At 35.2% G+C, this 144,179-nt stretch overlaps 3 protein-coding genes and 1 long non-coding RNA gene across 8 annotated transcripts in view; 2 read left to right on the forward strand and 2 right to left on the reverse strand.

Moving 5' to 3' along the window:
• Window positions 1–23,225: 23,225 nt before the first annotated feature.
• LOC136040941 (zinc finger protein 883-like) lies at window positions 23,226–37,278 on the reverse strand. 5 transcript variants are annotated; one of them, XM_065725379.1, is made up of 4 exons: window positions 37,142–37,278; window positions 32,908–33,077; window positions 29,838–30,014; window positions 23,226–26,579 (listed from the first exon to the last, which is right to left on the reverse strand). In XM_065725379.1, the coding sequence occupies exons 2-4, from the start codon at window positions 32,948–32,950 to the stop codon at window positions 25,015–25,017; spliced, it is 1,785 nt and encodes a 594-aa protein (XP_065581451.1). In that variant the 5' UTR covers window positions 32,951–33,077; window positions 37,142–37,278; the 3' UTR covers window positions 23,226–25,014. The 5 variants fall into 5 exon arrangements, with proteins under 5 accessions (XP_065581451.1, XP_065581454.1, XP_065581453.1 ...); XM_065725382.1 differs by having other exon boundaries at window positions 37,127–37,264; XM_065725381.1 differs by lacking the exon at window positions 37,142–37,278 and adding an exon at window positions 36,981–37,037.
• Window positions 37,279–38,770: 1,492 nt separating this feature from the next.
• LOC136040942 (zinc finger protein 782-like) lies at window positions 38,771–62,359 on the reverse strand. The gene is made up of 4 exons (XM_065725384.1): window positions 62,272–62,359; window positions 59,353–59,517; window positions 50,373–50,549; window positions 38,771–44,114 (listed from the first exon to the last, which is right to left on the reverse strand). Exons 2-4 carry the CDS (start codon window positions 59,393–59,395, stop codon window positions 43,003–43,005), a joined length of 1,332 nt encoding a protein of 443 aa, XP_065581456.1. The 5' UTR covers window positions 59,396–59,517; window positions 62,272–62,359; the 3' UTR covers window positions 38,771–43,002.
• A 5,872-nt stretch (window positions 62,360–68,231) lies between these two features.
• Window positions 68,232–92,916, forward strand: LOC136040947 (uncharacterized). Its single transcript, XR_010620919.1, has 3 exons — window positions 68,232–68,453; window positions 72,189–72,401; window positions 78,978–92,916. It is a non-coding gene; the product is annotated as an uncharacterized LOC136040947 (long non-coding RNA).
• A 20,810-nt stretch (window positions 92,917–113,726) lies between these two features.
• LOC136040710 (uncharacterized) overlaps window positions 113,727–144,179 on the forward strand; it is a 61,844-nt gene continuing 31,391 nt past the window's right edge. Inside the window, exons 1-5 of the mRNA XM_065725013.1 lie at window positions 113,727–114,057; window positions 116,673–116,858; window positions 121,590–121,874; window positions 127,912–128,040; window positions 139,824–139,995. Coding sequence (XP_065581085.1) covers window positions 113,727–114,057; window positions 116,673–116,858; window positions 121,590–121,874; window positions 127,912–128,040; window positions 139,824–139,995 — 1,103 coding nt within the window. The remainder of the gene's footprint in view (window positions 114,058–116,672; window positions 116,859–121,589; window positions 121,875–127,911; window positions 128,041–139,823; window positions 139,996–144,179) is intronic.

A 144,179-nucleotide genomic window follows, 5' to 3' on the forward strand; every position in this document is an offset into this window, starting at 1 on the left:
TACACCACTTATCAATAAATAAATCAAAATCATTTTCCAAGCCATCAAGAACACTCGATGGTTTCAGATGATGAGAAAGACGGAAATTAGCCCCTTTATTCATTATAATTTGAAGATCATCTTGCTTTATTATTGACAAGTCCCCTGTTATAACATGTTTGTAAGTAGGATTTACAAATGGACCAAGTTGCTTACAATTACAAAACGGTTCCCAATTTATATCGCTATCTAGTTTTTTTTAGTATTAAATTATAATTAAAAATAATTTGCCCAATAGTTTTTGAAAATTTATAAGTTAAAACTGGACTATAATTATAATTTAAATTACTAGGAAGGGCCTGTTTCACATGCCGCTGATTTAAAATTTCTGGTAAATTAATATCTTCAATCTGCTTACAAGTAAAATTAATAGGTAAATATAATCTGTTATCCTTATTACTAATCTTATCGAACTTTTTCTTTTTTGAAATAAATTTCGTTTTAGTTAGAATGCAAATTGTATCACATATTATTTTAAAATTATAATCAAGAGCTGTATTATTCTTAACAATCCAGAAAAGTTTGATTGAATTCCTCTTGGATAAATTATTTAGACACTTTATTACAGAAATCATACCCCTAGATTCAAGTAGCTGGCATAGATCTATAGAAAGCATATGTACATCTAATTCATTTTTTCTGTTATTTTTCCTATGTCCTCTCGATCGTTTTTTACGTTTAGTAGGACAAGTAAAAGAAGGATGGTCCATAAAACCATCAATACATTTAACAACAACATGAGACATGTCACCATATTTTGCTACACGATCATTTAGCCCAAAAGGATAAGCTGTACCAAGAGTATGCGTCATTGATACTCCCTGTGTCCCGGTCGTCATTTGTGTCCCGCTGCTTTGTTGATGGTGATTGCTAATCAAACATTCCTTGTGTCCCGGTCGCTTTCTCTTTGAGTGTCCCAGTCGTCATTTATATTCCCTATGTGCCGGTGTCCTGGTCGTCATTTGTGTCCCGATGTCCCGGTGTGTAATTTCGTAAGTCGAAAACATGACGTCATTCGACACACAAACATGACGTCACTTGACAGACACACACACAGACAACTTATTTTTATAAATATCTATCTATCTATATATATAAAAATTAGTTGTCTGTCTGTCAGGTGACGTCATGTTTCTGTGTCGACTGACGTCATGAAGTTAGTTGTCGTCATTTTTGCTATGACGGTGACGTCATCAAATATATTTAAGACATATATGTTCACGTAGAAATCTATTAATGTTTAAGTTTAAAATGACTGATGAACTTACAATGACAAAAGCCGATGAAGATGCTCAAAGAGTCTATGCCAAAAAACTTGCTGCTGATAGAGAAAGTCAGAAAAGAAAGCGTGCCGAGGAATCAAAAGAACAGCAAGGAAACAGGCTTGAGGCTAAAGAACGCAAAACCGCGCAGTTAGATAAAGATCCACCTGGACAGCGAGAGTCAAAACATATCAAAACTGAAAATGATAGCGATGATGATTGGGTTTGGGATTTTGACTTGGATAAGGTCATCAATGCCTACCAGATTTTAGTTAAAAAAACAAAGGTTCGGCGATATGTATTTCATAGTGAAGCTGAAAAATAAAGAAGAAAAAGAAAACTGAAAAAAGAAAAAATGTTAAAAACTAAAAAATACTTAAAAGAAAAAACACTCAAAGAGAAATTACAGACCGGGACACAAATGACGACCGGGACAGAGGGAATATAAATAACGACCGGGACACTCAAAGAGAAATTACAGACTGGGATACCGGGACACAAATGACGACGGGGACACAGGGAATATAAATGACGACCAGGACACAGGTATTTAAGAATATCGTTCAAAGACAAATTTTTAATTGTAAGAAGACCGTTGAAAAAGAAATTTCTAATTGTAAAATGACTGAAGAACCTACAATGGCAACACCCGAGGAAGCTGCTCAAAACGAATGTATTCAAGCCGAAGTATCTGAGTTGGTAAAGCGTTATGTTTCAGGTTCTAGGTCCGAGAGGCTCCAGGTTTGAACCTTGGCTTTAGCATTAATACAAAAGAAGAAAAAAACTAAAAAAGGTAAAAACTACAAAAAAACTAAAAAGAAAATATATATATATATATCTATATATATAAAAATAAGTTGTCTGTGGATCTGTGGATGGATCAGGTGACGTCATGTTTGTCCGCATATGACGTCTGAATTATTTCACACTAATACAAAAGAAGAAAAAAACTAAAAAAGGTAAAAACTACAAAAAAAACTAAAAAGAAAAAAAAAACTAAAAAAGCTAAAAAACTAAAAAAAAACTAAAAAAAGGTAAAAATCTAATAACTAAAAAAAAACTGAAAAAAATAAAAAAAGGCAAAATCTACAAAAAAAATAAAAACTAATGAAAAAACTAAAAAAGCTAAAAAACTAAAAAAACTAAAAAAAACTAAAAAAAAGGTAAAAAACTAAAAAAAACTAAAAACTAAAAAAGAAAAAAACTAAAAAAAAGGAAAAAACTGAAAAATAAAAGAGAAAAAGAAAACTAAAAAAATATGAATAAATATATATAAAAATAAGTTGTTTGTGGGTTATGTCTGTCTGTCTGTCTGTCGAGTGACGTCGTGTTTGTCCGCATATGACGTCTGAATTATTTCACACTAATACAAAAGAAGAAAAAAAACTAAAAAAGGTAAAAACTACAAAAAAAACTAAAAAGAAAAAAAACTAAAAAAGCTAAAAAACTAAAAAAAACTAAAAAAAGGTAAAAAACTAAAAACTAAAAAAAACTGAAAAAACTAAAAAAAGGCAAAAACTAAAAAAAAACTAAAAACTAATAAAAAAACTAAAAAAGCTAAAAAACTAAAAAAACTAAAAAAACTAAAAAAAGGTAAAAAACAAAAAAAAACTAAAAACTAAAAAAGAAAAAACTAAAAAAAAGGAAAAAACTGAAAAATAAGAGAAAAAGAAAACTAACAAAATATTAATAAATATAAAAAATATAAATATAAATATAATATAAATTAGCAATCAACAAAGCACCGAGACACAAATGACGACCGGGACACAGGGAGTATAAATGACGACCAGGACATAAGTAAAAAAAAAAAAACTAAAAAAACTAAAAAAATGGTAAAAACTACAAAAAAACTAAAAACTAATAAAAAAACTAAAAAATCTAAAAATCTAAATAAACTAAAAAAGAAAAAAAAGAAAAAAGGAAAAAAATAAAGGAGAAAAACAAAACTAAAAAACGAATGTATATACAGACCGGGACACCGGGATACAAATGACGACCGGGACACAGGGAATATAAATGACGACCGGGACACAGGGACACAACTACAATGGGGACGCCGGGGGGCACAGGGGGATATAAATGACGACCGGGACACCGGGACACAAGGAATATAAATGACGCCCGGGACACTCAAAGAGAAATCACAGACTGGAACACCGGGACACAAATGACGACCGGGACACAGGGAATATAAATGACGACCGGGACACAGGGACATAACTACAAAGGGGACGCCGGGGTGCACAGGGGGATATATAAATGACAATGGCGACTCAGGGAATGGTCGATTAGCAATCACCATCAACAAAGCTCAAGGGCAATCATTAGAATCATGAGGTATAGATCTGAATACGGATTGTTTTCCCATGGACCATTATATGTTGCATGTTCAAGAGTCGGTAAACCTGAAAATCTATTTATATGCACAGACAATGGGACAGCAAAGAATGTTGTATATTCGCAAGTTTTACGTAGTGAAAAACATATATATATATATATATATATATATATATCTATATTCACAGGTGGGACATTGGGACACAACTACAATGGCGCGTAACTAATATGGCGCGTAACGACTTACGCGCGCGGGGGGGCTTGGGGGGGGGCGCGAAGCGCCCCCACCAACTAGGTGTTGGGGTGGCGTGAAGCGCCACCCCAACAGCTAGTATATATATATATATATATATATATATATATATATATATATATATATATATATATATATATATATATACTAGCTGTTGGGGTGGCGCTTCGCGCCACCCCAACACCTAGTTGGTGGGGGCGCTTCGCGCCCCCCCCAAGCCCCCCCGCGCGCGTAAGTCGTTACGCGCCATAATAGTTACGCGCCATTGTAGTTGTGTCCCTATGTCCCACCTGTGAATATAGATATATATATATATATATGGTTTTAACTACGTAAAACTTGCGAATATACAACATTCTTTGCTGTCCCATTGTCTTTGCATATAAATAGATTGTCAGGTTATCCCCCTGTTTCCCCCGGTGTCCCCGTTGTAGTTGTGTCCCTGTGTCCCGGTCGTCATTTATATTCCCTGTGTCCCGGGTCCCGGTCATCATTTGTATCCCGGTGTCCCGGTCTGTATATACATTCGTTTTTTAGTTTTGTTTTTCTCCTTTATTTTTTTCCTTTTTTTTTCTTTTTTAGTTTATTTAGATTTTTAGATTTTTTAGTTTTTTTTATTAGTTTTTAGTTTTTTTTTCTTTTTAGTTTTTTTGTAGTTTTTACCTTCTTTTTAGTTTTGTTAATTTTTTTTTTTACTTGTGTCCTGGTCGTCATTTATACTCCCTGTGTCCCGGTGCTTTGTTGATTGCTAATCGAACATTCCTTTTGTCCTGGTCGCTTTCTCTTTGAGTGTCGTCATTTATTTTTTTCTTTTTTAGTTCTTTTAGTTTTTACCTTTTTTAGTTTTTTTTTAGTTTTTAGTTTTTTTAGTTTTTTACCTTTTTTTAGTTTTTTTAGTTTTTTAGCTTTTTTATTTTTTTTATTAGTTTTTAGTTTTTTTGTAGTTTTTGCCTTTTTTTTTAGTTTTTTGTCCTGGTCGCTTTCTCTTTGAGTGTCGTCATTTATTAGTTTTTTCCTTTTTTTTTTTAGTTTTTTATTGGTTTTTACCTTTATTTTAGCTTATTTTTCAGTTTTTTCCTTTTTTTTAGTTTTTTTTTATTTTTTATTTTTTTTAGTTTTTTACCTTTTTTTAGTTTTTTTAGTTTTTTTAGTTTTTTAGCTTTTTTACTTTTTTTATTAGTTTTTAGTTTTTTTTTGTAGTTTTTGCCTTTTTTTAGTTTTTTCAGTTTTTTTTTTAGTTTTTTATTGGTTTTTACCTTTATAGTTTTTTTAGTTTTTTAGCTTTTTTATTTTTTTTATTAGTTTTTAGTTTTTTTTGTAGTTTTTTGCCTTTTTTTAGTTTTTTCAGTTTTGACGTCACCTAATCCAGTTTTTTCAGGTGACGTCACCTGACACATCCATCCACACATCCATCCATCCATCCATCCACAGACAACTTATTTTTATATATATAGATATATATATATATAAATATATATATTATATAGATAGATATATATATATATATATATATATATATATATATATATATATATATATATATATATATATATATATATATATATATATATATATATATATATATATATATCTATATATATAAAAATAAGTTGTCTGTCTGTGGATCTGTTGATCAGGTGACGTCATGTTTCTGTGTCGGCTGACGTCATGTTTTCGACTGACGAAATACAGACCGAGACATCGGGACACAAATGACGACCGGGACACCGGCACATAGGGAATATAAATGACGACCGGGACACAAGGAATGTTCGATTAGCAATCACCATCAACAAAGCACCGGGACACAAATGACGACCGGGACACAGGGAGTATAAATGACGACCAGGATATAAGTAAAAAAAAAATAAAAACAAAAAAAGGTAAAAACTACAAAAAAACTAAAAAGAAAAAACAACTAAAAACTAATAAAAAACTAAAAAAGCTAAAAAGCTAAAAAAAAACTAAAAAAGAAAATAAAATGAAAAAGGAAAATAAAATTAAAAATAAAGGAGAAAAACAAAACTAAAAAAAAAGAAAAAAAAACTAAAAAAAGGTACAAAACTAAAACCTAAAAAAAGACCAATTCAAAAACGAATGTATATACAGACCGGGACACCGGGACATGACGACCGGGACACAGGGACACAACTACAACAGGGACGCCGGGGGGCTCAGGGGGATATATAAATGACGATGGCGACACAGGGAATCGTCGATTAGCAATCACCATCAACAAAGCTCAAGGGCAATCATTAGAATCATGAGGTATAGATCTGAATACAGATTGTTTTCCCATGGACCATTATATGTTGCATGTTCAAGAGTCGTTAAACCTGACATTCTATTTATATGCAAAGACAATGGGACAGCAAAGAATGTTGTATATTCGCAAGTTTTACGTAGTTAAAAACATATATATATATATATATATATATATATATATATATATATATATATATATATATATATATATATATATATATATATATATATATATATATATATATATATATATATATATATATATATATATATATATATATATATATATATATATATATATATATATATACTAGCTGTTAGGGTGGCACTTCGCGCCCCCCAAGCCCCCCCGCGCGCGTAAGTCGTTACGCGCCATATTAGTTACGCGCCATTGTAGCTGTGTCCCTGTGTCCTACCTGTGAATAGAGATATAGATATAAATATATATATATGTATATATATATATATATATATATATATATATATATATATATATATATATATATATATATATATATATATATATATATATATATATACATATATATATATATATATATATATATATATATATATATATACATATATATATATTTATATCTATATCTCTATTCACAGGTAGGACACAGGGACACAGCTACAATGGCGCGTAATATATATTTATATATTTATATATATATATAAATATATAAATATATATATATATATATATATATATATATATATATATATATATATATATATATATATATATATATATATATATATATATATATATATATATATATATATATATATATATATATATATATATATATATATATACTAGCAGTTGGGGTGGCGCTTTGCGCCCCCCAACAGCTTCGCGCCACCCCAACACCTAGTTGGTGGAGGCGCTTCGTGTCCCCCCAAGCCCCCCCGCGCGCGCAAGTCGTTACGCGCCATTGTAGTTGTGTCCCTCTGAACCACCTATGAATATAGATAGATTTATATATGTGTTTTGAACTACGTAAAACTTGCGAATATACAACATTCTTGGCTTTCCCATTGTCTGTGCATATACAAAGCCTTATGTACTTATTATGACGTCATATGCAAACGCTCTTTTTACAAACAAACAAACATGCATAAACACAACTCGCTTTTATATAGATAGATAGATAGATAGATACAATACAAATTAACTGCGTAAAACTTGCGAATATACAACATTCTTCGCTGTCCAATTGTCGCTGCATATAAATAGATTGTCAGGTTTACCGACCCTCGAACATGCAACGTACAATTGTCCATGGGAAAAACAATCAGTATTAAGATCTATTTTCTAATGATTGATCTTGAGCTTTGTTGATGGTGATTGCAAATGCTAATCGAATTGGGAATTGCAATCTTTTAAATTGAAAAGGCAGATCCGTTGGATTATGATATGAGTGCATAAGTAGGCTTTTCTTTTACCTTTGCTTTTGTTTGAATGCTCATACCAGAAAATGGCGATAGGATCCATTAGTATGTAACGTGTTAATACCACCATTAGTATGAAGCTGGCCTTCGTCATCAACTAATAGTTTTATGTTTGCATTCTCGTTGAGCATTATCATCTCTGGAAATATTAATCTCACAAATCCACTAAAATGAAGGTTGAATCATTTTGGTACCCCAAAGAAATTTAATCTCTCACTGTAATGACAATTCACGCATACATTTTCGATAATATCCCCATTATTGCTTGTTTCATAGTCAAATATTTATCTTTGTCAACATTCAGTTTCAAAATTCAATAAAATCGTCACTAAGTAAGAAAATCGTCACTACTAACACTATTTTGATAATAAAAAAATTACGACTCACATTATGCGAGTTTATATTTAATTTGATTTTTAGACATACAAATAAAGTTGAAAATATTTCAGTTCAAAAAAATCTTAAATTTCTAAATAATGGATAAAACTCTACAAGCTGACACCAATAGAACTCGCCCTTTCGCCAAAGGAGCACTTTGAGGACAATAGCAATAAATGTGAAATACTAGCTTAATGAGTAGCGATGTTTTGCTGATCACGAGAGTGGGGGACGCAAGCGAAGGCGTCTTAATATCAGTGAATCACCATTACTTTTCGCTAGGAGCTGTGAACTCTTCACTACGTGTTTATGCTCAAAATGGCTGAAGTTTTGAAACTTGTTTAACAGAATAATTGCGAAGTGGGAAGTTTAAGCTCCCCCACCACATTTACTCAAGTGACCGGACCAGAAAGAAACACGCTCATTGCCTTTTGGTTCACAGGAGAGAGGAGTGGTAAACTACTAAAATATCTAACAAGAAAAAAACATAGATTTTTAATTTCACATACTGAGTCAGCTCATTGTCTTCAATATATTTCATCAATGCATCTAATCCATCCTGTAGTCTATGTACATACATTATATTCACTTTTGCTGCGAAACATAACTATTCCTCCTTCTTATATTTACTCAAGGATATCACATATCTTGCAAACATCTCACTCCGTTCAAGGGCTAGCCGACAACCCTTTGTAATTTCTACTGCAACAATATGTACTCTGGTTTCATTTCACTGCCGCTGGCACCTTCAACATCCAACAGAGTAAAACCGCTTTGTCAAAATATGTTTTCTATGAACAAAACGGTATATTCACTATGTTATCGTTCTGAACTCTTCTTAACTACTGTTCTTAAAAGAAATTATATATTAGAGAAACATTGAACCAACTGGTCCACTACCCGGTAAGTGAATCAGGGTTGCCAACTGCTTACGTCCAAAAACGTCCAAATCAGGGAAAAATTTGCATGCGCAGAGTTGCTGCTGCTTGCGCATCACCTCTGAAGTATAAAAAACGTAAAATGTGCAGCTTGGTAACCCTGTTCCTAGTGGTTAATTACAGTTCTGACGAAGTTTCCAACAACTGACGTTCAAAGCGAATAAAAAATAACACCCAAAAAGAGTGATTATCACTGTTCCCTGTTCCCTATGCGGTAAAAAAAATACATTTCACATGAAAAGTTCGCAAGTTTGCAACCCAGAAGTGGATCAACAAACTATTGCCTAGGCCTGGTAACGGGAAAACCTTTTTGCTCGGATGCACTACAGGTAACCTGACCGCAGGATGTGTTACAAAGGTTTTCGAAAGCAAAACATGTGGCGTTGACCCTCAAAACTACGTCATTGACAAATTCATTTTGATTTACATAATTAAACATTAGACTAACGTCGTGGATAATGCCCTTAGGGAGGGCACCTCACGGAAGCCTTATGAGTTTTTGAGGGGGTACTAAGGTTATTTTTTATATGCTAGGGTTCCCTAACATGGGTCAGCGTCTTCAAAAATGCCTTGACCAAACAAATCTTTGGAATACATCTTAACAGTGACTCCGGGTTGGTGACTCCTTATGGGTCCGGTTATACCCTCTATGGGCATTGAAGAATCAATTAATAGGATACTACTACTTTTTTCAATGTGCCTAAAACGGCAAAATTTAAGAAACTATTTTAGTTAGAAATTTCTAATTAGACAGAGAATAAAAACAATGAATATAAAGACGCTGCATTACAAAAAAGAACTCTCGTATCAAATATTGGGAATCTGCTAGGACTATTTCCCATTAATCTTATCTATCTCCTATTAAACACAGCCAATTACTTCATTGAATATCTCGATGGATGGAGTTTTCCAACTAGAAACATTTTCCATCCTGAAAACTGGGATAATGCCTAATTTCCCTTTATAGGCATGTGTTATACATTTCTAGCAAAGAAAGATCTAAAATGCGGCTTTGTAGTTATATCCATAACGCAGGTGCTATGGGAAATGACGTATGAAAACAAAGAAAGGAAGTACAAAATGAAAAGAGAAAAAACAAATATGGTGAAACAACGAGGATTTTATCAGCCAGTAGCAAAATATGAAAAACAAGCAAATATTTTGACAAGGACCTCCGCCAAGACGTCGTCAGTATTCAAAAAAAAAAAAAAAAAAAAAAAAAAAAAAAAAAAAAAAAAAAAAAAAAAAAAAAAAAAAAAAAAAAAGCAAAGAAGAAACAACAGCAAAATCTAACCTTTATAAGTGAACTGCACGAGAGGAAGAAAGACACTGACTCAAACAAACAATAAAGATTTGAAATTAGATATTTTATTACTAAGGACATATCTTATGAGTCTATGGTTTTTTAAGATATGTGTTAGTTTTGAAACCCATTTTCTGGCTAAATGTGCCTTCAGATTGTGTACCTAAGTGTAAATTGTAACGTAAAGAAGGAGGAAGAATTCGATTTCTTTTGCAAGTTTCTAAGAAATTGAATTGACAAATAAGATATGCGTGTTTTTTAACACAATTTAAAAAATCTAAAACAATATTGGTCAAATGCTCCCCGTAAGCTTGACGTAAATACGTTGTGAGACCATACTCGCTATGCATGACGAATGAAAACAAAGAAAGGAAGTAAAAAATTAAAAGAAAAAAAAAAACAAATAGGTGAAAAAACGAGGATTTTATCAGCCAGTAGCAAAATATGAAAAACAAGCAAATATTTCGACAAGGACCTCCGCCAAGTCGTCCTCAGTGCTAAAAAAAAAGAAAAAAAAAGAAGAAACAACAGCAAAATCTAACCTTTATAAGTGAACTGCACGAGAGGAAGAAAGACACTGAATCAAACAAACAATAAAGATTTGAAATTAGATATTTTATTACTAAGGACATATCTTTTGAGTCTATGGTCTTTTAAAATATGTGTTAGAGTTCTGAAGCCCTTTTAGTGCTTCCGAGCAAAAAGGTTTTCCCGTTACCAGGCCTTTGCAATAGTTTGTTTATCCACTTCTGGGTTGCAAACTTGCAAACTTTTCATGTGAAATGCATTTTTTTTTTACCGCATAGGGAAAAAATAGCTCTATTTAAAAGTCAGTGGCCAAATTCTAAGAAATAGCCATTTTGAATGGCGATCAGCCTGCTGAATTTGTCAGCCTGACATGTATAAATTTTCTAAATTTCTATTTCTCTTCAAAAAAAACACATATTGTTTTGTAATATTCTATGCAACCAAACAGCTTTGAGCTTCAATTGCTCATGGCATGTTTTTTTTCCCTAAAATTTAAACTAGTTTTTAGTGTTACTTCTGTTTCGCTTGGGATTTTTTCTTTCACAAAAACTTGCCATTTTATTAGCTCTCCTATGTATTGTATTTTACTTTAACATATAAAATTGAAATCTACCAAACTGCTAATGGGTTTTAATGGGTGTAGTGTGACCTTTTAGTAAATCATTGGGAAGACAAGTAGCGTAACCGTAAACAGATTGGGACACTCTTTGATATTAATGTCTTTGAATAAAAATGGCATGCAAATTGGATTTTTGAGAGCTTTATTGTCTGTGCTGGGTTAGTACTATCAATTTACTGTAATCAAGTTGTGTTTTCATGGTTATGACCATTGAATCATTTTGACATCATCATATTTCTGATCTCGAAGTCGAATTAATTTGGGGTAGATGAGTTTCAGCTTTATATCTGGAATATTTTAATACAATATTATTTGTATTGTACCTGAACCAGTACATTTTAAAAATAAACTTTGGAACATTCTCCGTACTTTTACTATGATAAAAGCTTGTGGAGTATTCATTACACCATATGAACCGACTGGGGTTTTATCAACGAGTTATTGAACCATATGATAAAAGTGGCGAAGAACTGAGTACTGTTCAGGAAGAAGTTGAAGAAATATACAATTCTTTCAGAGTTGAAGCGCTGTATGAAGGTTTTTCATGTTTCTGAAAGTTGAAAAGTAAAGGTTCTGCTCGCTATATGTGAAAAAGATCTTTCCAGGACGTCTGCTGTTTTCCCGAGTTCTTTAAGACTTTTAAACTCACTTTTACTTTTTTTTTGACGAAAGCAAAAACGTAACTTAACATATCCTTACCTAACCATTCAATTGTATATGGATTCCTATAACAAAAGGAGATAGGCATAAAGTAATTTGGACATAAAATGGCATATTCATGAGTAGACAACAGAACCACAGCAAACTAGTTTAAAAAAAGAAATCTTGTAAATGTTTAAATCTGGATCCCTTGAATGCACATTTACTGAAAATTAATGTAAAAAGAAACTTGCTCGTGGCAAGACGAACTTTTTTTGATGAAACATGGACATGGCACCCGTCTGGCACGTTGGTGAAAACATTTTTTTTAAAACTAAAATAGATATGTAATATGAACGTAATATAGTTTGTATTAAACTGAAAAAAAAAAACAGCAAAGTTAAAAATCTTTCACTTCGATCATTTTCTAGCTGGACTTGATTCAGCACCAGATTGTTATTGTATTGGACGAACTCTAGCTGGTTGATTCTCACCGGAGCAGTTGAGGACCTTTTAGCAGTAGCAACTAGATTCGTCGTTAAGAAGACGGTCTCGACCATTGTACCCGTGGCCTGCCACCTAAGAACCATTCGTGCGACTGCTGCCATTACTTGGATTCACCCTCTTATATCCTTCCAGAATGCAATGTGATAAATTTTCATTTGATATTTGCTTTACCCTATTAACTCTCAATGCTTCATTTGCTGAGGCTAGTAAGTAAGGTCGGCAAGTTCTTCAGATGAAGAGTTTTTCCAAAATTCTGTTTCGAGACTGCGGTTACAATCTTCCATACATTTTCAAATTGATGAAGAATTTTTGTATTTTCTAGGCTGACCAATAAGTCAGCAAAAGTTTATTTTGAAGTAATTTTAGCAGATGTTAGATTTTTAATCATTATGAAAATGGGACTTCCCTTAATCTCCTTCAGGTTTGGCATCAAAAACGGAGAAGATAGGCCTTAGAGCCTTCTGCTTGAGGTATATCAAAGTCGTTTAAGATTCTGAGCAATTCAAAATTTCTTCCCTCGTAAGTCCCCACTCTCAATGACCTTTGTTAGTTTCGTGGTTAAGAGAAAACATAATAGTGGGTAAAATAGTCATCTATTTCCATACAAACTTAACTGACAGAATGAGAAGAGGTCCTCTTAGCTCCCACCAACGGAACATGAGCAGAACTTATTTTTTATAGATGGGAGGCAAACACCTTCCTCAACCTCACAGAAACTTCCGAGGATGCTCATTTACTCACAAATTGAGAGTTTTAGTCTTTTTTTTATAGTTAATAGCAATAGGGGAGCTACCAGACCGTTACATAACTTCTTTGGACTTATATGTCCTTGTGTAACCTCTTTGACGCTTGATCAACACTTTGAAGTACTAATTTTGTTCAGAATGGTTGAAAATATTATTTTCTGGGTCACAAAGATCTTCAAGATTTTGCCTTGAGAAAGAAGAGGGGTTGGGGCCCGAAAATGAGCCACCAAACTTTTTACGAAACTTACAGCCATAAGTCCTTTGGTCAAGAGGACAAATGTTCAAAAATTATTCAAAGGATTAATCCATCTGAAAGAAGTCTTTTCTCAGACAGAAGAGGTGTTAATTTTCCAATTAATTCAAAATTTTTTGTCCAATTAACTTTTATTGCTAGAAAACATAAGAAATTTTCCCAAGAAAAAAATGACGAGATGGGGGGATAGATAAGATGATGCAATGGGAACAAGGTATGATCACACCTTCAAAAGACTTATAGAGTCTTTGTTGAGAGTTTGTCAGGTTTACGGGAGTGAAACAATGGCGTACCTTTATATTCATTTCTCTACAATAAAATCGCAATCTTTAGAAAGGTTGCGATTTTATGGTGTTACCGCTTCTAAAAAGCCAGGAGAGAAGACCACCAGGAAGCATCTGGCGTTCACCGCGAAACTCAAATATCAAGCGTGGCTCCGAACGGAACGCGGTTCTGTTCCCGTTTCCTTAAAAATCTTGAAAATTCCTGCACTCTACCACAGAAAATCTGGCTATTTTCCGACACTGAGCTGGTCCAAAATCTAATAAAAATCCGACTCAGATCAAAAAATAGGACAAAATTCCGACTTATAAGAATGAAGCTTCTCATTTCCTATAAATTTATTTACCTGTTTCGTTGCTCTTTTCTGTGAGAAGAAGGGTTTGAGACTTTCGAGAATTCGAAAGAAGGGTTGAGAATTCGACTGAGACTTTTTTAGCTCTTCTTTTCCGCGGACGCAGATTTTTTCGGTTGGGTCGCTGTGGACAATGGGATTTATGGGCCAGTCCAGTACTAAATCAATCAATCAATCAATCAATTTATTGATACTAAAAGAAAAAACTATTACAAAAGTAATGTGGTTACTAGGCCCAAGAAGCTTTGCTTGTAATGGACCACAGAGAACAAGAATAAAACACTACTATAAAATATATACAAAAAAAAAAAAAAAAAAAAAAAAAAAAAAAAAAAAAAAAAAAAGAGACATACAAATTAGGAAAGGATTAATAAAGAGAGAAAAATTATTGAATTGGAAATACCCGACGAAATAATGCCTTTGCAGAAAGAAAAAGAGGGACATCCGAAGGGATGGAGTTCCATAATAGAATTGATTGATATACTGGAGACCTCTGGCTTGCTGTAGAAGATCGTTTTGGTAAAATAAATCGTCGAGAAGAATTACGTAAAGAAGAAAAGTACCTACCTGAGCCTGTCCGTGAGAAAAACTGCTGTAGGGGCGGTGGGAGAGTACCTAGAAAAGCAGAATGCGCAAAATAAAGGGTACTTTTACCTATAATATGATCCAGCGGAGCTATTCCAGTATCATTATAAAGATCAGAGGAAGGGTAAAGCCGAGGGAGAAGAAAAGTAGCCTTCACTGCCCTATTTTGGGCTCTTTGAAGTGAGCAGAGAAGAGATTTATTATTATTACCCCAGACAGAGCAGCAATAAGAAAGGTAAGGATAAATAAAAGCATAATAAAGAGAAACCATAATATCAGGAGGAAGAAATGAGTTAATCCGGTGCAACATTGAAGACTGGCGGAGGATTAAGGAACGGGTGTGAGTTATATGCGGTTTGAAAGAAAGAAAACAGTCAAGATACACACCAAGAAATTTCACCACAGTAGCTTGTGGTATAATATCATTCCCAAAAGTCAGGGTGATTGGCTCCTGTACGTCTCGCATACGGTAAGGGGTCCTGAAGTTGACAATGGCACTCTTTCGGCTGTTAAGAGCCATACCATTTGACCAGCACCAATCCTTTATTTTATCAAGAAGACCTTGAGCCATAGAAGTGGCAGATGGCAGGTCCACCGCAGCAATGAAAAAGTTACTGTCATCAGCAAAAAGAACAGGGTGAACATGGGGATGAAGACCATCAACAAGATCATTGATGTAAATTAGAAATAAAAGTGGACCAAGCACAGAGCCTTGTGGGACACCTTTCAATACAGGCAAAGTAGAGGAAGAAGTACAGTTAACCAAAACATACTGAGATCTCTCTGAGAGGTAGGACCTAAACCATTCTAGTGGGACTCCATGCACTCCAAATAAAGATAGTTTAGATAGAAGAACATTGTGGTCAACCATATCAAAGGCCTTAGAAAAGTCGAGAAATAGACCCAAAACACACAAGCCCTTGTCCAGATTAACACGCACAAACTCAGTTGCATCAGAAAGTGCGTGCAAGGTAGAGAATGAGGGACGAAAACCATACTGATGGTTAGTGATGAGAGGATTTCCAGCAGTCGAATTAGTACTAAATACAAATGAAGAGAGTCGACGATACACTACTTTTTCAACAACCTTTGAGATGACGGGAAGAAGAGAAATAGGTCTGTAATTTGAAATTAGAGAAGAATCACCTTTTTTATGCAAAGGTACAACGGTAGCAACTTTAAATAAATGAGGGAAAATACCAGAAGAAAGAGAGAGGTTAGTTATATGTGAGATGGGATGAGAAACAAACTGACTGATTTTTTTAAGGACATTATTACTCAAACCAAAACTATCAACTGAAAACTGCTTGGAAGTTAAGAAATAAATAATAGAAATCTCAGTAGTACTACATGGGGAAAGGAAAAAAGACTTCTCTGTCATAGGAAAACAACTTACTCTACTCAGGGGTGGAATGAGAACTGAGGGAAGTGTGGTGAAATACGAATTGAAGGCACTTGCTAAGGATTTTTTATCCACAACAGATCCATCAGCTTTCCTATAAAGAGATGGGGAAGATTGTTTGAGTTTCTTACGGGAGAGAGCTTCATTAATTACAGTCCAAACCTTGCGCAAATTCCCTTTACACTCATTAATTCGACGTGAAAGATACAGCTTTTTTGCTAAGCGAACTGAAGAAGTGAGCACATTTTTGTAATGTTTATACTTCAGAAGATCTTCCTGTGTCTTACTTTTACATGCAGCCTTGAACAAAGACGCCTTCATATGGGTTGCATTGATCAGACCTCTAGACATCCATGGGCATTTAGGTGTAAAATTCCTTGGCCTCTTTCTAAGAGGAAAATGCTTATCCAACAGAGTGCCCATACGACACAAAAATAATCTAGTTGCACAATCAGCATCATTAGCTTCAAGAACACTAGACCAATCATTACTCTGAAGACTATGTATTAAATTAGAAATTTCTCTATCTGTAAAAGTTCTAAAAGAAGACTTGCCTTTCTCATCCACAGTAATCTCTGTTTTAGGCACAGATAGTGATAGATAAATAGGGAAGTGATCAGAAAGATCAGTGAAAACAAGACCAGACGAGAACTTCAAATTAGGAGAAAGAGAAGTGAAAATATTATCTATTAAAGTGGCAGAATTTCTTGAAGGGTCAACGCGTGAAGGAAAAAAAATTGAAGGAAGTAGCCCAGAAGAAGAAAATACATCAAAAAGATGGTCACATTCATCATTTGATCCAACATTTAACATATTACAATTAAAGTCTCCCAAAACACAAATCCGTTTTTTAGAGAAAGTCCCCACACCAGAAAGCTGATCAAGCAAATCACAGAACAGATGTGTTGGAAAAGGAGGGGGCTTATAAAACAAACAAACAGTATCACATGCAACCTGGCTTTTCAGATCAATAACAAGAGAATAAACTGTCCTACTATTAGACACCACCGATGTAAACAAGGATTCAAGATCAGATCTTCTACAAAATTCAATACTAGATTTTATGAACAAAGAAATACCCCCAGAACACTTTGTTACCATTCTAGGGACATGAATAGCAATATAACCATGCATGTCATAAGCTGTAAAGTTATCACTATCAGATAACCATGTTTCCGTCAAGCCTATGACATCAAAAGGGCAAGAATTATCAGACCACAGATACGATTTAAGAGTGTCCCACTTATCTCTTATCCCACGCACATTCAAACAAAAAACATTAAAGCAACTGTTTGAGGAGAGTGAGGGCATAATATTATCACAATAATCAATGGTGGTGTGATAATTACAGCTAGAACTAACCATAGATTCAAGGAGAGGGTCAGAAGTGTGTGCCTCTTGTTTACCAGCACTACTTGGTTGATCAAATATAACTGAATTAAGAATAGAAGAATTCATAAGGAAAGAGAAATCACCCATATTTATCTCAGACATATAAAACCTTCACAAATGACACACTATCCATAGTACACTTGAAGGTAATGGAATCATAAACAAAGAAAAAGAAATATCAGTGGGATGGCAGATATTAACCAAAGAAAGGGGTCAAATAATGTGGCACCAATCAGGAAAAGATGAGCTGTGAGTGTTAAGGCATGACAAACAATGACAGAAATTAGGCTACATAAAGGCAATAGGATCTCAAACAAATATAAAGAGACATTAGTAGGATGGCTCATAATATTTGAAGAATAGGCTAAATTTACAATATGGGACCAGTAAAATTTATGTGAGCTGTAAGTGTGCTGACATGACAAAAGTGTGATAGAAAATAGCATACATGAAGGTGATAGGAACACAAACAAATACAAATAAATATCAATGGTAAGACACACAATATTCAAAGTATAAGACCAAAATAGATTTGAGCAATCAAAATTATGTGATCTGCATGTGAACACACAGAACAAAGATATGGTAGAATTAAGGCAAAATAAATTTGTCAAAGTACTGGCCAAAAGTATAATGTGGAGCCAGTCAAGATTATAAGAGCTGCAATTATGCTGACATGACAAAAATATGATAGAAATTGGCCTACATGAAGGTGAGAAAGTCAAAAACAAAAATAAAAAAAATTCAGTAGGATGGCATATATTAATCATAATATTGGCCCAAAATATAATATGGGAACAGTCAAAACTCGATGAGCTGCAAGTGTGCAGACACAACAAGAACGTTCTAGAAGCCATGCAACATGATGGTGATAGGATCACAAACAAACATAATGAAAAATCAGTGGAAAGGCACATATTAATTAAAGGAGTGGCACAAAATATAATGTGTAACCAGTTAAAATTATGTGAGCTATAAGTATGCTGACATGACAAGAGTAAAACAGAAAGCAAACTACATGAAGGTGGTAGAATCACAAACAAACATAGAGCAATATTAGTGGGAAGGGACATATCATCCAAGGTATTGCCCCAAAGCATAATATAGCACAAGTCAGAATTATGTGAAGACAGTGAAGAGTGAAAAAGGAAAAATGTAAGAACATAAAATAAATTCATACAAAAACAATTCAACATATTATAACAAAGTGAACTAAAATCCATCACTTCAATTCTCTGCATTTGCAGCACACAAATCAATTTCATCCTGATCACTGAACTTAACTACTCTTCCAGACTGAGTTTTATACAGGATATCACCTTTACTGGACCAAACATTACGTAAACCAAGCTTTGACTTGGCATATGAAAGAAGCTGTAAGCGTGGTTTTGTGAGCATCTCAGAAAATAGTGTCCCAGATCCTTTCAAATCCTTCTTTTGTCTGAGAAGCAGTTGGCGAATTCGTAAATAGCAAAATTCCACAACTACGGGTCTGGGTTCGGCAGATGGTTTGCCAATTCTTTTGGCTGATACAACATCAGACTGGGTAATTGGTATGCCAGGAAATTTCACAGCACATAGTGACATGAACTGACTTTCAGTGTTTTCAATGGGGGCATCTTCTTTCACCCCAAAGACAATAATTTGGTTGCTCAAAGCCTGCTGTTCAAAACGATCATTTAATCTTGCCAGGTTAGACTGGATAGGCTTGAAAGAGCTCTCAAGGTCTTTCATTGATGACCCTAGAGTAGTCAAAGAAGATTCAATTGAAGATATGCGTTTATTATAGCTTTCAAGGGTCTTATCAACTAGACTACTAAGATCTAGACTGAGGCCAGCATACACATCCTGCTTGATTGCATCCAGCTTATCTGAAGAAATAGTGGCATCATGTTGAATGAATGCCTGTTCCTCTTTCATTTTGGTCACAGCCTCATCTACCTGGGTAGAGATCTTGGCCAATATGAGGTCATCAAGTAACCCTTTCACTGAAGATTTAAGGCTGTCAGGATGCAGTGAATCTGCTAACATTTTGTGTTTAATTTTTATATTATTCATGTGGCTAGTCAGGATGAGTATTTGCTCTGAGACAGATTCTGATCCAGAGAATTGGAGTGAGCTGTCTGACCTAAGTTCACGGGGTGGCTTGATTTGACCTTTCATTACTTACTTAATGTGAACAACAAGACAGGTACAGAGTAAGCAGTAGTATATGGCAGGCTGGGTATAAGGCAGGATATGGTTCACAATCTAGCAGCAAATTTCAAATAACAAAGCAGGAGCAAATTAAAATTAGCATAGGTCTCACCTGATGAGTCCCCTCTTACACCCCAGGGGTAGGGGCTGCTAAGTATGCCTGCCTTTACCCACTGGTAGGCAGGCAGAACCAGTACTTCGGGCTGCTTAAAGCGTTGTTGGTAATGCCACAAGACTTCAGATTACTCCAGTTAATATTAACACGTCTTTTCAATTTTTAAATTTGGCGTCTTTTCAAATATTTCTTGGTATCAACACTGGTACCAAAAAATAGACTAATAATGTAAAACATACATGTGGGAATCTTCAAAAATTTGCCCTTCCTCGAACTAGCAGTAGCAGGATTTTAAAAATCGTCAACAGAACAGACCACCAATTTTATATGTTTAAAAATTCTTCTTCATAAAAAAATTGGAATCATTGGACAAATGTCCGTTTTCCAAGAGCCACACCATCAATACGAAACAAACTGAAAGTAGATGGTGAAACGGATGCCTCTGTGACGCCACAGCGGGATGGCGCCATCCTATATGGCGGGATGGCATACAAGAATCGCATGTCACCGGCTAAAGGCTTGTTTTTGTAGACAATGAAAGACAACATTAAAAATAGAAAGAAACTAATTAGATTGTTTTTAATCATATGAGGCAACTGCTTACCATATTCAATTCTTTCAGTAGTTTTGTCTTCAGTTCAAAACAGTGTGCTTTTTTTTGTGTGTCAAACTAAGTTGATGGTTCCATGCGTCTGAGTAGGGTGTTGCCTCTGAAATTTATAAAATCTAAACCTTCTGGCTTTGCTCTATTCTTTGAAGATTAGTAACAGCTACCCTCTTTTCAGTTAAGATTAACTAAACAATTTCCTGACGGTTAGATATTTGTCGATTACCTAATGGTGGTTGAAACTTGTATAAGAAACTTATCAAGCAACCCTATGAGTACCCTCAACATTATTGGAGATGGTATCTCAGACTTAGACAAGAGGGTAAACCCCTCAAGTCCCTGATAATGGAATATGTTTCCTTAAGTACTCGCCTATTTTCTTAATCATATCCTTCCTTAAAAACCTTATTCCTATCCTCATTAAAATGAATTTAGAGCCCCCTTCCCATTGATTAAGGATCTCCAAGGATTTCAATATACTCCCATCAAATATACTTGTCCAGTTTGGCACCCTGGTCACTCCCGTGAAGGATCAGAAAAAAATTGAATCTATCCAAATAAGAGCTCTACGAATAGTTTTCAAAGAGGGTAAGAAGCCCTACTCTCTACGTCTAAGAAAAACTAGGCTGGAAACTCTAGAGGGCAGGAGGGTTACGTTGCGCCTCCGTTTTGCAAAGAATGCAATAGCAAACCCTACAACAAAAGGATTTTCCCAAAACATAACTGCCCATCCAGATTCCAACCGCTTCGAGCTGTTTCTAAACCCATTTCTATTTTGTCTCTCATTCGCTAATTTACCTCATAATACGATAAAAAAAAGAAGCTTTGTCCCCTTCATTACAGAAAAAATAAACGAACAATTCGGCTAGTTTCCCTTTTTTTTTTATTTGATGGTGGTATTGCCAGGGTTTTGGCATTTATTCGTTTTTTTTAACCCCCCCCCCCTCTTTTTTTATAGTGTCCATTCAAGCTTTTTTACAAGTATTTATTTTTTTAGTTTAGTTTGACTATTTTTTATCTTCTCAACTTTTTAGTTGACATTTCCAGTTAAATAATTGATTTGTGAATGATTATTCACTCTGATCTTTTTTGGCATTCTTTGCCAGTTTCCAGGTTGTTTTTTTATATGATATTTTTAATTGGGATTTCTCCAAAATTCGAATCTGATTCTTCGGGGGATGTGATAGCCATTTTTTGAAATGAATATCTTTTCCTATCTTATGAAGTAAAAATTAATATTAGTTAATACGATGGTCTTTTATCATAGATTCCTTTAAGATTATACAACAAATTTAAAAACATTATTCAGATTATATTTTTAAGTTCCTAAATATATCCCCCCCCCATTATCTCCAAAAATTCCTCTTATATGTAAAATTGAACGGACATAAAAAAAAAGTACGACAAACAAAAGCAATGACGAAAAGTAAGAATTTTTGAATGGAAAAATATGGGGTGTAATCATATAATTTTTTTTAATGTTTATTTAATTTTATTCCTTTTCGTGTTTCTGGGGCTCAGTTATCGTTCAAGGCTAGGATTAATGTTAATACTGCAAATTTTGCCACCAGAAGGAAAGACTGAGGATGAGGCAGCCCCCCTTCTTCCGGGGGGAGGGGAATAAACCCGATTCAATTGTATAAATAGTTCTGGTATCACAATATGTTTAGTTTATATTTCGCCACAAAAAAGACCGTATCGGAAAGAGAACACGAAGAGTCTGGTTGGAAAAAGAAAGAAGAAAAAAAAAAAGCTGATTCTGAGAATGGTAGGTTAACTTAAATGGTGAAATTAATGCTTAAAATAACGATGAAATTCAATTAAATTATGCATCAATTCCAGCTACTGCACTAGCAGTCAATGGTAAGTACGGTATCAGAACATATTGGCAATCAGAACGTAAAGCTAGCGTGAAACGATAAAAGAAAAATTAATCCAGAGAGGAGAAAGATACTTATACTATGCCAGAATCGGGATTACTGCCAGGTGATTTGGCAAGGATAGTAAACGAGGCGAATTTAATTTTGTGTTTGGAGCTAGTCCCAGTAATTGATTATTCTTTGGTGAATATTCCCTGGGATTTAAAAGACCTTAACTTAGAGGTTCTTAATGCATTGGATTCCAATACCCACCCCAACCTCTTCTATTAGAAATTAGCTTTTAGAGCAAGGCTTGAAGCAGGATAATTTTATGCATAAATCAGATTTCTTCTTACTGCTAAACGTTATATACCTAGTAAATAGTCAAAAGAGGATAATAGAACTTTACAAAGCATTTTTCGAAGACTATGTAGTTTCTAGCTTACATAAATTAGAGAAAATAAATGACCAGGTTGAACTCATGAGAAGCTTAGTTAGATGATGTATGTACTTCCTCATTTCTTGGATCAAATGCAGTTAATTTTTCGGCAAGAACTCTAACGATACAAGAACATTCAGTGTTAGAAAAAGGTCCTAAATTTTGTTTTGAACCTGAAAAAGTCCCCGTGGAATATCTCATTAACAGAAACATCTTTACACAGAAACGAAAGCCAACTAAAAGGTGTTAGCTTAGTAAGAGCTTCTACTGTTAAAACCCTTTAAAATTTTTGCATTGAAACTGGAGATTTCTAATAAATCCATCAAACACAGACAAATTCTTAGAAACCAAAAATGGTTTTAATCGTTTCTTTGTAGTATTTTTGCTGATGAGTCACTGTACGTGTGACTAAAATATTCAGTATTTTTTTTTGTAAATTATCACTATCTAATAAATGGATTTGTGTCTATTTAAACTTTTATTTATCATGATACGTAGGACAACGGGATCGATTGTAAGAACAAATTAAATAAAAAAAACAAGTAGTTTTAACTGAAAGTAAGGAACAACATCAAACAGAAAATATTACGTACATGAGGGGGTTTGCCCGTTCCTCAATACCTTGCTCTTTACGCTAAAGTTTTTTTTTTACTTTTGAAAATGCTTATTATTCTAATTAAACGGCACTTTTGTTTCAGAAGACATTTTAAAAAATTGGGACAAAAAGTAAAACTTCATTGTAAAGAGCGAGCTATTGAGGAGGGGGACCCCCTATACTGTAAGTATGTAGTAAAATAAAATAAAAGGACAGGCAGGGTTTGGAATAGGTCGTAATGCTATACATAAGGCCCTAGTCCTTCAGGCACTAGATAATATGTAAAAGGGTAAGGTAAGCTGTTCATTAAATAATTGGGAGTAATATTACGTAAAACGTAAGGTAAAGACGACTGAAAAAGCATGTAAAAGAGAGTATGACTTTAAAAAGCACAATCTTTCTGGTTTGCGAATATTTTAATAAAGTGACAAAGAAAATTTTATTATACAAGCAATAAAGAAATCACCAAATAGAGGATAAGCTATGAACTCCAACAGAAAATATTTTTAACTAAAATATGTTTAAGTCGATGAAAAAAGATTACATCAACTTGTTGTCAGTGAATTCGCCCAAGTTAGTAAAAACACAATGTTCCCTTGTATTATATAGGGTTGGAACTTGTAGTTTTGGTCAACTAGCAATAAAAACCAAGCTGTTGATTAAAATAAAAATACGAAAACAATGCTGATAATACATACAATAAACTTGTCAACGACAAATAAATCCAATAACGCTGAAAAGAAAAACAACATTTGAGACAAAAATAAAAGTTAAAAAACAAAGTGAAAAAGAGAACAGTTTAGAAAATATAGTTTTTAGGTGTCATGTAGTCTTGAATATGCTGTCAAATTCAATTGCAAAAATCTCATGTTCTACAGTGCGATATCACTAACAGGATTTGTTCTCCTTGTGTAATTTTTTTTGTTGAATAAATTTTACATTATTTCAGTTATCCCTGTTGGAGCTTTTACAACAATGATAGCACTAGTATTTATATACTGTCGATGAAGATTTTCTATTGTAGTAGGCTACCTGAAAAACCTGAGTTTTTCATAATCCAATATACACAAAATTCATTAAGGGATTCTGATAAGATATTAACAAACCAATAAATCTTGTATAATAACTTTATAAAACAAATGCTTTAACTAGCAGTTATACAGATAGTGATTATGAGCAAGAGATGACTTGATCAGATATAGTTGAACAACCTGAACCATTAAGCCCCCTCTTTCAGACAAATCTTCCAGTCCGCCAACTTTGTTATGACTTGTCTCTTCAGACAAGAGAGCAAAAAACAATGTTTATATTTCCTACAGCTTTCTTCAGTGTGTTGAGTCTTACTTGTTATGCAAGTCGTTCTAGAACTTATTTGTACGTAATACGATTTACGTTTTGCCGATGGGAACAAGGCTAGCGAGAGCTCCCAAAACACCTAGTTTTTTATTTCCATAACCTAAATGAAAGCAAAATCCCCCCTCCCGATCTTCTAAGACGGTTGTTTTGATACGATTACCCCTGAGAAAGAAAGAAATAAAAATAAACAAGTATCCGTGATCTTTCTTTCAGCAAGAATTACAAAATTTGAAAACTTTTGTAGACGTAATCACTATTTACAAAAATTACTTACTATGAAAAGAAATAAGATATTTTTCCTTATTATACATCAGGGTTTTCGTCAGTATGAATTTTTTGATGACGAGATAAACTGGAATTTGAAGCAAAGTATCTCTTACAAATATCGCATTGATAACATTTTTCTCCAGTATGAGTTTTTTTATGATAAGATAAACCAGAGGCTGAAGTGAAACCTTTCTTACATATATCACATTCAAAAGGCTTTTCTCCAGTATGAGTTAATTGATGATCTGAAAGATGGCTTTTTCGGTAGAATGTTTTGTCACATATATCACATTTAAAAGGTTTTTCTCCTGTATGCGTTTTTTGATGTTGATATAAACCAGAACTTGAAGTAAAACCTTTCTTACATAAAACACATTCGAAAAGTTTTACTTCAGCAGGCTTTTTTTCAGCATGAATTCTTTGATGACTAGATAAACTGGAATTTGAAGCAAAACATTTCTTACAAATATCACATTGATAAGGTTTTTCTCCAGTATGAGTTCTTTTGTGATAAGAAAACCCAGGAATAGAAGTAAAACCTTTCTTACATATATCACATTCGAAAAGTTTTACTCCAGTATGTGTTCTTTGATGATTTGAAAGGATGCTTTTTTGGCCGAAGGTTTTGTCACATATATCACATTTGAAAGGTTTTTCCCCAGTATGCGTTCTCTGATGATAAGATAAACTAGACCTTGAGGTAAAACCTATCTTACATATATCACATTCAAAAGGCTTTTCTCCAGTATGAGTTATTTGATGATCTGAAAGATGGCTTTTTCGGCCGAATGTTTTGTCACATATATCACACTTGAAAGGTTTTTCTCCAGTATGCGTTCTTTGATGATTCGATAGGGTGCTTTTTCGGCCGAATGTTTTGTCACATATATCACATTTGAAAGGTTTTTCTCCAGTATGCGTTTTCTGATGATAAGATAAAAAATAACTTGAAATAAAACCTTTTTTACATTTATCACATTCAAAAGGTCTTTCTCCAGTATGAGTTTTTTGATGATTCAAAAGGGTGCTTTTGCGGCAGAACGTTTTGTCACATATTTCACATTTGAAAGGTTTTTCTCCAGTGTGCGTTCTTTGATGTTGAAATAGAGCGGTTTTTTGGCAGAATGTTTTGTCACATATATCACATCTGAAAGGTTTTTCCCCAGTATGAGTTCTATGATGATTCGAAAGGGTACTTTTTTGGCAGAATGTTCTGTCACATATGTCACATTTGAAAGATTTTTCTTCGGTATGTATTCTTTGATGATGCGATAAGGCACTTTTTTGGCAAAAGGTTTCGTCACCTATATCAAATTTGAAAGGTTTTTCCCTGGTATGAGTTATCTGATGATGAGATAAACCAGTACTTGAAGGAATACTTTTCCTACATATATCACATTCAAAATATTTTTCTCCTGTGCGAGAAATCTCCTGTTTTTCCGTATCATTTTCAGCAAATACACAAATGTGGCTTGCCCTTTCATAATGACAATTCAAATTGAGTTCTTTTTTTAGACATATTTTTGTCAGACTTGGGCTGCTAGGTAATCCAGATCCTTGTTTGCAGGCATCATTGTCATAGAACACTCCAACAGGGAGAACTAAAATAATGTAAAATTGATTCAACATAAATCACAAAACCTCTTTTTTTTTACTTGGTACACAACTCAGCTTTTAAGATTTTGGCCATACACATTTACAATAAAATTAATTATAATAACTCTTACTTTGGTACAAACGTTATAAAAGTCTAATTTGAGGCATAAGTCTTAGGTATGTATCTTGATAGGTGAGTAGGAAATCTGATGTGACTTCGCAACCCTTTATCATCAAAAATATGTTACCTAATGATTTTGCAAAATCAAGACATTTCCGGCATTCAAAGATGCAATATATATACAATTTTCATCTGTCTTTCAAAGCCAATGGCTTCATATGGTCAAGAAGGCTTTAAGAAAAACAAGAGCTAAGAGCTCATATGGCACTTGTGACGAAGTCGGAAGAGCCAAGAACCAAGAGCTCATATGGTATGAGCTCTAGCAAAATTCTAAGAATCAACAGATTGAATTAAAAGGAAAATCAGAGGCTTAATGCCGGTCGGGATTTAAAATAAGAGCTCTGAGACACGAGGTCTTTCTAAATATCAAAATTCATTAAGATTAGATAACCATTCGTAAGTAAAAGATACCTCATTTTTTTCTAATTTTTCCTCTCCTTTCAGTCCCTCAGACGGTCGAATCGGGGAAAACGACACTTATTAAGTCAATTTGTGCAGGTCCCTGACACGCCTACCAATTTTCATCATCTTAGCACGTCCGGAAGCTCCTAACTCGCCAAAGCACTGGACCCCCCCCCCCCAAAGAGAGCAGATCTATTTCAGTTACGTCAATCACGTATCTACGACACGTGCTTATTCTTCTCATCAAGTTTCATCCTAATCTCTCCACTCTAAGCGTTTTCCAAGATTTCCGGTTTCCCATACAACTCCCCCCAATGTCACAAGATCTGGTTGGGATTTAAAATAAAAGCTCTGAGACATGAGTACCTTCTAAATAATAAATCTCATTAAGATCCAGTCACCCGTTTGTATGTTAAAATATCTCAATATTTCTAATTTTTCCGAGTTAACACTCTCCCCCCAAATCCCCCAAAGTGAGCAGATTGTCCGGTTATGTCTATCATGTATCAAGGATTGGTAGTTATTCTTCCCACCAAGTTTCATTCCGATCTCTCCACTCTAAGCTTTTTCCAAGATTTCCCGTTTCCCCTCCAACTCCCCCCAATATCACCGGATGCGGTCAGGATTTATAATAAGAGCTCTGAGACATGAGATCCTTCTAAATATCAAATTTCATTAAGATCCGATCACAATTTCGTAAGTTACAAAATATCTCATTTTTTCAATTCTTCCTCTCCCTCCAGCCCCCCAGATGGTCTAATTGGGGAAACGACTGTTATCAAGTCAACTTGTGCACATCCCTGACATGCCTACCAATTTTAATCGTTCTAGCGCCTCCAGAAGCACCGAACTTGCCAAAGCACTGGAAATACACCCCAAAATTCCCCCAAAGAGAGAGGATCCGGTCCAGTTATGTCAATCACGTATCTAAAACTTGTGCCTATTCTTCCCATCAAGTTTCATCCCAATCTCTCCACTTTCCATTTTCCAAGATTTCCGTTCCCCCCCTCCACCCCTCTTTGTCCCCAGATCCGGTTCGAATTAAAAATTAAGCATCTGAGACATAAGATCTTTCTATATATGAAGTTTCATTAAGATCCGATCACCCATTCGTAAGATAAAGATACCTCGGTTTTCACGATTTCTCATCCCTCCAGCCCCCCCCCCCCCCCAGATGGTCGAATCAGGGAAACGACTGTTATCAAGTCAATTTGAGGAGGTCCCTGACATGCCTACCAATTCTCATCGTCCTAGCACGTTCAGAAGCACCGAACTCGCCAAAGCACTCAAAATCCCCCCAACTCTTCCAAAGAGAGCGGACCCGGTCTAGTTATTTTAATCACGTATCTAGGACATACGCTTATTTTTCCCACCAGGTTTCCTTCCGATCTCTCCACTCTAAGTGTTTTCCAAGATTTCACCCCTCCAACTCCTCCCCCCCCTAATGTCACCAGGTCCGGTCGGGATTTAAATAAGAGCTGTGGAACACGATATACTTCTAAATATCAAACTTCATTAAGATCTGATCGCCTGTTCGTAAGTTAAAAATATCTCATTTTTCTAATTTTTCCGAATTAACCCCCCCCCCCCCAGATGGTCGAATCGGGGAAAGAATATTTCTAATTTAATCTGGTCTGGTTCCTGATACGCCTGCCAACTTTCATCGTCCTAATTCATCTGGAAGTGCCCAAACTAGCAAAACCAGAACCGACAGAGAGACAGACTGACAGAAATTGTGATTGGTATATGCCACTTTGTAAATACCAAGTGTCATAATCATTAATAAAGATCAAATAAGTTTAATGTTAAAATAGAGCATTTTTTGAAGAAAACGATTAAAACTATGGAGTGGTATTAGCAATATTATTTAGTCATATTTATAGTTATTGTACACAGCTAAATCCAAAGACACCTGTAGCTAAAGCTTTGCACCTGAAACAATAGAAAATACCTCATATTCTTTAAATTGCACAAAAAAGCTCGGACCAAATAAACTTAGTTGTTTTGTTTAGCGGTTTAATTGGGATACAAAACTTTTTGTGTCCTAATAATCAAAACCATCTAGAGCTATTATTTACTTAAATAATTGTTTTTAAATGCACGCACTGGACTCAGATGCAAAAAAAAAACAATCTTTCAGACCCTGACATAATGCCAAAGGAATTGTAAGATATGCATTTTTATTCATCCGTTCGAGAATTCCAAGTTCAACCTTAGCTGTTCACGAGACAGAAATGACGTCAGAGGTTGGTAGGATTTTTACTTGAAACATTTTCTATTAGTTGTTAAAGAAGTTACACCTGCTAATCCTGGAAAATGCAAGATTACTATAAGTGACGTTCTATATAAACAAACAATTCAATTCTTTAGAAAATGAGGAAAATGTGTGAAAAAATATACAGAGAACAAAAAGAGAAAGCTATTACGAAAGGCGGAGCACCTTCCAGGGTTTATAAATAAGATTTGAATAAAGTGGAGTAAATCTCATTAATTTTGTTATTCGCCCAGTGGCCTATGAGGTTTCAGTTAACATATTGCCAGATAAATATTTTTGCATATCTCTTACGTATTACATTCGGGAAACTTAATATTGAGCAGATAAACCAAGTAAGAGGGATGCTCAAAGACATATTATGGACATACAAATATACAGAAGAAGATGAGAACATCTGAATCATACCTTTGTTGAACTCTCCATCAATGTTCAACTCTAGTTTAAGATGATCAGCATTATCTTGACAATCTGCAGAGATGTTCGGATAAACAGCAAAAACGTTGGCTTCATTTTCCGTAAATAAATTCGGATGTGTACTTGCAGATATATTTTTATTATCATTTGAAGATGTATCTTCAGCTTCTATAAAAATTAGAATAAAAATCACACAAAAACTCTTACAACAAAGCAAGTTGGCAACTGAAAAAAAAACGTTTGAGTACCGAAGTTTTTTTTATATAGTACTTAATAGATGGTAAAAGTAAATTGATCCTAGAGACGTCGTAAATTTATAAAGAAGAAGAGCAGTTAAGGCTATGAAAAAGATGTAATTTTTAAAATTGAGTAGCATCGAGAGGATAATGGCCAATTATATTAAACCTTGTCAAAAAGTTTCTTCGTCATAGTTGAACCAATATCTTCTTCTGTAGTATAGAGCAAATGAGGGCAAACAAAAGTTTATAAAAAAAGATTTACGAGAACTAAAAAAGACCTTGAAGACCATACACGCTGGCACAGAATTGAACTGGAACATCATCGGATTCTACACTATTGAAATTCTTCACTCAAGGTAAAGAACTTTTATCAAGCCAAGAATGAGCAAATAAAGTCAAATAATCTTCCAAGCGTAAAACTACCGCAAATCACAATCAGTAAACACATGAAACTCAAAACGAACAGAAATTACAATAAATATCTAAGTCAAACTCAAAAACAGCAAAAATTAATATGAGTAGGGCTGATAATCTCCATACCTTCTCAAGACCATAACACAATTTGCACTTCACTAAAAAAAAAAAATTAACAATAGAAGGTATGTATTTTTATTGTTGTTGTTTTTTGTCGTAACATCTTTCTGGGTAGATTTTGAAAAGGCATGGAACCCTGTTGAGTCTTCTTTTCCTTTTCTAGAACCAAAGTGATACTGAAACACTGGACAGTGTTGAAATGGACAACACTAGCTTGGAATCCAGCCCTATACAGCAGTTAAATAAAAATAACAAGTTTTTCAACTGAAAGTACAGAGCAAAATTAAAACTTAAAACAAACAGAAATTTTTACGTATATGAGGGGGTTCACCCCTTGTCAATACATTGCTCTTTCCGCTTAAGTCCGAATTTTGTTCCAATTCCTTAAGAATGAAATCTCAATAACAAAGGGTTTAATTTTAATAAATTAAACTGAGGGGGCAAAGCCCCTCATATCAGGAATAATTTCTGTTTGCTTTAAGTTTTAATGTTGCTCTTTACTTTCAGTTGAAAAAGCTTGTTTTTTATTTAATTTCTGATCACCTTTTAAATAATGCCCACTGAAAGATCCATCCATGTAACCTTCTAAGCTTGGGAGGAGCCCTATATGCCCTCCAATTTTTGGTCACTTAAAAGAGCACTAGAACTTTTAATTTTTGTTCGAATAAGCCCTATCGCGATATTTTAGGACCACTGGGTTGATGCAATCATCCCTGGGAAGAAAAAAACTAAACAAAAAAACAAATAAACACGCATCTTTGAGCTTTCTTCCAGCAAAAAATTACAACATTTCACATTTTTGCAGATAGGAGCTTGAAATCTTTACAGCAGAATACTTTGATATGCTGAATCTGATGTTGTGATTTCAATTAAGATTCTATGACTTTTATGGGGTGTTTTCCCCTTTTTCAAAAATAAGGCAAATATTTATAACTTTCAATGGGTAAGGCTAAACCTGATGAAACTTACATAATTGAAATCAGTATAAAAATCTGACTCTTCGGTATATCTACTGCATCAAAATTTTGTTTTTTAGAGTTTTAGTTACTAATGAGCCCAGTTGCTCCTTACTTACAATTTGTTACCACAAACTATTTGACATTGTTTTGTTCAGAATCTTATATTTTTGCCAAAGGATATTCTTAGATAATAGAAAAAATTCAACATTAAAATCAGACTCAAACATAGAATAGTGTCACAATGGATAGTGAAAACTTGGAATCCACAATTATGCTGCTCAATTCTTCTTGCTTAGAATTGATTTATTTCAACTATAAGAGAATAAAAAATGCAACTTGATCGTTTTTAAAAATTTGAGAAAATTATTTATAAATTGAACAAAATGTTCAACTCTTTTGATCATTTATAAGGTGTGCTCTTGAACAATTTCTTGCATTTATTTTATAACCAGACTCATTAAACAGTTCTCTTAAATGTCTTCTACCATAAACTATACGGCTGTATTTCTATAAACAGTAATATATCTCCTTTTTCATTTAAAGTTTGACATATACATGTAACCAAGTAAAGAGCAAATTGGCAAATAGTATGCAAAAATTTATAAGTGTAATTTCTGAGAAACTGTCTAGTTAAAAACACATTCTACTGTGTGCTGATTTAGAAATTACAAATATTATTCAGGTTGAACAGAACAGAAAAATATAATTATTCAATTTTTTTTTTTTAAGAGGCAGAAAACTCTTATTTCAAATTGAAACATAACACATACTATTGAGAGCACCATCATCGAAATCATCCAAACAATTTTTTCAAAAGAGAATCTTTGCAGCAGAATGTATCTATAACACCTTCATACTTTAGAATAAAAAGTAGGGAGGCATGAGGAACAGGTGACTTTTCAGACACAAATCTGATAAAAAAGAGACATAAAAGATTTGATATTTTCAAACATTTATGCTTCTTTTCATGACTTGTGTAATATCTGCCTCTTCTCAACAACCTCCTCTTCATGTTGAAGTAAAAAAAAACAGTTGTTTAAAACTTTTGATTCTCAACAAACAGTTAAATAATTATTTGACAATAACAATTTAATTTATCAAAATTCACAAAGGTACTAAAACCATGATTAGCACACCATTAGTTTAAAAAATATCTTTGTGAAAAAGTTTTTTTTTAATTATAAATAATTAGGTTTTGTGATACATTTCACCTATTTTTCAAGTAAAAATAGCAAAAATAGGTAATGAATTTTAATGACTGTCCTATTTTGAAGAAAAAGTTGTACAACTAAACAGCTAATAGGCTAGACCACCCACGTTACAAATTACCTTGCTTAACAGCAGTGATACCAAAAAGCTTGGTTGTTTCCATGTTTCCCCAGTTGAATCAAAAACAGTCTGTCTCTCTTGACTCTCTCACACAATTGGAAATCTCAAGAATTTAAATAATAAATATTTACAATATCACATCTTCAAAAGGAGTTGAAGGAGTAGACAACCTAGAAAATAATTAGTAGATATAAGCATAAAAAGCATAGAAATTCCAGCATTCAAGGGCAATTTAAAGAAATTTCAATTCTTATAGAAACCGAAATGATAATAGTCTTGTTGTAAGTAGATTTGATTTTTGTCTGTCTATCCAAAACAATATATTGCAAATCTTCAATTTCTAGAAAAAATTCCCAGCTTTCAAATGATAAAACTAAAAGAAAAACAGTAATTTTTGAACTGATTTTATACTAGTAGGTAGAACATAATACTTACAACACTTCTCACGTTTTACAACATTTAATTTATTTAGTTGGTCTATTTGGACCAATGTATTCCTTAATTCACTTTGAAGTATTTAAAACCTTTTTGCAAAACATTGTTTCCTTAGGAGCAGTGTAGTAAAATAACTATAAAATAAAAATCCAGTCAATAAAACTGGTAAAATGAGTTACTCCCAAGGAAATATAGGGAAAACTTGCTATTTTAGGGTTACCCTGTATCTAGAAGACAAGTAGAGCTTTTTTTGAAATTTTTTACAATCTAGATTTTCCAAGGCTTAAAAAGCAATACATTCCTCTATTTCCAAACTCAATAGGTAGAAATATCTTTTATGTAAATGAATTCAAGTTTTGTTAAAAAATTATTTAGTTTAGGGTAGATAAATTGGATTAGTCTTTGTTTATTTATTTTTAATAAATAGGCTTAATTTGCATATGATCAAAGGCAGGGGCTATGCTTTAGGCTTGGTAACATTATAACAGACCAACATGCCAATTGTTCACAGGTCAATCCTGAGACTTTTTTTAATAGAAACATTAGATAAAATGTTCATTAAAAGGGAATAAGCATATGCAATTAAGGTGACATTCTGTAAGAAGGACAAGTCATATACCAATTTATCACTCAATTATAAACACTTCCCAACAAAATTAATGAGTGCTATTAACAAATATATTGTTTTCTTTTCCCCTGCTGTGTACCCAGTAAAATCACAATAATAATATCTTATTTAAACTTGTTTTTCCCAGCCTTTGGGTAGTTTTGTGCTGTGTCAACTAAAAGGTACAATAGAATATGTCAGTAAAATAAACTAAATCCCAATTTTATGATGGTGTGTAAAATTACAGTAAATACATAAAACACCCAATTTGTATTTACAAACTACTTAGAAGTCTAAACACTTACACCTAAAGTCTTACAAATGGAATATGTTTATAGGTGCTGGTAGGGAAGGGAAAGTCCCTTCCTCCAGGGAAAGAGAAACATTATACAATATTTTGTGCTTATGGATCAAGACTCCTGTGTATTTTTCTCACTTTGTCTTTTGGTTTATATAGTAAGAGGTAATTTTCCAAAACACACTGATAAGCAGTGAAAGATAGAGTTTCAAAGGAAAAATTATAAAATTGTTAAGCACCACACAAGCACCAACTAAATAGCATATTCTGATTTGTGTTAATAAGCTACAACAAACTTATGGGTTGTTACATTTATAAGACAAAATCAATCCCTATCCATGCCCAACAAAATTAAAACCCTACAAAATAAAAAAAAGCTATAACTAAATCAACTATTTTTTTTCAGCTTTTTTTATGATATGAGGTAAGCAGATAATATATTTATTTCAAAATGTTGTCAATTGGAAACTCCTGTGGGCCAAATTCATATTTCAACATAAAATAAAATGTAATAACAAAAAAGGCCATTAAATCAAAAACTTAAAATAGTTTTAAACTGGCTACAGAAAATATTGATGCATAATAGCACAGAGTAAGTAATTTTCTATTGAATATTTGGTCAAACTGCCAAGTGATAATATTGGTCCAATTTGTTCAAAACAGTTCAAAAGTGAAATTATAATGCCTCCAAGTTTAAGTTAACCCTGCATATCCCCTAGGGTAAGGGCTGTGAGCTATGCAAGGTGCCCTTTTTTTACATAAAGGCTAAAGTTTTTTTTTATTGGATATGTTTGATCCTGGGATATGTGATAAGAAGGTAAATGGGTAAATTTATAGCAAACAGTATTACTGGCTTTTGTATAAAGTGAATATACCAATCGATGCTTTTTTATGCTCTTTACAAATATAATAATTGCTTCTACTGGAAATTCAGACTTAAGCACTTTTTGACCTCTTAAAAATGACCTAAATATGGGGTATAAAAAAGGCTAAGAAAATTGGTCTCAAACCCTAAATACTGTATAACATTGATTTCATACTTACTGTTTCATTATAAATCCATTTTTGTATGTTATATAATCCATAAGCACTGATTTTCTAATATTAATTTGGATAAATTAATTTTTCCAATGTTATGATGTTTTTTTCTTCCTTGACATCAAATTTTAAATAAAAGCATACGTTTCTGGTTGAAAATATGAAAGCCAGCTATTATGAATGCCAGTTATACTATTTGCTATAAATGTAACTATATTAAATACAGCAATGGTTAGTTTATGTATAATATATGCTATGCTTTACCCCCATCCCCCTGATGTGTAAATATATAGCCTAAATTTGTTTCTAAACTATTACAGATTTGCAATTTCAAATACCCTATTATTTTGTAACAAATGACCAAAAATGTATGCTTTAATTGAAATTTTGGTGACAAGGAAGAAGAAAATGCCATAACATTGATAAAATTTATTTATCCAATTTAATTGTGGAAAATCAGTGCTTGTGAATAATATAACATTAAAAAAATGTATTTATAATGAAATAGTAAGTTTGAGTCTAATGTTATAAAGTTTGAGAACAATGTTTAAGCCTTTTTATACCCTATATTTAGGTCATTTTTAAGTGGTCAAAAAGTTCTTAAATTGTAATTTCTGGTAGAAGCAATTATTATATTTGTAGAGAGCATTAAAAAAGGCATTGCAAGATATACTCACTTTATACAAAAGCCAGTAATACTGTTTGCTATAATTTTACTGGTAAATAGTCCCCTTGCACTTCTAGATGTCCTTCCCCTTAATACCAATCAAATTTTGAAAAAAGCAATTTTGTTCAAACAAGTCAACAGGTTTAATAGCTATACCTCTGGATATACCACACCACCAAGGCAAAGATTATAAATTATCATTTATTTATTTTGCTGTAAATTTGTGGGTCCAAAAAAGCTAAGGGCATTAAGGCAAAATTCTAGTTTAATTACTTTTTGGTTTCTTGGAGTGAGATAAGGTTAGGAAAACAAAACCTTCCAAGCATTAGTTTAAAGACTAGAGTAAGTCCAGGGAAGGTATTTTAAAGTTTATTTTGCTACATAAAAAAATGAACTTACAAAATAGATCTTGTTTAAATAAAGTACAAGAAAACTGTTATCAGCTTCACAACTTTGCTCAATCCTGATTTCTGAGGTTTTAAAGATCTGCAAATAGGCTACATTTCCTAGGCTAAATAAAAGAACAAACAAACTTGATATGGCTTTAAATTCTACAAAATAACAGGAATTGGATTTTCAGAACTAAAACCAGAAAAAATGAATCTGATAACTAAAACTTAAGGTAAAATGTTGTATAACCTATCATTTGGTATAGACCTGTCAAGTAAGCAAATTTCAAAGACTTAGAAGTCAGAAGGGGGTGAATATAGAAGCTAGGCAATATCTTTCCAGGGTATGTTTTAGCCCTGGATTCATTTATGAAAGTTTCATTTTCCTAGCCTAATCCCTTTCCGAAATAGCAAAAAGTAGCTAAACTAGTAGGCTACTTTACCAAGGTAAAATTCATGAACAAATTGAGGGTAAGGTAAACTAAATCAACAGACATTATGAAAATCCAGTTGAGCCTATATGGTCTAGGCTAAGAAAAAGGTATATTTGCAATATCCTAAGAATAGCCTACTAAGGCCCAGTTTTCAGACACCATGGGTCTCAAAATGGGCTGGGTGCATGTAGTATAACAAGCCTACAAGCCCTCCAATAGTTTTGAGGTTCCAGTAGTTTCCTCTTTAAATGAACAAGCTAAAATTCTGCCACCTATCCCTAAATATATCAAAACTAAAGCAAATTGGATTATGTTTAGAAATAAGCTTTAAGATGAAATTCTAAGTCTCACCCAGGAATCACATACCTCAGTTGTAACAGCTGACACACATGCTGAAGTTATGACATCCATACTAACAAATATAGCTGATCATGCTATCCCCAAAACAACACCCAGGAAAACAATCTCTAAACACGCTCCTAATGGAGAACAAAAAATACTGCTAGGAGAACACACCAGTGTTTCCACTTCGCATGCTTAGAAAATCGGTATACACACATAAAGAAAACTATCTCCTTCCATATATTTAAATAAATTACAAGCAGAGGCTAATCTCAAGAGAGCAATAATAAATGCTAAATACAATTACTGGAATAATTTTGCAAATAGTCTTTCCAGAGAAACATGTGAGCCAATTATACATAAAACTATAACCAAAATCTGTGGAAAAAACATCCCCCAAACCACTTCAGTATGAATTAATATATGATAATACCCACTATGACAATGACTTTGTCTTCTATTGAGTGTTTCTTAATTGTTGGAACATTATTCTTGTAGAGTAGTAGTTTGTTTGATTTATTCGATCAAGTACTATCTTTATGTAACATTAACACGTGTTTACTAGCACCATTCAAATGGGATTCCTAGATACAATAGATTAAATAGGGTCATACTAAAGCAATATAGACAATTGACGAGCAATTTTTCATCAAGCATTAAATAATTTAAACATTTTTTTTTTAAACGATATGTGGCTTAGTTTGCTTATACATTTTGCTATTCCGCAAGGTTAGTCATTAGTCATCGTTTCATCTTCACAACGTAGTTATACAATTAATTGCATATTATTGTTGCACCAGGCAGTACTATATTTGCTTGCGGTAATGTTAGTGACAGCTGGACATTTTTTTTTTTTGTATACTGGGGTTTTATTTTTTCAAAATAGTAATTTACTGTAGGGTAAGTAGTAAATCGAGTGATTTGATGTGTTTTGTTCAAAACCCTTGAAATACTCACAGAAACACTCGATCTATTCCACGGTCATCCGCAATTACTTTTAATTTGGGTTTATCCTCGGGTTGTACGGTGTACTCTTTGAACAACAATATATTTGGACTCATAAACTTCAATCCGAAAACTACATTACCTCTATAATATTGGTTGGTTCTTAAATGTATCAAATATACTAATAATTGGTTGGGAATGTAGAGACTGCCTAATATGGAGGCAATATCACTTCTTTGCATTCTTTCCCGAATGACCCTGCGGCACTATTCGGCTAGCAAAAAGGGATTTTTTATGATTTCTACGACAGAAAAAATCACCTGTACGTGTGACTCGTCACAATATTTCTGTTCATGTACTATAATATCAAAGCCAGGAATTACTTTGGATCCGAAGTTTTCATCCTCTTTGAAGAGATTGGGTGTAATTTTCTTTTTGTCTTGATAATCGCGTTGGGTTATTTGGAAGATATGAGCTTTTGTTATTGAATTCACGTAAGTGACATTCGAGCAATTGTCATACAAGGTCTTAAGGACGTTTCCCTCCATTAACTAATTATATCCCTGATCTATCAATATTCGGATAAATTTAAGGGGCCATATTATGGTGAAGTCATCTTCATCATTTATGTGCCAAATTTTTTTTTGCAATGTACTCTGATACCACGGGGCAGGTGGAATTGTCTCTATGAAAATTTTGCACGTCGAATTGGCAGATGACCTCATATATTCAACTGATTCTAATAATATGCGTCAATTATAAAATTACAATACAACAGATTTGCCATAGTCCTTACTATTACTCTATCTTTCAAGGTTTCCCTAGGAAATTTCAGAAGGAAATGTAGTGTGGAGTAGTCGAGGTCTATTACTGTTCTAATCAGAACATCTCCTCTAAATGATTTATTTACACTATTCAAGCTATGGATTTTTTGCATTTTATATGAGACTTCACTTGTTGGGTTTACTTTCTTTAGTTGTGGGTTGCTAAGAGATTTTATCATTGTTTCTATAAGATTATACGCAAAAGTTGTGATTTCATTATTTTTGCTAAGCTAAGAATTCAGCATTCTCTTTAGTTAGGTTAGTATTTCACTCAATGCAAGTTACCTCTCTCGAAGTTGCACGGGGTCAGAGGGTTAGTGACTTCTTATTTATCTGTAAAGGCTCAATTTTAATTTTCATGGATGGGATACCTTTGGGGACTTCATTATGATTTAGCGTGGGACTCAAGAAATTCAATGGGAAATGAGTAGGGTTACCTTGGAAATTGAAATTAAGGATAAAATATTAGTATTGTTGGAAGGTAGTCATTTTACTTTTATAGGCGTCCCTTTTTCTTTGGTGTGTTTTGTCATGCCCATGAATAGTACGTTTCCTTGCCTAAATCTTCTTCTGGCTCGGGGTCATATAGGAATTCCTTGTAATGGCGAATTTCAAGTAATGGATGGTATACGACCTGGTATTTGACGCATTCGGGATTTTTTCTAGCTTATACCAAACAATGGGGGCACGACATTTATTTAAAAGTAAAACATCGGGTTATCCTGGTCCCTTGGCGTAAAAATGTTTTATTTTGTGGTGTTTTTGCAATCTTCTTATTTTTAGCTGAAAACAACCGAGTTGTTTTGAGTTCCTTTTTCGGTACCTAGTTCCTACTTTTCCTCCGGCTAGACGGTATTTGAGGGAATTGGCGAGCCTTGGGATTATAAGTATTATTGACATTGACTTTATGATTTGGTTGATACTTTTTTTTAAATAGGGCATTATTTGGTCAGGCCGCAACGAAGAAATTAAGAAAGATATATTGGAAAACACTATTATTCATGATCCATTGGTTGCGATCCCTCCAAAGCTTAAGACACCTCTTCAACTTGACTTGGATTTACTTTATTACTGAATATTTTGTCTCTTTGACTATCTAGAATAATTAAATGAGAGGGAAATTAAAATCTTATACAGAATTTATTGGATCGGTTATTTTGATGTATCCTTTAGCATCAAAAGCATCCATTTTTTAAAGTTTCGTTTACTATTGAGCCGGGTTGCTCCTTACTACAGTTCATTATCACGAACTGTTTGATGTATCACAGAAACGCCAAATACGCAGTAGGCCTTATGCTTTTACCGTTAGGAAAACAAGCAGTAGCCATACTCTTGTTTGTAGTGTAGAATATGATAATTAGCTCTTTTGATAAGAGCTAATAAAATTAAACTGAATTCCCTTGATCTTTATAATTGAATATCGTTAATAAGTTTTTTGGTTGGGGGACATGAACGGAGGGCCAGGGGCCAACTCCGATGATTTTTTGAATAGAATATCTTCAATAAGTTTGTTTTGTTAAAAATAGTTTGGGGGGGATACAGGGAGGGCCAGTTCCCGTGGGTCATTGATAATTTTTGAGAGAAGGAGGGACATCGGGCTATGGAGGACTAGGAGTCAGCTGCCATAGGTTTTGGGAAATTTTTTTTTTAATAAGCTGTTTTTTGTGTGACTTCGAATAATGGAGGGCCGGGAGTGACTTGCCGTAATTTTTTGAATATGGTATCGTTAACGTTTTTTTTGGGGTGGGGAGAGCATGTAGAGAAGGCCAGGGTCAGCTCGCTAAATTTTTGGAATAAAATATAGTTCATAAGTTTTTGAGTAGGGTTGAGGGTAAGGTTTAACTAATCTTTGAACAGTTTTCAAAATCCTTGCATTAGAACCTTATATGCCCCGTGTAAATAACATATAACACTTGTGCAAGAGCTATTCGATCGAATGGATTTGAAATAAAGAAGGCAGGAGGGATAGTTCCCCTCTGGTCCCTTGTAACACTTTAAAAGGGACAAAGAACTTTCAATTTCCAATAGAATGAGCCCTCGACGAAATTATACAATCATTCCTTCCATAAAAACCTTATATGCCCCGAGCGCATAACTTAAAACATTTGCAATATAATTCTGGGGGGGGGGTGTTATCCCTGGAGTTTTTTTTTGTTTTGTTTAGTCGATTTTGAACAAAATAGCTATGTAAAAATTCAATCGGACACATTTGGGGAAAATAGGGTTGGTGGGGGAGAGCTAGTTGCCATCGGATTACTTTTGACTCTTAAAAATGGAACTAGAGCTTTGAATTTCTAATAATTTGAGCCCCCTCCGAAGTTTATACGACCATTTCTTCCATAAGACCTTATATACACCCAAGACACAAGTAACAACCATTAGTTCCCCCACGTTTTGCGGGGAAGGGGGTATGTTGACCCCGAAGTTTTTGTTATTTGATCGTTGGACTATTAAAAAGAAAAAGGCTATCTCAAATCCACCGGATACATTTAAGGAAAGGAGGGTGTAGAAGGAGGGGGATAGATGCCCTCCGTCACTTTTGACTCTTTAAAAAAGTAACTCAAACCTTCAATTTCCAATCAAATGAGCTACCTCTGAACTTTATATGACAACCCCTTATATAAAAACCTTATATGCCCCGAAGCATAATTTAAGCATGGATGGGCGTTGATGGAGTCCCAGCAAAGATAAAAAAAAAAAACAATTTTGAATTAAGGGGTATGATAATTGGCAATATTATATGAGCAATATTATCAGCTAAAGATGGCTGGAAGGAAAATGCAAAAGAGAATACGGCTTTAAAAAGAACAATCTTTCAGGTTTGTGAATAACTGAATATGTTTATAAAATAGTAAAGTAAATATAAAGTAAAAAGCAATAAAGGAAGCGCCAAGTGATAGAGGATAAGTGACGAATCCTAAAGATAACTCTTTTACCAAATCAAAACAAGTTTCAGCCAATGAGCGAAAAGATTACACCAAAATAATCTCAGTGAATTAACCAATGTTAATAAAAACACGAATTTCCCTTGTTTTATTTAGGAAAAATGAACTTGGGGTCAACTAGCAGTAGAAAGCAAGCTGTTAATCAAACCAAAATACAAAAAAAACTAAAAATACATACATAAAACTTGTCAACGACAAAGAATTGCAACAGCGTAGAAAAGAAACAAAAACATTTGAGACAAAAGCAAAAGTTAAACCACAAAAGTGGAAAAGAAAACATATAAGAAAATATAGTTTACAGGCGTCATCTAGTCTTGAATATTTTGTCATATTCGATTTAAAGTATCACGTTCTAAAGTTCAAATTCACAAAAGGAATGTTTTTCTTGTATGATTTTTAAGTTGACTGAATTTTACATTATTTCAGTGTTCACTATTGGAGATTTCGCTAACAAGGATAGCAGTGATAGCACTAGTGTTTATATACTTTTCAAAAGGATTTTCCATTGTGGTTCATGAAAAACCACTACAGCCTCAGGATGACTTAATCCCTCCACTCCTTGGATGGATTAGTATCCTTTTAAAAATCTTCAGAGGGATGTAGATGTTACTTTCGCTTTTTTAGAGCGAGTGGCTATGACGAGCCTTCTAAACAAACGGAAAACTGTGTTTCCCTGCTCAAGATTTCCTTATTCAAAAATTTTAACAATGTGTCTGCCAAGAAGCAAGCTATTCACACGTTATTGTTTGAGTGCGTATTGCTTTATGTCCTTTCTTCTAAAGGGATCGTTAGCACATTTTTGGATGCACTGAAATTGATTTGGAAAGGAATAATTCGCGTTTAATTTATCAAATTTGCTTATGTGTATTACAGTATGTAATGTATGTGTCTATTTTGTTTCCGCGTATCAGATCTATAAAATCTACAAAACCTACAACCACAGGATGACTATCAAATCACATCTCTGATGTTCCTTTCAGCAAGAATAAAAAAATCGAAATTTTTGCCGACATAATCACCTAATTATAAAAATCCTTCACAATTAGCAGAAGTAAGACACTTCTTACTTTTATTCATAAGGCTGTTCGTCAGTATGAATTTTTTTATGACGAAATAAACCAGAGCTTGAAGCAAAACATATCTCACAAATATTGCATTAACAAGGCTTTTCTCAAGTATGCATTCTTTGATGAAGCAATAGGGTGCTTTTTTTGCTGAATGTTTTGTCACATATATCACATTTGAAAGGTTTTTCTCCAGTATGCGTTTTTTGATGATAACAAAAACCATATCTTGAAGCAAAACCTTTCTTACATATATCACACTTGAAAGGTTTTTCTCCAGTATGCGTTCTTTGATGATAATATAAACCATATCTTGAAGTGAAGCCTTTCTTACATATATCACATTCAAAAGGTTTTTCCCCAGAATGCGTTCTTTGATGATCCAAAAGAGTGCTTTTTAGGCCGAATGTTTTATCACATACGTCACATTCGAAAGGTTTTTCACCAGTATGCGTTCTTTGATGATATGATAGGGTGCTTTTATGCAAGAATATTTTGTCACATATATCACATATGAAAGGTTTTTCTCCAGTATGCGTTCTTTGATGAAGCAATAAGGCGATTTTTTGGCCGAATGCTTTGTCACACATATCACATTTGAAAGGCTTTTCTCCAGTATGCGTTTTATGATGAAAAGATAAGGCACTTTTTTGGTTGAATGTTTTGTCACATGTATCACATTTGAAAGGTTTTTCTCCAGTATGCGTTTCTCGATGAAAAGATAAGGCACTTTTTTGGTTGAATGTTTTGTCACATACATCACACTTGAAAGGTTTTTCTCCAGTATGTGTTCTTTGGTGATGAGATAAACCAGTATTTGCAGTAAAACATTTCTTACATATGTCACATTCGAATGGTTTTTCTCCAGTATGAGTTCTTTGATGATCTGAAAGGGTACTTTTTCGGCAGAATGTTTTGTCACATTTATCACATTTGAAAGGTTTTTCACTATTATGCGTTCTCCGATGATAATATAAACCAGAACTTGAAGTAAACCCTTTCTTGCATACATCACATTTAAAAGCTTTTTCTCTTGTGTTAGAAACCTTCGGTTTTGCTACATTATTTTCAGCAAAAACACAAATGTTACTTGTAATTTCATGTTGACAATTCAAATTGATTTCATTTTTAAGACATATTTTTGTAAGACTTGGACTGCTAGGTAATCCACATACTTGTTTGTGGCTACCATCGTCACTGATCGTTCCAACAGGATGAACTGAAATAAAGTAAAATTCACTCAAATAAATCTACTACTACTACTACTACTACTAACTCAGTGCAGCACCAAGCCGCCTGAGGCCAACACAGCTACGCACGCTCCTCCTCTAGCCTAATTTATTTAAAGCCTCCCTGTTTACACCCGCCCAGAAAGTTCCCATGTCCTTTAAATCCTTATTTATGATATCCTCCCAACCCAGACAAGGACGACCTGCTTTCCGTGTAGCCACAGACGGTTGGCCAAAAAGGACAATCTTCGGTAATCTGTCATCCTTCATCCGTAGAACATGGCCTAGCCATCTCAACCTTTCTTTCATTATAGCCCTAGAAAGCGGGATTGAACCACATTTTTCGTACATCCTACTGTTTGAAATAAGGTCAGTCAGCCGGGTACCCAGAACAATCCGTAGGCAATTTCTCTGGAAAACATCTAGTAAATTTTCATCTGCTTTTCGGAGTGTCCATGCTTCAGAGCCATATTTGACCACTGTCATCACTGTAGCTTCCAGTATTCTAATCTTGGTTTGCAGAGTTATCTTTCTATTCTTCCAAACTTTTTTTAACTGTGAAAAAACACCCTGGGCCTTAGCTATTCTACATTTAACATCTTCACTGCTCCCACCATCTTTACTAATAATACTACCAAGGTAACTGAAGCTCCCAACTTGATCAATCTTTTCGTTACCTATTGTCACCTGTTCATCTTCACTTATTCCTAGCCTTAGTGACTTAGTCTTCTTAACATTAATTTTCAAGCCTATTTTAGCACCCCGAACTCACAAAACCTCTAAAAATTCATTCATTTTGCTCACACTTTAATCTAATATGCTTAAATCATCAGCATAATCTAAGTCCAGGAGCATTTTTCCTCCGCATCTGATTCCATGGTCTCCAATTGCCTTTCCTGTGCTCCTTAAGATGAAGTCCATCAAAATGATCCATATAAAGGGGGATACAACACAACCCTGCTTAACTCCTGATTTAATACAAAACCAGTTGCTAGCCTCATTTCCTACCTTAACCGCAGCAGTATTATTCTCGTACATAGCACAAATCACTTTAATGTATTTTTCTGGTATACCATATAAGAATAAGACCTTTGCTAACACTCTTCTATCAACAGAATCGAAAGCTTGCTCATAATTGATAAAACTGAGGACCAAAGGTGTTTGACAACGAAGGGACTTCTCAATTATTAACCTAAGAGTGAAAACTTGGTCGACACATCCTCTACCTTTTCTAAAACCGCATTGTTCTTCCCTTAAAACTTTGTCTAAAGCATCTCCCATATTACCCAGTAATTTGCTACCTACAGAGAACAGACTAATGCCTCGATAATTACGACACTCACTCTTGTCACCTTTCTTATACAGTGGTTTAATTAAGGTTTTCCTAAAATCATTGGGTACTTCCCCCTTTTCAAAAATCATTTTCATAATCTTCAGTAGCTTATTCCTAACCTCAGAGCCACCATATTTAAGAAACTCATTAATCATACTATAAGCACCTGGGGCCTTATTATTTTTTAATACTTTTAGTGCTGTCGCTAATTCTTCCTCACTAAACAAATCTTCCTTCACATCCAAGGTATCACAAACTTTTTCATTTTCATCTATATCTTCTCCTGCAACTGTATAACGGTTTAGCACATTCACAAAATGTTCCACCCATCTAACTTTAACTTTTTCTTTATCACTAATTGTGACCCCATTTCTATCTTTAACTGGGACTAATCCAGATTGGCTACTCCCTTTCAATTTATTAACATGTCAGTATAATATTTTACTATTATGCCGTCTAGCCACATCTTCCAGTTCCTCAACAATTTTATCCATGGTCTCCACTTCACATCTCCTTAGTTCATATTTTAATGCTTTCTCCACTTTCTTTACATTCCTTTTGTTTTCATACCTAAAGCTTTTTCACTAACCTAAACTAAATTTGTTTTTACTTAGTATACATCTCAGCTTTTAACATTTTAACCATACAAATACATAATAAATTACTTATAATAGCTCTTACTTTAATAAATAATGTATAAAAGTCAATTTGAGGTATTAGTCTTAGGTAGGCATCCTGATAGGTAAGTATGAATTCTAATGTGACTTCCTCCCTCTTTTTACCACCAAAACTATGTGAACTAATGTCTTTATAATAATCAAGACAAATAATTTTGATTATAAATAATAAAGACGTCTCCTGCAATCGAAGACTAAACGCAAACTAAAGGCTACTAGTTATAAAAAAAAAAAAAAAAAAAAAAAAAAAAAAAAAAAAAAAAAAAAAAAAAAAAAAAAAAAAAAAAAAAAATCTTAGAGAACATAATTCGTCTATAAAATGACCACTTTAAATGTATATAATTAGGCAATATAACATATAATGTATACTCATAAATATAAAGATTTAAATAAATATATAAATTTTTAAATAATAAAGAATTATATAGACATATGAGAAAAAATTACAACATAAATCCAAGCAATTATGACAATCTAGAATTAAAACAGTTTTCTATTGTTTTTCAAACCCAAGGGTTTCATGGGCCAAGTAGACTTTTAGAGAAATTTAATGTAAAAAAACAAGTTTTTTTTAAATGCAAGTATGAAGCGACATTGAAACTTAAACGAACAGAAATTGTTCCTTCTATGAAAGGGGTTGTCTCCTCCTCAGCACCTTGCTCTTTACGCTAAAGTTTGACTCTTTGTCATAACTCTACTTTTTAAATTATTAAAGAAATTTTAGCGTAAAAAGCGAGGCGTTGAGGAAGGAACAACCCCTTTCATATATGGAACAATTTTGTTCGTTTTAAGTTTTAATGTCGCTCTATACTTGCACTTAAAAAAAAAACGTCTTTTTTTTAAATTTAATTTCTGAACATTTTTGAATAATACATGTTTTGATTTTGGCTCACCGCACCTGAATAATTAAAACGAAACTTGCAAATTAATTTTTTTTTTATTTTAGCTAAATAACTTTCTCATAGTTTTAATTGACCTATTTAATTTTTTATTTTTTTACGAACGTTTTGTTAGTAATAAATATAGGTAAGTTACGAAATAACTTTCGTAATGAACTTCTATATTTGTGTATTTTTATTACGTACACGATATGGTTCGCCCCCTCGTCAATACCTCGCTCTTTACACTAAAGCTGGAATTTTGTCCCGATTCTTTAAGAATGACCCTTGAATCACAAGGGCCGTAGAATAAACAGTTCAAATTACTAAAAATACTTTAGAGTAAAGAGTAAGGTATTGTGGATGAGACAAAACCTCTTATATACGTAATATTTTCTGTTTGTTTTAAGTTAATGCTGCTCATTGCTTCCAGTTGAAAAAACTTTATTTATTTTCTCATTGTTTTTTTTTTCAAATAATACTAGAAAATCTTGCGCCCCCTTCACGGAAATTCTCTTCCCTCATGATAAATTTATCCATGAAAAGATCCTCCCACGTAACCCACTCCCACCCCAGCGCGAAAAAGTCCTCCTGAAAATGTCTGCACACATCAGAATAACCATTACTGTATGTAAACAATGGTTAAAGTCTGTAACTTGCAGCCCCCCCCCCCGGGGACTGCAGGGGATGAATGCGTCCCCAAAGAAATATTTATTAGGTTTTCAACTAAATTGAACAAAATGGATGTCTCAAAATTGGTCTATCTCATTGATCTGGTGACTTTGAGGATAAAGTGGGCGTGGGAGGGGGCCTAGGTGCCCTCCAGTTTTTCGGTCACTTAAAAAGGGCACTAGAACTTTTAGTTTCCGTTAGAATGAGCCCTTTTTTAACATTCCAGGACCACTGGGTCGATACAATCACCCCTGAAAAAAAAAAAAAAAAAAAACACGCCTCCATGATCTGTCTTTTGGCGAAAAATACACAATTCCACATTATTTTAGATAGGAGATTGAAACTTCTGCAGTGGGGTTCACAGATACGCTGAATCTGATGGTGTGATTTTCGTCAAGATTTTATGACTTTTAGGGGATGTTTTCCCCAATTTTCTAAAATAAGGCGAATTTTCTCAGGCTCTTAACTTTTGATGAGTAGGACTAAACTTGATGAAACTTATGTATCTAAAATAAGCATTATAATGCAATTCTTTTGATGTAACTATTCGCATCAAAATTCAGTTTTTTAACTATTGAGGTGGGTCGCTCCTTACTATAGTTACCATAAACTATTTGATCATTAAAACAAGAGCTAAGAGCTCATATGGCACTTGTGACGAGATTGGAAGAGCAGAGAGCCAAGAGCTCATATGGAATGAGCTCTAGCAAAATTCTAAGAAACAATATATTGATTTAAAAGGAAAATCAGAGGCTTAATGCCGGTCGGGATTTAAAATAAGAGCTCTGAGTCACGAGGTCCTTCTTAATATCAAAATTCATCTAGATCCGATCTCCCACTCGTAATTTAAAAATACCTCAATTTTTCTAATTTTCCCTCTCCCTTCAGCCCCCCAGATGGTCGAATCGGGGAAAATGAATTTATCAAGTAAATTGGTGCGGCTCCCTGACACACCTACCAATTTTCATCGTCCTGGCACGTCCAGAAAAACAAAAGTCGCCAAAGCACTCAACCCCCTAACTCCCCCAAAAAGAGCGGATCCAGTCCGGTTACGTCAATCACATATCTACGACATTTGCTTATTTTACCCACCAAGTTTCATCCTGATCTATCCATTCTAAGCGCTTTTCAAGATTTCCGGTTTCCCCTTCCAACTCCCCCCAATGTCAACAGATCGGGTCGGAATTTGAAATCACAGGTCTGAGACATGAGTTCTTTCTAAATATCAAATTTCAGTAAGATCTTGTCACCTGTTCTTAAGTTAAAAATACCTCAATTTTTCTAATTTTTCCAAATTAACAACCCCCAGCTCCCCCAAAGAGAACGGATCCACTCCAAATATGTCAATCACGTATCTATAACTTGTGCTTATTCTTCCCATCAAGTTTCATTCAGACCTCTCCACTCTAAGCGTTTTCCAAGATTTCCAGTTTCCAAGATTTCTGTTTTTCCCCTCCAGCCCTTCTTGACCTTGGATCCGATTCAAATTGAAAATGGAGCATCTGGGACACAAAATTCTTCTATATATCAAGTTTTATTAAGATCCAATCACCTATTCGTATACCTAGATTTTCACATTTTCCAGGAATTCCGGTCCCCCCCCCCAACTACCCCCAATGTCGCTGGATCTGGTCGGGATTTAAAGTAAGAGTTTTAAAGCACAAGATCCCTCTAAATATCAAATTTCTTTAGGATCTGATCACCCGTTCGTAAGTTACAAATACCTCATTTTTTCTAGTTTTTCCGAATTACTCCCTCCCCCCAACTCCACCGAAGAGAGTGGATCCGGTCCGGTTATGTCAGTCACGTATCTCGGACTTGTGCTTATTCTTCCCACCAAGTTTCATCCTGATCTCTCCGCTTTAAGTGTTTTCCAAGATTTCCGGTCCCCCCCCCCCCCTTCCCCCAATGACACTGGATCCAGTCGGGATTTAAAATAAGATATCTGAGTTACGAGGTCCTTCTAAATATGAAATTTCATTAAGATCCGATCACTCCTTCGTAAGTTAAAAATAACTCGATTTTTCAAATTTTTCAGAATTAACTTTCCCTCCCCCTTAACTCCCCCAAAGAGAGTGGATCCGTTCCAGTTACGTCAATCACGTATCTAGGTCTTATGCTTATTTTTCTTACCAAGTTTCACCCCAAAGAGTAGATAATTGCCCTAATAATACTGATCTAATAATAATATAACTGCTATAATAATTGCTTCGAGATGCCAGCAGTGCACTCAGATGTAATAAAAACCTATCTTCAACCCTCCACCATAATGCCAAAGGAAGTGCAAGATATAACTTTTTATTATTGAGTTCAAACACTCAACGTTAACTTAACCTTAGCATTAAAAACAGCGAGAAAAATATTATTCACTTATTTCTTAAAAAATAGGGAAAATATGTAAAATTACATGCAGAGAACAAATATTAAGTAATTACGAAACATGAAGCAACTTCCACAGTGTAGAAATAAGATGTGAATACAGTTGACTAAATGTGATTAATTTTGTTATTCACCCATGTGACTATGAGGTTTCAGTTAACATGTTGCCAGATAAATATTTTTGTGTATTTTTTACGTATAAAATTCGGGAAAGTTAATAATGAGCGGCAAGTCCATTAAGAGAGATGTTCGAAGACATAGTTTGGACAGACAAATATACAGAAGAAGATGAGAACATCTGAATCATACCTTTGTTGACCTCCCCATCAATGTTCAACTCTTGTTTAAGATGATCAGCCTTATTTTGAAAATCTGCTGAGATGACCGGATAAACAGCAAATAAATTGGCTTCATTTCCCGTAAGTAAATTCGGACGTGCACTTGCAGATATATCTTTATTATCGTTTGAAGATGTATCTTCAGCTTCTACAAAAATTAGAATAAAAATCGTACAAAACCCCTCAAAACAAGTGGGAATTTACATAACATTTGGGGTGCCAAAATTGTTTATATGGTACTTAATTGATGGTAAAGGTATATTCATCCTAGAGACTCCGTAAATTAATAAAGAAGAAGAAGAGCAAAGATTTTGAGAAAGAGATACAGTTTAAAACTAAACAGCAATACGAGGATAATGGCCAATTATTTTAAGTCTTGTCAAAAAAGTTGTCGTAGTTGAAACAATAGCTACTTCCCTAGTAAAGAGCAAATGATGGGCAAACAAAGTTTATAAAGAAAATATTTATGAGAATTTAAAAAGAGCTTGAAAGCCGTAAAACTTGGCACTGAATTGGGATTAGAAAGAGTACCATAGGAGTCCCCATTGTTGAAATCCTTAACTGGAAATTTTTAGTCACTTGCATTAAAAACCTGACAAAATCCTATTTTGGCTGGACGTCTCTGATTAACCTTTTTATATAAATAGCATCCAATTGATACGTACACAGTTGTAAACTTCCTATTTTTTATTGTAACATATTTTTAGGAAAATTTCGAAAAGGGGAAGAAACCCTGATGAGTCTTGTTTTTTTTAAGCCCTAAAGTGATATTGGAACAATGAAGTGTGTTGAAATGGACAATGTAAGCTTGGAATTCAGTCTTATACTGCTACATTGTTTGGCTAAGAATCATTTTTTTACCAATAAATATTCTTAGATTAGAGGTAAAATTCAACACTAAAATGACATTGAAACATTGAAGTGTTGAAATCGAAAATGAAAACTCGGAATCCCGAACTTGCTAAATTTTTTCTTGCTGTTTTTGTTTTAAACATTGGCAATTCCTAGACTAGAGAAAAAAAACCACTCAATATCATGTAAAAAATTCAACTTGATAATTTTTTTAATTTTGGGGATAATCTTTAAAATAGTTAGTCAAATTTAGCAGCATATTGATTTTGATTATTATTTTTTTTTAATTTTAAAGTATAACCTCCCATAGAATTGACAAAAAGTAGAAATAAAACATGAACAACTGAAATCATCGTTGTTAAAACCATATAGTAAAACTTGAAATCCCCCTACCCATCAACAACAAGAAAATTATTTGTACCTTGTTGTTAATTTGCTCCTTTTTGGCCATTTATATGATGTGCTCTTGAACAATTTCTTAGATTTATTTGAGAACTGGACTATTGAGAACTGGACTATGGACTAGTTGATCTTATGAATATCTATATATCTTCTACCATAAACCACACGCCTATACATCCATAAACAATAATATATATTCTTTTGCATTTCAAAGTTTGATGTATACCTGCAACCAAGTAAAAGAGCAAAATTTGGCAAACAATTTGCAAAAGTTTAAAAGTGTAGTCTCTAAGAAACTGTCATGTGAAAAATACCTTCCAATGTACAATGATTCAGATATTTCAGTTATTAGTCAGGTTAAATAGAATAGTAATATGTAATTATTTAAATATTTTTTTATTTTTAGAGGCTGAAACCCCTCTGATGTCAAATTGAAACAAAACATACTTTCAAAAGTACTATCATCACGAATCATGCAAACCTTTATACAAACCGTGAAGACCAGGATGGAAGGAGTGGAGGCGGTAAGCTTTACACCAACTGTGCTGCTACATAGATTAGCAGCACAAAGCGCAAACAGAAACTGTTCTAATTTTCATTCAATTCAGGTAGCATGAATGGATATCTCTTTTGTTCCGTCAATCTTGGCAGAACCTATGCAAGGTGAGGAAGCTTAGACCAATAAAAAAATAAATAAAAAATTGTCAACTCTTTTTTTTAATTTTATTTGAAAAAGGCTAGTGTTTTCCAGGCCTTTTGATATTAAAAGTACTGAATGTTTTTAAAAATAAAAGAACAAATGGTTTGCAGGAGGAGATTCACACATTCTCTTTACCATGTTGAGAATCTTTGCAGTAAAATATAGCATATGCTTTAAGAAGAGTAATAAATAAATAAAACAAGAGCTAAGAGCTCATATGGCACTTGTGACGAGGCAAAAATAGCTAAGAGCCAAGAGCTCATATAGTATGAGCTCTAACAAAATTTTAAGAATCAATAGATTGATGTAAAAGGAAAATCAGAGGCTTAATACCGGTCAGGATTTAAAATAAGAGCTCTGAGTCATGATGTCCTTCTAAATATCATAATTCATTAAGATCTGATCATCCACTCGTAACTTATAAATACCACATTTTTTCTAATTTTTCCTCTCCCTTTAGCCCCCCAGATGGTCGAATCTGGGAAAACGACTTTATCAAGTCAATTTGTGCAGCTCCCTGACACGCCTACCGATTTTCATCGTTCTAACACGACCAGAAGCACCAAATTCGCCAAATCACTGACCCCCCCCAACTCCCCCAAAGAGAGCGAATCCAGTATGGTTACGTCAATCACGTATCAAGGATATTGACTTATTTTATCCACCAAGCTTCATCTCGATTCCTTCACTCCAAGTGTTTTCCAAGATTTTCCCCTCCAACTCCCCCCAATGTCAAAAGATCTGGTCGGGATTTGAAATAAGAGCTCTGAGACATGAATTCCTTCTAAATATCAAATTTCATTAACATCCGATCACCTGTTCGTAAGATAAAAATACCCCAATTTTCCCGTTTTCCAAGGATTCCGGTTTCCCCCTCCAACTCCCCCCAATGTCACAGGATCTGGTCGTTGTTTAAAATTAGAGCTTTGAAGCACAAGATCCTTCTAAATATCAAATTTCATTAAGATCTGGACACCCTTCCTAAGTTACAAATACCTTATTGTTCCAACTTACCCCCCCCCCCCCCAACTCCACCCATAGACATTATTATGTCTTTTATATTAGACATAATATAATATATTATAATATATAATATTATATATATTATTATATATTATATATTATATATATATTATTATAATATATTATATATATTAGACATTATGTATCTTAGACAGGTTTTTATTCTTCCCATCCAGTTTCATCCAGATCTCTTCGCTTTAAGTATTTTCTATGATTTCCGATCCCCCCAACTGCCCCCCCCCCAATGAAGCTGGATCCGGTTGAGATCTAAAATAAGAAATCTGAGTTACGAGGTCCTTCTAAATATGAAGTTTCATGAAGATCCATCACTCCTTCGTAAGTTAAAAATACGTCATTTTTTCTAATTTTACAGAATTAACCCCCGCCCCCAATAGAGCGGATCCGTTCCAATTATGTAAATCATGTATATAAGACTTCATCCCGAACCCTCCACTCTAAGTGTTTTCCAAGATTTTAGGTTTCCCCCTCTCAACTCCCCCCCCCAATGTTACCAGATCCGGTCGGGATTTAAAATGTCCGCTCTGAGACACGATATCCTTCCAAACATCAAATTTCATTAAGATCTGATCAACCGTTCGTAAGTTAAAAATACTTCATTTTCTATTTTTCCGAATTAACAGACCCTCCACCCCCCCCCCACAGATGGTCAAATCAGGAAAACGGCTATTTCTAATTTAATCTGGTCCGGTCTCTGATACGCCTGCTAAATTTCATCGTCCTAGCTTACCTGGAAGTGCCTAAAGTAGCAAAACCGGGACCGACAGAATTTGCGATTGCTATATGTCACTTGGTTAATACCAAGTGCCATAAAAACAAGTTTTTTTTTAACTGCAAGTAAGGAGCAACATTAAAAATTAAAACGAACAGAAATTATTCCGTATATGAAAGGGATTGTCCCCTCCAGAACGTCTCGCTCTTTACGCATAAAGTCTGACTTTTCTAACAACTCTACTTTTAGAAAAATAAAAAACTTTAGCGTAAACAGTGAGGTTTTGAGGAGGGGAAAATCCCTTTCATATACGGAATTATTTTTGTTCGTTTTAAGTTTTAATGTCACTCCTTACTTGCAGTTAAAAAAAAATTATTTAATTTCTGAACGTTTTTGAATTAATGCATGTTTTGATTTGGGCTCACCACACGTGAATAATTAAAACGAAATTTGCGTATTATTTTTTTTGTTCAATGGGTTTCTCATAGTTTTGATTGGACGATTTGATAAAACAAGAGCTAAGAGCTCATATGGCACTTGTGACGAGGCAAGAAGAGCTACGAGCCAAGAGCTCATATGGTATGAGCTATAACAAAATTCTAAGAATCAACAGATTGATTTATAAGGAAAATCAGAGGCTTAATGCAGGCCAGGATTTAAAATAAGAGCTTTGATGTCCTTTTAAATATCAAAATTCATTAAGATCTGATCACCCACTCGTAAGTTATAAATACCTAATTTTTTCTAATTTTTCCTCTCCCTTTAGCCCCCCAGGTGGTCGAATCTGGGAAAACGACTTTATCAAGTCAATTTGTGCAGCTCCCTGACACGCCTACCAATTTTCATCGTCCTTGCACATCCAGAAACACCAAACTCACCAAATCACTAAACCCCTCCCCCCAACTCCCCCAAAGAGAGCGAATCCAGTACGGTTACGTCAATCACGTATCAAGGACATTTGCTTATTCTATCCACCAAGCTGCATCCCGATTCGTCCATTCCAAGTGTTTTCCAAGATCCCCCCCAACTCCCCCAATGTCAAAAGATCTGGTCGGAATTTGAAATAAGAGCTCTGAGACATGAATTCCTCCTAAATATCAATCAAACAGTTCATGGTAACGAACTGTAGTAAGGAGCGACCCGGCTCAATAGTAAACGAAACTCTAAAAAACGGAATGTTGATGCTAAAATTTACATCAAGAGAATTGGATTTTCATGCTGATTCTAAATATATAAGTTTCGTCAAATTTAGTCTTTGTCATCAAAAGTTACGAGCCTGACAAAATTTGCCTTATTTTGGAAAATAGGGGGAAACACCCCCTAAAAGTCATAGAATCTTAACGAAAATATCACCATCGCATTCGGTGTATCAGGGAAACCTATAGCAAAATTCCAAGCTCCTATCTACAAAAATGTGGAATTTCGTATTTTTTGCCAGAAGACAAATCACGGGTGCGTGTTTATTTGTTTGTTTGTTTTTTGTTTTTTTCCCCAGGGGTCATCGTATCGACCAAGTGGTCCTAGAATATCGCAAGAGGGCTCATTCTTGTTTGACTCTTTGCCACACTTCTACTTTTTAAAACAATTAAAAACGTTGAGGAGGTGACAACCCATTTCATATACGGAATAATTTCTATTCGTTTTAAGTTTTAATGTCGCTCCTTACTTCCAGTTAAAAAAAACTAGTTTTTTTTAATTTAATTTCATTAAGATCCGATCACCTACTCTTAAGATAAAAATACCCCAATTTTCACGTTTTCCAAGAATTCCGGTTTCCCCCTCCAACTCCCCCTAATGTCACAGGATCTGGTCGGAATTTATAATTAGAGTTTTAAAGCACAAGATCCTTCTAAATATCAAATTTCATCAAGATCTGTTCACCCTTTCGTAAGTTACAAATACCCCAATTTTCAAAATTACCCCCCCCCCCCCAACTCCACCAAAGAGAGCAGATCCGGTCCTGTTATGTCAGTCTCATATCTTAGACAGGTTTTTATTCTTCCCATCCAGTTTCATCCTGATCTCTCCGCTTTCAGTATTTTCTAAGATTTCTGGTCCCCCCAACTGCCCCCCCCCAATGACGCTGGATCCGGTTGAGATTTAAAATAAGAGATCTCAGTTACGAGGTCCTTCTAAATATGAAGTTTCATGAAGATCTGATCACTCCTTCGTAAAGTTAAAAATCCGTCATTTTTTCTAATTTTTCATAATTAACCCCCCCCCCCCAATAGAGCGGATCCGTTCCAATTATGTAAATCACGTATCTAAGACTTCTGCTTTTTTTTCCACCAATTTTCATCCCGATCCCTCCAATCTAAGTGTTTTCCATGATTTTAGGCTCCCCCACCCCAAACTCCCCCCAATGTCACCAGATCCGGTGGGAATTTAAATTAAGAGCTTTGAGACACGCTATCCTTCTAAATATCAAATTTCATTGAGATCCGATCACCCATCCGTAAGTTAAAAATACCTCATTTTTGCTAATTTTTCAGAATTAACCCCCCTCCCCGCCCAAACTACCCCAAAGAGAGCGGATCCGTTCCGGTTATGTCAGTCATGTATCTAGGACTTGTGCTTATTTTTCTCACCAAGTTTCATCCCGATACCTCTACTCTAAGTGTATTCCAAGATTTTAGTTTCCCCCACCCAACTCCCCCCCCCCAATGTCACCAGACCCAGTCAGAATTTAAAATAAGAGCTCTGAGATACGATATCCTTCTAAATATCAAATTTCATTGAGATCCGATCACCTGTTCGTAAGTTAAAAATGCCTCATTTTTTCTAATTCTTTAGAATTACCCCCCCCCCCCAACTACCCCAAAGAGAGCGGATCCGTTCCGATTATATCAATCATGTTTAGGACTTGTGCTTATTTTTCCCGCCAAGTTTCATCCCGATCCCTCCACTCTGAGTGTTTTCCAAGATTTTAGGTACAGCTCTGAGACACGATATCCTTCCAAACATCAAATTTCATTAAGATCTGATCAACCGTTCGTAAGTTAAAAATACTTCAATTTTTCTATTTTTCCGAATTAACGGACCCCCACTCCCCCCCTCCCAGATAGTCAAATCGGGAAAACGACTATTTCTAATTTAATCTGGTCTGGTCCCTGATACGCCTGCCAAATTTCATTGTCCTAGCTTACCTGGAAGTGCCTAAAGTAGCAAAACCAGGACCGACAGACCGACAGAATTTGCGATTGCTATATGTCACTTGGTTAATACCAAGTGCCATAAAAAATGGGGTGGGAGAGGAGGCCTAGATGCCATCCAATTTTTATTTACTTAAAAGTGCAACTAGATTTTTTTTACAAATGTTTTTGTTAGTAATAAACATACATACCTTAAGAATTAACTTACGTAACGAAGTGTATTTTTATTACGGATATGAGGGCTTTCGCCTCCTCGTCAATACCTTGCCCTTTACACTAAAGCTTGAATTTTGTCCCAAATCCTTAAGAGTGACCCCTGAATCACAAAGGCCATAGAATAAATAGTTGAAATTACTAAGAATACTTTAGCATAAAGAGCCTGGTATTGTGGAGGAGACAAGCCCCCTTATATACACAATATTTTATGTTCGTTTTAAGTTTTAATGCTGCTCACTACTGCGAGTTGAAAAAAAAATATTTTCTCATTGCTTTTTTTAAAATAATGCTAGAAAATCCTGCAACCCCTTCATGGAAATTCTCATCCCTCATGATAAATTCCTCCACGGACAGATCCACCCGCGTAACCCCCTCCCCCAACCCCAACGCGAAAGTCCCCCTGAAAACGACTGTACACTTCATAACCATTACTATATGTAAACAATGGACAAAGTTTGTAACTTGCAGCCCCTCCCCTGGGGACTGTGGGGGATCAATTCATCCCCAAAGAAATAGTTATGAAGTTTTTGACTATGTTGAACAGAATGGCTATCTCAAAATTTTGATCCAGTGACTTCGGGACAAAATTAGCATGGGAGGGGGCCAAGGTGCCCTCCAATTTTTGGTCACTTAAAAACGGCACTAGAACTTTTAATTTCTGATAGAATGAGCTCTCTTGCAACATTCTAGGACCACTGGGTGGATACAATCACCCCTGGAAAAAAAAAAACAACAAACAAACGAATAAACATGCATCCATGATCTGTCTTCAGGCAAAAAATACAAAATTCCATATTTTTGTAGATAGGGGCTTGACAATTCTACAGTAGGGTTCTCTGATATGCTGAATCTGATGGTGTGATTTCCGTTAAGATTCTATGACTAAAAGTGGGTTTTTACCCCTATTTTCTAAAATAAGGCAAATTTTTTCAGGCTTGTTACTTTTGATGGGTAAGACTAAACTTGATGAAACTTATATATTTAAAATCAGCATTAACATGCGATTCTTTTAATGTAACTATTGGTATCGAAATTCCATTTTTTAGGGTTTTGGTTAATATTGAGCCAGGTTGCTCCTTACTACAGTTTGTTACCACAAACTGTTTGATTACTAGTATCTATAGTACCTTCATGCTTCAGAATAAAAAGTAGAAAAGCTTGGAGAAGGGGTGACTTTTAAGAAACAAATTTGATAAAGCTGAGATATAAAAGATTTGACCAAAGCTCAGGTGACAGACATCAAATACATATACTTCTTTTAATCATTTGGTTTTATGCTTGTTAAAACTTAGAGTATTGCTTATTGATGCTGAGGAGCACTTGCCAGTCAATAGAATTTTGGTTGGATTTGGGCCAACATTGTTGTAGTTAGGCACAAGACAGTGTACTAAGGCATTTTTTTTATATGTCCTGCTTAAAACTTGTTGTTAATGATTGGTTTTTCAGCTTAACAATTCAATTTTTTGGTTGACTACAAACATTATACAATACCTGTTTCTATGCAATCACAACTGGTAAAAAAAACAGGTTTAAGCTCTATTTTTAAAAACACAAAAAGATAGAGAGAACTCTTTCTACCTCTTTTCAACAACCCCCTCTTCATGTTAAAGTAAAAAAAAGCTGTTTCAAACTTTTAGTTCTTGAAAAAGAGTTAATAAAATAATTTAATTTATATAAATTTCACACAGGTAGTAAAACACATGAGTAACACAGCTTTAGCCAAAAAGTATCTTTGTGAAAAAAATTACTCTATAAATAAATTAGGTTTTATGATATTTTAAACAGATTTTTCAAGTGAGCAAAAACAGGTAAGGAATTTTTATGACTATACTATTTTGAAGAAAAAATTGGCTCGACTGCTCACATTACAAATTACCTTGCTTAACAGCAGTGATACCAAAGAGCTTAGGTATTTCCATCTTTCACTAGTTGAGTCAAAAACACAGTCATTCTTGCTTGACTCTCCCACACAATTTGAAATCTCTGACATCTAAATAATTACAATATCACATCTTCAAAAGGAGGTGAAGTAGCAGAAAACCTACAAAATAATTAGAAGATATAAGCATGAGAAGCATGGAAATTCCTGCATTCAAGGCAAATTTACTGAAATTTCAATTCTTATAGCAACCAACTGCAATAACAATAGTCTTATTGTAAATAGATTAGATTTTGCTATTCTATCCAAAATTCATCTGTAAATATTTAGTTTCTAGAAAAAATTCCCACCTTTTAAATGAAAAAGTTAAAAGAGAAAAAACTAACTTTTGAACTGATTTTATACCAGTAGGTAAAACATACTACTTAGAACACTTTTCACTTTTTACAACATTCCATTTATTTAGCTGGTCCAGTTGGACCAATATACTTTTTAATTCTCTCTGCTGTAATTAAAACCTTTTGGCAAAACATTGTTAATTTTTAGTTGTAAAATTACAATAAAATAAAAACCCAGTCAGTGAAATTGGAAAAAAAAGGTACTCCCACAGAAATATAGGATAAAATTGCTATTTTAGAGTTGACCTGTAGCTAGAAGACCAGTTGAGCCCTTTTTTTGTTCTATCATTATTTCAGCTTTTTATAGTACTTGGTAAGATTTTGAATTTCCCAGGCTTAAAAAGGTAATACCTTTACTACAAAAACTAATAGGTAGAAAATTTCTTGATGTAAATAAATTCAAGTTTTTTTTATAAATACTATTCAGTTTAGGGCATATAAATTGAATTAATCCTTGATTTATTTATTGGTAATAAATGGGCTTGATTTGTCATGGTCAATGATAGGGAATAATTTATGCCCAATCCCCTGATCCCAGTTTTCCTAAGATTTTGGGATACTCCCTGATCAAACCATATAGCATTTTCTTTTTCTTATCATCATTTTCTCCCTCCCTAGGAAAAAAAAAATCATTTATTACTTCCAATTTAAATTCTTTTATGATACACTCTTGGCAACCTTTGGCCTTAGACCCTCCAGCCAGGAATGGTGCATAGGGCATCTACAAAGCCTACAATCTACATCTACAAAGCCTTGCCAGGCATCTCAGATCTGAACTGCAGCCATGTAAAAAAAAAGTAAAAGGTATAGGATACAGCATTAGACTTTACAGTCCATACCAGCGGTGCTGATCTCTGTTTCTTGGCCCTTCAGCCAGGAAGTGCAATAAGGGGTTGGGGGCCAGCCATCCTGTGCTTTTGCACACCCTTCCTGTTTACCTTCCCCAGACTTCTCCAGGTACCAATTTAGAGCTGGGTCGACTCTGGCTAAGCTTACAGAGTCATGTCACTGACCCCATCCCAAACTGAAGAATTTGGTACACTGGGATTCGAACCCGCGTCCTCTCAGAGAAGGGATCCCGAATCCAGCACATCAACCCACTTGGCCAGGATGGCTTGCAGTCGGCCAGGACTGCAGCTATGACAGCCTTCCCAACCTACTCATCAATCATAAGTAAAAACAAAAAAAAAGGGAAAAAATACTAAGTGTCCCCCCTTCCATCTTGGCATGGGTGTTAATATATGCAATCATACATTTTGACCTTTGTTTATTGTGGTGACAACTAGATGATTTTTTTTTCTGCCAAATGTGAACATTGCAATACTATCATATATAACTCAGAATGATCAGTAAAATAAATGGTTGGCAAAAATGCCAAGTGTGTCTTGGTGCTATAAGGCTGTCTGACTTTACAAAGCATATCAAAACATTAAAGTGTCTTAGGGTAGAGATATCTACAGTCTACAACCTAGTCTAAAACTGCACACATAATTTTATTTCAGGCAATATTTCAACAGTTTTGACATTTCATGCTGAAGAGAAAAAAATTATATTCAATTATCCAAATTGCCACTAAAATAATCTACATGTGTTCAAGGCTTTAGACTTGGAAACATTGCTAGAGAGCCATACACTAAATGATATTGCTCTCTGAAACATTTTTTAGCAGAAAGATTAAATAAAAGAGTAGAGAATATAGTTATTCAAATAAAGTGATATGCTGTAAGAGAAAGGCTAGCCAAATATCTATTTATGACTCAATTATAAACACTTCACAATGAAATCAATGAGTGCAATTAACAATTGTATTGTTTTCTTTTGCCATGTGGTGTATCCAGTAAAAATCACAATGATATCTTATCAACATTTTTTTCTCCCAGCCATTGCATAGTTTTGTGCTATTTCAACTGCAAGGTACAATAAAAAATGTCAGTAAAGACATAAAATCCCAATTTTATGGGGTTCTATAAAATCATAGTAGGCCTAAATACATAAAATATCTAATTTATATTTTACAATTTGCAACACTACTCAGAAGCAAGCCAGTCTAAGCCCCTAGGCTTGAAGACTTATAACTAATATAAATTCATAGGGGCCTGTAAGGAAGTAGCAAAGTCCCTTCCTCCTGGGAAAGTGAAACACCATAAAATATTTTGTACTTTTGGAACTAGCTTCCTATATATTTTTCTGTCTTTTGATTTTTATAGTAAGAAGTGATTTTCAAAATCATACTGCTAAGCAGTGAAAGATACATTTCAAAATGAAAATTAATTGAAAAATTGTTAAGCACCATGCAAGCACCAACTAAATAGCATAGGCTACTCTGGATGCCATTAATATGCTACCAAAAAAAAATTATGGATTCCTAGATATACATAAAAAATCATCCCTATCTATCCACAACAGAGGTAAGACCCTCCAAATAGGAAGCTATACCTAGGCTATGGCTTAAAATTCTACCCAAATAACAGTAATTGCATTTTCAGAACTAAAACTAGAGAAAAACTGATATACTAACTGGAAATTAAGGTAAAATGTTATTTTTAGGGTAAAATTCTAGTTGATTGACTTCTTGCTATCTCAGAAAGGGGTTAGGTTAGGAAAATGAAACTTTCAGGGATGGGTCCACAGGCTAAAGTATGTCCCAGGAAGGTATTTTCAAACACCTACCTCCACTCCTTCTCTTTCTAGAGGAACCCTGATCTTTGATGACCTTCAAAAATATGTGTGTTATAAAAGTGAAAGCTTGCAAAATAGATCTTGTGCTTGAATGAAGCACAACAAAATTGTTTTCACCTTCACAACTTTGCTCAATCCCACTTTATAAGGTTTTAAAGATATGCAAATACATTTCCTAAATTTTGAAAAAAAAAATTGATATGGCTCAGATTTCTACTCAAATAACAGCAATTGCATTTTCAGAACTTAAGGCAGAGAAAAAGCAACTGGTAACTGAAAGTTAAGGTAAAATGTTGTTTTGTGAAAATTGCAATAGGTAACCTGTCATATAGGCAAATTTCAGGCCCCTCTAGAGGTAGATTTCCATTTCCATAAATTGTATGAGAGACCATTACCATAAATTGTATGGTAGAATGAGTGGAGATGGGTACTTTAAAATACCTTCCCGGGATATACTTTAGCCTGTAGACCCATCCCTGAAAGTTTCATTTTCCTAACCTAACCCGTTTCTGAGATAGCAAGAAGTCACTCAACTAGAATTTTACCATTTTTTGTTAAAATTTCAATTGGTAATAGGCCTGTAAAGTAGGCAAGTTTCAAAGACTAAGAGACCAGAAAAGGGTTAACATGGATGCTTGGCAATACCTTCTCTGAGTATGTTTTTGGCCCTGGATTCATTACTGAAAATTTCATTCCCCTAACCTAACCCCTTTCTAAGTTTCTAGCTAAACTAGAATTTTACCATTTCTGGATAGGCCTATAGAACATAAGCCTAAGGTACTTACTGTAGTAACCGAATGGTTACTATTTCCGTTCCTAGCGGGAAAATGGTTACTGCCCAACCCACTGGGAACGAGAATAGTTACTGCCGGCAGTAACCGCAGTAAGTGATTTTCTTACCGTGCTCAAAAGAATGGTTAGCGCAGTAAGTACATAATTCACCTTCTTCAACTAAAATCTCATTCAACAAAAAATAAATATGGACAAGAATGAAGCAATGGAATATGAAGTTATTTGCTTGGAAGAAGGTGGGACAGTGATTTTGCAAAAGAAAGAGGGATCTGAGCCAGGTTAGTAAATCACCATATTTTGGGATCAACATTAAAGGACACCTTGAGTAGTAGGCTATCTATTAGCAAGTAGGTTAAATCAATGAAAAACTTATTATTTAATTTAAAGATTTCCATGTTTTCTGGCATATCCAGGCATAATTATTACCTTAAATTGCCATTTGGAATCATTCTAAGGATTGACTTCTTCCAGGTAACATTGATGCTCCATTAAATTGCCACATGGTAGCATTTTAAGCATTAACTCCTTTTAGGCTCTGTAAACAGGCCTAGGTGAAGTATTACAGATAAGTTGAGGATTTATGGGCTGCCAAATCATTATTCTGAGACTGTCTATAATCCTATTGAAGAAGTAGGCTAGGGTAGACTATTCAGAGTCTATTCCAAAGGATGGTAATTTTATCCAGTAAAATTCTAGTTGATTGACTTCTTGCTATCACTGAAATGGGTTAGGTTAGGAAAATGAAACTTTCAGGGATGGGTCTACAGGCTAAAGAATGTCCTGGGAAGGTATTTCAAAGTACACATCTCTACTCATTCTTGCTCTAGAGGGCATTGACCTTTGATGACCTCCAAAAATCTTTATAGCTGAAGTTACATGTTTCCCATTGATTCTGCCAATCTATCCCTCAACCTTTAACTCCCTGTTAATTGAAGCAACTGTAAACAAAGCAGGAATGGGGGAAAAGGTAACAGGTGACAGAATACATTGGAACTACATAATTTTGGCTATATATTTGCACATTAGGCAGGTTGGAGGTAAATTATAGTATAGAGATGCATGCTTTTCCCTTGTGTATGTAGGCTAAGTAGAAGGTCACTTGTACCTGATTCTGTCTGTGTTGTTTTTAGTTGGGTGGGAAACATCCAAAGAAAGTTTCCTTTGAAAAGGAAAGGTGAGAATACCCAAAAGTGAGATTGAATTTGTCAAAGCTTGGAGGTTTGCCCCTTCAGTCCGTTTAAAGGAAAATGGATTCATAATTGAAGCTTTGTTCATTTCAATCTTAAGGGTGACCTATATTTGTGACAATTCATTAAATGGTTGTAAAGGGGTTACTTTTGTTTATTCATTTGTCTACTTTGTTTTCTAACAATTTTTTTTAATCTTTAAATTGATATCCATTTCTTACAAATTTTTATTGATACCAGAGGCTCATTTGCAAGTTTTCACCTACTTTGTAATCCCTGGTCTCACAATTACATTTAAATTTACTGAAGCTAGGAAACATAGAGCTACTATCTATTTAAAGCAAATCAATGGATATAAGTAGGTTTTATTGTATTTAAGCCCTAGGGCCATGGCAATTAAAGACAAATTAAAGAAGATTAACTTTAAAATACTGGACATTAAATAAGCATCATAGTCACAAAGAAAAACAAATAACAAAATTATACTTCTGTGTTCAGTTGCCAACCTGAGCAACAGTCATAAATTTTTTAAATCTTGCAGAACATTCACCCCAATTACATTCCCAAGCTATCTCTCATGACCCACACTCTTGTCCATACATCCACATTTCAGGGAAATAGAAGGACCATCATGCTGGTATTCTTCATTTTTACTTATATTTAATGGGTTTGAAAGAAAGTTTCTATGGCTAAGTCAGTAGGCCAGTAAAGGACCTGGTGGTCCTTTAGCCAGGTAGTGCAATAGGAAGCTAGGGACCAGTCAGCCTATGCTCTTGCATGCCCTTCCTTCTTACTGTCCCTAGATTTCCATCTGTACTCATTTAAAGTTAGGCCAATTCAAGCTGAGGTTAGTCATATCACCAACCCCTATCCAAAACAAAATAAACTGACAATGCCAGGAATTAAACCTGTACCTCTTCGACAAAGCATTCCAGTCCAGAGTGCCTACCACTTAGCAAGGAACACAAATTTGACCAGAGAATAATAATAATTTTTAAAAAAGTAGAATATTGAAAAAAAAACTTGCTATAGTTGTCGCACTACTGTCCTGTAAATGCTATAGGCCCATTTTATTTAGACAAATCAATTTAAGACAGGTATCAACAAAACTCCATCAGGGATTGTATATGCTTAAGATACAATCAAGCTATTTGAATGCTTAGTTATGTGATATTCTAGTCTTCAAATAATAAAAAAAGAGAAAAAGTATATGATCTATTTATTTTTCACCAGCTCATTTGAGCAAAATCATTTGTGACAGCCAAATGCCCATGGTTGTCTTAGAACCTCTCAAAATGTTATGAAACAGAAGGAATAAAAAAATATACTAATCAGCATTAAACTGTCCCTTAAATTTAAACACGTGCATTTAATTCGAAAACGACGTTACTGCTAGTCAGCTTACTGTGCCGTTCCCACTGGCTCTACCGCAGTTAGAAATGGGCAGTTATCGTGCAGTTAGTGCAGTTACTGAAAAACCGTCAGCTGGAACACACCCTAAAATGAACTATTTTAGGGGGATGAAAAGTCTTCTTCTTTCTCAGCAGGCAGGGGCTTTTCAGTTAATACTATTCAGCCCTTTCCCTTTTGACTCACTCTATGAGATGGACAGAGCTTTGGAGCAGGATTTATCTACTCAGATTTCTTGTAGTATATTTTTGATATTAGCAGTTGAATTATAAGAGAATAAATATTGAGCTCTGTGCTCTGTGTGCAAGTATGGTCATCAAGACTCTTGGCTGTTAGTTTTGTGGTGTTTGAAGCATTATAACATTTTACATTGCAGGGTATGCAGACGTCAGCATATTACATTCAAATAGGCAATGATCTATTGGTTCATTATTAAGATTACATCACCTGCAAAGGGGGGAATATGTGTTTTGTGTGAAGTGTATTAAAATATTCTAAGAAAAATCAAATAATCTTATACCTTGTGGCGGCGTAGTGGATGACGCCAAGGTTTCAAATTCATGGTTCCTTGGTTCAATCCCGCGTCACGCAAGGAATTAATTTTTCAAAGATTATTTTCATAATTTTTTGTTTAGAATCATTTTCTAATACCTGTTTCTGTATAGCTTAAGGAGATAATTTTGCTATCCGCCGTAATTTTAGTTTATTTTTGATACTTTTTTCTTTACTTTGACCGAAGATATAAAACGGGAGCAAATTAAACCTATTTAGCTAATCCATAGGAGCAAACAAACAAATTTTGAGGGGAAAGAAAGGGGCTAGGTTTTCAGCGGCTTTACTCCAGTGAAGTAAAGGTGTGTGTCTAAGTGAAAAATGTGTTTTAAAGCCTGCGTCACCCTCTTTATTTGCAGATTTCACAAAAGGTGACACGCCTTCTTATTAAGTCTATGAACAGTGTGAATGGGTTTTCAAAAGAAAAGCTGTTAAAAAGAAAATACCCATGTTCTTTACTGCAATGACACAAGATATTGACAAAATTTTCCGCTCGAAAAAAAGCGGACTTTCTAGTAGCTTAAACGGAACTTCTAGTGTACTGATGTTCCTCAATCCATTCTCTATTCTCTTCTTGTCCCAGTCTGGACTGCTGTAAAAGTGAAAGAACGGTAGCAGCGTAGGTGGTTCTATGTTTGCAGCCTTATATGGCTTAAGCATGACCAAGTGCTTAAATATAGGTGCTGAAAAATCAAACCTAATCTGCACTTGAATAATTAACTCTTGGCAGAACTCCCTTGCTGTTCTGAGAACAATTTGGACATCAGCATCCTCCTATGTGAGGTTCCTTTCTTCGACATACTCTCGAAGAATTGTAGCTACCTTCAAGCCAATATAGATATCCTTAATTGGCAAGTATCCATTTTCAGTGCTTACATCCAAACACATTATATCAGATGCTTTGATATGATTGGATAACATGAAAGAAGAAGCAAAAATACGAAGCAACCCTTCCGTTTTCATTTTGAGTTTGAACATAAGAGGCTCTTCGGTCTGGAAGGTCTTATTGTAATCTTCTTCTTGTATCTGGAATATGAACCGGTAAAAAGAGTATATCAAAATAATCCAGAAAAAAGGGGCTTTTGAACTTCCAGGTTTCCGGAATTTTGGGAAATTCCGGGAAAAGATGAGGGGGGCTGTACCCCCCGTCACCCGTTCCAAATTTATGCATGGCTCAATATTCCGGATTCCCCCTTCCTCAACTCCCCCCACGACTATAGGACCGAGTAAAGTTTTATTTACAAGTCAGTTTGATCGGGTCCTTGATGCACCGATCCCTCCATTCTAACCGTTTTTCGAGATTTCTGGTCTCCCCAAAACAGACCAAAATAACACACTTTGAAAAGCAAAATAATACACTTTTAATACACTTTGAACACAGTGACTTAAAATTTAAACATAAAACAGATTTGGCACTTTGAAAACTTTGAAAACACTTTGAAAGCAGATTTGGAAACAGAAACAGGCACTTTGAAAACAGATTTGGTATGACCTGCTTTGGCCTACATCTTAAAAGCCATCCTCCTATATTGCGAAGCCGATTTTACTGGCACTCGAAATCGTTATTTTGATATAGACAAGGCTATTAGTCTGACAAATACCGAATGTTTATAAGATCCGTAAGAATAGTGTATTCGAATTTTTACTATAGAATTCTTGAACTGGCAACAGGCTAAGAACTGGTTTCAAGTTTAAATATGTTATTTTGGTAAAGAAACAGATAATAGAAGCATAAAAGCTGCGAACCACGTAGAAGAGGTCAGTAGCCTATTTCTTGGGTTACACACGTGCAAGCATGTATAATTGTCCAGTTCCAGTAAACTTGGAACTTACCCTAAAAAAAAACTTTTCTTATTGAACTAAGAATCAAATCCAATTAACCCTTTTTCGAACCCAACAGTGATGAGTCAAGGGACAAGCTGCCGACTAAGTCATTAATTAAGGTTTGCGAGATTGAAATTCCCCTTTTACGGGTAATAAAGACATATTTTGCAGTTTGCTAGAAAATTGCGAAAGATCGTGTACTTCAAGTTGGACAGAGCTCAAATCAACAGAAATCGGGAGATTATATCGAATGAAGGTAAACATGAGAAAAAAACCTGAATATCTAAAAAAAAAAATGTGAGAAAAAACATCTGCCTCTGTATTTAACCTTTACCAGCATCAGTTAGAAAGTAGAAATTTCAGAAAAAGAATCGAAGACGTTAAAATGGTTTGAAATTTGTGGACGATGACGATTTTTGAAAAAGTAAGACTTGTACTTTGAAAATGTACCTCAAATTAGCCTCAGAGACTACATCATCCTTTCCATCCTTAAATCAAGCTGCTGTAATGTTCTGTTGTATTAGGGATGTTAAATGAAACCCTAGACCCCTTTTTCACAATTTTCCTAGAACCTCTCCCCCAGCCTCACTCTGTCTCAAAGCTGTTAGCCCTAAACAATCATTTTGACTTTCAATATTTATTTTCATGTTCATAAGCAAAACAAAAGCGTAGAAATGACATGACAAATAAGTCAAGTTTGTGAAAGAGCTAGAAGGGTAAATTTTTCGTACTTGGAATCAGCACATATTTTTAACCGGACAGTGAAAGAAACATTTATATAAAAATTTGTTAGAGGTAAAACAACGTTTTTACTAGACTACGTGTGAAAGTCACATAATTAGATTTAGTATATTCGGAAACCCCAGTCTAGAGGTTTTACCTCTTATACCTCTACAAAAATGCGATTTTTTTAAAATTTTTCTTAGAAGAAAGATCACGAATACATGATAATCTCTTTGCTTTTTCTTTTATTTTCTGTCTTCCGCAGGGGTGATCGTATCGAACCAAAAAAACAGATAGTGGTAACAAACTGTAAGTACGGAGCGATCCGGCTCAATAGTGACCAAAACTGAAAAAAAAAAAACAGAATTTAGATACCCATAGATATATCAAAATAATCGGCTTTTTACGTTGATTTTAAATATATAAGTTTCATCAAGGTTAGTCCTACCCATCAAAAGTCAGGAGCCTGAGAATATCTGGCTTACTTTCAAAAAGGGGGAAAACACCCCCTAAAAGTCATAGAATCTTAATGAGAATCACACCATCAGATTCAGCGTATCAGAGAGCCCCATTATGGAGGTTTCAAGGCCTTATTTACACAAATGTGGAATTTTGTATTTTTGTGCCAGAAGAAAGATCACGGATGCGTGTTTATTTATTGTATTTTTTTTCTAGGGGTGATTGTATCGACTCAGTGGTTTTATAATTTTGCAAGAGGAGTCATTCGAACAGAAATTAAAAGTTTTAGTGGCTTTTTTTAAGCGAATAATAAAATTGAAGTGCAACTAGGCCCCCTCCTACGCTCACTTTTTTTCAACGTCACCGGATCAAAATTTTGTGATTACCTTTTCGTTCAGCATGGTCAAAATATCTAATTAGTGTCTTTGAGGACGACTTAATCCCCCACAGTCACCGGAGGAAGGACTGCAAGTTATGAACTTTGCCCATTGTTTACATATAATATTTATTATTGGTAAGTATACAAACGATTTCAGGGGGAATCTATTCTGGCGGGGCTGGGTGGATTGGGCTGCTTGGGAGGATCTTTTCATGGAGGAATTTTTCACGGAGGAAGATGATTTCTATGAAGGGGCACTGGATATTTCAGCATTATTTAAAAAACGACCAGAAACTAGATTAAAAAAAAAAAAAAAACAAGTTTGTTCAACTGAAAGTAAGGAGTAACAATAAAACTTAAAACAAAGAGTAATTATTATGTATATGAGGGGGTTCGTCCCCTGGTCAATACCTCGCTGTTTACACTCAAGTATTTTTAGTAATTTCAAAACAGCTATTTATTGTAATTAAACGGCCTTTGTGATTCAGGGGTCATTCTTAAAGAATTGGAGCAAAATTTGAACATTGGCGCCAACAACGAGGTATTGACGAGGAGGCAAACTCACTCATATTACTGATATTACATATATGAGGAAGTTCTTTTCCTCGTCAATACCTCGCTCTTTACGCTAGTTCCAATTTTGAAAAATAATGACCGATATAAGTAATAATTTGTTTGTGTTATTTTTCGGCCACTCTTAGCATTTAAATTAGGTTATTATAAAGTTATTACTAGTTTAAACAATAATGTTAAATTAATGTGCAAATTTCATTTTAATTATTCACGTACGGTGAGCCCGATTCAAAACCTGCATTAATTCAAAAACGTTCGGAATTATATAAAAAAAAAACAAGCTTTTTTTAACTGAAAGTAAGGAGCGAGATTAAGACTTAAAACGAACAGACATTATTCTGTATATGAAAGGGGCTGTCCTCTCCTCAAAACCCCACTCTTTACGCTAAAATTTGACTCTTTGTCACAACACTACTTTGGAAAACAATAAAAACTTTAGTATTAAGAGCAGGGCGTTGAGGAGGGGACAGCTCCTTTCACATACAGAATAATTTTTGTTTTAAGTTTTAATGTTCCTTCTTACTTTCAATTTAAAAAATTGTTTATTTAATTTAATAATCTTAAAAGATCAGGAGAGGTCTGATTCAAACGGAAATTTAAAGTTCTGGTACTTTTTTAAATGACCAAACAGAGTTTGCCACGGGTTGGTGACGTTATCTGTCATACTTTGGCACTAAACTAAGATTTCACCCTTAAGAGGACGAAGCTGTTTCGATTGAAAATTCTGAGACATTCAATAAGTTTAAAAGTATAAAAAAAACTATACATTGAGCATCCCAGTTTTAGAGGCGATACATTGAAGTAGCACCAGTTCCAGAGTGCGCAATGCTGCATGGCGGTGCTTTTGTTCCTGAAAAGTTACATAGTTCATTCACTGCAAGTTATATTCACGTCTTTAGAAGACAAGGTGGGACAACAGCCCTGCTTATCTTAGTTACTCCTCATTTTGAGCTTGGCTCGGTTATTTATTGTAATTTCGGTTTTGGTTTAATTTTTGTTTTATGGTGATTTGTGGTACTTTTACACTAGGAACATTATTTGACTTTAGTTCTGCACATCGCTGGTTTCATGTAGCTCTTCACATTTCTTTGAAAAGCTTCTTTTCTGGGAAAAGTTTTCTAAATTAATATTTCGAAAGGAGATACCAACCTTAGTCTCGAATTGTCAACAACTGCAAGCGAGGCTGAGCCATATCTCAGGAATGAGACCACAGTCAGTTGTAGTAGGGAAATTTGCCCTATTATTCACTAGGCTAGTAATAGTGAAGATGCTCCAAAAACTTGATTCAAATTTGGGAAGCGAAAATGTTTAAAATAACTAGAACTTTTAACAATGTAAGTAGCTTTTTCGATCTATTTCGTCAAATTTGTACTAAACAATTTTTAATTTTGTATGAAAACTTACTCCTTTTTTTTTTAATTCAACTGCAAGAGCAAAAACAGTAGATAAAAGCAGTAGTATTAAACACACAACAGTAACATCAGAAACAAGTTGAGGCCTAACTTAGAGCCTACCCTAAAAGAAAAAAAATTTGGAGTCAAGTGTACTCACTCTCCTATTCATAAGAAAAACTTTCCTGAAAGCTTTTCTTTGTGATTGAAACTCTTGATACAAACTTATCCGATTTTTTTTTGAAAAAATGACATGAAGAACATTTAAAAAAAAGGAGAAAACATTAATTTTTCTGATTACAACAATTTTGGTCCATAAGCATCTTCATTTCTTTAAAATTACATTTTCCCAGGCCCGAGGCTTTTGGATGGCTAATGTTAAACTTAATGAAATTATATATTTGGAATAAGTATAAAAAGTCAATTTTTTCAATTGATCTATTGTTAGCAAATTTCTTATTTTTAGCTTTGGTTACGATTGGGCTAAGTCATTCCTCACTTACCCTTAGTTCCCACTGCTGCGTCAATCCCGACATGATTTTTGGTCTGGTGGAAAAGACTTTACGACAGGATCGGATGGAGGTTCACAATGAAACGCAGACTTTTGCGTCGCTGCGACAAACTTTAGACCTTAGTTCCTGCTGCTGCGTCAATCTCGATTTGTAACTGGATTTTTAAGGTAAAGCAGGGGTAAAATTTTACTTTAGCTACTTTTGGCTATCATTGAAAGAGGTTAGGTTAGGAAAATGAAACTTTCAGGGATGTGTCTAAAGGCTAAAGTATGTCCCAGGAAGGTATTTTGAAGTACCTACATCCACTTCTTTTCCCTCTAGAGGGTCTTGAAATTTTCGGGTACCTTAATTTTTGGTTATCAGTTTCTTTTACTCTGGCTTTAGTTCTGAAAGAAATCGCAGGATTTTGCGCGAAATCGCAGCAGTGGGAACTAAGGGTTAGAATTCTTTACCGCGAACTGTTTGATTTATGGTTGTTTGAGTTTATATTCAACCAATACTAATTCATACAATCAGGTTTCGCTTTCTTTGTTTTTAATACTGTCAAGCGTTGTTTGTGTAAGTTTGATTCTGCTGCCACACACAGAACAATAAATGAGCAACAGCCAATATTTTAGCGGCTGTTTGGCTGTGTGTAAATATTGGCAACTGAGGTGACGACAGACGGTGATAGTTTTTAAACACTAAGCCCTTTCCATTATACGATCGCAATTTTGATTGAATTTTTTTTTTTTATTATATTATTAATCATCATTTCTTGTTCTACTGATGATTCCAAATATTGTTTTGAGAATCTGGTTGATCAGTAAATACACATGATATGCACCCTTTTTCTATTTTAACAAGCGAATCTGCGTGAATAGGAAATATATATAACTTTTTTTTAATTACCGCCCCTCTGTTAGTTTCCACCCTTGCGTAAATAGAGGAATTAGCGTCGTTGTTTGTAGTGACATGTTGACATTCTACAACAAAACTTGGATTTTCTATGAAAGCGATTTTTCTGATATGTGATATGTATTAGTCTCTTTTTATCGGATTAATATCCAAGTGAAGCGGTGATTAGAGACATATAACCTGTAGACTGCCTGTACAAATATAATTAGGCATAGCAGATGTAGGCTAAAAAGGTTATAAGATACTTAAATGCCCCATTTTCAGTACTGTAAGTGTTGGGTTTTCTTTGACCTTGTAACACTTACTGTTAGATTCAGAATTTAGCCAAGTTAGCCAAGGTTATGGTTCTTCTTAGTTGCTTAGTTTAGATCCTTCTTAGTTTCATTTTCTGCATTGTTTGGTCCCATTCAATTTTATCTAACGTCCAGAGCCATGGAAAATCATCCCCAGAAGGTTCCGCTCAGAAATGATGAACTGGTAGAAAATCGACCATGATTTTTGGAAAGACCATATCAGAAATCTAATGTGATTAGGCTACTCCTTTTTTGTGATTTTTTCTTCACCAAAAACTGGAATTTTAAAATAATTGTTTTTGCCGATGAAATATCATTGATGTTCTGCTAATAAATTGCACAGACTGTTAGATTTGACCAGAGCCATTTCTTTCAGGGGGAATCGAACCAGATGCCTGGGGCACCGCGGCTGCGGAGGTGCCGTGGTTTGGGGGTTGTCCACTTTGATAAAAATTTTACTTGGATTTGACTTTTTTGCTTATTTTTGTATCGGGAGGCGAGTAGTGTAATTTAATTTTTTCCCCGAGTACCACCAACCTCAGGAACAGTTCTGGATTTGACCTATAATGAATTAGGTGCGGAGAATTTGAAAGAAGTCACCGTGTAAATGTCGGTTGATAAGGTGTGACGTAATGACACAATTTAACGTGACTTTTAGGGAATTGTAGGGAAAGCAGGCCGTCTGCGGTTGGGTTGGGAGAATGTCATAAATAAAGTTTGAAGGAAAGCGAGAACTTCCTGGGAGGGTGTAAAGAGTGAAGCTTTGGATATGTTGGGATGGAGGAGGAGCGTGCGTAGCTATGTTGACCACAGGCGTTATGTGCTACGGTCAGTTGTTGTTAATAGTATTATTAGTATTAGTAGGGAAATATGCACTCTAATTGAGTTTTGTAACTAGGGTGTAAAGTTCCATGGAATGGTAAATTGAGCAACCAAGCTAATTTTATCATGAAAACAGACTAAGGGTCTGGATTCAGTTCATCTTTTGAATGAAACGGCTAAATGTAAGATGCAAGATTATTGGGTTACTTATTTGTGTGATTTGGGGCTGACTAGCGCAAAACTAAAAAGGCTAGTTACTATGGTAGGCTCTCCGTGGAAACAAGTACCCCTCCCAAAAGATAGGTTATCGGTGGCACACTAGGAGAGTTTGAGAGATAGGAGAAAAGGTTTACGGGTTAGTCAAGAAAGGTATGTTTCAGAAAGTTGTTGAGAAGCTAGGCTATGGAATAATGGGGAAGAATTAGAACTGAAAGTGGGGACGGGTAGTAACAAAACAAGCAAGGGTTATTTTAGAAAATCGGGGAATCACAAATTTCAATGTTATTTTCGAAGACCGCATTGCCTTTTCATGACGTATTAATATTAGCTTAATGGGGAAAATCCCTTTATTTGACAGTAAAACGCACAAATAAAGCTTTGGGTACTTATACAGTGGCCGTGTTCAGAAGATAAACTAAAATACTTCAAGTAGAAAATTGACATTTATAAACAACGAAAAATTTACAGATTCAAATCTCTGACTTCCGGGTCATTGATTTGATTATTATGTGCAAGTTCACTTGAGGAAGGTGGGTTCTTGTTTTTGTTGAGTTATGTATATATGTATAAATAGGGAAAATACTTTGGGAAAATACAGAAAGATGGAAAAAACTTGAAAGAAAAACTTTTCTGCATGCTGACCAATGGTCTGCGTTACGCAGGCACCGATCTCTTGATTCAATGCCTTTAATCGGGGGTGCAATGTATGCTTGGGGAAAATCATCCACCACCTCCCCTGTTTCCCCCCTAGATTTACCTACGGGTAAACATAGAAAAGATGGTTTAAATTGCTTTCCTGATTTTTGCAAGGAAATAAAAGAATTGAAGGAGAATATTTTGCTGGGATTGATTAAAAAGAAGGAGTGGATGGTATAAAAGAAGTAACTCCTTCCTTAAAGGAGTGGAATTTTATATCAAGCTATAGGTGATAAATTTTGCGGAGATAAATAAGCTGCAAAAGTCGGTTATTGCCAGAATTGAAAATGGATGTAGCCCTTATGGATATAGCCGAATATAAAGCTGTGACGCTCCTAGGCCCAAGGGTTTTGGCACTCCATTTTTGCTAGATTTTCGGATAAATCCGAAAATTCGGGGATAGTGGAAATACAGAGCAGAACGCAACTGATGAGCCAAAAGTAATGAAAAAGAGAGATCGACATATGACAGTTTGTAAGTGGCCTCGGAATTCCTGTATTGTTTTAATATCATTTTTCTATGAATAGGCAGTGCGGTGGCGAAGTGCACCTGGCACTTTTGTGATAAATCACATCAGTCAAGTTTTGCTAAGAAAAATCACGGTAGTTGTGTATTATTCAGAACACACTCAATGAGTGAACTTAGGTTCTTTCGTGAAATTAAATAAAAAAAAACAAGTTTTTTTTAACTGAAAGTAAGGAGCAAAATTAAAACTTAAAACGAACAGAAATTACTTCGTATATGAAAGGGGCTGCTTCCTCAACAACATCCCGCTCTTGACGCTAAAGTTTGACTCTTTCTCTCAACTCTTCTTTTTAAAACAGTAAAAAACTTTAGCGTAAAGAGCGGGATGTTGTTGAGGAAGCAGCCCCTTTCATATACGAAGTAATTTCTGTTCGTTTTAAGTTTTAATTTTGCTCCTTACTTTCAGTTAAAAAAACTTGTTTTTTTTTATTTAATTTCTGAACGTTTTTCAATCAATGCATGTTTTGATTTTGGCTCTCCGCAGAGGAATAATTTAGCATAACGAAAATATACTCTACGAACATATAGTTTCTGAGGTTCACTAAAAAACTGCCAAACCGGACAAAGAGAAAGCAGATGAGGTACAACTAGGCTATTATAAATTTTCGCAAGATTTAATTTATCAATGTGTTTAATATTAGATACTTTTTTGCTAAATGACTTTCTCATAATTTTGATTGAATGATTTGGAGAAAAAAGAGCGGGGGAGGAAGCCTAGTTGCCCTTCGATTTTTTGGTTAATTAAGATAAAGGCAACTAGAACTTTTAATTTTTTACGAATCTTTTTTTTAGTAAAAGATATACGTAACTTATAAATTAGCTTACGTAAAGTAGTTTTGTATTCTCATGTTTTTATTACATATATGAGGGGGTTCGCCCCCTCGCAGTACCTCGCTCTTTACACTAAAGCTTAGATTTTGTCCCAATTCATTAAGAATGACCCCTGAATCACCAAAGCCGTAAAATAAATAGTTGAAATTACTAAAAATACTTTAGCGTAAAGATCGGGGTATTAGGAGGAGGTGAGCTCCTCATATGGGTAATAATTTCCGTTCGTTTTAAGTTTTAATGCTGCTCTTTACTTCCAGCTGAAAAAAACGTTTTCATATTTCTTTTTTCATTGTTTTTTTTTAATAATGCTAGTAAATCCTGCGCTCCCTTCATGGAAATTTTCCTCTACCATGACAAATTCCTCGATGGAAAGCTCCCCCAGCCTATCCCCCTATTCTCAACCCCTCCCCCCAACCAAAAATCCTACTGAAAACGCCTACACACTTCCCAATAACCATTACTATATGTAAGCACTGGTCAAATTTTGTAAATTGTAGCCCCTCCCCCAGGGACTGTGGGGGAGTAAGTCATCCCAAAGACATAGTTTTTATGATTTTTGACTATGCTGAACAAAATGGCTATCTCAAAATTTTGATCCGTTGACTTTAGGAAAAAAATGAGTGTGGGAGGGGGCCTAGATGCCCTCCAATTTTTTTGGTCACTTAAAAAGGGCACTAGAACTTTTCATTTCCGTTAGAATGAGCCCTCTTGCGACATTCTAGGACCACTTGGTCGATACGATGACCCCTGGGAAAAAAAAACAAAAAAAAACAAATAAACACGCACCCGTGATTTGTCTTCTGGCAAAAAATATAAAATTCCACATTTTTGTAGATAGGAGCTTGAAACTTCTACAATAGGGTTCTCGGAGACGCTAAATCTGATGGTGTCATTTTCGTTAAGATCCTACGACTTTTAGGGGGTGTTTCCCCCTATTTTCCTAAATAAGGCAAATTTTCTCAGGCTCGTAACTTTTGATGGGTAAGACTAAACTTGATGAAACTCATATATTTAAAATCAACATTAAAATGCGATTCTTTTGATGTAGCTATTGATATAGAAATTCAATTTTTTAGAGTTTTGGTTACTATTGAGCCGGGTCGCTCCTTACTACAGTTCGTTACCACGAACTGTTTGACAGACTACAATGCAGGTACATTTTAATTAAATATATTTAATATAGGGTTGGTTAGGTTATGTTAAGTTAGGTATATCCAGGCCTGCTTATGGAATCATTTCCCAAATTTATCAACTCGGTTCGGATTTAAGGTCTATCTCTGCTTTTAATTTTTTGACCCATACATGCTTCTAGTATTAGTAAATACCATATTTTATCATATAAAGTGCAACCAATTTCTGTCTAATTTTAGAAAGTTACTAATCACTACGGTTGACCAATAAAAATAGAGCACCCCAAAAAGACGATCCCTTATTTGATTCCCCTCTTTAATTCGTTACACCGTACTATGAACGGCTGTTATCTGCTTTGTTATAGAATAATTTTGAAAATGGTTTACTTGGTGAATGACATTCAAGTGGTCCCCTCGATTGAATTTGATATGCCTAATAATTCTTCTTTGAGAGCCACTTATAGTCTGTTTATATCATGTTGTGATCGAAAATCAGTAAACCATGACATATTTAATATGATGAGGGATTTTGGATTGTAAAAGAAAATTTTGATATCAAAGCAAACAAGTAATATAGATCGAGCCAGCACCAAGAATTTATTTTATAAGGGATAGAAGTAGAGCCTTATCTAGAATTTTTGTTTGGGTGGGGTGACGTCACAAAAAACTATTGCAACAAACTTTTTTTATATGCATTTTTGTTGGTGTTGTACAAGTAGTAAGAAAATTTCAGTGTGTGTGGGAGGGGGTCAAACAAGGACCCCCCTGAATACGACCCTGTCTAAAAGTGAAATTAAAACTTTGGTTTTAGGCAGTGATTTTGGCTTAACTAGAGGGACGCCATATAAAGTGATTCAACCTTAGTCTTAATTGGCCCTAGACAGAGATTTGTCCTTTCTAATGGTAATTAGAAACAATGGTAATAATAATTATAATTATAACAATAACTAGCAGATTTCTATACTGTATACTAACCTCTCCTAAATTTACAGTTGAAAATGTACCGATCAAAGAGTATGGGTAACTTATTAGAGTGGAAACTGGTGCTAGTGTCAACATGATCAGCTACCAACACCATCTAACGTTCGATGACACTTGTTATTTGTCTCTTCAAAATTATATTTACCTTAGTGTCCAGATTTTTCACTCTCCCACTCATTAAAATAGGCTATTGATCTCCCCATACATAAGTGACAATGTAATAGGCTTAAAGAAAAAAAAAATTCCACGACACCACATTTCAAACAAGTAAACTCTCAGTTTCTCTGTGACCTTGAAGAAACCCTGTGTCAGGAACCGTGAATCTTATACAAGTTATTTGCCTTTTCAGGTATTATATTTGCTTTATCTACTTGTCGATCCACACTTACCGTTGGAGATATTCTTCTCCCATAAATAAGCAGCAATGTGATTGGCTTGCAAAAGTACATTGCCAAAGTGAATCAATAGATAAGTACACTGTTTAAAACGGAAATTCAGGACAATAATCTTTTTTATCTATCTGCACGTTAACGTATACACAACTTTTACAGTGAATATGCCGGCACTTATTTAACCACTAGAAACAAGCGATGGAACAACCAAATATTAAAACTTTCCAGTTAATTAAACTTTGGTCATCTTTATTATTGGTGTATTTGGTTTTGCCACGAAAAAAAAGCATAAAAGACACTTATCTATGGATTAAATCAGCTTCAAATCGTTCTGATTATTTTTATGATTAAATTTTGATTATTTTATCATTATTTTATTATTTGTTTATTTGGTTTTGCCACAAAAAAAAAAGACACTTTTCTATGGAAGAATCAGCTTCAAATCGTTCTGACTATTTTGCGTAAAATGGATGCAGAAAAAACTGCTCTTACCAAATCGAGTTACTCCATCCGATCCACACTTGCCGTTGGAGATATTCTTCTCCCATAAATAAGCAGCAATGTGATTGGCTTGCAAAAGTACATTGCCAAAGTGAATCAATAGATAAGTACACTGTTTAAAACGGAAATTCAGGACAATAATCTTTTTCATCTATCTGTACGTTAACGTATACACAACTTTTACAGTGAATATGCCGGCACTTATTTAACCACTAGAAACAAGCGATGGAACAACCAAATATTAAAACTTTCCAGTTAATTAAACTTTGGTCATCTTTATTATTGGTGTATTTGGTTTTGCCACAAAAAAAGGCAAAAAAAGACACTTTTCTATGGAAGAATCAGCTTCAAATCGTTCTGACTATTTTGCGTAAAATGGATGCAGAAAAAACTGCTCTTACCAAATCGAGTTACTCCATCCGATAAAGGACGAACACCAAAAAATAAAATTGAGGAGAAACCTATTTAGTTTAGTTTTAATATACACTTATTCTTGAGCCCTTCAACTGAAATACATCAACGAAGCCATTAAACCATCATGGTATTATGCATGTATGCTATTTGTTTTACTACCGTAAGTACCATGGACGCTCTAGAAATGAATGGAAATGGACCCTTGACAGTAATAAGAGGACATTAGAAAAAATGCATCAGAACACGAAAATGAAAATATTCCTTTCAGCCGCAGGCCAAGTTTCGCGTTTCTCTCGTAATATATCGACACACTTTCTTTTGGTAATTTCTCTCTGAGCCGCAAGCCTAACACCCCCCCCCCCTAAAGCAACACGTATGCAAGGTGCTAATTTATAACTGCGTACAATTTGTGGATATACAACATTCATAAATAGATTGTCCGGTTTACCGACTCTAGAACATGCAACATATAATTGTCCATGTAAAAAAGAATCCATATTAAGATCTATACTGCATTTTTCTAATGGTTTCCCTTGAGCTTTGTTGATGGTGATTGCAAATGCTAATCGAATTGGGAATGGCAATCTTTTAAATTGAAAAGGCAGATCCGCTGGAATCATGGGAATGCGAGGAATAAAAACAGCCTCACCCTCGGAAGGTCCTGTCAAGATTGTTGCCTCTATTACGTTTTTCATTGTTTTTTGTTTTTTTTTAACGGCAAGTCGCGTGCCATTGCAAAACTTTGGTGGGTTAATATCTCGTAACAGTATTATTGGTACGCCTATTTTTAGTTGTAGCAAGTGTGGTGGAAACCCTGGGAGATCCAGGAAATTAAAAAATTTTGATGGATAATTAACCGCTTCATTTGATTCCAGAACTGTGTCGACTGACTTGTTAATGACTGCCTGGTTTCGAATCTTGCTCTTGAGCATACAATATATAATTGTCCATGGGATAAACAATTCGTATTAAGATTTATCCTGCATTTTTCTAATGATTACCCTTTAGCTTTGTTGATGGTGATTGCAAATGCTAATCGAATTTGGAATTGTGGCCTTTTAAATTGAAAAGGTAGATCCGTTGGAATCATGATAATGCGAGGAATAATAACAGCCTCAACCTCGGATGGCCCTGTCAAGACTGTTGCCTAATGACTGTTGCTTCTATTACGTTTTCCATTGTTTTTTTTGTTTTTTTTTTTACGGCAAGTCGTGTGCCGTTGCAAAGCTTTGGTGGGTTAATATTTCGCAACATAAATATCGTTACGCCTATTTTTAGTTGTAGCACGTGTGGTAGAAACCCTGGGAGATCCAGCGAATTTTTACTTTCTCTTTCATCCGCAAGCCTGGTTTTGCGTTGCTCTTGTAATACATCGACACGCTTTCTTTTGGTAATTTCTCTCTGAGCCGCGAGCCTAACCCCCCTCCGCCCTATAGCAACATGTATGCAAGGTTCTAATTTTTAACTGCGCAAAACTTGTGGATATACAACATTCTTTGTGGTCCCATTGTCTGTGCATATAAATAGATTGTCCGGTTTACCGACTCTTGAGTATGCAACATATAATTGTCCATGGGAAAAACAATCCGTATTAAGATCTATACCGCATATTTATAATAATTGCCCTGGAGCTTTGTTGATGGTGATTGCAAATGCTAATCGAATTGAGAATTGCAATCTTTTAAATTGTAAAGGCAGATCCGTTGGAATCATGGGAACGCGAGGAATAAGAACAGCCTCACCCTTGAAAGACCCTGTCAAGACTGTTGCCTCTATTACGTTTTCCATTATTTTTTTAAGGCAGGTCGCGTGCCGTTGCAAAGCTTTGGTGGGTTAATATTTCGCAACATGATTATTGTTACACCTATTTTTAGTTGTATAACATGCAGTGAAAACCGTGCGAGATCCAGCGAATTTAAAAATTCTGATGGATAGTTGACCGCTTCATTTGATTCTAGAACTGTGTTGACTAAAGCATTCATTTCGTCCGCAGGTGTCGATCTAGGACACGCCTTCGTTGACGTAAAGCCGCGAACCTGGTTTCGTGTTGCTCTGGTGATTCCTCGACACACCTTCTTCTTTTACTATCTCTCTCAGCTGCAAGCCTGGTTTCGTGTTTTTCTGGTGGCTCCACGATACGCCTTCGGTGACGTAAATTGGACATTCCTAATCTGGTCCTTTCTCTTTGAGCCGCAAGCCTGGTTTTGCGTTGCTCTGATGTTTCCTCCTGGTGCTCCTTTTTTTGAAATGATAGGATAATTTCTTTTTGCCATTTCAAATTTCATATTTCAAATTCATTTTATTTAAAAAAAACATGCGACGGACAGAGCCGATTATTAGTTTTTATTGTCATATACACACAAAATTCGTCGACAAGTCAAAATTAACATTCACCAAATTATAATATATACAATTAACAATAATAATTGTCACGTAAACACGAAAATAAGTCAACAAGTATACACAAAATCATAATATATACAATTAACAACAATAATCCAGATTAAAAAGTCGACCCAGCATTAAACAACTTAACAAACGAGGGCACAAAATTAAGCTCATAACGAGCATGTGACACAGTCACAGGTTGAAGTTTCGGTACAGGCTCTGCAATGGCCCTGAGTTGCCTTACTCGTGCCGGTTGATGTCGGGGAGGGGGAATATTTCGGTGTAGAGGGCTGGACAAAATTTTATTGCCAAAGGATAGGGCTAGTTTTAAACGACGAGATTGAAGGGTTTGAAGTTGAAACTGATTAAGGAGTGATATGTACTGTACTTTTGGGGCTTTTGAGATTACTAGGAGGGCACGGTGTTGCACCCTCTCAACCCGGTCCGACTGTTCCCTAGTCAGCCCGAAATGCCATACAGGGCAACAGTATTTAAGTGTGGAACGTATAAAAGAGAAATAGATGCGTAGGAGGTGTGGTGCAGGGATTCCATGGCGAGCCAACAACTTCAGAGACCTGATGGTCAAATTAGCTTTTTTAACATGCCATCAACATGTTTATTCCACTTCAGATCCGAAGTGATATGAACGCCGAGCAGTTTAATTTCGGTCACGTGACTGGCGTGGGAATAGGTGGATTAAAAACTGGCGCAGATTTTAAAAAAGAAAATGTTAAAATTACAGATTTATCAAAGTTGACAGTCATTTTGTCCACCTTTGCCTCTTGACATATATCTTTCATTAATGAAACTGCTCTGCTTGGTAGGTTTTTTCGACAACATTCAATGAGCGACAGATCGTCGGCATACTTCCAGCGGTCATCCAGTGTTGTTGCCAAATCATTTATTATGACAATAAACAAAAGTGGTCCCAAGAGGGTACCTTGGGGAACTCCACAAAAAATGGGCAGTGGGTCGGAGTAGGTGGACTTATATTTTGTCCGTTGATATCTACCAGAAAGAAAACTAGCAATTAAACGCACAAGGAATGAATGTACACCTAGTCCAAGAATTTTTTTTACAAGAATATTGTGGCTAATTAAATCAAAAGCTTTTCTTAGATCTATTGCAATAAGATTAATCCAAGAATCTGGTTCATCAAGCTTTTGCAAAATACTGTCAATTATACTTACTAAGTAATGAGATGTAGATGTGTTCGGCATATTTCCAAACTGCTTCGGATCAATTTTGTCCAGAATACAGTCTTTCAGCCATGCTGCAACAAAACTTTCATACACTTTGCTAAAAATGGGTGTCATAGTGATCGGTCGGACACCCGAAAAATCATTGGGCGCATCTTTCTTTGGTATTGGTGTAATGAACCCATTTTTTCCAAATTGATGGATACTCACCTATTTTTGTCACCAGATTAAAAAGGAGTGTTAGGGGGCCACTAAGATAATCTGGAAATGCTTTGATGAGATCAACGGGAATACCTACTGGGGTAATGCTTGCTCTTTTAAGCCTTTTTAATTTGAAAAACACCTGGGACTCTGATATCAAAGGGAAATCAAAAGACTCAGGAGGAGGGGTGGGTATTTCCACGCTCAGCAAAGGCGGGAGGGATTGCACAATGTTACCCAGATGTTTATTAAGGGAGTTGGCTGTTACGACGTCATCTTCATCAATGCCAAAATCGACTTCTTTTTCCACCTTGCCTGTCAGCCTTTTGATTCGGTTGTACCACTGGCTTGGTTTGGACTCGAACAGATGATTAACTTTACGTTCTACATATTTGTTCGTGTGTTTTCGAGTGACTTTTCTTAGTTTGTTTTTCAACCTGTTGGCTTGTTGGGTATTGCCATGACGGAAAAGTCATCTCTTTTCCATTACCATTTTCTTAACTCCTTGTGTAATATATGGTCGATCTGAAGAGAAACGTTTGGTTGACTTCTCAGGAAAACAGGCCTTGTAATTTTGAAGCAAAGTTTCTTGGAAAAAAGTAGCTTTTTCGTTGCTACTTTTAGCATCTTGAAATTTTTCCCATTTCTCGCAGCTTAACCATTGGCTAAAAGTCAGAAGTCCCTCATTTGTGATTGGTCGACTGATAGTTACAGTTGTGGTGTAATCGATTTTAATGGATCAGGTGGGGCTAATTTCAAAAGAAAAATGGTAACTTCCTCCAATTGGAGCCCCGGTCATAGGTATGTTGTAAAATTCGTGCATATTTGTGGAAATTCGGTCAAGGGAGGTGCCACCTTTGGTTGTGGGAAAATTGACGAGCTGCTTCAGGCCGATTCCGGCGTCCAGGTGATGGAGCTTTAATCCATTGGCGTCGCTCATCATGAAAATTCCGCATGATGGGTATTTGCCCAAAACAAAATCCGAACTGAGTTGTAGATTTTCTACGAATGCTTAGCGGTATTCACTCGTCTGACCCGGCGAGTAATAATACACGCAGAGAGCAATACCAGTGAGTTTCCGGGGGAGACGTCATGGTTTTAGAATGACCCACATAATTTCGTCGTACTCAGTTAAAAAAGGGACATCAAGTCTAGCTGCTTTTAAAATTTCATGGGCATAAATAAAAACTCCGCCACCTTTTTTCCCCAGTGGATGGTCATCAGGTTTTATTTTTATAAACTTATCAAAACCACCTATTTTCGGGAGTTCTAGGTTTTGTTGATGAACTTCATAAACCATTAGGACAGATGCCTTTGTTGCCTGAGCTAGACTTTCTAACTCAGCCACTTAATCAAAATTTAAACTTTCAGCATTTGCGTAAATAAACCTAGGGAAGAAAAAACATCAGAATTATAATACTTTACCTTAGTGGTGTTTGATGCTCTCGTTGTAGGTCTTTGTAAGAATGTGTTGTTTCCCTGGTGGGCGGGGATGTCATCAGGATTACCCACACCAACCAAGGGCTCAAATTTATTCAGTACTGGAATTTCGGCTGAAACGAAAGAAATTGTGCCCTCGCCAGTGAGGGCTGTAAGGGTGGACAGGAGGGGGGAGGTACGGGGATTTGAAACACTGTCGGGGGGCTCGGGGACGTTATCTTTTGTGGGGGATAGAAAAGTTGATGTTGCTGAGGTAGCAGATCCGGGTAAAACATTCCGACCGACCGAGAAGGTGCAACACATGCTTGGTTGGGGGTATGTTGATGTACGGGAGGGATTGTTGGTAAGGGGGGCCACGCAGGTCCGCAAAAGGTGTAATCACGATGTTTTTGAATTCGTAACTCCCGTCCAATTAAGTTTTTTGATGCCGGGTTTGGATCCAGAAAAGCATTTTCCTGTCGATTGGTATGACTGGAGCTACGTCTCTTTGATGAACCGCAACACGCATGCGCGAAAACACATTCTTTTTCAGTACATGATAAAACACAACATAAATCAACGTGGTCAAAATTACACTCATTATTACTGCAAGTTTTCGAAATAAAACGCGGACATATATATAGAAAACGACACTTTTTTCTGTGCTTACAGAAACCACTTTCATTCAAATACCGACATATCTTGTTAAATTTGGGAGCCTCTTTCACAAAAAACCTGCATATAATATTACGTCCTTTACTCGTTAAGGACTTGCGCTTAACTTTTTGTTGAACTGTTTTCTCGAAAACAATTAACGGTTCATCTTCAGTCGGTTGAATGTTAAGAAACTTATTCTCGTCAGTTAACCTTACGTCAGCTAGTTTAACACTTTCCTGAATCTCCTTATCGAGGATCATTCTCACACTGCATGCACTTTTTATGTCACTTAATGAGTTGCAAATCTGATTGCTCGGGGCTTGTATGTGAAAGTATCACATTAGTGATACTTTCTCTTGGAGCCACAATATAAGTGGTACTTTTTCTCTGAGCCGCAAATATTTATATTGAACTAGCTGTTGGGGTGGCACTTCGCACCACCCCAACACCTAGTTGGTAGGGGCGCTTCGTGCCCCCCAAGCCCCCCGCGCGCGTAAGTCGTTACGTGCCAAATTAGTTACGCGCCATTGTAGTTGTGTCCCTGTGTCCCACCTGTGAATATAGATAGATATATATATGTTTTTAACTACGTAAAACTTGCGAATATACAACATTCTTCGCTGTCCCATTGTCTGTGCATATAAATAGATTGTCAGGTTTACCGACTCTTGAACATGCAACATATAATTGTCCATGGGAAAAACAATCCGTATTCAGATCTATACCTCATTATTCTAATGATTGCCCTTGAGCTTTGTTCAAGGTGATTGCTAATCGAACATTCCCTGTGTCCCTGTCGTCATTTATATATCTCCCCTCTGACCCCCGGCGTCCCCGTTGTAGTTGTGTCTCTGTGTTCCGGTCGTCATTTATATTCCCTGTGTCCCGGTCGTCATTTGTGTCCCGGTGTCCCAGTCTGTAATATCTCTTTGAGTGTCCCGGTCGTCATTTATATTCCCTGTGTCCCGGTCGTTATTTGCGTCCCGGTGTACCCGGTGTGTAATTTCGTCAGTCGACAAACATGACGTGAGTCGACAAACCACTTCATGACGGCATAATGCTCGATCCTTATAATACCGTCAGTCAACACACAAACATGACGTCAGTCGACAGACACACAAACAAACAACTTATTTTTATATACTAGCTGTAAGGGTGGCGCTTCGCGCCACCCCAACACATAGTTGGTGGGGGCACTTCGCCCCCCCAAGCCCCCCGCGCGCGTAAGTCATTACGTGCCATATTAGTTACCCACCATTGTAGTTATGTCCCTGTGTACCACCTATGAATATAGATAGATATATATATATGTGTTTTTAACTACGTAAAACTTGCGAATATACAACATTCTTGGCTTTCCCATTGTCTGTGCATATACAAAGCCTTATATACTTATAATGAGGTCACATGCAAACGCTCTTTTTACAAACAAACAAACATGCATACATACAACTCATTTTTATATAGATACGATACAAATTAACTGCGTAAAACTTGCGAATATACAACATTCTTCGCTGTCCAACTGTCGCTGCATATAAATAGATTGTCAGGTTTACCGACCCTCGAACATGCAATGTACAATTGTCCATGGGAAAAACAATCAGTATTAAGAACTATACCACATTTTTCTAATGATTGACCTTGAGCTTTGTTGATGGTGATTACAAATGCTAATCGAATTGGGAATTGCAATTTTTTAAATTGAAAAGGCAAATCAGTTGGAATCATGGGAATATGAGGAATAAGAACAGCCTCACCCTCAAAAGGCGCTGTCAAGATTGTTGCCTCTATTACGTTTTCCATTGTTTTTTTTTTTTACGGCAAGTCGCGTGCCATTGCAAAGCTTTGGAGGGTTTTTGTTTTGTAACAATATTATTGGTACGCCTATTTTTAGTTGTAGCACGTGTGGTGGAAACCCTGGGAGATCCAGGGAATTTAAAAATTCAGATGGATAATTAACCGCTTCATTTGGTTCCACAACTGTGTCGACTGACTTGTAAAGGACTGCCTGGTCTCGAATCTTGGTCAAAACAATGTTGTTGATTTCGTAGACGTCTAATTTTTGGGTGCAAGAATCGCTCGTTCACTTAGCCATTTATTATTTTTATAATTGGTTAGAATATTTGGAAATACTTTTTCAATCAATTCATTTTTGGACATCACTAAATTACAGAATTTAGCAGGTAGTTCTATACGTCCTGAAATTGAGTCTACTGGGAGCTTTCCGTTTCCAATTGCCATCAATTGATCTGAAAATGTTTGACCAGAGTAATCGTTTTGCAATCGGACACACATATTTGTAGTTAATTTTAATGTCTTTACATGTGCCCATAAATTACAATTTTTCAGGCAAGCATTCATTTCGTCTGAAGGGGTTGATCTAGGTATTACAGGTAATGTTTGCCTGAAATCTCCCGCAAGCAATTTGCTGCCAAAGAGTTTCGAATTCCCTCGCAAATCTTTCAAAGATTGATTCAGAGCCTCGAGCGATTTTTTGTGTGCTGTTGTGCACTTGTCCCAAATAATTAGTTTGCATTGCTGCAATACTTTACCCATCCCAGATGATTTGGAAATACTGCACGTAGGAGTTTTTGTAGAATTCAAATTCAGAGGCAATTTCAAAGCGGAATGAGCAGTTCTTCCACCAGGCAGCAACGTTGCGGCTATTCCGGACGACGCAATTGCCAACGCTATATCATTTTTTGATCGAATTGATGGTAGAATCAGTTTTATCACAAACGTTTTACCAGTACCTCCTGGCACATCCAAAAAGAAAATTTCTCCAACGTTGTTATCGACACAATGCATTATCGTATCATAAATGTCTTTTTGCTTCGACGTTAACTTAGAAATGTTATTTTGTACATACGACAATAGATCACTCGTGCTGTAACTTTGTTCACGATTCAATTTTACACATGTCGAAACAGCAGCGGTACGATTAGGTGAAGGCATTCCCAAATCCTGAAAAGGTTTGTTTGCCATACAAACGGTGTAGAAAGAAGCATTCATGTTGATTGGGGTGAACGGTGTAGAGTCTTCCTATCGTGGTATCTTTGAAGATGGTTGGTTGGGCGTCGACTGACTTGCCCTGTTTTCGACGTTCACATACTTTATTTTTAGTATTCCACGTGTAATACGAAGGCACTTCAGCATACAGCAGTTTTTTGCAAAAGAATCATTTTTGCATAACGAAAAGAAAGCATTTAACGTTGCATCCGGTGGATTCAGGGCTCTTTGTTGCACGTTGGATTCCAAAAAACAAACACGTTGACCATTCTGTAAATGTACCGCTACAAATGCGAGAAAAGACGTCAAATGCGAGAAAAGGCGAGAATCATACAAATTTATGATTCTCGCCTGAGAATGGTAGAAGGGACCCTGATCTATGATAAATTTGCCCTTTTTGCTTTGAAAGTAAGCATAAATTGATCTGGATTTTCGATTTGGGCACCAAAAGACGTCATTTGGAAACATGAGTTATATTTTCTGTGACAAAAAACGCTTTGATTCTGACGTAGTTCCAGTAAGCAAAGTCTTCAATGGCTCTGGTGGTGCAGCCAGTAGAGGAAGTTTAACTTTTCCTGAGGCGCAATACATTCCAATTGTTTCAGTATTGAATTTCAAGGCCTTGCAATAGGGACACATTCTAGACATAGTCCCGATTTGAACACATCTACTCAAGCTATAATCATCGACTGGGCTGTACCTGAATGCCAGGCGATGATTTTCAGGTTGCTTTTGTGATTCCTCGGCACGCTTTCTTTTGGTGATTTCTCTTTGAGACGCAAACCTAATTTCACGCTGTTGTTGTGATTCCTCGGCACGCTTTCTTTTCTTACTTTCTCTATCAGCCGCAAGCCTGTTTTCTTGCTGTTCTTGTGATTCCTCGGCACGCTTTCTTTTCTTACTTTCTCTATCAGCCGCAATCCTGTTTTCATGTTGTTCTTGTGATTCCTTGGCACGCTTTCTTTTCTTACTTTCTCTATCAGCCGCAAGTCTTTTGGCATAGACTCTTTGAGCAGCTTCCTCGGCTGTTGCCATTGTAGGTTCTTCAGTCATTTTACAATTAAAAATTTCTCTTTCAACGATCTTCTTACAATTAAATGTTTGTCTTTGAACGATTTTATTAAATACTTATAATGACGTCATATACTAAGCATCGTCATAACAAACATGACGACAACTAACTTCATGACGATATACAGCTCAATCTTTATAATGATATCAGTCGACAGACAGACAAACAACTTATCTATTTTTATATATATATAGATATAGATAAGACGTCATATTGAATATGACGTCATGTATCGGGCCCCAGCATGGCATGCTTAGAAGCCTGCCTTCTATATATGGATTCTCATTGTCCCTTGTTTTTTAACCGAATACAGTTTGCTGTCTTTTCATATTGCAGTTTTTTCAAAGATATTTGATTATTAAAGCAACTCCAATTTCTAGCAATGATATCTACTAAGCTTCAAAGTTTTGGTTTTCTTTTTTAAGGCTTTTGAATTCTTGTAATCACTGGTTTTTAATTTAATTTTTTTTCTTTTTTTAGTCTTTTATTTTTTTTAGTTTTTTAGTTTTTTTCTTTTTTCTTTTCAGTTTCTTTAGATGATGACCTTTTTTTGTTTTTTTAGTTTTTTCTTCTTCTTTTTCTTCTTTATTTCTTAGTTGTTTTTTTTCCGCAACGTGTCCCAGCAACACGTGTGCTGGGTGCTAATTTTGAACTGCTTACAACTTGTGGATATACGTATGGTAATTCCTCTGATATACTCGGGTAATTCCTTGACACGCATTCTTCTTTTACTTTCTCTTTCAGCCGCAAGCCTGGTTTCGCTTTGCTCTTGTAATACATCGACACGCTTTCTTTTGGTAATTTCTCTTTGAGCCGCACGCCTAACTCCTCCCTCTAAATCAACACACATGCAAGGTGCTAATTTTTAACTGCGTAAACATGTGGATATACAGCTTTATTCGCAGTCCCGATGTCTGTGCATATAAATAGATTGTCCGGTTTACCGACTCGAGAGCATACAAGATATAATTGTCCATGAGAAACACAATCCGTATTAAGATCTATACTGGCTTTTCCTAAGCATTGCCTTTGAGCTTTGTTGATGGTGATTGCAAATGCTAATCGAATAGGGAATTGCAACCTTTTAAATTGAAAAGGCAGATCTGTTGGAATCCTGGGAATGCGAGGAATAAGAACAGCCTCACGCTTGGAAGACCCAGTCAAGATTGTTGCCTCTATTACGTTTTCCATTGTTTTTTCGACGGCAAGCCGCGTGCCGTTGCAAAGCTTTCGTGGGTTAATATTTCGCGTCATGATTATTTTTACGCCAATTTTTAGTTGTAGCACGTGTGGTGGAGACACTGGGAGATCCAGCAAATTTTTACTTTCTCTTTCAGTCAGAAGCCTGGTTTCGCGTTGCTCTTGTAATACATCGACACGCTTTCTTTTGGAAATCTCTCTCTGAGACGGAAGCCTAACCCCCCCCTAAAACAACATGTATGCAAGGTTCTAATTTTTAACTGCGTAAAACTTGTGGATATACAACATATTTCAAAGTCCCATTGTCTGTGCGTATAAATAAATTGTCCGGTTTACCGACTCTTGAGCATGCAACATATAATTGTCCATGGGAAAAAACAATCCGTATTAAAGATCTATACCGTATTTTTCTAATGATTACCCTTGAGCTTTGTTGATGGTGATTGCAAATGCTAATCGAATTGGAAATTGCAATCTTTTAAATTGGAAAGGCAGATCCTTTGGAATCATGGGAATGCGAACAGCCTCACCCTCGGAAGGCCATGTCAAGATTGTTGCCTCTACTACGTTTTCCATTGCTTTTTTTACGGCAAGTCACGTGCCGTTGCAAAGCTTTGGTGGGTGAATTTTTCGCAACATGATTATTCTTACGCCTATTTTTAGTTGTAGCACATGTTTCGGAAACCGTGGGAGATCTAGCGGATTTGAAATTTTGATGGATAGTTAACCGCTTCATTTGATTCCGGAACTGTGTCGACTGAAACATTCATTTCGTCCGCAGGTTTCAATTTAGAACACGCATTCGTTGACCTAAAGCCGCAAGCCTGGTTTCACGTTGCTCTGGTGATTCCTGGACACACCTTCTTTTTTTTTATCTCTTTCAGCTGGAAGCCTGGTTAATATGACGTCAAAAAATATAAAAAAATCTATGTGTATAAAAATGTACTGTCCGGTTGTCCGTCTGTCTGTCTGTCACTAAGTATGACATCAATATATAAAAAAAAAACTAACTACAAAAACATAAAAGAATTAAAAACCATCTTCTATAAAAAAAACTGAAAAAACGAACAAAAAACTAAAAAGGAAAAAAACTAAAAAAAAGCAAAAATAAAAATAAAAAATAAAAGAAAAACTAAAAAACTAAAATAGAGAAAACAACTAAAAAGAAAAAGAAAAGAAAAGAAAAAACTAAAAAAAAATAAAAAAAGAAAAAACTAAAAAAAAGAAAACTAAAACAGACAAAAACTAAAAAAAGAAAAAAACGAAGAAAAACTAAATAAAAGAAAAGACAAAGAGGAAAAAAAGAAAAAAAAGAAAAAACAAAAAAAAACTGAAAAAACGAAACTAAAAAAAGAAAAAACTAAAAAGAAAAAAACAAAAAAGGGAAAAGCTAAAAAAAACTTAAAAACTAAAAAAGAATAAAACTAAAAAAAAGAACAACTAAAATTAAAGACAAAAGTCAAAACTAAAGAAAAAGAAAAACAGAAAAAGAAAAAAGAAAAAGAAAAAAGAAAAAACTAAAAAAGAATAAAACTAAAAAAGAAAAAAAACTAAAAAAGAAAAAATTAAAAAACCTAAATGAGGTAAAAAACTAAAAATAAAAAACTAAAAAACAAAAAAAAAAACAGGTCTATACAATCTATACAATTTGTATTAACACTTACCGCAGTATATTGGCTTTGATGCTCTCTTTCGAATGCAAAAGATGTGAGTTCAAGTCACTTTGCGGTAAACTATATCTATCTATCTATATATATATAAATAAGTTGTCTGTCCGTTACGCCAGATTATATCTTCTATATATATAAAAGAAAACAAACTAGAATGTAAAAACTGGAAATTGCATAAATATTTCAAAATATTTAGACAATAGATTAAAGTAATTCGAAAAAAGAAAAATGGTAAAAAACTAAAAAAAAACTAAAAAGAAAAAACTAAAAAAGAAAAAACTAAAAAAAAAATTTAAAATTTAAAAAATTAAAAAAAGAAAAACGTAAAAAGAAAAAACGTAAAAAAATAAAAAAGATAAAAAACTAAAAAAAAACTAAAAAAGCTAAAAAACTAAAAAAAAACTAAAAAAAACTGGGAATTGCACAAATATTTCAATATATTTTGACAATAGATTAAAGTAATTCGAAAACCTTAAAACAGATACCCCAAATTACTAAATACCCCAAAAGAAAAGAAAATATTGACTAAAAAAAGTTTTTTTTTTTTTTTTTTTTTTTTTTTTTTTTTTTTTTTTTTTTTTTTTTTTTTTTTTTTAGAATGGACGAATATGTTTTCTGGTGTACTAAGGCGTCTGCAATTACCTTTTGGAACCTGATTTGCCAGTAATACGACTGAGCTATTTACTACATAAAAGAATTCTACTTCACAGATGGATTCAGTCGGCGCATTGGAGATGTCTTACTCGGCCTGCCCGTAAGAGTAGGTAATAGTAACTGATTAGGGACCTGTTGTAATTAAAAGTAAAAGGTATAAAATAAAATTTTCACAAATATTCCTCATTTTCTTCTTCCAAAAATTCAGATGGGGCAAGGTCAGACTCCCTGCATGCCCTCCTCGTTCCGCGGCAGGAGCATAAGCTGCAGCATCCTTTCATTTTTGAGCAGCTACAGTCTTTCCCGCATTTTCCACTTTTGCATCTGCAGTAAGATTCCAGGCTTGATGCTTCTTTACAGTTGGAGACGACCGCATCTACTCCCCCTTCAGCCATCTTCCATCCAAGGAGAAGTGGATCTGGAATGCTCGACCGAGCCTGTACTGACGACCAGATTAACCATGTAGCGAATATGGCTCTTCGTATCTATGGCTCAAAGGTGTTGTCAGAAGGTCTTTTCACATCTTATTTCTGGCACCGAATGTAAGCCCTTACACTGGCCAGTGAATTGAATCCGGCCTGTTTACCGTATTGTTTACAATGACCAGGAATTTTGATAGGTCGTAAAATTATCTAAACGCGTCGACTGAAAGCTTCCCTTCTGCATCCTTGATCTGTTCCGTCACAGACACCATTTTTGAGGCAAAATTTGGAGACACCGCGGTGTTTAAGAAAGAAGCTTTCCCGACGCCGATGAAAAAGTTCTTTGTGTCACAACCTGGCAGACAGTGCACGAACGGTAACATAATCTGCTCCTTTTTGGACAAGTGGACTCCATCCGCCGGCTCGTGTACTGGGATAATGTAAGTTGGGAACTTCAAGAAAAGTTCGTTCAGTCCTTCAGCTTGAAGCTCTTTAAAAAAAATTAACACAGGCTACTGCCACGTCTGTGTCGTTGTCATGCACAACGATGCTACGATGCTACAAGCGTAACGGCTAGCGTACTTGACATGTGTCATAAGGCGTTGGTCAGCCTCTTCGTGGCTGGAGGACAAGCATTCCTCGTAGTAACAGTGTTCTGGTAAAGTTGGACTGCAGCCACGCTTGACCACTTTGAATCTCTCCTTGGACCCACCTGAGAGAAAAAGGACGAGTGCGTTCGGAAGCTGGTCACTCATCTGCTCCCAGGTTTCAAACAAAATTTCGAGGAGCCGGCTTTTAGACGCTGAGCTTGCAAGTACGGCATCCCATTCTTCAATTGTTCTAAGAGCGGAAATCTGGAGGTTTTTCCCTTTCCCTCGTCGGAGTCTGCATGCTGATTTCAAGGAGATCAACTCTCCGGTGTCCGTGAGCTTCCCAAAAAGCCCGTTGTACCGATGTGCGACAATGTGGACTTCAGGAATACCCACTGGAAGATAATTCGGCAATGATAGAAGCAATCTTTCCGCGAAGGATTTCACTGTTTCAAACCTGGCAGGCCGATATGACCTTATCTTGGACATTAGGTCAATGATGTGTACTGTAGCTGATGTTGTTTCTTTGGATTTCACAGTGGCCGGCCAAGATGAAAATCCTCCTTTTTTTCTTAGCCAGCTCAACAGCACAGCTTTGTTCCCCACCCTCATTTTTCAGCCAGAGGATGTCTTGGTTGATTGTTGCGGAAGATGTTCAAAAATGGATGGAGGGAGAAGAAGAATCTCTTTTGTGAGGATCTTTGCAACGGCTTTCTCCTTTTCTTCGCCGTAGCTCAACTGAGCAGTAATGATTCTCTTCAAGGCTGTTACTTCAGAGCTTAGGAGATCGGTTTTGGGGACACCATTAACTTTCTGAGTTTTTCTCTCTGAAGGGAAAGTTCGAAGTACAACCTTTTTCACATTGTCTTTCCTGTTGCACAGAAAGTCCTCAACCACCTCTTTTCCTTTTGTGGCTACGCAAGTAATATCAGAAGCAATCTTCTCATCGTCCACAACTTCTGACGTCACATTATTCACTAGGTCTAAGTCCACTCTGCGAAAATGTCTCGAACTCTATCTCGTGAAAGTTGTAATCGCGTCGTCGTCGACTGATTGTCTTTGTGATATTTCAATGTATCTGTGGATACGTTGACTACTTGCAGGAAACCATTGCTGATGGCAGCGGAAATCGGTAAGGTAAGAATCCAAGCTTCAGTCTGTCTCTCATCCATTTGTTCTCCTATTATTCCGGCCGTCATCTTTGGATCCTTGTTCACTGTACATTTCAGTATCTGATCGGAACAGGTGGCCGTAAACCTGGTGTGCGTTCTCTTCACTCCGAAGTACCCTTTCATGAGCCTTCTGTGTACATCAGGAAAGGTTTGTGGTAAACTTCGCATGTCATATAGGTACTGTATAAGACATCTTGTATACTGAGGATGGTCAGCCACCACCAAGTATGGTAACATCCGAGCAGTTGCTGTCAAATGAGACTCCCAGTCACAGTCTCATTAAGCATGATCGAATTGCATCGCTATTTCAAGTATTTCCAAGAACTACCGCCAGAAGGCAAACGTGGGTGACGCATTTCGAAGGGTTTCGAAGGCATTCATTATGGGAGCCAAAGTGATTGAGGTATCGTTTGCCTTCTGAAGTGCAATTCGCGCGTTAGCACCGTTTGCCAATGAAGTCCTGAATAACTCAATGGCACACTACCCAGCTGGTTCAGACGGGATAAGTCTTCTTGTGCTTTGGAGTAATACTCTTCCAAGGACTCCCAGTAGAGGGCTAGCAAGACCTCGTACAGTATGCAGTAGGCATTGATATCTTGGTAGTAGCCTTTCCCTTGAAATACCTTTTCGCATGTACCAGGTAGCAGCAGCTTTGCCTGCACTATAATCTCTTTGAGTCCGGAGCTGTCCATTATCTTACCAACTGCCTTGAGTTAGTTGAGCAGGAGGTGGAAGCCTCCCATCCGTAGGATTACGTTTTTGAAGTCATCCGGGTATTTACTTTTCACTTCCTGTGCTAGCTGATAAATGAAGAGATCTTGCGTGACCACCGTATCGTCACATCCGACAGCTTTACTTATCGCCGTGAACGTTCGCAGAGATTTTTCGACTGTTGCACGGTTGTTTGGTGCTTCATGAAGGAAAAGCAAGATATTAGATTAAATATTGACAAATCAATTTAGAATCATAGATGTTCCATTTGACAAGCATTTTCACTAGAACTTGAAGTTCCAATACTAAATCCGATTGATCAATGTAACATGCCTTTTTATCAGTCCTTATAAATCTAAATTAGTCAGTATCACCTAGTTTCTTGTGATATTTAATTTTGTAAATTACTTTCATTAACTCTCTTACTTCTGCAAAAAAAATTACACTCATTTTCCAGCCAACTTTACAACACCAAAAGTGCTTTTAAAAATTCTATTTCTTCAAAAATTGTTTTTTGATCTTCCAAATTTGTGTCATATTCTTCATTATCATCCATCAGCAAATCAGTTTTTGCGTCAGAATCACATGTTGAATCAACCTGAAGTAACTGTTTTTTTTGTTTTTTTATCTTGGCCTACCTGACTCACTTTTCTTTTTCATCTTCTGCTTATCAATTTCTTCTGCTTAGCTTATCAATCAACTTCCCGCTAGGTAGCAGGTTACTAAACAAAATTCATATTATCGGGTACACTCGCTAAAAAAGTTGCAGACCCCCCAGATATAATAATTTAAACTTTTTTTTTCTTAGCTCAATGTGTTTGGAATTAAACGGACTTTCTTTTTTAATATACAAAAAAAAACACTTTATCTTGAAAAAATTTCGAGTTTTTAGCTTTTCTGTTAGAAATTTGTTGACAAAAATCTGACTTTTTTTTAAAACTGCAGTAAAAAGTGTACTATTTTTCATTTTTTTTACAAACAAAAATCATATTCGTGTAGCCCCAAGTCTCTTCTTTCTATTAATGTAAGAGTACGCTGGATTTGACCAATTTTATCTCTAAAAAAAAAGTAGAATCATCGAACCCCATTATATGCAAAATTCGGTGTTTTTGGCCTATATCTCAGAAACGCCCCAACGGCAAACATGCGCCCTACAATATTCGTTATCAGCATGGTCAACTACCATGGGATCCGTCCTTAACATTTTTGTACCTTCCGGCATGGGTACTAATCGAAATAATCGAGATACAGAATCTGGCGCTCTGACTATAACAATCTATATATAGAAGCCTGTCGTGTGCCAAGTGCCAGGGCCTGCCGGCTGGTAATTGCAAAAATATTCGGTATATTTGAACAAGGGATTACAACAATTCCAAAACCTTAAAAAAGAAAACCAAACTTTGAAGCTGAGTAGATATCGATGTTAGAAATCGGACTTACTTTAATAATCAAATATCTTTGAAAAGACTGCCATATGAAAATACAGTAAATTGTCTCAAATTACCTTCGGTTAGAAGACAAGCGACAATGAGAATCCATATATAGAAGCCTATCGCGTGCTGAGTACCCGAAGTTTGGTTTCCAGCTATTTTAAATGTTAATTCTTCTCTTTTCATATCCATATACATTTTTTAAATGTATTTAAACGTATGTATACAATGTACCGTATTTAAACATCATAGATCCCTATTGTAAAGTTTGTGAAGGCTTCAGCAGCATAGAAGTTCAAAAGCCACGCAGAATTTTCATCCATAGGAACAATAATATTAATTTCTGTTCATCCAAAATTCTGCACTAAAAATTGTGGCTGCAACCTAGTAAAAGACAACATTATTAAGTATTTATTAAAAGAAACTACTGTTCATGAAAAATTTTGACCAAATATCTAAACTTCTGTCCAAAACTTGAAAATGTCGGATGTCAATAAACAAGAATAATAAAAACACGAGTTTTTCATCTGAAAGTAAGAAGCAACAATAAAGCTTAAGACAAACTAATTTATTCCATATTTATTCAGTATGCCCTCTCCTCAAGCTCTCGCTTTTCAAGAAGCAGTATTAAAACTTAATCTGAGCAAAATTTATTCAATATAGATTCTGTATACTCCCTCCCCGACTCCTCACTCTTTGCGCTAAAGTTAGACTTTAGCGCAAAGAGACTTCAGCATAACGAGCAAAAAAATCAAGAAGAGACAGTCCCTTATGTATGGGATAATTACTATTTGTTCTAAATTTAAAAAAAAACTATAAGTTTAAAAAATATCCTAAAAAACAGAAGAAATAATGTAAGTAAAATTGAAATTCAAAATTAACGATTAATAAGCTATAGTTAATCTAATTAACAGTTTAATTTTGAGAACTTGTCTAAATTGTTTATATTTTATATCTGGACTTAGATGAAAGGTTATAAATTAGTTTTTTTTTTAAATTGAATTGTCTTGCATACAGTTTATAATTGGTGTTTGACATTCAAGTTGTATTATTTTAATTATTTTTTTTTCTTACACATGCAATCGTTGCTGGTGAATAACCCCCAACAAATAGCAAGGTAAGTGACGCATGATCAGCTTTAGTTCGCATGATCAAGCGATATGATTTCACATGATCAACCATGTGATTTAGATCACATGATCAACCAAAGTGACATCCATGTATGCTAGTAATTACATAAGACACAGAATAATTGAGTGATATGAACGTACATGACCTATTAGTCGATCGCGTCAAACCCCAGACAACAACATCACTCGTCTAAATCAACAAGTTAATTCATATAAATGGTGATAATTTTTTCAATTCAAAAATAGCAAAAAAATTGTAATAAAATATCAAAAGAGTCTCAAAAGTTACCGAGGAAGATTTTCTCCCAAAAAAATTCTAATAAGAGAAAATGCAGTACAATTAGGTATGTTACAATCGTTTGATGTTCATATGTGGATTAAATTATTAACTAAACATGAAATGCAATTCAGTGAAAGATTGTTAACTATGCTAACGGTAGCAGCTATGGCAATGCTGAACGTAGTTGTGATAGGTGATTTCTGGATTTTGCGTGGATTTGCATTACCTATTTTGTTCATTTGTTATGCTTATATGGGTTTTAAACAATGGAAAAGAAGTAAACAGACTGCTAAAGACGTAAAATACTTAGCAATTGTATATTTTACCTATGTTGCCCTTACAATAACTTTACTGGCTCATTATCGGTATAGTATAGTTGCTTTCATAACGTTATTCTTTTGGTATCTTTATACATTGTACAGAGTGGACGAATTTCCACCAACCCAACCAACACCAAATAATCAACAGATGCCCAACGATTCATTTTCAGCTGTTATAAATGATGTAACAGTTTAATGACCCCCGAGGTTTAATAGTTCCAGAAACGCATCCCATTCCTACACTCATCACGCCGAAGGTGCTGGATGCTTATGGTTTGCATATGAAGTCAACATACGGATAAAACTGTAAGCTTTCTAGCTCTTGTGAATTCAATCTTTTGTGCGCTTACCATAAACTAACACGTAACTATCTATTGTACGTAAGACAACCTGTGTTTGATATTTTTCCAAAAAAAAGTATTTATTGCGACTAATTCTTCTGCCACCGTAGTTAACATGCAGATATACAACGCAATCGCATTACCTACATGAGGAAAATTCTCACCGATGGGTACTGAGTAAGACGCAGAAATAACACTTCAAGTGGTCTCTCGAGGTAGGTTATCTCTAAAAAGCTGTCTAGCGACTTGGCCCCATGGAAATATATTTTGTAAAATTTATGAGCTATTAAGGATATTTTTGTCAAATTTTTACAAATAAAATGTAAAAAAAAAGTTTACCACAAATACGTGCGATCCTGTCGTATATACCCTATGACGTATGAATCTAGTTTGTAACAGTGGGATGGTGAAGGGAAATAGCAACAGAGCTCTTAGAATTTGAGTGGAAAGAAGAATACAATTTCGTAGCACTTCAGAAAGGAAATGTTCTGCAGAATGATACCTGAAATGCATCCCTTCCGAAGAGCCCTTGAGCAAAAGGCTCTGGTAGCTTACGGTTTGCAAAATTAAGTGAAGATGCTTTTAAAAATGTAAGCTTTCTAGTAATTGTATATTTGACATTTTGGATCGCTTACTATATATCCAAAAAATCACGATCAATCGTCCCACCTAAGGACAGCTTGCTTTTGATTTTCAGGGTTTTAGCAGTAGCTGCAACCTCGTAAAGAACGAACTCTAGTCCATTGTAGCCGAAAATGTCAACATCTTTTTTTTTTTGAAAAAAACTTGTCAAACATTAAGATTTGCCAATTGAAGGGAATAATATTTCGGCTAATCTTATCAGTAAAATTTTGCAGCGAAAACAAGTGAACGGGAAATTCAAAAAATAGCCAAAAACCCTTCATGGTTTTCGGACCAAAATAATTCTGCAATTATTACAATTTCTATGGTCAAAAACCCCACATAGAAGAATTACACTCCACTATCTCGGGAGGAACAAGTAAAATACCTTTTTCACATGAAAAACAATGATGTCTGTGAGTTTTTATCAGCGTTGATCGTACTGCTGACTGGTACCGAATTGGTGCTTGTAGAAGGTTGAGTGAAGGTTCATTTGGAAAGAAATCACCATATCTAGTTCTCTTTTTAAGTAACAAAACACAATGATAAAATCAAAATCAATAAAATAAAAATAAATAAAATAAAATAAAAATCTTCACATACCATATGATATAACAGACGCATTTTTCAGAAAGTTCCTTCTCACGGGCATGATGTCATATTTTAGTGATTTCATCTACCTTATTTTCAGAAATGTCGTCATATTATTTAAAGGAGCGTTATAAACTGGTTTTTAGGATTTAACTTAGGAGGAAAGTGTGTTGTATGTAGGAATTTCCCTGTTTGTATTTTTTTTTACATTAAGGATCGACATAGCCCATTATTATTAGTTTAAAATAAATTCAAGCCAAGAGACAGCTAGTTTCTTGTATAGTATTACATAAAAAAAAACTAGTTTTTTTAACTGAAAGTAAGGAGCGACATTAAAACTTAAAACGAACAGAAATTACTCCGTATATGAAATGGGTTGTCCCCTCCGCAATCCCTCGCTCTTTACGCTAAAGCTTTTAATTGTATTAAAAAGCAGAATTGTGGCAAAGAGTCAAACTTTAGCGTAAAGAGCGAGGGATTGCGGAGGGGACAACCCATTTCATATACGGAGTAATTTCTGTTCGTTTTAAGTTTTAATGTCGCTCCTTACTTTCAGTTAAAAAAACTAGTTTTTTTTTATGTAATTTCTGAACGTTTTTGAATTAATGCATGTTTGATTTTGGCTCTCCACACATAAATTATTAAAATGAAATTTGCATATTAATTCCTTTTTTGGCTAAATGGCTTTCTCTTAGTTTTGATCAGACGATTTTGAGAAATAAGGGATGGGAAAGGAGGCCTAGTTGCCATGCAATTTTTCGGTTACATAAAAAGGCAACTATAAATTTTTATTTTTAACGAATTTTTCTATTAGTAAAAAATATACGTAACTTAAGAATTATCTTACGTAAAAACTTTTATATTCTTTAATTTTTATTTTGTATATGAGAGGGTTTGTACCCTCGTTAATACCTCGTTCTTTACACTAAATCGCAAGTTTTGTCCCAATTCTTAAAGAATGACCCCTGAATCAGAAAGGCCGTAGAATGAATAGTTGAAATTACTAAAAATACTATAGCATAAAGAGCGAGGTATTTATCTCCTCCTAAATACCTCGCTCTTTATGCTAAAGTATTTTTAGAACCCATCACATGCGTAATAATCTCTGTTCGTTTTAAGTTTCAATGCTACTCTTTACTTTCAATTGAAAAAAAATTTTTCCATGTTTATTTTTTCATTGTTTTTTTATAGTAATTTTAGAAAATCCTGCGCCCTTTTCATTGAATTTCTGTTCCCCCATGACACATTTCTCCATGGAAAGATCCTCCCACATAGCCCCCTCCCCTCAACCCCACCCCCAAAACCAAAAAAAAATCCCCTGAAACCGACTGTACACTTCCCAATAACCATTATTATATGTAAACACTGGTCGAAGTTTGTAAGTTGCAGCCCCACCCCCAGGGACTTTGGGGGAGTAAGTCATTCCCAAAGACATAGTTATTATGGTTTTCGACTATGCGGAACAAAATGGCTATCTCAAAATTTTGATCTGTTGACTTTGGAGAAAAAATGAGCGTGGGAGGGGGCCTAGGTGCCCTCCAATTTTTTTGGTCACTTAAAAAGGGCACTAGAACTTTTCATTTACGTTAGAATGAGCCCTCTTGCGACATTCTAGGACCACTTGGTCGATACGATGACCCCGGGGAAAAAAAAAAAACAAAAAAAAAAAAAAAACAAACAAATAAACACGCACCCGTGATTTGTCTTCTGGCAAAAAATTCAAAATTCCACATTTTTGTAGATAGGAGCTTGAAACTTCTACAGTAGGGTTCTCTGATACGCTGAATCTGATGGTGTCATTTTCGTTAAGATCCTACGACTTTTAGGGGGCGTTTCCCCCTATTTTCCTAAATAAGGCAAATTTTCTCAGGCTCGTAACTTTTGATGGGTAAGACTAAACTTGATGAAACTTATATATTTAAAATCAGCATTAAAATGCGATTCTTTTGATGTAGCTATTGATATCAAAATTCAATTTTTTAGAGTTTTGGTTACTATTGAGCCGGATCGCTCCTTACTTCAGTTCGTTACCACGAACTGTTTGATTCAATAGAAATGACGAGTAGCGTGAACATCGTCTGTTGGGTGCTTTCCCTACTTTATCAATAAGTCAATCTTATTGATTTATTTCATCATAAAGGTCGAAGTTACTTCGTAATAGAATTAGATATTCTGATACTGTCAAAGAAAGTAGACACAATACTTAAAGTAATAAAAACAAGCTTTTCAAAACATGTTTTTAATTTTTGGTCTCTAAGGCCTAGGGTTTATTCTATGCTAAGTTGCCATTAAAGAAATCTTGGAAAGGTAGAAATCTAGTCATTTAGGACCACCTATCTTAAGTTTAAATCTAACAAGAAAATCCAACAAGTTTCACGAACAAAAGTCAGCATACAACATGTTCCTGGAACAAAAATTAACACGCAACAAGCTCCATGAAGAAAATCAGTCTCACGAAGAGAAAAATCCATGTACAAGTTTCACTGAGAAAAAAAATTAGGATGCAACAAGTTTCACGAAGAATAATCAGCGCACAACAAGCTCCACGAACAAAAATCAGCACGTAACAAGCTCCAGGAACAAAATCAGTTTCACAAGTAAAAAAATCAATGTATAAGTTACACGAAGAGAAAGATCAACATGCAGCAAGTTTCATAAACAAATAGCCGCATGCAGCAAGTTCCACGAAAAAAAAAAATCAGTATGCAGCAAGTTTCATGTGAAGATTTATCCTTTCAATGTAGAAATGATACTGATCGAAAATGTATAATAAATTTGCTATTGTTAATGAACAGCCATGGATTACCAAGGAGACAGCTGCATAAATAATCTTGGAATGGGAACTTAAAGCGGAACCGGTGGAATCGGAATTTTAGAAATGGGGACGGAAGTGGGGGAACCGAAAACTGACTCAACCAGAGCCAAATTTGGAGTCTTTTGAATCGAGGTGGAAACCAGCAGAATTGAATATGGAACTGTTATAACTAGGGGTTGAAGCGGGGTGTACAGAAAAAGTTATCACTTTATTAAAAAACATTTGAAAAATGTCTTAGGAATGATGACTGGATGCCAGAGGGTGCCATAGGGTCAGCCATGGCGTTGCACGGTGGTGAGAAATGACATATTTTATCATGGAGGGTCGGCTTACAAAAACACAAATTAATGGATTTAATGCATGATTTTTAATTTGGAAACACTGAAAATATTCTAAGAGTGGTAAGGGATGTTTCAAAAAGAGAAAATCCATCATACAACAAGTTTCATGAACAAAATCAGTACGCAACAAGTTGGCAACAAGTGGTGACGTAAAGTGGTAGTACTAACAGGTTCTACAGCTGAAAGTTAAGGTAGGGGGCGTCGAAAGAATTTTTCGGCATTGGGGGGGGGGACTGAAAGCTAAGATCCAATCTAAGAAATGAGGCCTTTTCAGTAAGACCCCTCAAAAAATAAATCTTAATATTGTTTAAATTTTGCTCTAATGGTAACTCTTCCCTTCTGAAATTGTTTGCTAGGTGGAATAGCCACATATTGCCACGGTGGCGTGAATATGCATAGTCTCGGCTCAAATAAACGTTTTTTTAATTAAGACCTCTCGGAAATAACTCTTAAAATGGCTTAAATTTACCTCTAATAACGACCTTCCCCCTCTCAAATTGGTTGATAGGACCCCTAGCTTTCTTTAATTCGCGCTTTTTTGCTTATATTTTATCGTTTATCAGATTTTTTCATTATTTGTTTTTCCATATGTTTACTTTTAACTCCTTTTTCTGTGATTTCATGGTTCTTTTCGCTCACGTTTTATTCTTTATAAGCTCTTGACGCTTTTTTTTTCAGTTTGTTGAGTTTTAACTGCTCTTTCTTTGATTTTATGATTTTATAACGTTTTTCTATTAATAAAACTTGTATGTACAAAAGTTTGTATCCTTTAGATTTATTGATCCATGATGAAACTTGCAATATATTTGACTAATGCAATATAAACATCTTGTGGTTTATGCACATAGGTATGCCCATTCAAGAATGCCCTTAATATAATTATAAATTTTTGTTTGGTAAAGAGGAAAAGGGAAAAAACTTTTGATCACATATGAAGGTTACCATATGCTAGCCATAATGGCACTCTCTCTTTTATTTTATCTCTGATAGCAATATTATCTGATAACACTTTTTAAAGCATTAACTATCAAGCAGGTACATACCAAGTGTAAGCAATTTCTATTAATCAATATTGCCCCTGCATTTCAATTATTGCAGACATGTGGGAAAACGCAATTCATTTAATCATTCGAGTATGCACAAACAGGGTATTCTCCTTGCGTGCCGTAAGTTATTTTGTTGAATCTATTTCCTGAATCATAATATATAGAAATGCCCTTTCGAATCCTAAAGAAGACAAGGATTATTAGAATATAGGGATTCCCTAAGAAAAAATGCATTGAAAGAAAAATAAAATCTCAAAATAAAAAAAATACGCTTGAGAGAAAAATAAATCCTGAAAAATAGCGCCTTGGAAGAAGAATATCTTGAAAGAAGAAAAAAGCATGCTTTGAAAGAAAAAGAAATCTCGAAGAAAAAATGATAATTAACGAATGACATAACATCCCTAATGTGTGCTATCATTACGTAACACCTACGTATTCCCTTCGTCATTATTAATAATCACGTTAATCTTGCAGTAAAGAAGTCCTGGCCCTCGTAGGTTTTTTTTCAAGGAAACTATTATGCAAAAGACACCTGCATCTCTTAGAAAACATTCCTGGAATAGGGCTCTCATGGAATCCAGGGATAGGGCTGTCATGGAATCGAGGGATAGAGATTTCATGGAATCTAAAAGGCAGTCACTACTTATGTCAATAAAACGAACTGAAATTGATTTACAAAAAAAAAACATTTTCAAAAAACAGGTTTTTTGAATAAATGGAAAACTTTATATAAAATAAAAATGTTAAAAATAAAGTAAAATAATTTTCCAAGCATAAAACGATCACAAATCACCATCAATAAATAGATAAAACCCCAAAACAAACCGAAACTAAAAAAAAATTATCGAGTGAAACTCAAAACCAGCAGAAGTTATTATGATTGGGCCTAGTAGTATAGTGAATGGGGTTTCCACCTCAACTAGATCACCCCATAAATTTACATCATTTTCATTCCATTTTATGTCATTTTAATATCAAATAATGCACATTCTGAGCATTCTCCATCCCTACATTCAACATGAGAACAGGTTCATGGACATCGAATGTGGTCACATTTTTTTTACTTTTCACAATGTGAATACGGGTTCTAGACCCCAAAAAGATCAACCCATCAATTTACCCAATGTTTAATTCAGTTCAAACCATTTTAAATGAAGTTTTCCAACATTCTTGCAATATCCCATCCTGAGACTTAACATCAAAAGAGGTCTTGTGAAAGAAGAGTTTTATATTCCATTTTTCCTATACTGTCGATAAAATGCAATAATTTAATATTTAATCCTGAGCTTTAGCATTAAAAGAGATCTTGTGAGGCAAGAGTTTCATGTTCCGTTTTTCGTATACTATCGATAAAATGCAATAATTTAATATTTAATAGATAGTTAGATATCAATATTTAAATAATTTATTTTATCTCTATTTTTCTTTCTATAACTATTAAAATAATACCTTATTATCTAATTTAGAAAAAAACTCAAGATCAGCTGCATTAAATCAAAAAGCTTAGGTGAAAATAGATCAACCATTTTACCTTTAAAATCAATAATGATAACGAGTTTCTGTCCATATTTGTTCTAACACATTTCATTGCTGAAATTGTGTATTTCATTCTAATGTATAAATCTTCTTTCCTAATAGTTCGATTACATTTATTTTCCATTTTTATTTCGCTTAATAGTTATTCCATTTGTTAGTTATCAGTTTCATTAATCAAATTACCAAATCGAAAATAATGTTTCTTTTGATTAGCTCTAGTTTTCTTCCCGAGAGATTCCGTCATGCAGAATATTGGGAAGAAATCCTAACACACGTCAGAAGCCTGTCAAAGGAAACACAAAAGACTATAGAAAATCTTCCTACAAGCCAAGGATGGCTCATTTGTCTAAGCCATTGACTGATTATAAATTCCGATCCAACAATTCGACTTTCACTGTTGCCTTGTGTAGCATTTGATGATGTTAATACAATCGGACCAGATGGTCCAGATCAAGGAGTATTAATCAGCCAGTTTTCCTCCAAACAAACACCATGCGGGGTTTTCCTCAGAGACCGAACTGATTTAAGATCACCAACACCAAAAAAAAGAATGGATAGCAGCCTGGGGGATGGCAAAAAAATTTTAATTTAATTTTTATCTAATTTTTAGTTTATTTATATTCTATTAATTTATCTATTAAAACACGTAAATAATTTATTGAAATAAAAAGATGGATATTAGCTTTGGGCCTGTTAACCATTTTTTTTTACAATAACTAATAATTCATCAGTCTTTTTAATTTTTCATTCTATTACAGATAAATTGTTTACACTATTTCCATTGTCTACACTCTGGCTTTTTATCAGTAAAACTAACTTATAAATTAATAATGAAATAATAACCAGCTTCTGTAATTGAACTCAAACAAGTCAGACACGATTGCGTCAGAAACCTGAACGCACTCACCTGCTAAAAAATAAGATTTAGGTAATGACACGTTATTTTGTAAGATGGCATATGAGTAAAATGTCGTGTGTATAGCCTTAGAAAAATATGGTTTGTATTTATAAAGTCTTAGAGAATATAGGTCAGGAGGTCAAAAGGGTCATTTGTTAAAATTTACAGATTTCATTTTATTCATAACCATTTAATTTTCCTTGTTTCACATATTTTTCACGAGGAAAAAACTGTAATGTTTTGCATAATTCATTTTCTCGTTTAATAATTTTTTCATTAATAAATTCATCTGATGTATAGATAGCAAGCAATTATAAATAGAATGAATAAGCAGTTTTATACTTGGCCTTTTTTCAGCTATTCTTAGATATTTTTCAAGTATTTCCAACAGAAATATCTTAAGACCTAAAGAAGCAAGGATTAGCATATCAATACCACATAAACCTGAAGCATTAAATATATATTTGGATGGTAAGATAAAATTACTAACATTTCCATAATATCTAAAACTTCTACGATAAACAAATAATCTCATTTCTAGTTCTTTTTCCATTTATATTTGGAAAAAAACTTAAATAAAATTATGTGGGTTCATTCCCCTAGATACTCTTCTTATTTAATCAACGCACAAATAACCATAATCGACATCGTTAAAATTTTGGACTTGAGTAGAATGGGAGTAGAATGGCATGGGGTTTATAAAATCCCATGTAGTTGTAGAAGCTCTTATGTGGGAAGTACTAACCAGAATTTTAAAATGAGATTGCTACAACATCATAATTCTATTTCATCGTCTTTAAAACAAAATGCCAAACCTGAAGATGTCACGTCGGCTCTTTTGGAACATATTTATAGTTATCCGAATCATTCTATTTTGTTTGAAATGTTTCTTTGATTTCTAGGGACCAAGGTTTAAAGCAAACTTTCGGGGGGAAAATCGAAATAAAAAAAAAATTATTCAAGAACATTTCCATAAACAGAGATACAGGTGAATTTGGATTGAATTCAATTTATGATAAATTACTGAGGTCAAATAAAGTAAATATCACCTCACCTAAGAGCTATGACTTCTGTCCACCTGATATTTCAGATAAATCTAATGGACCGGAGCCGAAAAGGTCAAAGAGATTTGCTTCCGCTGTTGCATTGAAAAAAATAAGAGCAATAAACTATATGTATTTATTAGGTATAAATTTAGTTTGTTTTTATTGATGCCTTTTAGTTTTACTGCTGATGATGAACACAGTATGTGTGTTCGAAATATCCAGTTAAAAATTTTATATCTGTTCACTGTCGATTAAAAGGTTTCATCCCTATTTTGAACTGTTATACTTTCATAATTTACACTTTACTAAAAAAAATACATTTCAAGTGTTTTCACTTTTTTAATTGTAATAAATTAAGAACTTTTAAGACTTTAAGAAATAAATATCATTATCGGTATAGATATATTGAACGTTCAATCCACATTCATTTGTTGTTTTGTTTTCAGTAAAGTGCAAATTCTATTCTGGTCTTGAGAAGGCATGGGGAGTCAGCACTATTCAGATTAATTTCTGCTTGTTTTGAGTTTGACTGTTCTGTTCGTTTTGAGTTTTTATCTGACTTTTCTTTGTTATTTTATTTTGTGGGAAAGGTTTTTTAAATTTACCTAGTAAAGAATGTGCCTCAGGGAATCAGGTCGTAAAGTCATTGAAATATGACCCATTCGAAAGATGGGACTTTTCAAAAGGCAACATAAGTATCAACAAGCGTCATTAATCCGAGCCAATACCACTTGTAAAAAGATGCGAGTGGTACGATTTCTTGTATGTGATTTGCAGTTTGGTCAAAATTTCATTTTATTTAACAGCATGTTTTCCATACCTACAAAAGAAACTATATATGACGATTTTCTTTCAAATGACTCCTTAGACAGCTCTCGATGATGTTCCTGTGTCCCACTAGTGGTATTAAAAATAAACAAGAAAAAAAACAATAACACATCAGTGCTACCCACATAAAAAAAACTATCTCTTCAGGATGGAGTGGGAGCCATATGATTTTTGTGGGGTTTTTACAATGTGAATTGCAATGGGTTGCTTTTAGTTTCAATTTGATTTTTTTGAGAGTTTTCAGGCTCTTTTTGAAAAATTCATGTAAATTTTAATTTCAAAATAACATTAAGACTTTTAATACTCATTAAAACAGTAGTTACCGTTCCTGAATTAGCCACAAATGGTAATTGTTTCTCAGTTGATGTTTTTTTAGCCCAGTTTTAAAACTTTGGCTACTATGGGCCGTTGTTCTTTCTTTACTTTTTACTTGGATTTCATAAATAGCTTTGTTCTGTTTTTGTGTTTGATGTATTTCTATAAACAAGCTCAATAGCTGATTGAGCCTGGGGATAAGTAATCAAGAGCAGTAGACCGGGTTAACGTTGGCAGTTCATTTCAATTATAGTCAGAACGTGTTTTAACAGCAGGCTAAAAGCCTGCCTGGTTTCATTGATTGCGTTCAGCTTGTTGTCATCTTCACTTCATTAGGTGCAATTCCTTTTTTACTATTGTTGGACTTTCTTGTTCTTTTCAGGTTATTACCGGCATTGAGCATGCCTCGTTTGACGCTTCGAAAGATATTAGCCGATTTTTTTTTATCTTTCCTTTTCCTTTTTCGGTGGCCAGCTTTTACCCCCCCTGAAAATACACCTCTCAGACAAAAACTCCCCATTTAGAATGCCCCCCCCCCCAAAAAAAAAAACAACAACACAGAAAATCCCCCCCCACGTAGTCGGTTGGTCTCCAATCCCTTTGGACTTCAAAAAAGGACTAGAACTCTCTATTTCTAGTCTAATGAGCACATTCCGAAGTTTCTTTGAACTTGAGGGGGAGGTGTGGATAAGGAAGGGGCAACCCCCTCCTGTATGGAATAAATTTTGCTCATTTTGGGGTTTCATGCTATTCTTCACTTTCATAATAGCGTAAACCAGAAATATACCCAGAAATCATAAGGGAGTAGACATCAATTTCACATTTTTGATACGTTTGTAAACGTTTCTTTTGTTTCCCTCCCAAAAAAACCTTTGCTGAAAATACCCTTTTGCTGGCTTTTTGTTGGGAAAACTTTCACGGAGGGATTATCGGACAGGATTTACAAGAATTATAACAGGGATTATACAAGAAAGTTTCTGCGTGGAATTTTCAGTTAGAATGGTACTGTCTTGAGATAATTTCCGTAGAGGGGGGGGGGGGTATTTTTTGAAAAAAGTATTCCAAGGTGGAATTTTTACCTGGGGGAAGGAATTTTTCATGGAGAAGAGTCAGATTTCCCGGTATTATTTGTAGAACGATTAGAAATTAAACTTTAAAAAAAGTTGTTTTTTTTTAACTGAAAGTAGGCTAAGGAGCAACATCAAAACTTAAAATGGACAGGAATTATTACGTATACTTTAGTATAGTTTAGTGTATAGCATACGTATATAGTTTAGTATAGTTTAATATATAGTATGTGTATATTTTAGTATACTTATACGTTTAATTAATCGTAAACTTTGACTTTGTGTCTTAATTCTTTAAGAGCGACTCCTGGAACAGAATGACCGTTTAATAAGAAAAAGAAGCTTTTTTAAAATTTGCAATCACCTGTTATGAAAGGTTGTCGGTGGATGTAGAGTGGGGAGAGGGGATGGTGCCTGAAACCACCATGAGGGAGACGGGTTTTCCGGCATGATTTGATTAACTAACAGAAATTACAATTTAAAAATAATAATTTTTTTCAACTTAAACTACAGAACAACATTGAAAAAGACAAAAGTCAGTCCATATATGTGTGGGGCTACACCGTCCTAAATCCCTTGCTCTTTAAACTAAAGTCTCTATTGCTTTGAAAAAGCTTTTATTCTAATTAAGCAGCCCTAATGTTTGTGAAGTCTTTCTTAAAGAATTCAGCAAAGAGTCAAAATTTAGCGTCAAGAAAGAAGGGCCTAGGAAGGGGAAGCCCCCTCATATATGTAAAATTTTATTTACTTAAAGTTTTAATATTGGTCCTTATCGTTAGTTAAAAAAACTTGTTTTTTCCCTTAAGATTTTACTAACTTGTTAATCTCATAAAAGTGTTACTGTATTGAACACTAATACTATTTTAATAACAACTTTGTATCCCAATCTATTATTGGGATATAAAGGTTGCTTTAATTAGAATAAGAAGCTTTTTGAAAATTAAAAATAACGATAGTGTGAACAGTAAGGTATTGTAGAGGGAGTATCCTCCTCATGGTTCTAGGCGTTGACAGCCCCCCCCCCCTTCACTGAAAATAACCCAGGGATATACTCCCCGAGGAATATACCCCCTTTTAAACCCCCCCCCCCCCACGGTAAATACCCCCCGGAAGCCACCCCCATCCTGTGGAAAACACCACGGGGAGAAACCCCCTGGAAATTAAGACAGTCCAAATTTGAGAATTTTATTTGAGTTTTTTCAGTAGGGGAAGGAATTTTGGTAATTGTGTATTACGCGCCTCTCACTTAAGTTTACGTTGTAAAACTCGAGAACAAATCGAGAACACGAGACAAGGCAAAGACAAGTGACAGACTAGGTGGAAAATATATAATTTGGGCTAAATATTTGCACATAAGGGGGGGGGGTAAATTATTTGGACAGTTTGAGGTCAGAAAACAATTCTTAATTCATAATTTGCAGAATAATTTTACCTAGCACATTCTGCATGTAAACCCGCTATACTTTCCCCTTCCCTCTAATGCGTAAACATATAGTCCAAATTGGTCAATGGCCTCAGATGGCTCGGCGCTGCAATCAGTTGTTAGTAATAGTGTTAGTAGCATTGAATACTTTAAATATTTTAATAACAAATACTAAATTATTGAAAACATCGGTGGCGATCCGGAACTATTATGGTTTCTGCCAATTTTTCATGTGCAGATGTTCTGGTGGAACTATCTGAGGGCTATTTTCCGCGTGTTTTGATTTCTGGGAAATATTTTCCAAGGAAGGGGGCATTTCTGGAGTGATTGAAAAACCGATTAGGGATTTAAGTCTTAATGAAATGTAGGAATGCTAAGGAGAATTTTTCAGGCTGAATTGTCCGCAAGCGATTTTACAGGGAGGGGGATTCTCAGCAAGGATAGAACTGTCTGGAGGGAATTTGACTGGGGAAGCTCTAGAAGAGCCTTTCATATACGGAATAACTTCTGTTCGTTTTAAATTTAAATTTTGTTCCTAACTTTCAGTTAAAAAAAAAAGATAAGTCTTTTGCCTATTGTTTACACATAGTATTTGTTATTGGGAAGTAAACAGACACTTTTATGGAGGCGAATTTTCTCGGTGGAAATTTTTAGTGGTGGGATGTAGGGGATGCCCCTTCTTAAATGCTTCGCTCTTTACGCTAAAATATGATTTGCATTTCAACCCTTTACGAACAAAAGTGAAATACAAGGTTCGTTAAATTAGAATAATATAGCTTTTTGAACATTCTAAATAACGTTAGGATGAAGAGTTAGGACGTATACTATATATATATATAGTATACATATAGTATATATATATATAGTATATATACTATATATATATATATATATATATATATATATATATATATATATATATATATATATATATATCAAACATTGATAACGACAAGGACAAGAATCTCCTTTGGAAAGTTCTCCGAGGCAATAGGCGGACTAACATGCCTGATACTAATTCCACACCATCGCTAAAAGAGTGGAACAATTATTTTTCTAAGTTGTCGACTTCGCACGATTCTAACAGTATTGTGTTGCAATTAGATGAAACGTTGAAGAATTTGTCAACTGATTACAGGATATCTGAGGATATGTTACGTAAAGCTATCAAAACGTTAAAGGCGCAGTCGGCTAAGGATCATGATGGCATATTTGCTAATCACCTCAAACTTGCTCCTTCTTCTTTTTTTATTACTCTACTGGCATTTTTCAACCTTTTACTTACTACTGGTTTAGTACCATCGTCATTGTATATTGGCATAGTTACACCTATTCCTAAGAGCGGGAAAAAAACTTGTCATCTTGTAGTTCCTGGAGGCCAATTATTAGGGGTTCTATGATTGGGAAAGTGTTTAAGTTGTGTTTGAAGGATCTTCTTGAAATCCTCGAAGTTGGTTCTAATCAAGTTGGTTTCAAGAGAGGTTTGAGATGTGACCACACCCATGCATCTTTCAGCAAAGTTATTGAAGAAGCGAGAATCTCTGGTCGACTGCTATACGCCTTCTTGGTTGATATCAAAGGGGCCTTTCATAACATTTCTCATGCATCTGCACTGCTCGCTTTAATCAATGCTGGATTGCCCCTAGCTGTCATTCGACTCTTGGTATTCTGGATTAAAGATCCGTATTTGTCTGAGTTCGTCTTAATCTCAGTCCAAATTAATTCAAGTGGGTAGAGGAATTAGACAAAGAGGAATTATTTCTCCTTATATATTCAATTCATGTTTAGCTACTGCTCTTAATTCTGTTTCCTGCTCTTTTGTTTCATCATCTCGAAATCTGTCTTACAGTGCATATGCTTATGACATTCTCCTTCTAAGCCGGTCCAAGTCTAGTCTTGTTTCTAATTTTAATATTTTAACTAATTGTTTAGAAGGTTTGGGCCTTTCTATTAGTTTTGAAAAATGTAAATTTTTTGTTGTAAATTGTTTAAAGGATAATGTCAGGGCGACTCTCGATTGCGGCAATGGTTTTATTTTCCAGTCGTCGCCAATAGTCACTTATTTGGGATTAACTTATGCTGCTTCGAAAAGAGATTTTAAACCAGTCCTGGTTCAGCATGTTCAGATGAAACTACGCAAGGCATTTGATCTTTTAATTTGTTTTCGGGGTCTTTACCGTCGGGACGTCCTTGGTCGTATGTATAGCGCTGTTGCTCTGCCTCACGTATTGTTCCCGTCCCTCCTCTTCTGTAATTTCAGACGTTCTGATCTTTCGCCCGTTAAAGTTTCTTATTTTAAATTTTGCAAATTTTTACTTGGTTTCCCCCTTTCTTTTAGTAATACTGAGATTCTTTTAATGCTTAAAGTGAAGGATCCTGTAGTCTGTATAAAGAAAAAATATAAAACATTTGAAGACAAGGCGAAAATTATCCTTTTAGGCTAGAATTTATTTCCGTTTCTTAGTAACAGTTCTGACTCTTGATGATTTACAGGTTAAATTATTTAGCAAGTGTTTTTGTATCATTTTTTCTCTTTTTAAGTGTTTGATCAATATGTGATATTTTTTTTATTGTAAGCGTTATCATTTGTCTTTTCTTTATATTTATATTGTATCCTACTCCTCATTTTTTGAGGGAAATAAAGAAAATAAATAAATATATATATATATATATATATATATATATATATATATATATATATATATATATATATATATATATATATATATACGAACAGTACGGAAAAAATTGTTCAGAAATGACTTACATCATAGTTTGCTGACTTGGAAGTTCCCAGTATGTTTTAATTGCTCCTTGGCATTTAGTCAAGTCTTAGCGTATGTAATTTGCTAAACATTTGTCATTGTGCGTGCGAGAAGAGGCGGAGTCATGAAGAGAGCTCTAGATTGATGTGTGTCAAAAATGTTTGATCGAGAGTATAGGATTTTTTGCTACTGTTCGCATATATATTTATGCTGTGGTAAATTTTTGTACTTACAAAAGCACGCGGATATAACACCTTCCCTTTTAATTAGCCTTTAAACAGCTCTTTACAATGTTGTATGACAAACAACGAAAAAACATGTCAGTATTACCCATGCAAAAAAGTTATTTTCTTGTTGTACAAGTCAGGACTCTAAGCTTCCCCTTTAGGGTTTCAGCCGCGTGAACTCTAATGTTCTAATGTTAGTTTTTTTCAGCTTAGCGTGAGACAAGACAAAAAGAATTGAGAGAATGATCGAAAATATATAACTCGGCTTATATATTTGCACATTGTGGGGGGAGGGGTAAAATATTGGACAATTTGAAGTTAAAAAGCAATTCTTACTGCATAATATACAGAATAATTTTACCTAACATGCAGACAGGCTATGCTTCACAACACCCACCCACCCCCCTAATGCGCAAATATATAGCCCAAATTTGTTTTTAAAGTATTACATTTGTATCATACTTAAGTATATTTCATAAGGATTGAGTGTCAGAAAAAACATATTAGAAGGGCATTAGGTAGGGCGTATATCATGCAAGTATCTATCTTGGCCTTTGTGGTACTATATGGATCATTTTTCATTGTAACTTTCACCTGATTTGGAAAAATTGGCTCCAGCTTTGCCCCCTCCCAGGATTCTTAAGAAATTACGCCACTGTTAAGGATGATTTGTTGCAAATATACAGCTCAGTTTAGCCTGTGTATTTTCTAATTGGGAGGGGGAGGTAAAGTTTATTTGCAAATGAATGTTATATTTGGATTTAGGATGAAATTCTGATTCTAAAGAAATGTCTATTTCTTAGCTAATTTCATTAGTGAGTTACGCGGAAATTTTTTCAAAATACTTCTCAAGCAGCTTATAGTGGTTCCAATTCACAAAAACAAAAGGGAGAGGGTAATGATTTTAAAATTAAGATGCAGGATTTACATATTTTCTAAAATCTCTGGGAGGGGGTAATTGCCTCCTGCCCACCGATTGGCCCCACGGGTAACCTTTCAGACCTTTAATCTCTTATTGCTAAAAATATATACTGCATCCAGTAATTGCAATGTCTCCTTTTCATTCATTATCCGCTTCATTTATAAAGCCACTCTCATTTAATTGGCCCGTCTGCTTATTCGCTGCCTTCTCATTGGCTGTTACAAGCCAATGGATCATCGATTATAGCCCCCCTGCAGCTGAGATTCTAATTCCCATACTCAGAAAAAATCAGTGCATTCTGAGAATGGCTAAATCGTTCACAGTAGATTCTCTGATAAACAAAGACAGGATACCTTTAAGGCAACCTTTTTATCCCCCCTTGTTTTTTCAATGCACAGAACCATGTATCCATTTAACCTTGTTTGAAGTATACCAATGTGCTCGATGTTCAAGAACAGGATTTATTCCGCCGTTGTTTCCCTCTTCCACTCAGTCAGTCCCACTCGTAGGTCCAAGTTCATCTGTTCAAGTTGCTGACAGGAAAACTACTGATCCACTGGTTGATTTAAATAAAGTGAAGGATGAGAATCCAAAAAAGTGTTCTTCGCCAAACGGTAAGATCTGTTACAATATATGTCTCCAATACCTTAAACATTACTGCACCGTATCATAAAACATACCATAAGTATTACTGTTCATTTCTATTACCACGAATATCCCCAAAGCTGTGGAGAATAAAAAAGTTATTTATATTTTTCAATTTTGAATGAAATAAGAAAGTTGTTGCACAACATGAATGGAAGTATTAAAATTGATCTATGGCCCAAGGAAATGCTTAAAAATATGTCAGGCCTCATGTTCACCTCATCTTTGCCTTCTCTAGAACTTTGTCCGATTACAAATTTGGCAAATTTTAGGCAAACTGAACGAAACTTTCAGAAATTAATGAATGGCCCAAGTTAAAGCCCTAAAGGGGTTCTTAAGAGCCTACTGTCACTACTTCTGTTTTTCTAAGGCTTGAAATTTCTGTGAAAATTTGATGCAAGTGTGAAGGTAAGCAATCTGGTTCGGCTTAGAAGTCATTTGTTTTCCTGAGAGCCACATTTTCAATAGTGCAAAAGAATCGGACTCCAATCCAGAGGTTCTTCTTTTTTAGTTAAAATATATCTTCACGGAATCCTTACATGCCTTACGAGCAGGAATGGGGCGGAGTTATCAACGGTTCTGGTGGATTCCTTTTTTGAATCCCAGGAGCAGATGTCCCGAAGACCTAAAGTAATGAGCACAAGATCGTGTTGGGTAGCAAGGCCATATCTAGAGGGGGGCTACCAGGGTCGGATGCTCCCTCCCCCCCCAAAAAAACAAAAACAAAAACTGTTCGACTCGTAAAAACATATTAGAAATGCATACGAGCAAATTCTTGATGTTTTTGTTGTATATTGATACAAATGATTATGCTCTACTATATACTACATCATATAGTATGCTATATGATATACTATACAGTACTATATACTATATAGTTTCCTTGCCTCTCCTCTCCAATCTCTCCGAAAATGTCATTCGATTCTCCCAAGTCAGTCCAATGATTTTACAGATATACCATGTTTGACACCCTGGACACATAGTTTCTTTCGGTCAGCAAAACTACTTCACCGGGAATAAACTCTAGTCCAAGAAGGGCTCGAAGTGGCAAAAATTTTAATCAATTCTTAGACCAAATCTTAAGACAATTCCTCTCTATCCCTATCCTCAGTTCAGTATATTAGGTGCACTTGATCTGTTTTCCATCCTTCCTTAATAGCCCCCTTTCCTTATTCAGTTCCCTTTAACTAGCTTTAACTTGGTTAGAATATATTATAGTCCCATAGGGGTTTAAAGTCTCGAAACGTTTAAGTGTCTTTGAGAGCAAATATATCCACCCCTTCTCTGCCCCTTACTCCAAATTATATTGAGGTCGAACCCCAATCCTGACCCCCTCCAGAAAAAAAAATAAAATTCATGAGAGTTTTTATTTGATCTATCAAGCATTTTACAAAATACTGTAGATATGATGTTTTAATAACTTGACAGCGCATGCTGTAAAACCCTGGGAATCTTGATCTAGTATAAGATCCTTAAGAGCTCCTAGCTCATCGGACAACCAAGTACAAATATAACTGCCTTCTTTACTAAATCTATCTTTTGACAGTTTATAGTTTATAATACAACCTCTTCCCCTCGGGCTTTGGGCGGTGTTAACCACGGAGGCATAATTCCTAATATTTGAATAGTTCACATTGTGGACAAAATTGCTAGATCTCAAAATCTTCATCCGATATCTTAGGACTAACGGGGGGAGTAGCAAGAAAGGGCAGGGAAGTGAGGCTGGCATCTATCCAGCCTGATTTCAATTTCCTGTCCAATGAACCTCCCACAAGTGTCTACGGTCTGCCCTTACATATGAAGTGGCGGGGTAATTTCTAGGTCTTTTTCTGGACCTTCCTTGAGCCGTGTATCGGGAGATCCAGCATTTTTTTTTTTTTTTTTTGCATTTTCTTTTGCATTGCCTGAGTCTAAGGATTAAGGATATAAGACCTTTGCTGGAGGAGGGGGGATCATGCCCCTAAAAGATATTTCTGGTTCATATGGTTCCCCTTCGTCCAAAGACTTATGGCTGTAAGTTCAAACCGATCATGAACCTACAGTTCTTTGACCCTTCCTGTAATTTTAGCCCCTCCTTCCATAAAATTGGTCGTCTCGCTGGTCCAAACAACGATGTCTGAAAGTTTCGTGCCACTGTACACTTACGGTCAAACATGCCCTCTTTCTCCCATTCTAATATTTATCTACAATTGGCAACTTGAATAGTTTACGGCCCTTCTATCAGGAGCTGTTAGGGTTATATAATAATACTAATAATAATAATAATAATAATAATAATAATAATAATAATAATAATAATAATAATTATTATTATTATTATTATTATTATTATTATTATTATTATTATTATTATTATTATTTATTTCTTACCCACTTACAAAAAGGAAAAAAGTGGAGTACAAGGAGAAAAACAAAGAATTACAAATAACACAAAGAACACAAAAACACCAATACAAGAAAAGGGAATAACAATTTAGCAAAAGAGGTGGATAAGATGATTGCTAGGACCAAGAAGTATTGGTGCTTCATCAGTTAATTTTGAACTTGGTTTTTCCAATGAGAGAACAATATCCGTTGCCTGATGTTTACTCATTAACCTTCGGTTCCAAAATGATCGTGGTAAATAAAGTAAGAACTTACAATAACGATGATAATCCATCTCGACCCTCTTTATGTCATCCCCTGAGGTATATATGTTGAACCTTTCGACTATTCTAAGCAAAATTGCTAATTCAAAATTTTGATCAGATATCTTGGAGGTTAGGAACGAGAGGATAGTAAAAGAGAGCACTGGGAAGGGGTTTTGGTTACGCTCCAATCACTTTACTTTTATAAAGGAAGCTATAGATTTCAATTTCTAATCAGATTTATCCCTCCCAGACTTCTAAGAATGTTTCCTTCATATGAAGTACCAAGGGGGAGAATAATAACACATTGGAGGCATATGGTTCTTTACTTAGTCAGCGCTACTGGGCTATCTCTGAATATTTGCAGTTGTGTTAAAAATTTAAATATGTAGCTCAAACGTCTCATGTGAGGCAATTCGTGTATAACTCTGTCAAAAAGCATCAATTTTAAACCCCATAGTACCAGATATATAATAGCTGAGTTTTAAGTTCATCGTAATTTGATTGGTTATGCTTAATAGTATAGATATTCGACTTAACCTGATTGATTATGCATCTTAACGTATACTTGTAAGGTAATGTTTTTGTTTCTTTTTTCTCTTTTTTTTTGTAAAGTGTATTCTAAAAGAGAAAACTCTATTCCGCTCATCTCATCATCTACGCACAACCTGTAGCCTACTGATTTGCTTATGGACTGACTTATTCCCTCCAGAAAATTCCCCCTGCCTCTGAAAACTACCTTGCGGTGAAAAATCTTCTCCTCACTAAGAAAATCTTTGGAAAATCCCTTCCCCTGTTGAAAATCTACCTCACAGAAAATTCCCTCGGATAATTCCCCTTGGTAATTCTCCTTTGTAAAATTATCTCCAAATGTAAAAGTGAACAGCCAAAAGGAAATTAAGACTGAAAAAGAATGCAGAGAAGCGTACATCAGCTTTCATAAATATGGGGTCGTGGCTCATAGTATAGACGGGGGGGGGTTCCAGATGCTCAAAAGAGCACATTTCAGTGTCCATATTATCAAAATCTCTCTGAGCCTTCAGATAAATATAGAGGGGGTACGGGAGGGGGTAAATTAATCTCGAATATCTGTTCATTAGAAAAGCCCGAATAGGGGTGCTGAAGGCTCATACCTTTTTATTGTAATAAAATGTTTCTGGCACTTATCTAAGCTTAATTTAACTAAACTAATTTGTTTCATATTTCATAAAAATTATATGTAATAACGTGGGCGCACATCAGCAATTATGAGGCTGCAGATCGTTTTGTAGATGGGAAGGGTTGAATGCCTCAGACAGTGTATATTAATTCCAAAATGCCCTAACTCTCATTGAGCCTTCAGTTAAATATAGAATGAGTTCTAGGGAACTGGGCAGGCATAAAATTCATATCTAATCATTTTATTTATTATTCAATCATTTAATTTATATCTTGATTTCCGAGTACATTTCTGGTATATGCCTTTATTTTTGGTGATAATGCGTTCCCTCTGGAGAAAATAATTGTATTCCTTCTATTACAATAATTTTTTCCTATGTAGCATAAAATATTATAATCACAGGTCTACTGGCATTCTAAACAACGTGTTTTGCCTGTATTTTAGAATACTAGTGGACTTTTCCAAAATTCCTTCTTTTCTTCAATATTTTAATTTGTCAAGCTTTTTCTGTGATATGTTTGATTTTACTTGTAGGAGAATTTACCACGAGGCGGAGATTTTTCGCAGGGGGAATTTCCCGGGGGGATATGCCTAACATCTGGATTCACATAGTCCCACTCTCTCAAACTTTTGATCTTTAGCGTGATATTCTAAGCCTGCTAAAGAGTTTTTTTTTTAAAAAATCTATATTTCATTGGGTTTTCTTGAGCAGAAAGGTTCTTTTGATTGATTTTGCGTGGATCCTGGTGCGTCCACCTCCTTTGAGACTATGTAAGTGTCGGGTGTCTTTTGGAGTATCTGGGATTCGAACTGAAAAATTTAGTCTTTTCTCTTAGTAGGCTCCATTAGTAGAAAATTATGGGTAAAATTTACAATGTAACGCAGACAAGAGCAACATGAATTTATTTTTACAGATTTTTTGGAGATGACAAAAGTAATCAAACCCCATGGCTCATCATCACCTGGTTTGGCAACAGGTCCATCTGACCCAGGAAAAAGATTGAGAACTGCTTTTTCATCCAGTCAACTTCTTCAACTTGAACACGAGTTTCAAAAAAACATGTATTTAACTCGATTAAGAAGAATTCAAATAGCCAATGTGTTAAGCTTAACAGAAAAGCAAGTGAAAATATGGTTTCAAAACCGACGTGTAAAGTTCAAAAAAGGTGATTACTCAGCTATAGCAGACATAGGAAACTGTAAGTGCCAGTTACGGACATGTACCTACAGGCGGGGAGATACTGGCTCCCATAAAAACTTTAGCTGTGAAGGACCTTCAAGTTGATCTTCCATCTTGACTGTACGAATGAGTTTATCTAAAGAGAATCACAGACATTACTTCCATTTTCAAAAACGTGCTTGAATTCCATTGGTTTATTTTTGTGACGTATTTTCGCTAACTAATGAACATTATTTTATTTTTGGGGCGAATCAAATAGCCCCGAGTTTTTAAAATCAGGAGTTTTATCTGGGACTTTTGTTCGAGAGGGAAGAATACTTTACAAAAAAAATATTTGACAAAACGGAGAAAAGATTGTTTATACATATTTGTATTACTTTTATTATCAGTCGGAAAAACATTTTGTGGGGGAGGCTCAAACAGGCCCCCCCCTTCTTAGTACAGCTCTTGCTTCGGGTTAATTAATGCTACAAAAGAAAAAAACTAGCGAGGAAATACTATTTCCTCGCATTTCCAAAGGCAGAGCCTTTTGAAAGAACCACGCCTTTTAAAACTTGCTTAGTTCTTTTGTTACAAATATCAAACCTGTAAAAAGTACAAAAATAATTTTAATCACAACATTTTAAAAAGTAAACCTTATTTGTCTCTATAGCTTATTCCTAAAAGACCTAGGTTCTATAATAAAGATGGGAATTCCAAAGATTTAAAGGACTAGTGCCAAAGAGTGTAAATAGGCCTATGCTTTATCAGAGAACATGCAACATATACCGCAGAAGTTACTGCAATAAAAGTCGAAATCGATCTAATGAGTTATAGAAAACAACCCAAGCTGAAATAAAGTGGTATTTTTAGGGTTATTTTTGGAGTCATAGTTGGAAAGTTCATTCACTGTCGATTTCACTAGACGTGTTAGTTTCTAACAGTAGTTAAATCAGGTGGCTAGTTAAAATCAAATCTTGCTATGAAGTTTTATGGAACATTGCCGAATTGTTTAAAAAAGAATGCGTCAACCTTGTTTAATTTTACAAAAATTGATCTATTTGAGCTTACAATTTTTGTAACTGGGGATCAGGCAATCAGTATTTACACTATCTTCGATTTTTTCCTCAAATTAAATAAAAAAAACAAGTTTTTTTAAATGAAAGTAAGAAGCGACATTAAAAGCTTAAAACAAACAGAAAATTACTCCGTATATGAAAGGGGCTTTTCCTCCTCAACGCCCCGCTCTTTACGCTAAAGTTTGACTCTTTCTCTTAACTCTAGTTCTTAAAACAGTAAAAAAAAACTTTAGCGTAAAGAGCGGGGAGTTGAGGAGGAAAAACCCCTTTCATATACGGAGTAATTTCTGTTCGTTTTAAGTTTTGATGTCGCTTCTTACTTTCGTTTAAAAAAACTTGTTTTTTTTATTTAATTTCTGGACGTTTTTTTAATTAATGTATGTTTTAATCTTGGCTCTCTACACATAAATAATTAAAACTAAATATGCATATTAATTTTTTTTGGCTAAATGGTTTCTCATAGTTTTAATCGGAAGATTTTGAGAAAAAAGGAGAGAGGGAGGAAGTCTAGTTGCCCTCCAATTTTTTGATTACTTAAAAAGGCAACTAGAACTTTTAATTTTTTTACGAACATTTTCATTAGTTAAAAATATATGTAATTTACGAATTGACTTACGTAACAAACTTCTATATTCGTATGTTTTATTGCGTATATGAGGGAGTTCACCCCTCGTCGATACCTCGCTCTTTACACTAAAGCTTAAATTCTGTCCTAATTCCTTAAGAATGACCCTTGAATAACAAAGGCCGTAGAATAAATAGTTGAAATTACTAAAAATACTTTAGCGTGAAGAGCGAGGTATTACGAGGAGGTAAACCCCTCATATGCGCAATAATTTCCGCTCGTTTTAAGTTTTAATGCTGCGCCTCACTTTCAGTAGAAAAAAAATTTTCTTATTTATTTTTTCATTGTTTTTTTAAATAATGCTAAAAAATCCTGCGCCCCTTTCATTGAAAGTCTCTTCCCCCATGAGAATTTTTTCCATGGAAAGATCCTCCCACGTAACCCCCCCACCTCAACTCTCCCTCCCGTCCGTACACTTCCCAGTAACCATTACTATATGTAAACACAGGTCAAAGTTTGTAACTTGCAACCCCTCCCACGGGGACTGCAGGGGAGTAAGTTGTCCCCAAGGAAATAGTTATTAGGTTTTTCGACTATGGTGAATAAAATGGCTATCTCAGAATTTTGATCTGGTAACCTTGGGGAAAAATGAGCTTGGGAGGGGGCCTAGGTGCCCTCCAATTTTTTTGGTCACTTTAAAAGGACACTAGAACTTTTAATTTTCGTTAGAATCAGACCTCTCGCGACATTCTAGGACCACGTGGTCGATATGATCACCCATGGGGGAAAAAAAAAATAAATAAACACGCATCCGGGATTTGTCTTCTGGCAAAAAAATGCGAAATTCCACATTTTTGGAGATAGGAGCTTGAAACTTCTAAAATAAGGTTCTCTGCTACGCTGAATTTGATGGTGGGATTCTCGTTAAGATTTTATCACTTGTAGGGGGTGTTTCTCCTATTTTCTAAAATGTGGCAACTATTCTCAGGCTCGTAACTTTTGATAGGTAAGACTAATCTTGATGAAAGTTATATATTTAAAATACGCATTAAAATGTGATTTTTTTTTATGTAGCTATTGGTATCAAAATTTCATTTTTTAGAGTTTCGGTTACTATTGAGCCGGGTCACTCCTTACTACAGTTCGTTACCACGAACTGTTTGATATCTAAAATTTCCTCATTGGTGCATATGAACGCACATGGGTGTATGTAATGAGTGCTTCCACTGTCTCGAATTCTCTCCCTTAAAATTTTCAAATTTCCCAATGGGCGCATATGGATGAACATGGGCGTATGTGATTAGTGATTTAACCATATCAAAATGTTTCTCAAATTTTGAGATTTCCTCATAGGTGTATTTGTACGAACATAGGCAAATACACTCAATTCTTCTACTATTTCGAAATTTTTTTCTCACATTTTCAAATTCAATTACAGGCACATATGGGTGCACATGGTCGCATATACCCAATTTTCAAGCTTCCACTATCCCCAAATTTTCAATTTTCCTCGTGTTTCCCCAAATTTTTACAAAAGAAATTTTGGCTCTCTGAAATCTCTCCTGGGTCACGTTTATAAATGCACTAATGTTAATACAAAACAAAACTCGTTCATTTTTGGTAAGATTTCAGAAAGCTCAATTTTCTTTTTGGGAGACTCGAGGAAATCATGAAAAATTCAAGAATAGCGGAAACGCTGTGTGTAATCTAAGCAAACTTGACAACCGTGTTTACTGTACGTAATCAACCAGGAACAATCTAAAACTTAGTTTGTGTGAAATTCAAGCCTGAGGGACTTGTCTGAACTTATTCTTTAAAACTAATGACAAAATAAGTTCCACAAAACAAAACACCGAGTCTCACAAACTGTGAGATGCGAAATGAGATTATATAGTTTTTAACAAATATCTAACAAGCCGTTTTCAGCTTCGAAAATTATTACTCTCAAGCCTTTTTATATTTTTGTGCTGTTGCTGATTCTATTTACTATATTTTATTACATTTCTATTTCATAAAATAAATGTAGGTATGGTGCATTTTATTGTTTTTTTTCTCTGAAGTAGTAGGCTCATTTTTCGTTAGCAGTAGCAGTAACAGTAGGCTGTAATAGCAGTGGGCTGACCACTTTACTATATACTGAAGTAGTAGTAGACTATTTCATTATATTTTCTCTGCTCTCCACTTTGATGTCTCTCAATCAGAATTGCCCCCATCCGAAAAAGTTTTTATGCAAGTAGTCTAAAAATGACCAGGAAATGGTAACTTAACACCAGGACCGTTCAAAGCGGGAAGATACTAGCGCAGTTGTCCCAGGTGCCATGGCTGGGGGGGTTGCTGCGGCTGGAACGTTGCCAACTTTAATCAAATTTTTAATATTGATTTGGTTTTTTGCTTATATTTGAGTTGGGAAAGGGCGTTGTAATGAATTTCGTCCCGGGTATCACCAACTCTAGAAACGGCTCTGCTAAACACAGAAACCTACCAGAATTGCACCAAATTTGGCTTTCTTCGTAAACCAAAACCAACTCTTTTGGAGAGCTTTCAATTATCTTTTCTTTACCTTGACACCGTATAAAGACAAGAATATCTAGAAAAAGTCCAGCTAATTGCCTTAAAGTTTTGCTGACTATAGCTGGTCAGATAAAATCAAGTATCAACCCATGTCAATGGGACGAAAGGGATTCGCTTAGATCACTTTCCTAAAGTGATTTCCTACCAACCAATTGGATACCTAGAAGTTTTTACTCTTCAATTGTTATCGTCCTTACGAACTTCTTGTAGACGCCTTGCAACTACCATATCCTCACATTCACTATTAAGTGGAAATTAATTCTTGTCATTATTAATTTCAAAAAACAAAGTTTTTCTGAGGAAAGTAAAGATAGAAGTTGAAACTTAAAACGAACAAAAATTCCAACTTCCGAGCCTATATACCATATATCGATAAAACTAGTACACACGAATGAACTGATGATATTTCCCTATGTTTGTAGGATTACAGAAAACTAGTGCATTATTGAAAACGCAAAAGCTGAGAATAAAAAACAAGAATATTGATTTAGGATTCAAAAGTAGATTCGTAGCCTCACAACAACAAACTGATCTACAACGCTTATAAGTCTTATAGGAGCTGTGGTCTCAGTATACAGTTAAAATTATCTTAAAAACTTAGGCATAAAAATAATACGTTTAAATTCATTAAACAGCTTGCAAAATAATGGATTGATTTATCAGGAAAAATTTTGGTGTCACCTAGTATTATTTCAAATGAAGAACATATCAATCGTAATATGAGTTCTGAAAATCCAGTTATTTCTCTCTAAAAAAAAACGAAAAATTTCGAGCTGTGATACAAATTCTAAAGTGAGCCTGTAGTCTTAAATCTAATAAAATTCCTTCACTTCAAAATTGTCTGCAAAAAAAAAATCTTGAAGTGTCCTTTTCAGATCCAAAACGACAGTCAATCATTGAACAGAGCTCATTACGCGGAAGCGATGCCAGCAACAATCTAAATATACTTTACGTTTATATTGTTAAAGTGTCTTTAAAAAGTTTGCATTTGCCGTACCAAAACCCCTATAATGTTTTGTGTTTTCAGTAAAGTGCTAGTTTTCCGTAATCCTACGAACATAGGATAATAGCCCCAGATAATTTATTTGTACTTAATTATACGTATTTATTGTACGTATGATATACGTTAGATAGACTGGGAAGTAATAATTTTGTTCGTTTGAAGTTTAAACTTCCCTCTTTACTTCCCTCGGAAAAACTCTGTTTTTTAAGAATTAATCTTTGCTCTTTTTTTATTATTTAATTTAGAAACAACACTGCCTTGACATTTTATTTTTGCAGTATAATTTCCCTTCCTTTTAAGTTTTAATGTTGCTTCTTAGTTTCAGTTGAAAACTTTTATATAATTATGATATTATAATATTTAAAGGGTAACAAAATTAAATAATAATTAAGGAATAATAATAAAAGAATAAATTCTTTTTATAATTTCAAATCACCCCCAATCTGTAGGAGATAAGACACCTCAACCCTTATTAAGGAGCTGAACAAAGAAGCCGTACAAGAGCTGAAGGTAAAAATAAATTTGGATTGGAAAGAAAAATCAGAGCATAGTGTCGTTTTTTGTATCATTTTTTAAGTGAGAAATGGATTTCTAATTCTTTTGTTTAAGAAATTAAACTTAGTAGCACTTAAGGAAGTAGCTCTAGGCGAGTAGCTTCGACAAAATGTTAACTAAGCGGACAGGTTTGCGTATCAACTTGGTTGCAAAAAAATTTTCTAGCTCAACAAAATGTGCTTTTAGGCTTAGGGAGCTATTTGACCTGTTCCTATATAGAAAAGCCACTCATTACTTAGAAATAAACCGAAATCTAAAAAAAGCATTTCTTCTGTAGGTACGATAAATGGTATTATAAACTAAGTTGGTTATTCATTTCGAAAATTTTTGGAAGAAGTACCTGAATTCTCCTATAGAACTGTTTTCGTTTGTCTTCTTCCTCTTTGGATGCACGATCCTAGAGACGGAGAGACTATTACGGTGGAATTGTCAAGTAAATAATTTGAAAAAATATTTATAATAATAAGTAATCCACCTTCTAATATGCAACTTTGAGTTGTTCCAGAACCACATGCCTACACTTCGCTAACCACTAAGTGGCAAGAGGTTAGGGCCAGGGGTATTTTTTCTATGGGGAAGAGAGGCAACTGCCCCTCCAAGACCTCGTTATCCCCAAGACCCAGTTTCCCCCATGCTGTTATTTAGTTTCTCCAAAATGTTGTCAAAATTAAGATAAGCCTGAATAATTCATGCATTCACAGAAACGGGTCAGTTTTATTTAGTATATCTTTACCTTTTTTATTACTAATGCTTGTTTTTAAGTTTTCTATGTCATTTTCAACTGACTTGAGAAAACTGGCCCCAAGTTTGACCCCCCCCCCACAGGATTTTGACAAAATTACGCCATTCGTTTTTGGTATGCATTTAGTTATATACTAAGAACGTTGTTTCAAACCAAGAAGTGGATGACTTCTAGTCCCTTCTAGATCAAAATGCTTGAAGAAATACCTTCCCGGGACATGTTTTACAAAATGTGTCGATTATATTCGCAAAAACAGCGAAATTATCTGAAAATGATCAAATTGAAGGGACAAAAAACCGTGATAAAAAAAAAAGAAAAAAAAGGCAACGAGCGCAAGAAACTCTAATTTGAACTATAACGCTGTAGCAATGATGGAAGCTAAAGTTTGGACGATTGGGCTTTTTAAAACCCTAATTTAAAGAATGCGGAAGTAACAGGCAGGGCTTTTTATTGAATTTCCTCTAGTGAATCTGAATGCCCAATTGTAATGAGGATTTATGCTGGGGATTTAGAAATAGATAGAGCAAATGAATTCAAGTATCTGCACAGTGTTTTAACGCAAGGTGGCAATTATGACTTGGAGATTATGCTTAAGATTGCTTACACAGGGGAAGCGTTTTCCCGGCAAATAAATGATGTGTGGAAGTGCTCCAAATACTTCCAAAGATGGAGTATATACTTCCAGCATAAATGCTTCCAAAGAACTGGAGACATATGACAGGAATGAACAAGGTCAGACTCCCACATAGTGTGGTACTGGAAACCGCCTGGTCCGCTCAGAAGCGGTAGGAAGCGTACAACCTCTGGTTGGTAACTGGAGGTAAGCATCTTCTGCCTTTTCAGCCCCAAGACTAAGAAATAAGTTAACAACTCCGAACAGGGCAGCAATATGAGTAAGGATCAAAGGCCGGGTCCATCCTACTACGAGGCACTACAGTACATGGCTGGTTTCTAACTAAGGTTTGGCTATAAAGGATTTTTTTGAAATTTGTTTAACTCTCACATTTCAAACAGAGCTAATACAAGAAATTCGAAAGCAGTTAGGGAGGGGGCTTTGTTTTGATTTCGCTCCAGTACATCTGACAGTTCAACTGTAAATTTGACGTTCCGAGCTTGGAAACAGTTTCCGTAAGGATATATAGGCAGATCTTGACTCTGATGAACAATGGCGTACGAAGTTTGCTGCTCTCCAAAAAAACTAGAAATTCAGTTAAAATTATTTTTTTATGAAAATTCCTAAGTTTCCCACAGAATTTGCACATTTTCTGAATTGTCCTTCTATAAATAACAGAAATTCTAAAGTCTTACTCCAAAGTGTGGGGTCTGGGGAGGGGCGAGGTTTATTCCTAAACAATTACCAATTTTAGGTTAAATTACATAATTTTTTTTTTGATTTGACAAACAGAATTGCTCAAAACATATAAATTCTGACCTGACATCTACCGAAACGTTGGTCGATTTAGAGGTTTTTACAATCAGCAAAAATTCTTATTTGCACACGAAAGACGACACCCAATCGATTAATTCGGACCCGTCAAAATACTAAGCCAAATTACAGATTACTTTCATGCAGTAAAATTAGCCTAAATCTCAAAAGAAAAAGCTAAAATTTTGATTCGTGCTCTATAGGACAGAAAATTTCATTGAGAATATTTCGACATGCTTCTTCTGGAAACGTACACAGCGAGCATAATTATTTTTCTATCTGACTGATTAAATTCTATGCCCAAAGAAATCTTGATGAAACCACTTCAAATAAAAGTGGCCTCTCGAAGGAGTGTCTGAGGCTGTCAGGTATAGTTGTCTTATTACCATCATTGATTGATAACCCACAGAATGACAAAGAGGGCACCCTTTGAATGAAGAACTCGGATGAGTTGGCGCAATCAAGACCCATTTCACGCTCGGTTTAGCCACTGAGTTATGGTACCTCTTTTGTTGTATACGCTTCCCACTTGCTTAACTACAAAACATTAGCCCTTTGAGGCAAGCGAATCGGCAGCATCATATTTACTTTTTTTAATTGGAATCATTCGATATTACAAAAATACTTTTTCGTTTTAATTATTCATTTACGGTGAGCCAAAATCAAAACTTGTATTAATTCAAAAACGTTCAGAAATTAAATAAAAAAAGACTAGTCTTTTCAATTGAAAGTAAAGGGCTACATTAAAGTTAAAACGAACAGAGATTATTCCGTATGAAAGGGGTTGTCGCCTCCTCGACCCCTTGCTCTTTACACTAAAGTTTTATATTGTCTTAAAAAGTAGAGTTGTGAGAAAGAGTCAAACTTTAGCGTAAGGAGTTACATTAAAACTTAAAACGAACAGAAATTATTCCGAACATGAAAGGGGTTACCGTCTCCACGACACCTTTCTCTTTACGCTAAAGTTTTTATTGTTTAAAAAAGTAGAGCTGTGAGAAAGAGTCAAACTATAGCGTAAAGAGCGAGGCGTCGAGGAGGCGACAACCCTTTTTATATACAGAATAATTTATGTTCGTTTTAAGTTTTAATGTCACTCCTTACTTTCAGTTGAAGAAACTTTCTTTTTCATTTAATTTGAACTAAAAAAGGCAGCAAACTTTTGTATATGCAGCAAAGAGGTTTATTTGGGATAAATGGGGTTGGGCATGTTGGGATAATAGGGCTGGGGGCATATTAAAGTTAACTATTATTGTACATAGAAAGGGCTTTGTATGGAGCCCTTATTAGAAGGATGTATTCTTTTATTTGCAATCTCATTTGTCTTCCGTCACATAATATTTCCTACAATATTTTTGGAACAACTTGGGACCTATTTTTGGAACAATTTTTGGAACAGGTGGTGGAACAATTTTTGCGATGTTTTTCCGTTTTATGGTATATTATGGCACTCAGTGTCAGAGAAAATTCTATATTTGTATGAAGTTAAACTTTATGGGAGTAACAACACATATTTCCCCTGCCCCGAATCAAAAGTCCTTTCCAACGAGACCAAAGTTTTAATATATCAGGGGTTCATTTTAAAATACACGAAAGAAATTTATGCTTTGCAATATTTGTTCATCAATTAATTGCCACTCTCTGACATTTAAGTTGAACAGCGTAATTATCTTCTGTTTTTTTTTATCCCTCTCTTACTTACCCTCTATATTTTACTTATTATGGATCGTTAGAAAAAGAGAGAAATAACGTTAAATATTCACATTTCTGTTTTGGCACACACTCTAGATTTTGTTTGTGAGACAGTTTAATAGTTCCCTATTTTGAGGCGGGCTCAGTTCCCTTCAAGCAGCAATGATTTTTCTAAAGATATTGATCCCTCCTCCATAAATGACCCCTTCCCCCAAATACCAACATTTAAAAAAAATCAATATTTATGCCCGTATTATGTCTAAAGACCAACAGCTATATATAGGATTTCAACAGGGTTTTTCTGCATTGTCCACATATATGAGAAAGGATACGGTTCAAAATGCTCATGATACTATTTTTAGTTACTTATATGATTTTCTAATCAGTACCGTCAATTTTATACATTAAGATCAGTGCTGTAATAGAGATCAGAGCATAGATGTCAGGAAACACGCTGGGGAGGAGTATGGACCTCCAAAATTCTAAACCCCTCTGGATTTCAGGGCGATTCTTATTGAAATTATCAAATAAAATTTTGTTTTTATGATTTGCACCCAACCCCTCCACTGAAAAGACGTGCCTGTCTCGAGTCCAATCTTGACAAAGTTTATATTGACCTTATATAAGATACGACACGAACGACAAAAGTAAATTGGTCAATATCCACATTTCTTCACAATTATCAATAATTTCCAATTTTGAGGATAAATGTTACGGCAAATATCGGCTAAAAAAGCTTGTTCTTCGTTAAATAAAAGCACAATATTAAAGTTTCATAAGTTCTTCTTCATATCTGATCATATTTATTGATGATAAAAATAATGTAACCATTGACGACGCCGAGGAAAAAGATGACTTCAGGACTTCATGATTAGTTTAGACAAGACACCTCATTTTGAAATCATAAGAATTTATTTCAACACTTCAGCAAGTTTTGACAAGTTGCTTCATTTCATCACCTTCAAAAATTATTGTATCATTTAAAGAATTGAATTATAGACTTAAGAAAACCATGACTGCAGCTGCTGCTACAGCCAAGTAAAGAGCAAACAATTCCATAGTAACCAAACGTTTTTAATGACAAGGAAGTTGACTTTTCACAAAAACAAGACACATTTTTAAAGCTTCGTGAATACATATTGTACTTTGTCATATTTCTGGTTATTACTTTTTGTTTTGATCCGACGTTATTTTGGGGTTTTAGGCCATTTCTCGAAATTCCCATAAATCATTTTCGAAATAGGATTTTTCAATAGTTACTATTCCTGAATCAGCTACATATGGTAATTTGTTATTAGCCAGTTATTATTAACACATTTTTTCTAATTCTCGGTGAATATGGGCCGCGGTTCGTTCTTTACTAGGTTGCAGGTAGGCCTACTGCTGCAACCATCGTAATGAAAGTGATGTATGTAGTGATGAAGGTGAGGAAACGGGAAATATATAGAAATTGACGACAATTATAGAAATTACGTTATGGAGCGATGCATTGCGGCGATGAACTTGAATATGGTCAATTTATCGTTACCATTTGCTACAATACATAAATGCGACACAAATTCCCCTTTTATGAGCCATTGAAGTGAATAAGGTATCATTAAATACTACCATTTATAAAATTCTATGTAGTTAGTTACGCACTTTATTAGGTATGTTAACAGATGTTAGAAAACATTTTCAAAATGCCGACGAGCGTTGAAAACCCGGCAATTGACATCGGCATAACTAATTGCTTTAGCACCCTGATCCATTTGTCAGTCCAAATATTGAAGGTTGGTGAATAGTTTAACTTTTTCTTTCTATAGAAAATAGCAATTTTATGGATCTATATCAGAGAAAAAAGGCTTGCATACAAGAAAGGAGAACTTAAGTGTGCCATTCCAGGACCATGGCCGTATCCAGATTTGGGGGGGGGGTATTTTATTCAGAGGAGGAGAGGTTACAAAAAAAGGATAAAAACTTTCTTTTGTGCTTTTTTATTAGGTTTTTATTAAAAACATGTCGAGGAGGTATTCAAACCCCATAGCAGCCCCCTTGTTACGACCTTGCGTAGGAGTATCGAGATTACAAGGATAATCAAAGATATTATTTATTTTTTGCACAACTTCCGATTTTTTAGTATCTCCTCCTTTTGTTTCTCAAATGTCGCAATTCCCTCAAATTAAATTCTAACATTTATATATGTGGGAAGCATCAACTATTTTCTGGTGAGAATGAATATTGCAGGGTCTTAGCAATTGCATCGCTTTTGGTTACCTTCCTTTAGTGAGCGTCGGTCTCTACGTTTAGATGCTAGATTTTTTTTTTTTTTTTTTTTTTTTTTTTTTTTTTTTTTTTTTTTTTTTTTTTTTTTTTTTTTTTTATGCTATAACTCTTCCAAATAATAATGGATTATACAATCCATTTTATCAAGGAATTAAGGTGATTGCCATGAATTTATTTATAACCGGTAGCTTCTTTAAGAAGGTGAAACGTAAATTATAATCTGAGTTTTGATGGGAGATTGTGTTCAGAAATCACTTTTTCTTCAAAATTATGGGTTTGCATGCAATAATATCGATTTTTTTGTGAATTCTTGCTATAAACACTTTCATTCCCCCCTCTTCATAGGTTATGATTAACCTAACATATAATACATATGTACCCCAGATAATACATGTACTCAATGAATTTTCCATACACGGACTCTTTTCTTCATGTAACTATTGGCATCAAAATTCCATTTTTTAGAGTTTCGGTTACTATTGAGCCGGGTCGCTTCTTACTACAGTTCGTTACCACGAACTGTTTGATGTCAATTTAACGGTAAAAAGCAACGTAGACGGCAACAGAGCTACAGGATTGCAGTAGAATTGGTTGTTTCGAAGCGAGCATGTACCTTTTTATTTATTTATTTTTCTATTAATACCAAATATGGTAAGCTTTGAAGCTTGTCCGCTTGACAAAAAGGAATCTATTTAGACGAAATCCTTGAGGCGAAACACTGCTTCTCCTGTTTCTTTTCTCTAGAAAACTCAATCTAATTCATTTTTGTCCTTTGTTGTCTAATGCGACATTTATTGGGAACAGTTCATTTCTCTATGTCACTCTACGATTTCTGAATGCTTTGGACTGTCAATCCTTAGGTTTTTCTCTAATTGAATTTCAATATTTCTCTAAACTGGAACGTGACTTGTAGAAGGTGTACAGTAAAATTATTAGTCCAGCAAAGTTCACGCAAGGTCTCACACAAGTTTGTGTGACTGTCAAGTTAGCCATGAAGCATTTTCATCTACCAAAAGAAACTTTGAAAAATGCATTAATCATTGCTTTAGATGCATTTTTGTTATATTTTTACGAGTTGGACAAACGTGTCAGGGGGGGGGGCTCATTAATCCTTAGGTTAATCTGAGGTTTTTTGGTTGCAACCAAAATGAAACGTAATATCTCGCAAATGTGCAGTAAAATTATTAGTCCAGCAAGGTTCACGCAAGGTCACGCACAAGGCTGTGTGACTTTCAAGTTTGCCATGAAGCATTTTCATCTACCAAAAGAAGCTTTGATAAACGCATCAACCATTGCTTTATATGCATTTTTGTTACGTTTTACGAGTTTGACAAGCGTGTCGGGGAGGGAGGTTCGTTAATCCTTTGGTTATTTGAGGGTTTTGGTAGCAACCAAACTGAAACGAGATTTCTCACAAATGTGCAGTAAAATTATTAGTCCTGCAAGGTTCAAGCAAGGTCACGCACAAGTTTGTGTGACTTTCAAGTTTGCCGTGAAGCATTTTCATGTGCCAAAACCAACTTTGACAAACGCATCAACCATTGCTTTATACGTACTTTTGTTACGTTTTTACGAGTTGGACAGATGTGTCGGGGAGGGAGGTTCGTTAATCCTTTGGTTATTTGAGGGTTTTGGTAGCAACCAAACTGAAACGAGATTTCTCACAAATGTGCAGTAAAATTATTAGTCCTGCAAGGTTCAAGCAAGGTCACGCACAAGTTTGTGTGACTTTCAAGTTTGCCGTGAAGCATTTTCATGTGCCAAAACCAACTTTGACAAACGCATCAACCATTGCTTTATACGTACTTTTGTTACGTTTTTACGAGTTGGACAGATGTGTCGGGGAGGGAGGTTCGTTAATCCTTTGGTTAATCTGAGGTTTTTGGTTGCAATCAAACTGAAGTGTGGTTTCTAGCAGGTGCGCAGTAAAATTATTAGTCCAGCAAGGTTCACGCAAGGTCACGCACAAGTTTGTGTGACTGTCAAGTTTTCCGTGAAGCATTTTCATGTACCAAAACAAACTTTGACAAACGCATCAACCATTGTTTATATGCATTTTGTTACGTTTTACGAGTTGGATAAACGTGTCGGGAAGGGTTATCCCTTAATCCTTAGGTTAATCTGAGGTTTTTGGTTGCAACCAAAGGCAAACGTGACTTCTAGCAGGTTTGCAGTAAAATTATTAGTCCAGCAAAGTTCAAGCAAGGTCTCGCACATGTTTTTGTGATTCTGTCATGTTTGCTGTAAAGCATTTTCTCACAGTCATTTTTTGTCACTTCCCATGAGGTTGTACACTGATGAAAGATCTTATTAGTGTAGAAGTAGTCAATCAAAGGTTTTAAATAAGTAATCGCTTGACTATGAGGGTTTACACTGGTAAAAGATCTTACCAGTGTGGAGTGAACAATAAAAAATTCCATCAAAATAGGGATTATGGATTGTAAACTCTGTGGATAATTCTATAAAAAGGGGGGTGGATTATAAATTCTCCCACATATTGAAAACTATCTTCCGCGTTTAAACGTAGCATTAGATGACCTAGCTGTCAACGCGTTGTTGATGCATAAATTAATGTATATAATTCGTTTTATCAAGGAATTAAGGTGATTTCTATGAATTTATTTGTAATTGATAACTATTACATCCGCGTGCATTTCTTTAAAATGTAATAAAGAATATATTCAAAATTATAGAAAAGAATCGTATATAGGCCTATTTGTATGTTTAGCCTTTAGTAAAGATAGTCTAACCTATGTATTGAATGTAAATAATGACGAAGACCACACTAAAGCTAAAAAGGTTCATTCATTTCAACGAACGAACGAAAAGTTCTGCCAAGACTGTGTGATTAAAGCTAACATTTTACAAGCTAAAAAGGTTCATTCATTTCACTAACTGTATTTATTAAAAATTGGAATAATTTCTTAGTGCGATGTTTGCCTTCTCTGCAGCTAATCTTGTAGTTCCTTTGGGATTGGGTTTGTTTTTATCATATTTTGAAAATCCAAACCATTATATTCTATTTGACGAAACAATTCTAACTAGCAATGACCTAGGAACCAAACAAACTGTCCGCGAGGCAATCTAAATCAAACGGAACTTAAATAATCATACATCCCTAAGTAGAGACTTGGGTGAATACACGCTCAATTCTATGTACATAAAATTAATTATAGAAAATAATCTAAATCAAAATAAAATAAAAATAGGAACCAATAAAAACAAGCCCAATCCCAAGCCCAATCCACTAAGAAATTATTCCAATTTTTAATAAATACAGTTAGTGAAATGAATGAACCTTTTTAGCTTGTAAAATGATAGCTTTAATCACAGAGTCTCGGCTGAACTTTTCGTAAAGAAGTAATGACGCCTAGGCTATTTTAAAATATGGATTTTTAACCAAGAACATTTGTTGTAAGTATGTTATTGTTTATTATTTTCTTTGCTGAAGACGACCCTTAGATATAGGCCGAAATATTCAAATAGGTTTTGTTCGTTCACTGTCTTGGGAAAAAAGGTCCTCATTGTCCTCTCTTCTGTATTTGTAGTAATGAATGAGATAAGTGTCCTTTTCTGGTTATAATTGTGTATAAATAAAGAAATTTTTCACATATATTTATGGAATTTAATATCTTGGCCTGCAAAATGGTAAATAGTTTATAAGCACCCTTGGTTGAAACAGCCAACTTTTATACAACAAAAATTAAGCTTACACCCTGGTGTCAGAAGTACTTCAATTTTATTTTGAGCCCAGTTCATCCAGAGCCGTCCTGGCCGAGTGGGTTGGTGCGCTGGATTCGGGATCCTTTGTCTGAGAGGACGCGGGTTCGAGTCCCAGTGTATCCAATTCTTCAGTTTGGGACGGGGGTCAGTGGTGTGACTCCGTAAGCTTAGCCAGAGTCGACCCAGCTCTAAATGGGTACCTGGTGAAATCTGGGGAAGGTAAACAGGAAGGGTGTGCGAAAGCACAGGATGGCTGGCCCCCAGCCCCCCATTGCACTTCCTGGCTGAAGGGCCAAGAAACGGAGATCAGCACCGCCGGTACGGACTGTAAAGTCTAATGCCGTATCCTTTACCTTTATCCTTTACCTTTACCAGTTCATCCACAACAGAGACAGTCTTACGCCATTCCAGCCAACCAGACGCCAGAGGCACCATTTGGGCCAAATATCGGGGTGGGCATGGGACTTATGACAGAACTTGAGACTTTTATTATGAATCTAACCTACCTTCAAAGTTTACAATGATTAATAGCTATAGCGTAATCAAACAGTTCGTGGTAACGAACTGTAGCAAGGAGCGACCCGGCTCAATAGTAAACGAAACTCTAGATAACGGATAAATACACATCAAAAGAATCGGATTTTCATGCTGATTTTAAATATATAAGTTTCATCAAATTTGGTCTTTGTCATCAAAAGTTACGAGCCTGAGAAAATTTGTCTTATTTTAGAAAATAGGGGGAAACACCCTCTAAAAGTCATACTATCACACCAGCGCATTCAGCGTATCAGAGAACCCTATAGCAAAATTTTCAAGCTCCTATCTACAAAAATGTGGAATTTCGTATTTTTTGCCAGAAGACAAATCACGGGTGCGCGTTTATTTTTTTTCTTTTTTTTTTTTTTCCAGGGGTCATCGTATCGACCAAGTGGTCCTAGAATGTTGCAAGAGGGCTCATTCTAACGGAAATGAAAAGTTCTAGTGCCCTTTTTAAGTGACCAAAAAAATTGGAAGGCACCTAGGCCCCCTCCCAAGCTCATTTTTTCTCCAAAGTCAACAGATCAAAATTTTGAGATAGCCATTTTGTTCCACATAGTCAAAAACCATAATAACTATGTCTTTGGGAATGACTTACTCCCCCACAGTCCCTGGGGGAGGGGCTGCTAGTTACAAACTTCGACCAGTGTTTACATATAATAATGGTTATTGGGAAATGTACAGTCATTTTCAGGGGATTTTTTTTTGTTTTGGGGGAGGGGTTGAGGGGAGGGGGCTATGCGGGAAGATCTTTCCTTGGAGAAATATGTCATGGGGGAACAGAAATTCAATGAAAAGGGCGCAGGATTTTCCAAAATTACTATAAAAAAAATGAAAAAATAAACATGGAAAAATTCTTTCAATTGAAAGTAAGGAGTACCACTGGAACTTAAAACGAACAGAGATTATTACGCATATGAGGGGTTCTAAAAATATTTTAGCATAAAGAGCGAGGTATTTAGGAGGAGATAAATACCTCGCTCTTTATGCTAAAGTATTTTTAGTAATTTCAACTATTTATTCTACGGCCTTTCTGATTCATGGGTCATTCTTAAAGAATCGGCACAAAACTTACGATTTAGTGTAAAGAGTGAGGTATTAACGAGGGTACAAACCCCCTCATATACATAATAAAAATTTAAGAATATAAAAGTTTGTTACGTAAGTTAATATTTCTCAAAATCGTCTGATCAGAACTAAGAGAAAGCCATTTAGCCAAAAACGGAATTAAAATGTAAATTTCATTTTAATAATTTATGTGTGGAGAGCCAAAATCAAACATGCATTAATTCAAAAACGTTCAGAAATTACATAAAAAAAACTAGTTTTTCTAACTGAAAGTAAGGAGCGACATTAAAACTTAAAACGAACAGAAATTTGACTCTAAAGTTTGACGCTAAAGTTTGACTCTTTACCAAAATTCTGCTTTTTAAGACAATTAAAAGCTTTAGCATAAAGAGCGAGGTATTGTGGAGGGGACAACCTATTTCATATACGGAGTAATTTCTGTTCGTTTTAAGTTTTAATGTCGCTCCTTACTTTCAGTTAGAAAAACTAGTTTTTTTTATGTAATTACCCCAAGGGTCGTCAGGTAATTACGCTCTTTGGCTAATAGGCGTGCAATTAGTTCAAATCATTTGAACAGAATGGATTATGTTGGACATAATGGATAATTATGGCCGGAAAAGGACCCTTTGTGGTGGAAGCTTAGGCCCCCTGGAAAATCTGGAGTGGGCATTTGCCCATCCCTGACCCCCCCCCCCCCAAATGGCGCCTCTGCCAGACACCGTTGCCAGAAAAAAGTGAAATACCTGTCAGACATATTTTAATACAGAACTTTCTCCAATCGTCGTCGCAAATGAAGCCTTCCAATCCACGCAACAAAAAGTCGTCTCCTGTCATCAAAGCAGAAGCCTTAGAGTAAACCAAGAAGGATATACATCCAGTAGAACAACTACAAATGGAACATCAAGTGGAATAACATACCAAGGAAGTGATGTGCGCAGGTAAAGTGTAATAGGAAATTGATTTTGTGCGCACAGGAAAAAAAAAATTAGGAATGCTTATGCTAATTATTTTCTTCGTGTGTCTATTTCCTTTTAACTGATAGACGAAAGCATTAAATTTCTAAAGATTATGAATAATATTCTGGAGCAAAAGCATGTAGATCCCAATCTTGATGAAAAAAGGCAACGTAAACGGCAATTAACTTTTTTGGCTGCCGTGACGATTGAAAATAGGCTCTGCCTCCCCCAGGGTAAGAACATGGGAGGTGAATATTCAGAGATGGGTCAACTATTTCAACGGTGTTGGGAAAGAGGGAATCAATTTCCCTTCACAAACAACAGAGAAAATAATTATGAAGGGAATTATAACAGAAATATACAATCAGATAGTGGTCCTAGACGGAATAAATAAAAAAAACAAGTTTTTCAACTGAAAGTAAGGAGCGACATTAAAACTTAAAACCAACAGAAATTACTTTGTATATGAAAGGGGCTGCTTCCTCATCAACGCCCCGCTCTTTAAGCTAAAGTTTGACTGTTTCAACTCTACTTTTTAAAACAGTAAACTTTTTTAACATTCGTAAAAAATTACAAGTGCTAGTTGCCTTTTTAAGTAACCAAGAAATCGGAGGGCAACTAGGCCTCCTCACCCGCTCTTTTTTCTCAAAATCATTAGATCACAACTCTGAGAAAGCCATTTAGCCAAAAAAACTAAATATGCAAATTTCCATTCATCTGTGGAGAGCCAAAATCAAAACATGCATTAATTCAAAAACGTTCAGAAATTGAATAAAAAAAAAACAATTTTTTTTAACTGAAACTAAGGAGCGAAATGGCCCCTCCCACAGGGAATGTGGGGGAGTATGTCGCCCCCGAAGACAAAGTTATAAGGTTTTTCGACTACGGTGAATTAAATGGCTATCTTAGAATTTTGATCCGGTGACTTTGGGAAAACAATTGGCGTGGGAGGGGGCCTAGGTACCCTCCAATTTTTTCATCACTTAAAAAGGACACTAGAACTTTTCATTTCCGTTAGAATGAGCCCTCTCGCAAGATTCTAGGACCACTGGGTCGATATGATCACCCCTGGGGAAAAAATAAACAAACAAAAAAACAAACAAATAAACACGCATCCGTGATCTGTATTCTGGCAAAAAATGCGAAACTCCACATTTTACAGATAGGAGCTTGAAACTTCTACAATCAGGTTCTCTAATACGCTGAATCTGATGGTGTGATTTTCGTTAAGATTGTATGCCCTTTAGGGGGTGTTTCCCCCTATTTTCGAAAATGAGGCAAATTTTCTCACGTTTGTAACTTTTGATGGGTAAAACTAACCCTAATTAAAATTATATATTTGAATTCAGCATTAAAATGCGATTCTTTTGATGTAACTATTGGTATCAAAATTTTAGAGTTTTGTTAACTATTGAGCCGGGTCGCTCCTTACTAGAGTTCGTTACCACGAACTGTTTGAAAACTCAGCTAGTGAAAACCCCAACAGGAAGTTGAAAAATTAAACAGCCAGTCTAGATAGATGGCCAAAAGTAGTATAGAAGTAGAAAAGTTGCAAGAAGTAGTCTTAGTTGTCACTGGTAATTAAAATTTTTGAGCAGCAAAGTAAAAGTAAAAAGTTTTCAGTTTTTTAGGAATAGGAGGAAAAAATGTCAAAATTACAAAAAAAAAGAGAACCGGAATAGACACCCAAGGGTTTGTCTGGATAAAGTTTATGGTATATAGAAAAAAAGGGGACTTAACTAGACGCCAATGATGCGCCAGGAGAAAGTTCGGGTACAATGAAGAAAATGGGACTGAACTAGACGTCAAGGAAGCGTTAGGAATTAGTTCAGAGTATATAGAAAAAATGGGGCACAAATAGACGCCAAAGAATTGTCAGGAATTCATCCAGGGTACAAAATAAATCTATGGTTACTCAGAATCATGGATAGATTGCGTTTGATTGATAAAATTCTATATTTTTATCCACAGGAACTACCAATAAAACTTTGGATGTATATAACACCAAATTTCAGATCAAGATTTTGGCTGGGGCAAACAATCAATGCACCTGTATGATCTTATGAGGATGTAGATTGGGATTACTCTGGGCAGCATATTCAGATTTTAAAACATACTAAATTCCTGACATTACCTTATCTTAGACCTTAGATCCGCCTCTTCCGCCAGAGGCACCCAGGGCATCCAAGAAGCTTCGTCATTCTTTTCTGAATTGGGTAACTGCGTATATCTCTTCTCAATCGGGTTGAAGAAAAGCTTGGGTAATGTGCAGATCAGATGGGTATGTTTGACGCAAGGTATTGCAAGATCTTTCCCGTCTTCGAATTTCGTTTGGGTGCCAATGTAAAGTTGCTTTTGGGATCTGAGTGTCCTGCATTCGGCCAACATAGCCCAAGCATCTCCACCACCGAGCTCTAATAATATCGGTCACCAGAGACTGGTTGGTAAATTTGAGGACTTTTTCATTTGTGATTCCGTCTACCAATGAATATTTTAAATTTTTCAATGACATTTGTTCTCGAATGCAATGATTCTCTTCTCCTGTTGTTGGTTCAAACTCCAGGTTTCGGCTACCTAAAGAAGGTACGAGATGATATTGCTGTTGAACAGGTGTAAGCTAAGCCGAATCGAGTTGTTTTTCGACTTCCATATACGCTTGAGCTTATTGAGGGTGGCGTTTGTCTGACCTATTCTGGACATTGTTTCTTTGAACTTTGATCCCGTATTCTCCCCTATGCTTCCAAGGTACCTGAATTCTATGTCATGTTTAACTTCCTCTTTTACACATCTGATGTGAAGTAGGGAAACAGTAGTTGCCGTTGCTTTGGTTTTGCTAGAATTCTTAGGCCAAGTTGGCCTAACATTATTCTTAGGCCAAGTTGGCTTGCTTTTTCGCTGACTCTGTTCAGAAGCTCTTGCATAAATTGCTTGCATGACTGTAGCATTGTAAAGTCATCTGCAGAGTCTAGGTCACTAACTGTCACTTTGGCCGAAAGTTTGATACCATCAGTCACAAGTTGTGGAGAATGAAGTCGATGATTATGACGAAAAGTAACGGCAACAGTACACAACCTTGTTTGACGCCGGATAGGACTCAAAAGTATTGGGTTTGGCCTTCGGGTGTCTTGATGCAGCACTTAAAGAGCTATGATAATTGCGATTATTTTACTCGGGATCCTGTAATGAAGAAGGGTCTTCCACAAGCTTGTCCGATCTACACAGTCGATGGTCTTTTCAAAGTCTATAAAAATAATGTAAAGCTAAGAGCGCAATTCCCAACTCTCTTCAGTGAGGACTCGCAAAGTAAATATAAGATTGGTGCAAGAACGGTTTAGGCGGAGCCCGTATTGTTCGTCCCTTAGGTACTTTCTGAGCTCATTTTGGATCCTTATCAAAATGATATGACACAGTAGTTTACCAAAGACTAAAAGTAAGCTTATTCCTCGCCAGTTTTCTGGGACATTGACATCACCCTCTTCGAACAGGCGTATTAGTATGCTGCGCTTCCAATCAACTGCTACCTTTTTCTTTTCCCATATTGTAGCGATAAAGGCGGTCCAGAATGTTATTAGTGGTGTAACTGAGACCTTTATCATCTCTGTTGATATACAGTTTTCTCCGGGGGATTTACCCTTCTTCAAACTCACGGCAGCTGCTTGAATCTCTACAGCACTTAGGGGCTCCACACTAATATCTTCCAGACATGCGTACAATCGTTTTAATTTACTATTCTATGTCCATTTTTTAATATCTCTTACAAAATGGTGCATAAATTCAGCATTTCAATTTTAAAAACTGAGTTGAAGGAAATTATATATATGGACAACATTGCTGCTGATCCCAAGATTTCCTCGGAATAAATAATATAATCATAATAAAAAGTCAGTTGAATTTTATCACACATTTTATAAAGAAAATTGGAATCATTCCCAATACCCATTTTAATACATCTTCTCCAAGGATAGGCTTTTGCTGCATTAAAATGCTCTAACATTTATTATTATGTCTATTTTAAATGTTTACGTGCAGGGACAATTGTCTGCGATTGAGCACTTAGTAAAAAAAGGCTTTCACTTAAAAACAGCGTCAAGATTTCCAGTTTTATGGCCGAGTTAGGAAGCATAATTTAAATATTTATCCTGCCTAAGTGAGTTTCCGTCAAAACA

Source organism: Artemia franciscana, chromosome 21, assembly GCF_032884065.1.
Source record: "Artemia franciscana chromosome 21, ASM3288406v1, whole genome shotgun sequence".
NCBI classification, from domain to species: Eukaryota; Metazoa; Arthropoda; class Branchiopoda; order Anostraca; family Artemiidae; genus Artemia; species Artemia franciscana.

Excerpts from the sequence above, each read along its gene's own strand:
- LOC136040941 (XM_065725379.1), bottom strand. The coding sequence starts at position 32,950 with ATGGAAACAACCAAGCTTTTTGGTATCACTGCTGTTAAGCAAG. Across the intron at positions 30,015-32,907 it reads TATCACTGCTGTTAAGCAAG|AAGCTGAAGATACATCTTCA; the intron begins GTAATTTGTAAC and ends TAATTTTTATAG. Across the intron at positions 26,580-29,837 it reads TGATGGAGAGTTCAACAAAG|TTCTCCCTGTTGGAGTGTTC; the intron begins GTATGATTCAGA and ends ACATTATTTTAG.
- LOC136040942 (XM_065725384.1), bottom strand. The coding sequence starts at position 59,395 with ATGGAAATACCTAAGCTCTTTGGTATCACTGCTGTTAAGCAAG. Across the intron at positions 50,550-59,352 it reads TATCACTGCTGTTAAGCAAG|AAGCTGAAGATACATCTTCA; the intron begins GTAATTTGTAAT and ends TAATTTTTGTAG. Across the intron at positions 44,115-50,372 it reads TGATGGGGAGGTCAACAAAG|TTCATCCTGTTGGAACGATC; the intron begins GTATGATTCAGA and ends ACTTTATTTCAG.